The sequence below is a fragment of the Euleptes europaea genome, chromosome 14 (genome assembly GCF_029931775.1).
Source record: "Euleptes europaea isolate rEulEur1 chromosome 14, rEulEur1.hap1, whole genome shotgun sequence".
Lineage (NCBI taxonomy): Eukaryota > Metazoa > Chordata > Lepidosauria > Squamata > Sphaerodactylidae > Euleptes > Euleptes europaea.
The window spans coordinates 31,176,306-31,320,484 of NC_079325.1; the positions used below are offsets into that span (position 1 = coordinate 31,176,306).

Consider the following 144,179-nt stretch of genomic DNA (forward strand, 5'->3'; position numbering starts at 1 on the left):
CATGCTGGCAAACAAGTAAACTTGCATATGTGTCATTTGTATCACATCAAATAATCAGAATTTTTTGTAAGAACTAAGTTTCACAGTTAGGAAATAGGTGGCATGAAAGGAGGGGACATTGCAAGACAGCTGAATGTTCCCCTCCACATGAATACTGTAGAGCACAATCCTTGGCAGGCTTACTCAGCTTTGAGTCCTGTCCGATTGCGCTTACTCCCAGGGAAGTCTTCTTAGGATGCAGCCATAATCATCCTTCTTCCTATTTTGTACTCTTTACCTCTCATAGTTCCTTCTTTTTCTACCACCATCAGGGGAAAAACATGTTGCTTTTAAAAAATGAAATCTGAAATCCTCAGAGTGTTTAATTCTGTGCTTGCACGGGCAACCTGCAACATATATACTGACCTGCTGAATAGGGATTATTAGTACTGCTGACTATCAAGATTTAATCACTGACGCTTGAGAACAAATGAGCTCTGTGACTATCATGTTACTAATTAATTTGATATCTCTGGGAGTTTTCCACATGCTGAGTAGACCCAAGGGAGAAGCACTTTCATGTGGTACAAAGAAGTCAGAAATAATTACTGCACATCAGTTGAAAGACCAGACCTGGAACATTATTCCAATCAGCTCGAGGTGTTCTGGGTGGTTTTCTAGAGTTGCTTCCTACCAAATCTTGTACTAGCTGCATTTGGGTGTTATTTGGGACCTGAATTTTACAATAAAATAAACCAGTTTTCTTGCATCATATTTGGTCAGTCTCCTGATTTCTATTCAGCTGGTTTTACAATTGCATGGTAGAATCACAAACAGAGTGAGAACTGTCCGTGGCAAAGAGAGAACAAGAAATTAGATTGGGCTTATTCCATAATTATCCATCCCTTTCCAGGCTAGTGCACTGGTATTCCAGTTCCCTATACTTTGAGGTCTGAGTTACCTCCCAGCCAGGATTGTATTCATTGGACCAATCACACCATGGTCTGAAAGATAAACCAATATTGGGGTCTGAAAAGCCAGTAAACCCTGTATCTCACTAGACTTCACCCAAAAACCTCCACTAGGTTCCTTCCCAGCAGGTAGTAAACTGGAAATCAAAAGAAGGCCATCCAGTTAAGGAACTGCGGCACACTCCGCTCGTGACACCACAATTCCATACAAACATGAAGAAACAACAATTCACATCTGTAATAGTGTTGAGGCTATTGTATTTTGGTCACATTATGAGAAGGCAAGAGTCACTAGAAAAGACAGGCCTGCTAGGAAAAGTTGAGGGCAGCAGGAAAAGAGGAAGACCCAACAAGAGATGGATGGACTCAATAAAGGAAGCCACGGCCCTCAGTTTGCAAGATCTGAGCAAGGCTGTCAAAGATAGGACATTTTGGAGGACATTGATTCATAGGGTCACCATGAGTCGGAAGCAACTTGACGGCACTTAACACACACACACACACGCATGCGTGCAATAGTGTTGTTACATACACCCTACTTCCACAGTTGCAAAAAGTTCCAGGAGCTCTACCCAAACTGTTTCCCATTGAGTAAGGGAATAACGATGGTGGTTTTGTGTGATATTTGCTTTATTTATAACTCCACAAGCATAGCGCCCTGGGAAGCAGAGTCACTCCTTCAGGGCAGCAGACTGTCCAGGCCTCACTAGATCCCCCAAAAGATCCTGCACTCTAAAACATGCACACCCCTACAGCACCCTTCAGACCAGAAGAGTCACCGTCTCCAAGCATTGATGGACACTAGAACGGAGCCAACAAGGCACCCTCTCTTAACACTCTGACCTCATTGAGGAATGTTAGGATTCTTTTGTCATTAAAATTCTTTTGGGTAACATTAGCCCACATCCATAGTGGCAGACCCATTCACAGTATCCAGATAGTACTTTCACAGAAATATTGAAAGTCGTAGTGTAGATTTGTGGGGGAGAGCCAGTGTGGTACAGTGGTTAAGGTGTTGGACTAGGATCTGGGAAACTCAGGTTCAAGTCTCCACTCTGCCATGGAAACTTGCCGGGTGACCTTGGGCTAGTCACACAGCCTCGACCCTGGCAAGTATTTGGATGGGAGACCTCCAAGGAATACCAGGGTTGTGACGTGGAGGCAGGCCATGGCAAGCTACCTCTGAATGTCTCTTGCACAGAAAACTCTATGGGGTGGCTTGATGGCAAAAAAAAAAAAAATCTGTGAGGAGTTACCTTACCTGTTAAATAAGCCTCGATTAAAAGGGATGGGACATCTTTCTCCAGTTCTGTTGGCAACCCTGTTTGGAGACACAGCAATAGAAACACAAGGCATCTTTATATGCAAGCAGCACATAGTGGTGAGAATAAACATGGAGCTGGCTGTACAGCCATACTGCATGAACAAGCAACATGTACAGCTCTCCTCCACCCCAGCTGCCTTCCCCATTTCAGCTGCAACTAGAGACTTCCAGCTAGGATTGCTAGCTCTGGGTTGGGAAACACCTGGAGATTTGGGGGGTACAGTCTAAGGAGGACGGGGTTTGGGGTAGAATGCCATAGATTCCGCCTTCCAAAATGGTCATTTTCTCCAGGGAAACTAATCTCTGTCGCCTGCAGATCAGTTGTAATAGAGAAAGATCTCCAGCCACCACCTGGAAGTTAGCAATGTTACTTCCAGCCCCTCTCCCCCTCCCCCAGCCCCCGTTCAAAACTGCATCTGCCTTTAGCTGGAAGTCATTTTCCCAAGCTCTGTTAGGCATTTGATTAGGGCTACAGCCATGACAATTCTTTAGCAAAGTCCTTGGTCACTTTACAGTGATTAAAGGAGCCAAACTCAGAATGTCATAGGAGGAACATTTAAAAGAGAAAGGGTCTAAAAAGAGAAGATAGCCTCCTTCCTCAGTGTCCTATACCTTCAGAATTGATTTTATCTCTTTAAGACCAAAAAAAGAGAGATGTATTCTTCACTCCCACTGACTTTGGGACTATTGGATTGACTTTTGATGCTGTATATCATTGTTTTATTGTTAGCAATATCTCCTCAAAACTCCCTTCCTCATCTGTGTGTGTGTGGGCAGGGGGTTATTTTTAAAAGTTTAGTTCAGATTTGAGTGGGCTCTGACCACTGTTAACCCAAAAACCTTGCCATTTGATGGCTGACAGGGTAAAGCAGAAGTGTATATAATAAGTATATACACGCAAACACAAGATTAAAGCAGAAGGAGCACAGATAATTGATAGATAAGAAAGTGCCAGCATTGCATATGGATTCCATATCAAATGCAACTAGCAAACGTATCTCCAGTCTGCCATTTATTTCCCAGTCTCTAACCTTTGCAGAAAAGATGGAGGCTGACTAATGCAATACATACTGTGCACAATTTAATAATACAATACAGCATTTTTCTGTCTATTCTCAGTGGAGAGCAAACATTATACTCCCCGTGGGTTGCTGTTTGAAAACAACTGTGAGCTGATGTTCCTGGGGTACAGTTCCTTTAGCTCTTTCCCTACCCTTTGGCAGCTGGCATTATGCATCATGTTCTTGGCATAGCTGACAAAGATTTCTATTATGTGACTGGGGAAAACACAAGGACCCTCACCTGAGTAAAAAGACCTCTTTAAGAAGCATTTGAAGCCGCAAAAGGCAAATCAGCCAAAGAAAAGAGAACCCAGGCCAAAAATGTGTACCATTGAGCTGACACAATCTAGATTGTAAAGGAAGGACATGCGTGCTCTCAAAATTATAAAACCAAATAAAACTGGTACATTCTAGAAAGCAAATACTTCACGTGTCCTCAAGCCCTAGTGACGTGACTTTGTGCGTGTGTTTGGGGGGGCGGGAAGAATCCAAAATCCTCAGAATTTCCACATTTCCTCAAGACCCACTTTAGAATTCTTCAAAGGGCAGGTTGAAGGACACAGAAGGAAGTTCAAGATCAGCTGCGGGAAGGCAAGTGCCACGAAGACAGGGCACAGGGTAAATATATGGAGCTGGACTGCTGTACATAAAGAAGTCATAAAAATCTTCTGCCAAAACAGCTGAAAAGAAAGGGGGAAATACTGCTGATAAAGATGACCACTTTCCTGACCTGTTCCTGTCTGATCTGAACTGGTCACAACACAGAGACACAGCTACCTCCATGAGACGCTTCTGCACTTAACAACCAAGGGCAAAAGTTAGTCTGGTTTTAATTGCTGCTCAGTTATGAAACTTCACTAGCTGCTTTTGGGAAATCACTTGCTCTTGGCTTACATCACAGGGTTGGTGCGCAGATAAGATACCCCTCCGAGTTCAAAGTGAATGACAAGAGCATTTCTCACTCAGTATCGCTGTCTCTAAAGCCCCAAGCCACGGCACAGAACAAAATGTGCTTAAAAGATGTGTTCCTGTGGCATTTAAGGAAATGTCATTCCACATTGAATTTGATCCCAGTGTTCAACTACACTGTATTGAAAGGTTACTGAGCCATAAAGAACCAGTCCCCTTGTTCTGAAAGAGTGTAAGATCTCCTAGCTTGAAGGTTCAGGAGAGGGAAATCATTTTCAAATGATTGTTTTGGACATTTCAAATTGTTTGTAAAACAGGGAGTCAAGGAGATGGAGAGAGGCCACCTCATTCACATAAGGGGGTATTGATGTCACAAGAGTAGACTCGTGGGTATACTTTGGCCCTCAGAGTTGAACATTTACAGTCCTCTAAACAATGAGGCTGTATCAGTGGAGGACTTGCCCTTAGATGCTACTTCATGTTAAGTATCCAGGCCACCTCCTTGGGTCTTAAGAGGCATTGAATGAAGTTCTCAAATTCTATATATATAAAAAGCAAAATTGAAAATCTGGCTCCTGGCCTGCCTTCTTATCAAAAGCTCTTAGCTGCAGGCACCCCACCTGTTTTACAACACCTCTTGGCTTCATATATATGACACACTCCGTTCAGAGCGGGCAGGGAGCAGAAGCGGCGCAGCAGAGGTGGGGGGACAATGGAGATAAGTGAGAAGATGGAAGTTGTCACTAAAGAAGTACTCCTCCGCCCACCACCAATGGTGAGTCCCACCCTTATGGGCATTATGCTTTTAAAAAGCTATCAGGGTAGATAGTTGCATGAACCTGCCGTTACCCTACTTCTTTGTTGCAATTCCTATGGACGTCAACACCAATTTTAGTAAGCATAAAAGCAATCTGAGCAACAATGACCCATAGAAAACAAAGGCAACCTCCGTTACAGTAAAGGCACAATCCCAGCAAGTATGAACGAGATGGCTAGACCTTTTGTCTCGCTAAGATCAGTTGTGTGTGTGAATTTGTCCTCATACACACACACACACACACACACATTCCATGCAAGTAAATGCTGTAATGACTCTGTGCAACAGACTATATAGATTTTTCAGTGTTTCTTTGGCTATAAGGGCCGTGTCATGGAACTCATGCATAGTTCTGTGCCTTTCAAATGCAAAAAGCCACTGTGGTGTCAACTTTGGAATGTCAGACTAGGATCTGGGAGTTCCAGGTTTGAATCCCCATTCTGCCATGGAAGCTTGCTGGATGAACTTGGGCCAGTCACAGGGTTGTTGTGAGGATAAAACGGAGAAGAGGAGAATGAGGTAAGCCACTTTGGGTTCCCATTGGGGAGAAAAGTGAGATATAAATGAAGTAAATAAAATAAAAATAAAATAAAGTGCGAATCCTGCCTGTTGGTGGAAGCTGTTATGCAAAAAGTTAATGCTAGCGTTTCTAGATCCTTTTTGCTGATTGCAGTTTCGCTGTCTAGGAAACTTACACATATTATTCAATTGCTGTCGAAGGCTTTCACGGTCAGAGTTCATTGGTTCTTGTAGGTTATCCGGGCTGTGTAACCATGGTCTTGGTATTTTCTTTCCTGACGTTTCACCAGCAGCTGTGGCAGGCATCTTCAGAGGAGTAACACTGATCAGTGTTACTCCTCTGAAGATGCCTGCCACAGCTGCTGGTGAAATGTCAGGAAAGAAAATACCAAGACCACGGTTACACAGCCCGGATTACCCACAAGAACCAATAATCAATTGCCTTTGCAAGGTCTGAGCAAAATAGAAGGTCAAGAAGTGTTGGGATTTCTGATAATGGTTGAGATGCTCCTGGAGTCCTGCTCACCACAGCCAATGAGGGAAGGGGTAGATGATATATCTTATCTGTGTTGGTGTTTTCAGCCCTATGTTTTATTCACTGTTGTTATTTGCCCTGGGTGTTTGGAAAGGGGTCAGCAAGACCCTTGATCTCAACAGGCAGGACACAGAAGCATTTCTCCAGTGTTTCATAGATGCCAACAGGGACATATAATCCTCTTCCAAGGAACACTTTGTAAGCTCCCATGTTACACATTGTTGAAACCTCTTCGCCACCTGCCATTTAGCCTGCAATAGCCCTGTCCTAAATTGGTTTAAAAATCAAGAAAAGGAGGGTTCTTTTGGTTAAAAATATACCAGAAACACCTAATTGTCCTACAATACGTACCTCAGCAGCTACAGTATGTAGAACAGCAGGATGTCCACCGCTTGGTGCCTGAGTGTTCATGTGCTGACAGATACAGATATGCCGTAGAGATAACATGCATGTGTTCCCCACTCTGAGATTAAATTCTAGACACTTGGTGGGAAGAACTGAACTTTAAAGAATTACACCATTAAATTTTTTTTAAAGAGGTATCTCCCCCCCAATAAAAATATGGACAGTGAATTACCATGGACAAGGAACAGAAAATGGTGTCCACAGTAAAGAGGAACAGTTGGAACAGTCCTACCATGGTTCCACAACTAGATTGTGGCATGTCATAAAACGGGTATTACTAACAAGGCCATGAAAATCTTTTGGAAGAAGAGAAACAAGAAAGGAGGGTGGGGGATGAAAGTACTAGAAAAGTCACATCTCAGCCATAGTTAAATTTGGTTCCATGCTGCAGGCTGGGTGGTGCAGAAAGTGGAAAAGGGAAGTCCTCTTGAGTCATATGCCTGAAGGATAACATCATTCGTAACTTTTTTTTAAAAATTGGGCTGGGTCCAGCCATTCTCTAAGTAACCCCTTCCTCCAGCTTCAGCTTAAGTGGCTGTTCCTCCAACAGAGGACACCTTTAAGTTGTAGGAAGACTCCTCAGACTGGAGGAGAACTTCAAAGTTGAGCCAAAAGGAAAGGTGGGGTAAAAACAGTTTAATAAATGAAGGAATAAATTAATAGAGAGGAACAGGATCCAACCCATTGTGTCTTGAGCTGTGCCTCCCAGCCAGGGAATCACCTTGGCCCTCCGATGTCCCCTTTCCGTAGCACCACCAGGCCTTGGATCCAGACCTTCTGGGCTGCTGCCCCTGCTGCGACTGTTGCTCCTGCTGCCCCAGCTGCGGCAGCTGCGCCAACTGCTGCTGCTGCTGCCCCAGCTGCTGCTGCCCCCCCAGCTGCGGCTGCTGCTGCCGGCTCTGCTGCTGCCTCCCCAGCCTCCTGTGCAAGCTACCCAAGTTCCCCAGCTGCCCCGTGCACATCAAGAGGCTCTTGATCGTCGTGGTGATCATCGTCCTCATCGTGGTGATCATCGTGGGTGCTCTTCTGATGGGGCTGTTCATCACCCAGGTGCACACTGAGACGGTGAGTGGAGGGTTAAGGGAGAGGACCCTGATGAGGGGGGAGGCAATACATTCAACGGGACAATTGTTTTGCATATTGCAGAGCTTGAGAAGGTGCAGAAAAGAGCAACCAAAATGCAGAGCAGTTGAAACACTTAGGGCTGTTTAACGTAGAAAGGAGAGAGTTAAGGGGAGATGTGATAGGGTCTATAAAATCATGCATGGTATGGAGAGAGTGGACAGGGAGAAGCTTTTCTCCCTCCCCCTTAATAATAGAATGTGGGATCATCTGCTGAAGCTGGAGGGCAAGAGATTCAAAACAGATAAAAAAAGTATTTCTTCACACAATGCATAGTTAAATTGTGGAACTCCCTGCCCCAAGATGTGGTGATGGTTGCCAACTTGGAAGGCTTCAAGAGGGGAGTGGACATGTGCATGGCTACTAGTCAAAATGAGTACTAGTCATGATGCATACCTTTTCTCTCCAGTATCAGAGGAGCATGCCTATTATATTAGGTGCTGTGGAACATAGACAGGATGCTGCTGCAGTCATCTTGTTTGTGGGCTTCCTAGAGGCACCTGCCCTTAAGAGGTTGCCTCGCTCTCCCTGTGCATTTTGCCCACATTTTCCAGATTCTGGCTAAACAGCACCTGAAAAACATGGGCAAAACACACAGGCAGAGCAAGCTGACCTCTGACTGTCGGGAGAGGCATGCATAATCAAAAGGAAACCCTGAAGCAGTAGGCAGGGGTGACTGCGGGGAAACGTCCCTGCATAAAAGGCCACAGAGTTGTTGTAAGGATAAAATGGGGAAAGAGAAGCATGCACACGGCTCTGTATTCTACAGAGTAAGGGAGGGTTAATAAAAGATTAGATAGACTTAATTGATACAGGACACAACTCTGAACCAATTTTCCTATGTCAGAGCTTATTAAATGCATGAAACAAGAATGTGCATATGCAACTAAAGTGCCATTGGAGCATAATGGTGAGCCAGAAAGTCTTCCATTCATATCTTTCTTATATTCTTTTGAAGTAGCCTTTGACAAGACACCAACTCTAATCCAGACTTCCATCTACAATACAGGAACCATACTGACTTACTTTGCAGGATTGTTGTAAGGATTACTGAGGATGAATATGTAGCAAAGGGCAAGAGTCCAGTAGCACCTTAAAGACTAACAAAAATATTTTCTGGTAGGGTATGAGCTATGAGGATGAATATATAAGAGTGATGGCTGCCAACTTGGAAGGCTTTAAGAGGGGAGTGGACATGTTCATGGAGGAGAGGGGTATTCATGGCTACTAGTTAAAATGGATGCTAGTCATGATGTATACCTATTCTCTCCAGGATCAGAGGAGCATGCTGAATATATTGGGTGCTGTGGAACACAGGCAGGACAATGCTGCTGCAGTCGTCTTGTTTGTGGGCTTCCTAGAGGCACCTGGTTGGCCACTGTGTGAACAGACTGCTGGACTTGATGGGCCTTGGTCTGATCCAGCAGGGCTTTTCTTATGTTCTTATGTTCTAAGAGCACTCAGAACACTCCGCAGCAGAATCTAAAGACTAATAGTATTATTAACTACAACCAGATCACCAAAGCATCTGGGTCTAGGGAGCAGACTCAAGCCCTAGCACAATTCCTTTTAGAAATTCAGTACTGCTTACCATCTCCACCAGATCTGGCTGCTGCCCAGAGCTGGGACTGGTGGGCTGCTGGGAGGGGAAAATGAAAAACAAGTATTCTCACCATGGCATGTCCTGTTCTTCATTCTTAGGTCTTGCAAATGACTATTGAAGGGCTGGAAGGGAGAGAGTCCCAGCTGAATCTCTCCATGGATCAGGAAGAAGTGGCCACTTTCCACGTGGATGATGGAATCAATGACCCTGCCACAGTCATTTATTACTTTGGCAAGGTGAGCATGAGAGGCCACAGGAGAAGCAGGTCTTTGGCTGAGAAGGACCTTGGCCGTTCAGGCTGTGCCATGACCCGATTGTCACTTTCAACATGCTGCTGCAATCTCACAAATGGTTGCCAGTTCCCAATGTGTACCAGCTGGTTTAGTTCATACCACCCATTCGCCCCTTGGTTGCCTACACGACTGCATGGAGCAGAACTGAAACAAAATATCTGTCACTATTCAAAATTTGCCCAAATGCCCCTCAAATTATACATGTGAGATTTTATCACAAAATGTATGTGCTCTTGAGTGAAAAAATTTCAATATGAATTCAGTAATATATATATTTTTAACATAAATGTAGTAAGAGCTGGAGAACCAGGTTTGATTCCCCACTCCTCCACATGAGCGGTAGACTCTAATCTGGTGAACCGGGCTGGTTTCCCCACTCCTACATATGAAGTCAGCTGGGTGACCTTGGGCTAGTCACAGTTCTCTCAGAACTCTCTCAACCCCACCTACTCCACAAGATATCTGTTGTGGGAAAGAGAAGGGAGGGCAATTGTAAGCCACTTTGAGATTCCTTAAAGGCAGAGAAAAAGTGGGGCATAAAAACCAACTCTTCTTCTTCTTGGTTCAACAGAGCATCCTCTGGCCATCTACAATGGTGGTGCTACAACATCAGCAAAGTTGAGGCCAGCAGTTCCTTCTAATTGCAGGCTGTTCTGGTGGTACTGGGTGCGAGGTGCCTGAACCTGCTGCCAGAGGCTGTACTTCCAGACCCCTGGTGCTTTAAAAATGCACAGAGTAGAGCTGGATAACACATTAATATCAGCTCTACCATGGAGAAAATTTACAGTGTGATCCAGCCTAGAGTTTCTACTAGATGTCACACAAAGGTCCTATGAGGAAAGGTTGAAGGAGCTGGGTATGTTTAGCCTGAAGAGGAGAAGACTGAGGGGATATGAGAACCATCTTCAAGTACTTGAAGGGCTGTCATATAGAGGAGGGTGCCGAGTTGTTTTCTGTTGCCCCAGAAGGTCGGACCAGAACCAATGGGTTGAAATTAAATCAAAAGAATTTCCATGTAGACATGAGGAAGAATTTTCTAACAGTTAGAGCAGATGATGAGAGGGAGGGCATCTTGGCCATCTTCTGGGCATGGAGTAGGGGACACTGGGGTGTGTGGGGGAGGTAGTTGTGAATGTCCTGCATTGTGCAGGGGGTTGGACTAGATGACCCTGGTGGTCCCTTCTAACTCTATGATTCTATGAAAATACAAAAACTGAACCACCATCCTTGTAATGCATTTCCATGTCATCTTTAGCCATACCTGATCATTGGCATTTGACAATTGCATAGCACCAATGATGCTGTACTATCTTAATAAAAGCATGCCTTTGTCTGCAAACAGCTACTGATTGGTTACAAATCCTGGTACAGAAAGGCCTGCTTCATCACCACAATGGACAAGGGGAACATCCAAGGCCTAGATACTATCCTGAAAAAATTCCAGGTAGGAGCAGAAGCATGATACACAAGTTGCACTGCAGGGAAATATTGTGAGATTGTGGTACTTATGGGGAAACCCTGGTGGATTTGCAAATGGGGAGAGGATGCATCTACTCGTCAAGAGATTGATTGTCAAACAAGCACAGGTCATAGCCTAAGTGACTCTTATGAAGAATGCTAGATTGGTTCCAATTCTATTGTTTTCATGTATAGACCAACCTATCCATCACATCTCCCATGCAGAGGGAGGAAGAGGAGGTGTTCCTTCTGTCCCCAGCTGACTATTCCATCTTGGGTGCTACAATTAACATCCTCTGCAGCCAGGTCCCCATTTTCTGGGTTTAACAAGGTGAGCAGCCAGAGATGTTCAGTGCGGGTATCAACCGTACCTAGAAACCAAGGAGTTCCAACTTCATTCAATAACACCTTTCAAACCTCTGTATATAATCCATGTGTCCACCCAAACCAATTATCAGTTTATATGCTTAGACTTGTCAGTTGTAGGGTTGCCAGCTTTGGTTTGTAAATTCCTAGAGATTATGGGGGTGGAGTCTGGGGATGATGGGGTTTGTGGAGAGGTGGGACTTCAGTGAGGTATAATGCCATGGAGTCCACCTTCCAAAGCAGCCATTTTCTCCAGGGGAACTGATCTCTGTCATCTGGAGATCAGTTGTAAACCCAGGAGATCTCCAGCAACCACCTGGCGGTTGGTAACCCTAGTTGTCTCTCCAAAAACAGGGAAAGGCAATGGACAAATTTGTCCAGGGCAAGTACCTGTCTTATTTCATCTACCCCAACACACTGAAAGACAAATCTTGGACATGTTTACTGAAATGTTATCCCCTCTGATCCCCAGTCCACACAGAGGCGGAAGAACTTAGCCATCACCTTTTCCAGCACAGAGGTCATCCCATAGGCTCTGCTGCATTTTACAGGGGAATAAATTCCTCTCCATCTCATGTCAGAGACAGTGCGCATCTCTCTTGTGCCACCATAGGAGTGGCCACTGCTTCTTCCTGGGTGGAGTCATTTGGGGAGCAGAGAGTACTTGCTATGTCAAAAGTAGCATGCCAGAGGCATCCCAGGAACAGGGAGGGCCTGGATTAGGGTTCCCAGGTCCCTCTTCACTTCCGGCGGAAGGTTTTTGGGTGGAGCCTGAGGAGGGCGGGGTTTGCAGAGGGGAGGGTTGTAGCATCTTTTCAGGTCTTTAGGGGGAAAGACTAACATTTCAGGGTGGAGAGCATGAATCAAAGGGATGGGCTGTTCTTTGGCTGGCTCAAATGAGAACTTTTTGTATTTCTTCTTCATCCTTATCTTTCAAGCTCCAACCGTAAGGCACCAGGTAGACCAAACTGGTGCCATCTTTCACCCTCATCACCAGGCTCTACTAGGCTCTGTCCCCTGGTCTGCCAGGCATCACATCTTATTCCCCAGCAACGCCTGCCACATCTTTGCAGCTTTGGGCCCCCATGGAGAGAATGGCAAGGTGTAAAGGAAGTAAATCATCTTCAGGCCTGAGCCACAGGAGATATGAGAACACTTGCAGCAAGGAGCAGTTATCTCCAAAAGATGTTGGATTTCATGACCATCACTTGACATGTAACACTGTCTGCTTCAACCCTAGATGACCAGCCTGCAGACATCAGGGTAATTATGTGAAGGTGGATTCCCACCTTCCCAAGATTTTATCTGATTTCCTTCTCTAGCTTGCAGGTTCAAGAGAGACGACTAAAACCTGGGATATTCTGGGCATGGAACGGGCATCACTGGGGGTGTGGAGGGGGGGAGTTAGTTGTGAATTTCCTGCACTGTGCATGGTGTTGGATTAGATTACTCTGGAGGTCCCTTCCAACTCTTTGTTTCTATGATTGCCCCTCAATGGAACACCTCTGAGCAGCTTTTAGAGGACTTCACAGGGTTTGATTCAGGGGTGATCACACAAATAGCGCTGCGGTGCTCTCACCCTTTGGCTCAGTTCAGCATACCAAGAGTGGCTTTGGGGGTTACCAACATATGCAGATATAGGAAATGTGCACAAGTTGTGCTTCTGTTTGCTCATAGAATTAATGCCTGAAGCCAGACTCCTAAAAGCAATCCTCCATAGGACTGTGCCCGAGACTGTAAGCGGTCTGCAATACTGAATTATATATATTTGAGAAGCCAGTCCAAACTGTTTGGGCTCCCTGTGGACCACTCCCTGTCTGGCTCTCTCCTCCCCTTTGCAAATAAGAACTTCCCTAACTGAACTGTCACTCGGGCTGCTCTGCTGTCTTCCCACCCTTACTGGCAGCCACTTCTGCTGCCTTGAAAGAAGGCTGCCTCAGGCATCATGTAGGGCCTAGTTATAAGGACTCCTAGCTGCACAGAAAAATGAAGCGAGAGAGAGAGAGAGAGAGAGAGAGAGAGAGAGAGAGAGAGAGAGAGAGAGAGAGAGAAAGAAGCCAAAAAGAGAGAGGCAATTCTGCCTACTCCATTTCTTCTCGCTATCATCATGCCTGAATGGACTGCTGTGAAATATGAAGGTGCTTAAATAAATGATAGGGACTTCTTAACACTAACTCAAAGTGACAGCAGCGCAGTCCCAGCAGGTGGCAGATAATAGACTGAGGAATAGAGTCCTTTGAAAGGGGCTTGTGCTGTGTGCCGACAGAGCCTCCTGGTGGGTCCCATGTTTGAGAAACAGCCAGCACAGGCTGGAAGAGATGGGCGTTCTTTGCCCTGGTTCTCACAGTGGCAATAACCCTAAACCTGGGCTGTGCCCACTTCGTACTGCAAGCCTGAATGCTCCTCCGCACGCAGAAATCCTGACCATGTCAAAAACTTGCACAACAGAAAGAAGAAGTAGTAGAAGAAGAAGAGTTGGTTTTTATATGCCGACTTTCTCTACCACTGGAGGAAATGGGAGCTTCGGAGGGCAGACTCTGGGGCATCACATCACTGCTGAGCTCCTTCCCCTCCCCAGGCACAGTCCCCAAATCTCCAGTAATTTACCCAAACTGAATTTGGCATCCTTACTGGCCTAAACGACAGTCTAAAGTGGTAAGCGCAGACTAGGGTTGCCAGCCTCCAGGTACTAGCAGGAGATCTCCTGCTATTACAACTGATCTCCAGCTGATAATTCACCTGGAGAAAACGGCCACTTTGGCAATTGGAGTCTATGGCATTGAAGTCCCTCCCCTCCCCAAACCCCGTCCTCCTCAGACTCCGCCTCAAAAAACCTCCCGCCAGTGGTGAAGAACGACCTGGCGACCCTAGCGCAGTCACAGGCTGACTACCTCAGAAGTAGGAGGTGGGAAATGTTGGTGAGCAGGGTTTTTGGGTTGCCAGCTCCTGATTGGGAAATACCTGGAGATTTTTGGGGCGAAGCCTGAGGAGGGCGGGGTTTGGGGAGGGGAGGGACTTCAATGCCATAGAGTCCAATTGCCAAAGCGGCCATTTTCTCCAGGGGAACTGACCTTCTGCATGCCAAGCAGAGGCTCTACCACTGAGCCACAGCCCCTCCCCTATTCCAGGGCAGCCAACAACTTTTCTGTGGTAGCTGCTCAAGTGCCCATTCCTTTGGCTCTGGATCCTCCCTCCCCGCCCCCACCGCTGGTCCTCAACAACTCTTCCCAAAAAACTAGCCGGAAGTAGTTACTATCAAAAAAGAAGTACAGAATAGCAAAGAACCATAGCCTTGTGTTTGAATCCGGCAAAGAACGGCGGATTTAAAAAGCTGCAAATAAATAATAGCTCAGTCGATAGGAAGTTGGCTAGCTGCCCTCACTTGGGAGTTTGGACAAAATATTTAGGAAATATGCCATTTTGAATGTATTTTTTGAAACTTAAAGATTGGACTTCAAATCTAAGTGCTCTAGGCATGTTTATACAGAAGCACATACCATTATACTCAATGGGACTTACTCCCAGGTAAATAGCATAGAATCACAGCCTATAACCATTAACATTCTCTTGATTCTTGATCATTCCCTTGATTCTTGGCCATTGCCAAATGCCATCAGTTGCAAACCATCAAACACTTAGAGTGCCACTGCCAGAAGCTCAGCACAAATTGTCACTGCATGTCACTTGGCATACACCAGGCATGTTACCTATTGAAATTGTGTCAAATATCAAGAGGAAATCAAATCAAGTACTGAATTAATGCAAGTAGAAGAACATATATGAGCCCCGTGGCGCAGAGTGGTAAGCTGCAGTGCTGCAGTCCAAGGTCTGCTCACAACCTGAGTTCGATCCCGACGGAAGTCGGTTTCAGGTAGCCGGCTCAAGGTTGACTCAGCCTTCCATCCTTCCGAGGTTGGTGAAATGAGTACCCAGCTTGCTGGGGGTAAAGGGAAGATGACTGGGGAAGACACTGGCAAACCACCCCGTAAACAAAGTCTGCCTTAGAGACGTCGGGATGTGACATCACCCCATGGGTCAGGAATGACCCGGTGCTTGCACAGGGGACCTTTACCTTTACCTTTACTTTAGAAGAACATATATTCTGCCAGCGCATCTCCTCTTCCTCCTTTCTCCCTTTTCTTTGTGTCCTATGTAAAAATTTAGAATGTAAGCTTCATAGGGCAGGGATCGGTCGCTTTGCATCCTGTAAAGCACTGTGGACACTGATAATAATAAACATGTTGATGATGTATAATATGAATTATGCACTAAATATTAAAATACTCTGCAAGTATTTGATGCCTAAATTGGTTAAGTTGGATTTTGTTTCGGCTCTGTTTCAACCTTTGATTTCTCAACCGCCCTGACTTCCTGACCTGCGGTAGAAATAAGTAACACCACAAAATGCTAAACAAATAAAAACTCAATTTGAATGGAAAGTGTAACACACTGTCTAGAAAAACTAGTTAAAATTACTCAATGACTTTAGCCTGGCTTCTAAAATAAGACAGTCTTCAAGTGACTTTAGAAGGCGGCCAGACTCATAGGCTTCAATCCTATGAACAAGTTCTGTGCGTGCAAGGTAATTTTTACCATGGAGCATGCTTCCTGTTGTACTAGTGCTTCTGTTTGCATAAGATCAATGCTTTTCAGTGAGACATTGCGTGCTAGCGCAACAGGAAGCATGCTCCGTTGTAGAGACTATCTAGCATGCACAGAAGTTGTTCAAGGGACTTTGGTGAGTGAGTCTCGAGCAGAAGGGCAATTCACCGTTGTGGAGGGCCCCATGAGAATACTTTGATATAGACCTGTGCTCTCAATACAGATCAACTCTATTCAAGAGTTTTGTGGTACCTTGAAGACACCAAATATTCTTCCAGCATAAGTTGTTGTGAACTCGAGCTCACTTCTTCGGGTGCCTCATCAAGCAGTCATCTTACATAGGAGGTTGGGGGTGGGAGAACAGCAAGGTCAAGGGGTCATGAAATGCAGGAATTACAGGGTGAAATATAAATCTGTAAAATTAAAGTCTAATCAAGGAAAGTACAAAGACCATTCATTAGTTTTGCTACACAAGTCAACACAGTATTTGCATTAATGGTCTTCCTGTGAGGAACCATTACATTGAGTCTGAAGAAATGGGATGCAGTCTACAAAAGAGTACACCAGAATAAAATTTGGGTAGCATTAAAAGTGCTTCTAAACTTCTGTTTATCTCTGCTGCTACTAACATGGCTACTCTTCTGAAATTATTTCTAAGATGGTTCACTCAGCTGATGTTAAGGATTTTGGTGCATCACATGTAAGGGGTCAATCTCAAGAGAACACTTTTCCATTTTCCATCTTGAAATTTCAACATTTGTCTGCCAAAGTATCCTTGACCAATTGCAAAGGGATTTTGGACCAAGTTTGCCCTACATGAATGGGGCATGTGCTCTCAATGTCCAGCAATTTTAGTGTCTCTATTGCTCCTCTTGAACTGATCAATGTACCCTAGAACAAAACCACCATTCTCTTGTAGATAGGCATGGCAGAGGAAAATGGGTAACAACGGGTAAGTTATCTTTCCTTAGGACTCCAAAGGCTCCCTGGAATACAGCTTGAAACCTGCTGCTCTAAAGAAATGCAATAGGATTGCCAGATCCCTCTTTGCCACTGGCGGGAGGTTTTTGGGGCAAAGCCTGAGGAGGGTGGGGTTTGGGGAGGAGAGGGACTTCAATGCCATAGAGTCCAATTGCCAAAGCGGCCATTTTCTCCAAGTGAACTGGTCTCTATCTGGAGATGAGTTGCAATAGCAGGAGATCTCCAGCTAGTACCTGGAGGTTGGCAACCCTAGATACGCAAGCCCAAGGACTGTGAATGTTGCTTGCCTCATTGACTGAGCATTGGTCAGCACAGGTCCGAAGAAGGAGAGACTGATGGGAATCCTCTCTGCTCTGCATGGTATGTGCTGGCAAACTGCTGCTCCTGGATCCTGACCTGACTTTTCTATCAGCTCTTTTCTGCAAGACTTCTTGGGAATTTGTGGATTTTCTACCTTGGTCAAGTGTCATGTTCTTCAAATAATTTTTTTAAAACCCACATTTCAATTAACTAGCCAGAATACAGTTGTTTTGTGTTGAAGAGGGTGAGGATCAGTGCTGGCTTTTACTTGCCGATGCTTTTGTTCGCTTTCATTACTGATTGTTGCTCCTGTCAAGATTGTCGAAGGAACAGAACAAGAGGCGGTAAAGAAAGGTTGCATTCTTACACATTTATTGCAGGCTTCTGAGCAGAGGGACTCTTTTCATTATTATTTCATATGCCAACCATTTCGTCTCCTTAGAACAGCAAAACACAGCATGGTACAGTACAGCCATCCGCCCCTTTCCAAAAATAAGCCGTTTTAAAAATAAATTTCCAAGCATTCAGTCTCCATATGAGATCACTCAGGGCTGGTATGCAAGGTAGACCCAGGTCTCCAGCTTTTGGAAGGGATCCAAAACACTTGATCTGATTTGACGCCGAAAGGCCATCTCTTTCAAACAAATCTCTGGTGCTAATGAAAACCCAGGGAAAATGTACTGTTATGTTCCCAACTCAACTGCTACGCATGCTGACCCTTCCACTAAAGAGCCCCATCCAGCTACCAGGACTGCAGATCTGCCGCACTCATCAGACTGAGGATGGCACCAGCACCCAACTAGTGGACATGGAGGGGGCTGGATTCAGCCCCTCACCTCTACGGTTTTCCAGAAGCAGCTTTTCAAATCCCTGAAGCAGAGTGAGATGACACTTGAAATTCCCTTTTCTGGACATATTTGTGCTCTAATGGTAAAAGACTGTCCCTCCCTCCATCCCATTAGTGGGCCATGTAATCAGGTTGCTGTTCAGGGCAGAGACTGCCATACTTGACAGAGCCACAGAGATCATGACCCCGACTTGACGCTTGACCCATTTGGATCCAGGCATGAGCTGGGGACTGGATGATCTTCTTCCTAATGGTCATTTATGCAGGGCTGAATCTGCTCCTCGCTCAATGCTGATTTTTTTAATCCGACCTTTAGAATGACTATTCACGGTCCCGATGCAAGAGGAGAAATTCCACCCCCACTCGCCTGCTCCTTTGTTCCTTCATTTGCACAGCTATTAGCGATCGTCGTTTGCATAGCTAACCCGGCGGCTGTGATTCTTCACGCTTGCTTGAGTGGATGCTTCGAGGCAGGGGCGGAGCAAATACAAAAGGTTACATTAAAGGGGCTCTTAAGAAATGCAAAGCAGGTATGCACTGGCTTTGCAGTGACTTCTAGAATGATGGTTCAGTGTGAAGAACACCAAAAAATATGCATGGCACTTCAGCCTGGAACTCGCTGCTAATTACCAAGCATAAATGGCCATTAATGCATAGGACACGGGAATGCATGCAGACAATGTCTATGGAGGTGGAATATTACAATAGTCTCCTTTCTGGGGGCCCTATTACAGATGGGCAGGATGAGGGTGGAAAGAGTATGACTTACCTAAGGCCACTGGCACAAAGGAATTGATCCCTGTCATCTGGAGATCATCTGGCACAAAGGCAAAATTTAAGCAGGGGACTGTCAGATATGTAGCTCACAGTGCAATCCTAAACACACCTTCTACATAAACAGATTTAGAAGGGCATAATTCTGTTTAGAATTTCACAGTCTCTGCAGCATGTTTAGGATTCTGTTTAGGATTTCATTGTTCTGCAGCATGGAGAGCCAACGTGGTGGAATGGTTAGGAGCAGTGGACTCTAATCTGGAGAACCGGGTTTGATTCCCCACCGCTGCACATGAATAGTGACTCTAATCTGGTGAACTGGGTTGGTTTCCCCGCTCCTGCACATGAAGCCAGCTGGGTGACCTTGGGCTAGTCACAGTTCTCTCAGAACTCTCTCAGCCTCACCTACCTCACAAGGTGTCTGTTGTGGGGAGAGGAAGGGAAGAAGATTGTAAGCTGGCTTGATTCTCCTTTAGAAAGTTAGAGAAAATCAGCATATAAAAACCAACTCTTCTTCTTGTGCACAAACTTTTAAGTTGCACAAGCAGAAAAATCTCTTACAGGTAGCTTCAGTTCTGTAGTCCCCATCCCTCCTTCTCTAGCCACAGGCATTACCACCACCCCTTTCAGTGTCTGGTTGAATGGGAGAAGAAACCATGATAATGATGAACTGCTGAGCATGTACTGTCTTCTCTGTCCCTCCACACTTAGAACTGAGTCTTGAATCTATGAAGTTGCCTTTACACAGAGTCAGACCACTGGCCCATCAGGCTCAGCACCATCTCCTCTGCCTGGCAGCAGCACTCCAGGGTTTCAGGCAGATAAAGCATTTCCCAAAACTTACTGCACAAGATACTTTTAACTAGAGATGACGGGGACTGAACCTGGGACCTTATGCATGCAACCCATGAGTTCTACCACTCAGTCGTGGTTTCCTGCTAGAGCAGTTGGTAGAGCACTATGTTTGCCAACCTCCAAGTGGGGCCCAAAGTACTCCTAGAATTACAATTGATCTCCAGATGACAAAGATCAATTCCTCTGGAGGAAGCAGCAGTTTCAGAGAACACAGTCACTGGCAGGGGTGTCAAACTCAATTGTTACGAGGGCCAGATATGACATAAATGTTACTTGGTCAAGCCAGGCCATGCCTCACCAGCCCAGATTGAGAGCAGGGGCTGGCTGTAGAGTTGCCAAGTCTGAGGCTTGGGGCAAAGTCTGAGGGGGGTGGTGTTTGGGGAAGGGAGGGACTTCAATGTCATAGAGTCCAGTTGCCAAAGTGGCCATTTTCTCCAGGTGAACTGATCTTTATCGACTGGAGATCAGTTGTAATGGCAGGAGATCTCCAGCTAGTACCTGGAGGTTGGCAACCCTAGCTGGCTGGCTGGCAGGCTGAATAAGAGCTCTCAAGGGGCCAGATCCAGCCCGCGGGCCTGATGTTTGACACCCCGGGTCTATGGCATCACATATCTGCAGAGTAGGGTTGCCAGGTCCCTCTTCTTCACCGGCGGGAGGTTTTTGAGGCGGAGCCTGAGGAGGGCAGGGTTTGAGGATGGGCGGGTCTTCAATGCCATAGAGTCCAATTGCCATAGCACCATTTTCTCCAGGGGAGCTGATCTCTATTGACTGGAGATCAATTGTAATAGTAGGAGATCTCCAGCTAGTACCTGGAGGTTGGCCACCCTACCGCAGAGCTCCCTCTGCTCCTCAAACTCCACCTTCCCCAGGCATGTCCCAAGCCAGAGCTGGCAACCCTATAGAGTATCCATTTGAGCCTGAGCCCCAGGACCAGAATGAAATAGAACCCCCTCCTTCCTTGCTAGTACACTGACAGCATGGTATACTTTTCTTTAAAGCTTTATAATAATCCTCCCATATCAGCGTAAAACAAGTACCAGAACTCCTAACCTGCCTGCACCTGTTCATTTCCTCCACTGGTAAACACCTAAGTGTGAGCGATCAGCCCTCACAGCAACCCAAACCAAAATATACACCACCCAGACTGTTCGCCTGGCTGTTAACAATTGGTGCGGCTCCGCCTTTAGCTCTGGAACACAATGTAAGTGACCCCACACACTATCAGAGAGAAGGTCAGGAGAATCGCCACACTAGCCTCCTTGGGAGCTTGGCTGTAGAGCCCTCCTTCCGCCAGGGGATCTGACCAATTGGGGTTTTGGAATCCAGGCTGGGCCATTTGCTTCCCACCCGAAGAGCTCTGTCCTCCTCGGGAATAGTGAGACCTCCCAAGAGAACTCAGGCCGTAGCCCACTGCTGCCCCTGCGGCCGCTGCTCCGGCCAGCTTTGCATGACGGCCGGAGCTTTGCCCACTGCTGCTGCTCTTTGGCAGGGAGTGAAAGCCCCCGCGCGAGGAGGACCCTCCACTTTTGCTGCTGCTGCCACCACTTCTTCCTCCTCCTCCTCTGCGGCCGACTGCAGCATCACTGAAAACAGCGACCAGGAGCATTGCTATCCAACACCAGGTGGTCCACGTTCTTGTCATTGCACCTCACCTGGAATAGAAATGGAGGATGGACAACATGGGCAGGATTAAAAATGCATGAACCTGAATATTTCAACAGCAGGTAAGCACAGTAAATTGGGGAGGGGCCGTGGCTCAGTGGTAGAGCATCTGCTTGGCATGCAGAAGGTCCCAGGTTCAATCCCCGGCATCTCCAGTTACAGGGACTGGGCAAGTAGGTGATCTGTCTGAGACCCTGGAGAGCTGCTGCCGGTCTGAGTAGACAATACTGACTTTGGTGGACCGAGGGTCTGATTCAGTATAAGGCATTTCATGTGTTCGTGTGTTAAATTGAAGGGAAAGGGCTTTGTGCACTGTGCCACATCCTCCCCCAAATCCATCTAAGTACATGTTGCTCATTGGCTTATTTTCCATAAAAAGTCCTGCTTCTAGACCGGGCACATGTAGAGTGTTGAAGTTCACTTTTCCCCATGTGTAACAAGGATTACCAATCTCCAAGTGGGGCCTGGAATTCTCCCAGAATTACTACCTGTTCTCATTCCTACACAGATCAAGTCAAGTTTTATTAATACAGTTAATTGACCAATCACATGTATACTACACAGATCAGCTTCCCTAGAGAATTTGGCTGCTTTGGTGGACAGACTCTATGCTGCTGAGGTTCTCCCCCCAATCACCAGGAATTTGCCAAGCTGGAGCTGGCTATGTGCAATCTGCCTTCCTTCCTGCTTCTGAGATTTCTCAGGCACTTGTTTTTTCAAACAGTTAATCTCTGCCAGAGTAGAAACTTGTATTTGAGAACACGAAAGCCAAGATTGTCAGGATGCTGAACTTTGCACCATATCGTACAAACACAGAATTTGGTTTGTGAAACCTCCCCCAATGAAAGGTGAGAGAGATTCTATCCCATCCCACCCTGCTCTCCACAACCACAATTCTCAATATTGCTTGGGAGAAGACAAAGGTTTACAGTAGTGTGCAGTGTGTAGACCTTCAGGTGGCTGGATTGTCCATACTTTGCTGCTCAGTGAAATATTACATCTGGTGAACCACACACAGAAGGCCAGAATCCAGATGTTTTCCAGCCAATGACCCTGGCCGAAATCAGGACCATTTAGAGTCAGGCTAGGGGGAAACAAAATATTGGGGGAGGGAGGAGGCTGGAACTCTGCCAGAACCTACAAGGAAAATGCAACCTTTCAGCATTTGAAATGGTATCTGTTCAGGTACCTTTATTGGCATAACAACATTTGGCAGAATACAGTAATGAAATGGTATCCTTCCTTTCCTTTATCCCTTAGAAGCTCCTTGATCCATTGATCTTGAGCAGCATATATCTAATGTATGAGGGATATAAGGACTGAAACAAATCTTGCCACTGACAATGTAGCCTTGGGATCCCTGTCACTTAGTAAAAAAGGCATTATGTCAGACACAGAGGCATTAAATTTATATATTAAAAGGGGAGAGATATAATGTGATTGAAGTTCCTCGTAAAAGCGGCATTCCAAGAGGGCATGAGCTAATGAATCGATAGAGCCAGAAGAGCAAGGACAGGTCCTGTCTGGGTATGGTATATTCAAAATTCTGCCCTGCATAACCATAGAGGGGTTAGCATTCAGTCTAGCTAAACAGAAAGCTCTAGAAAGACAGTTTTCAAATAATAAGTATAAGCAGGCAAACCACGTGGTGATGGTATTCCAAAGAACTGGGATGAGCAAACACGGCGAGAATGAAAAGTAGTGCGGTTATAATCAAGCTCTTTAATGCACTTTTTAATTTTGGTGAAAGCTTCAGTTTTTCCTTGAAATGGTATCAGCCCATCAGCAGGACAAAGATCAGGAGGTTCCCAATTCTACCCCATCTGCTCTTGGGCACAGGTAACTTCATACGTTATTACCGGTAGTGGAGATTTCAGAAGGGTAGCCAACAAAATAAAAGCCGGCGTGGTGTAGTGGTTAAGTGTGGCAGACTCTAATCTAGAGAACTGGGTTCGATTCCCCACTCCTCCACATGAAGCCTGCTGGGTGACCTTGGGCCAGTCACAGTTCTCTCAGAACTCTCTCAGCCCACGCAGAGGAAGGCAGTGGCAAACCACCTCCAAATGTCTCTTGCCTTGAAAACCCTACAGGGATGCCATTAGTCAGCTCTGTGACTTGACAGCACTTCTCACCACAGCCTACGAAACAAAACAGAAGTCCAGTGGCAAAGACTAACAATATTTGAATCAGAGTTTACTTCTTCAGATGCTGGTGGAGATCCAGGCAGGTCCAAAGACTAGTTTCCAGATGGAAGGTAGTTTCCCGGTCAACAACCCTGACCCCTCCCCTGGAACAATGGGGGGGGAGAGCCTACCAGGACTGGCTCTGCTAAATATAAATGAAACAGCAGAACCTTCCAGGAACAGGAGCAGAACAAAGCACTGGAAAAGTGCTGAGCAATCGCCTCACCCAGCCCACACACATACACACACGCTGCTCATGTGATCAAGGTTTACAATAGCCCAAATGATCCCAGGAGTGGGGAGATCAAAACCCTTACACACTTTTATGGAAGCTACAACACTCAAAATCTCTCCCAACAAAGAAGAATCCTATCCAAATGGTGTTTTTCCACTTAATAGCTCCAGATAATAGGACCAAACCATAACATGTAAAATATTACTACTTAATCATATATAGTTTCAGAGGGTAGCTGTGTCGGTCTGTAGTAGAACAGATAGATTCGAGTCCAGTAGCATCTTAGAGACCAACAAGATTTTCAGGTTATAAGCTTTCAAGAGTCAAAGCTCCCTTCGTCAAATACTCATATATAATATGTAGTATAGGCTTATTTTTTTAAGAGCTCAGGATGGAGAGAGCCAGTGTGGTGTAGTGGTTAAGGTGTCAGACTAGGATCTGGGAAACCCAGGTTCGAATCCCCACTCTGCCATGGAAACTTGTTCGGTGACCTTGGGCCAGTCACATACTCTCAGCCTCGACCCTGGCAAGTAGTTGGATGGAAGACCTCCAAGGAATAACAGGGGTGTGACGCAGAGGCAAGCAATGGCAAACCACCTCTGAACGTCTCTTGCCTTGAAAACCCTACAAGGTGGCCTAAGTCAGCTGTGACTTGATGGCAAAAAAAAGGGTTATTATTAAGAGCTCAGGATGGAGAAGAGCGTGCAAACAGCAAATTGCTATAATGTATAAATGAAAACAGAGGAGCCATTCCCATGAAAATAGAATGCAGCTTCAGTTACGTTGGAGTAAACAACCCTTAAGAATTATAGAACACTTTCAGGGATTTGCATACATTAACACACAACATCCATCCTCACAATATCCATACTGCAGATGAGACTGAGGCTGAGTGATCTTGTCTAAAATCTCCCAGGTACTTTGCAGATGAGATGAGATTTTAGACAATAACCTCCCAAGTCAGACCTCCTTTCTCACCACTATGCAATACCAGATCCTGAAGAGAAGCTGGGAATTAGCAAAAACTGGGAAATTCACTTATTTAGACAGTGGCTTAAAAGGAAAAGAAAAACCCCTAAAGGAGCTTCAAAGAGAGCTGGGAGAACTGATCCCAACCTAGAGTCGGGGGGGGGGGAATCAGCTTCACTTACCTGGCCCCAGGAACAGCCACCAACAGTTGGAGACCCTCCGCAGAGGAAAATGCTCTTTGCCTACAGGAGGATGTCGTGAAGCTGCATCCTACGCGAGTGGCTAATGCAATTGTCAGAGAACGTTAGGGCTCTCCAGCAGGGAACAAAGGCAAGCCTGCCGCTTCATCGTCACCTGACTGATTAAAAAGAGCATGGTCTGCTCCAATTAAACACCAGCACACATAGCTGTGTAACCTGCCAGGCCAAAGGCAGCCTGGTGCCCATGTATCCTGGCCCACCAGGTGCTCCAGAGTCACGTTTTTTGAGGCCCGGCAAAGAGCAAGAGGTTTTCTAAGCTACTGGTGGGCTGTCATCCTTGGGTGAGGAGCTACAGTTGGCGTGATGAGTCGGATGCTACTCAAGCCTGTTTTACATCCCCTCAATGACAGCAGCCAAGCGACCCCATTTTCCAGGGCTTATTTTGAACTCTCCAATCTACTCCTGAAAATTTATATCAAACAAGGCAAATGAAGCATTAAAGCTTAACTGAGAATTTCTTGAATAAGCCAAGGCAGAACAAGTGAATCTAAGTAAAGAGAAGTGATGGGGGGGTGGAAATAGTCATGGAGATGTACACATGAAGCTGCCTTACTGAGTCACCACATGGATCTCTCAGGTCCAGGACTCTCCACTCAGATCAGCAGGACTTTCACATGATCTAGGTCCTAATCCTTTTAGCTGGAGTTGATTGGGATTGAACCTCGGACCTTTACTCTACCACTAAGCCACAGCCCCTCCCCTCCAAGCCTTGGCCAGTTCAAAGGTCTAGATGAGATGGCTAGCCAGGCTGGCTCCACTCAAGAGCTGCCCCCGCCCCGTTTTATAACCTCAAACTTCCCAGGGCTCCTAGCCCCGGTTTTAGACTGTACCCTTAATTTGAGTCTTTGCTCCAAAAAAAGAGCAATTAAATAAACAAAAAGAGCAATTAAACAGACACGAACACCACTGGCGCATTTCTATTCACAAAGTGCTTTTTTAATTACAACAAAATAATCTAGATGCATGTGCTTTACACTATTATTGAACTGTTATGGAATAGTATCGAACAATGAAGCATCCTCAGACTCATGATCTTCTGCCACACTGCAGGGTTGTTGTTGTTTTCCCCTGAAACACAAACCTTGGCAAAGTTTTTTTTAAAATCTAAAATGGGAATTCTGAACATGTACTGCAAACTAACATGGGAACGCCAGCCAACATTTTTATTGCTAGCTCTCTCATAAAACAGCAGATGTTCTAGGCTCAAAATGGAAAGGGGGGAAGATACCACACACTTTTGCATTTCATATGCTTAGAGCCCCGCAGGCGCAAAGCTTCAAACAATTTCCTTTCAGTATGATGAATAGTTCTGTGCGACTCCGAAGACTGCAACATTTGTAAGCAAACAAACAAAAACAGAACTTGCTCCAGAATAAAATATTGCTTTTCTTAATGTGAATCTGATGTTGCAGCTCACTTGACTGAAGTAACTGGATACCAACTCTGTTTCTAATAAAACGGTTCTTTTTCCAAAGAGATCTTGTCTAACGTCAATGAAATCCTTTTACATAAAAGAGCAGAGGCGGAAAGCACATCCAATCTGCTGCTACATTCAGCAGACCAAGGCCCATTTAGCCATTCAGCAACGCTTTTCTTGAGCGGTGCCACTTGGGCTGTCGGGGTTAACTATGTGGCCTTTGTGTCTGCATTTTTCTCTAACTCTCTTCACATGCAAAAATAGCATGTTTCCTTTATGTGCTATTTTGCTACATATCTTTTATTTGGGGTGGAGGGGTGCATTCAAACAGCCTGAAATGGTACATTCCAAGAAAAAGCTTTACTTCTGTATTTATAAAGTGGACCACAGAAGCCATTTCTGGCGCACATATTACTGTATCCATAGCAAAAGCTGTGCTCAGTCCTATCCAAAACAGCAGTTACCTATGCTTGGGAGATGAATCCTGCAGCAAACACAGCCAGTATCATGGGCCAAGTAGGGTAGGTTGCCCCAGCAAGTACTGGACAACCAGGACCTCTTTGGCCTACCCCTCCAAGCATGGGCAGATTCTCCAAGAGCTACAATTTACAGAGATAAGGCTCACTCCCAGATGTGTCTGCCTAAGAGACGTTCACTGGCTTCCCGTCACTTTACTCAGCAATGTTTGCCGCTTTCTTCCAGTCTAAGAAGTATTCCTGCAACGACAATGGTTCTTTCACCAGTGCAAGAGTCACCTAAGTTGGAAGAAGGCTCTTTAGGCTGGAGGGAGGCTTCAGATTTTGCTGAGTGGAGTATGTCACAATAAGGATACTTTATGGAGCTGTGGTTCCTTTTTCCTGTTATGTAGCACTTCATACGATAGTCTGCATTCAAGATGTCCCTTAAAATAAGGGACTGGGGCTACACTGAAGACTGATTCATTTATGCTCATTGCTTTCTACTGTCAACTGAGGAACTGCACGTGCAAATAAGCTGGCTCAGGCAGAACTCTTTTTTAAAAACTATCTCATATACAATAGCCTGGTTCACACATCGGTGGCTCAGTCACTCGACAGCTTCAGTATCAACAAATGAATGCCATCGATCATGACCACTCAAACACTGTGGTTTGTATCCAACCAGTTTTTCTGTTGATGAAATAGGGAAAAGAGCATCTTGCTCACCAAAAAGGCTATTCTGGGGTTCATGGGAACTGCATGGACAAGACATGTGGGATGGGTGAGGGGAATAATAAGGAGGGAGATTGTGCAAGATTGAGTATAGGAGCTGGTTGGATCTAACCCTGTGCTTTTCAAGCCAGTTCACAAGCTGGCTGGATCTAACCCTGTGCTTTTCAAGCCAGTTCACACATTCAGCTGCCACTTATCAAGTGATGTATGTGTGAACCAGCCCTCAGACATGGCAATGAAAGACAGTTTTACAATATTGAATTGTATCTACAAGCGGACTTTCGTTGGAACCCAAATTTGCTTGGAACTCTGACACCATTCTTCATAAATCAGACATATGTTTTAAACCATGTCCAACTCCTTTCTTATATCCATGGGCAAACAAACAAGACTAGAGGTGAGAACATGAAATGAACAGTATGTACATTTGGATCAACACAGTGTAAAAGTAACAATCAAAAGCGCAGAGATTTGTGCTATTTGACCTACACAAAAGAAGTTTGCCGATATCTCCAAACAGGTCACTGGTAGGAGTGTGTACCATTTCCCCCCTGTATTTTGTAGGCTCGGGTTTAATAGACCTGGAAATTGGGGGGAGGGGAGAAACAGAAAAAGCCGAATCCTCATATGAGGGGTTCGGCTTTTTCAGATATTCAAAATTTTTCAGGTCTATTAAATTCAAACCCGAAAAATTCCAGCTGCCTCCAAACTCCATGTGGGTCTCAGAGGTGACATGGAGATGAACATTGGGCTCACCTTGGGCGAGCCCAGTGTTCAGCTATGCACCTCCTGCTGCCTCGGAGACCTACATGGAGTTCAGAGGCAGCGATGCAGAAGTGAAAAAAATTGGTATTATTCGGGATCCACTTTTCGGCTCCCTTAAATTGCCACCATTTTTTGGGATTCTTCCCCCCCCCCCGGAAAAATACCAATAAGGTATTTTTCTGTGTTTTTTTCCAGTTCGGCTTTGCCAAATACACACCCCTAGTCACTGGAAAAAGGTCGGCCTGTTCTTAAGCTGGTTTATTTTCAAATCTCTCTAAAAAATAATGTTATTTATATATAAATTATTGCTGGTATTTTCCTGTGCGTATGATATTTGGCATAGGTAATACTAGAAAGAAACAGAAAAGGAAAAATATCTACAATCAAGTTAGTGCAATTTAGAAGTGAAAAGATGTTATGGGGTTAGTTGGAGGGCCAAGAGGAAGACCAAAAGACTGGTCCTAAGTAGACTGAGTGAGAAGTAAGTCCCATGGAGCTCAATTAAATTCTTTCCCAAGTAAGTGTGCTTATGATCACAGCCCTAATACAACATACTGGAAAGACTATTCTTCTCTAGGTGGTACAAACAGATCTTCATCTACATCATTCATTTGTCAACAAGATTATGCAGAGATCACAAACTAATGGGGGTGGGGGGGGACATGTTACAGGAGGAAGCCAGCAACAAAATCCAGGGGGCCACTTCTGTTAGGTCAAGGAGCGTCAGGGGGTGGTAAAACAATTCCCCCCCAGTGGCTTTCCTGCTGCAACTCCTTGCCATGACATTTCTGACAACCAGCAGGGTTCCAGAGGAGGGGAGGGGGTCAACAACTTAACGGCTCTCGAGCCATACATGGTTCAGTATGGAATGAAATAAGGCTCTTCAAAAAGAAAATGGAATATTTATGGTAAGGTATATTGGAAGGGACAAGGAGAATACTAGAACAAAGGGAAAGGCAGGCAAAGATTTATTATGAGGCTAAAGGACTACTTAAAGATGCTTTACAGAAAGGGAAATGTTAGGTGAACAGCTGCCAATAATCCCAGTGCGAGCCAAATGCAGATTTATGCCAGTGCACTAGAAGTCACACAATGTTCCTGCACGTATTTAGTATTTATTGTAAGGCTCTGTGTGTGCCATTTCCTAATAAACAACCTGCAACCACCAGTGTTTGGGCTGCAGAAACTTCATGGCTGATTGACATATCAATTATCAGTAATGTTTAAAAGTTGTATGGTTTCAGTTATGCCAATGGACTTTGTACTGGCTTTTTTGTTGATTTCTTGTCCTGGATTTTAATGCAGTTTGGCTCTTTTATTCCCAAAAGTTGCAGACCCCCACTTCAGAGGGTAAATGTGTACCTGGAAGTCCTCGGTGGAGGTGGGGAGAGCAACTTAGAGTACAAATTGAGAGGGGGGGGAAAATAAGCCCTCTGGGGTCACCGGTGCACACCCCCACACATATTTGCATGTCATGTTGCATATTCTTCCATTCTGGCTTTTTAAAACAAAAAGAAAAGGGAAAAAGAACACTGCTTTTTATTGCTAAACAAGAGGTATGCTTCTACTGGCATCTGCTGCCACCAACAGCCCTGGGTATTGCCTTAATATCTACAGAATGCAGAAAAGTTCTTGAAAATGGTATTTCAACAATCAGGATTTTCTTTGATCATCCAAGTCCTGTCCAGGGCCACCATTTTCAGGGATCAGTGCAGTTACAGGGTAAAGAGATTTCCACAGGAAGGGTGAGATTCACAGCAAGGTTTTTACAGTTCACTCTCGGATATATTCAAGTTTAAACTGATTCAAGATTCAACCGTCACCCTCCTGCAATTAAGCAAAGGGACCCAAGCCTTTATCAAGCTCATTGAATAGCTTGCAACCATCAGCATTCAACGTGTAGAACCAGGAAGCTGGCCAGGAATATCAGTGTTCCTGAGGAATAGCCACATGTGGTATAAAATGGGGGAAGTTGGGACTTCTCTTCCTGCCCAAACCCCCTTCAAGCAATCCACATCACTGTAAAGACCAGCAACTGATTGCTAGGTGAACTGGATTCTGGTGAACTGGATTTGTTTCCCCATTCTTACACACGAAGCCAGCTGGGTGACCTTGGGCAAGTCACAGCTCTGTTAGAGCTCTCTCAGTCTCGCCTACCTCACAGGGTGTCTGTTGTGGGGAAGGGGAGGTGATTTTAAGCCAGTTTGAGTCTCCCTTAAGTGGTAGAGAAAGCTGGCACATAAAAACCAACTCTTCTTCTTCTAGATCAGAGGTTCAGTAGACTCAGGCAGTTAGCAACAATTCAGATTGTGCTGAGCAACCAGTTGCTCAAAGTGAGACCAGGTGAAACCCAACTAGATTCTTGGGGCATCTCATTCCTGTTGAGCTGATAGTTGCAATGATACCTTCTGGCCACCTGCAATGATGGTGCTGCAGAGCAGAGGAGGTGAGGCCAACTGCCCCTGCGGCCTGCAGCCTGTCCTAGCAGTGCAAGGAGTCAGGCACCTGGGCTTGGCTGTCGGTGACACCGATTCAGAACCTCTCCCCATGACTCATTGAGAGCCATCCTTCAGTCGAATGACCTTGGCCATACGTAAAAATCAACCCAATGGAGCAAATTCTCGGGCCAAGATGAATGCCTCATACTTTCCACTTGGACTTTTCAGCCGTTGTTTATTCTCAAAGAAAGGGGCTATGGGGGGATCTGTGGAAGGGATTGAGATTTAGGCAGCTTTCACGCCCATTGGATAATGCATGGCCTTATGAACAGTATCATTAAGTAATGATAATGCATTCTCGATGCACTTGAGCAATTGTTTGCAACTGGATTTCCATGTATGAAACAGGAAAATCCAATTGCAAATTATTGCTAAAATGCATCAAAAATGCATTATCCAACGTGGGTGGAAGCAGTCTTAGTCAGTTCCAACCATCTGAGCCTACTAGGGGCAGAATTTCTGCCAAAAAAAGCAGAAGAACTTGCCTTGGAGGCTTGCAAAGAACAAGAGGCCCCAATGCCACAGCAGGAGGTGTTTGAGGATTCCCAGTGGCCTACAGTTGGGTTGAATGGAGATGCAGCAGCCTACTGGGGCGAGGAGCTGCTGAAGAAACTGGAGGACCATGCTGGATCTTGGCAAGCATGACTCGGGGAGGGGAGGAAAGAAGGCCAACAGGGTAAGCATCCTTCTAAACCTTAATTGTGACCAAACAAGCTTTTTTCCCTAAGCTAGAAAGTTTGGTTTGAAAGACAGGCTGAAATTTTTGACAAGCAAAGAGGCAGTATACAGACACAGGTATGGCCAACTGACCCCTAAGAACATTGGGATTAGATGCAGAAGACCATCTAACCCAGTACCCTGCTTCCCACTGCATCCAGTCAGATGCCTCTGGGAACCTTACCAGCAGAGGACAGAAGTGGTGACTTTCCTCTGAAGCTCATGCCCCCACATTTTGTCCTCAGAGGTGTACCGCTTCAGCACCTACAGATACTGCTGAGTTCACCTTCTGGAGCAAGGGTGAGACTGTGGCCAAAGCAAGTTCCATTTTCGAGCTCAGCTGCAGGGAGGAATTGTCCTCTTTGCTTGTAACATGGCATTTGCAATCTTTGAGAAGTCTCTCTTCCAGACGCCAGGCTCTAGCACGGTTCAAGGAGGAGGCTTTACATTGTGGCTGGGCCTTCCGCGATCTCTTCTAATCGTTGCTCAATCATTACACGCAGAACCGAATACCTTAAAAATAATTGCACAAAAGGAGCCAGGTTGGTTTGCAGCAAATAAATGGGGGGAAAATGGCTGGCAGCATCACACAGTATTGATTTTCACACTGGCTGCTGTGAGAGGATGAAAGCCTGTTTTGAAAAATTAAGCCACCATGTCCGGGGTTCCTGCCATTCTATGCCTCTCTGAACAGAAGATAACTGGTTCCTGGGCATTCAAGACATTCTTCACATGTGCAAAGAAGTGCAAAGAAGTATTAAGGCTGTGATCCTAAGAATGCTTATTTGAGAAAAAGTGCCTTTAAACAAAGTAGGACTGACTTCTGAGAAAATATGCTGCAGTATCAAGCCAGAAGGCACTTTCAGCATTACCCATGAAAACACTTCCAGAACTATTCTGTCCTTTGCTGTCATGCCTCAAAGGACTTGTAAAACTCTTTGCCTTGAGGACTAGAAACCACTAGTTCCATCTCCCTGGCAAGGAAGAACTTACTTGCGTCTCAGTTTCTTCACTTCTCGATCTTCTTCTTCTTTGAGTTTCTGAATGAAGCTTTTCAGGACAGGCATTTCAAATTTGATATATTGAGCAACCTGTGGGAGAAGAAAAAGAAAAACAGCTGAAAATTCTTGAAATCAACCTCTTCCTTCAAGTACTGAATTTTGCCAGGAGTGGTTTCATTCTGCTTCTTCATCTGAGAGCACAGGAGAGCTGGACAAACATTCGCAGGCTCAGGAGTGCTCTATGAGACAAATGAAAACTTCCTGAATTTTGAGATGTACCCATGACTTTGGTCTTTTATGCATGGGTTGGATCTCCCTGCTTGCACCTGGGTTCATCGCACATTAAAGTAACCCAGGTTGGGGAAAACTGTATGCATTGGCTTGAATGATCAGGGATGAAACTGTGTCCTAATCGAGCCATGAATACAGAAAAGCAGTCTCCCAAGCTCAAATCAAGTCCCAGCCCTTTAAATGCTGTTCTGTAATTGGCTTACTTCACAGTGCTCCCCGTGAGAGAAGACTGCCTTCCCCCCAAACCCAACTGCCGCATAAAAAAGCATTTTAAGAAAAAACAAAAAACGGAGCTATCTGAAAGAAGGGGGGGGAGAAATCCAAGCCTCGTTTTTTTAAAAAAACTTTCTTTTGTTCAGAAAGAGCTGAGGTAGAAGAAGCACTTGAATCCCCGCCTCTTTACACACTGCTTTGTGATTGGCTGTGAGAGAAGCCAATCTTTTGTTTTCCCCTGTTTAACCATCGACATGCTGCTTTGAGGAGGGGGTTGGGAAAGGGTGGGGCGTGATGGCGCGGGGAAGCTCAACCCGAGAACAGAGTATGCAAGCTTTGTGACTCTGGAATGAGCCAGGATGAACGGTTTAATTCAGAAGAGGAATGGGAAAAGCCGGGTTCGTTTTGTGTTGAAACAACGTTGAGCTTCCAAGGAATGAGATATCGTGCATACTGAAAAATTTGATCCTGGCTGAAATGGGGAATAAAGGAGGTTAAAGCGACCATGCATAAAACACCTTAGTGTATGAATCACAGGAGCAAGGGAGAACCAGGAAAGGAACCAATGGTGGCTCACTTTGCAGGGATCCTACCACAGCTCAGCTAAGTAGAAAGCCTTCCTCCAGTGTAAGGAGCTTTCCTCCAGCTTTAGTGGCTCTTCTTCTGGCCAAAAAAAACACTTAAGCTGGAAAAAGGCTTCTTAGGTTGGAGGAAGGCTCCAAACTTTGCTGAGCTGTGTGCCCTTCCCATGATTAAGTGCTACTCGAACCACTTGGTTCCGGCAAGAAACATTCCTTCTTGTGCTGCTTGAGCGAATTTAGCAGGAAACGGGACCTCTGTATTGCTCGGTGCTGTGAGGTTGCTGAAAATCCCTGGGACTTTTTGTGCTCAGAACTGAAAGCCCTGCTCTGGTGTGGAAGGGAAGCAGGTGGTGCAACATCACACTCTGTGATGGGGGAACAGTGCAAAGTCTCCAGACTGGCTAGGCCAGATAGAAATCTTACAGGAGCCTGGCCTTCAGCCCTTTGGTTGGTCATCTTCCACATGCTCCACTTCGGGCTCCAGTTTCCACCTCTGCAGCTCAAGACCCTAATGTCAGTTTCAGCCTCGGAGAACAGAGTTGCAGAATCCCTACTCCTGATTGGGATATAGGCACCACCTTGCATACCCCCAGCCAGCTTCTGATAAGAGGCTGGCGGAATGAGAGCTGGAGACACAATCGCTCCAAAAGACGGCACTTCCATTGCAAAATGCTCTGGCACAGATTTTGCAAGAGACTTGCAATGCTAGCTTAAGCAGAGTTATACCCCATCCATGGACAAAGAAGGGTGTAACTCTGCCTAGGGTGGCACTGTTAGTAAGAAGTTTTATTGCAATGATTTCACGTGATGCCTTCTAGTGATCTGACTACATCCTATTGTATGCAATTTGAGACATAAGAAAAGCCATGCTGGATCAGACCAAGGCCGATCAAGTCCAGCAGTCTGTTCACACAGTGGCCAACCAGGTGCCTCTAGGAAGCCCACAAACAAGATGACTGCAGCAGCATCCTGCCTGTGTTCCACAGCACCTAATATAATAGGCAGGCTCCTCTGATCCTGGAGAGAATAGGTATGCATCATGACTAGAATCCTTTTTGACTAGTAGCCATGAATAGCCCTCTCCTCCATGAACATGTCCCCTCTTAAAGCCTTCCAAGTTGGCAGCCATCACCACATCCTGGGGCAGGGAGTTCCACAATTTAACTATGTGCTGTGTGCAGAAATGCTTCCTTTTATCTGTTCTGAATCTCTCACCCTCCAGTTTCAGCAGGTGAGCCCACGTTCTAGTATTATGAGGGAGAAAAGCTTCTCCCTGTCCACTTTCTCCATGCCAGGCATAATTTTATAGACCTCTATCATGTCTCCCCTCAATGACAGAATTGCATTTCTGCACTTTCTGAATGCCTCACATGGGAGAAAGACAACACGTGGAAGATATGACATGGATATCTACAAATGAATATAAATGGTTTTCCATTCTAAGCAGAATGGCTCTGCTTATGAGGAAAGTTTAGCCCAAAATGCCTTAAATAATGCAAGAGTCCCCTTTACTGGATCAGACCAAGTTCTTTTCCCCCTACTAATTTATTTATATATCACTTTTGCAAATAGGCTAAAGGCAGTTTCCATACATAAAAGCCAAAATATATAAATAAGTTAAAACCAACTCACTTTTGTCTGACTCTTCTGGCAACAGCTTGCCATAATATGGAAACACATTCAGCACATTAAAGGATTCTTCCTTTTGTCTGTCCTGAGCTTTTTACTACTCAGCTTTGTTCTATGATCCCTGAATTCTAGTATTAAGAGAACTGGAGAGAGAAAAATCATTCTCTCTACATTCTGGGTTTTATAGACCTTCATATGGACCTCACCTGTGCCACCTCCCCTCCTCTTCTTCTAAACTAAAAAGACTTTGTATTTCTGGGGCACCTGAGATTTAAATTCTAAAAATAGTAAGAGACCAGCCTGCAGCTACCGCAAACTTTGTGAAATCCATTAGTGACCCTCCCCGTAAAACGGACAAACCAACAAAAACACTAGGTCAGCTCCTATTCTACTATATGATACTGGAGACCAAGATAATTCAAACTATGGTATTTCCCATTACCTTGTATGGATGAGAAAGTTGGAAAATGAAGAAAGCTGACTGGAAGAAAATGGATTCCTTTGAAATGTGGTGTTAGAGAAGAGTTTTCCAGATACCATGGACTGCCAAAAGGACAGACCAGTGGGTTTTAGATCAAATCATGCCTAAATTCTCCCTAGAAGCTAAAATGGCTAAACTGAGGCTATTGCATTTTGGTCACATTATGAGAGGTCAAGACTCACTGGAAAAAAACAATAATTTTAAGAAAAGTTGAGATAGACTGACAATCAAAGAAGCCATGGCCCTCAGTTTGTGATATCTGAGTAAGGCTGTCAATGACAGGACATTTTGGAGGTCATTAATTCATAGGGCCAGCATAAGTCAGAAGCAACTTGACAGCACATAAAGCACACAAACAGACACAGATTTTGTCAGGCATCATCATTTTGCATAAAATGATAAGCTGTGCTTAGCAAGTACAGGGTGGGAAAAGGTGGGGGATGGTCCTATTTTCATTTAAACCTTTCTGCCCACTTTCTCTCTATGTGTAAAGTCTAATCGGATCATCTTATTGTGTTTCTGAAAATACTGATACAAAACAGAATGGCTGTAATCTAGTCACTAGATGGCAGCAGAGAGGTATTTCCCTACCAATGCCCTTCTCTGTCACTTAGCACATAACACAAAAAGTGAAAATTATATTTGCCATGATGCTGATTAAACATACACAAAGACTGGCTGGGCAAGACCTGCTTTGCCCTCTACAAAGCAATGGCAGCTCTTTTTCGATCTGAAGCACAAATAATAAAGAAAAGGCCCAAATACAAACTTGTAAATAGGGTTGCCAAGCTTCAGGTACAAGCTGGAGATCTCCTGCTATTACAACTGATCTCCAGCCAATAGAGATCAGTTCACCTGGAGAAAATGGCCGCTTTGGCAATAGGACTCTATGACATTGAAGTCCCTCCCCTCCCCAAACCCCGCTCTTCTCAGGCTCCGCCTCAAAAACCTCCCAATGGCAAAGAGGGACCTGGCAACCCTATAAGTCTCCCTCCTGCTAACATTCATTTCTGACTCAAACCCTTGGAAGTAAAACAGCACAGCATTGCAAATAAACTCACGTCATAGGTGACTTCTTCTACTTGGTCCTTCTCCATCAAAAAAACCTTAGAAATCTGTTCACACGGGCCCTGAAGAATCCGCGCAATCAGTGGGTAATCGGTGGCTTTTAGCTTTTGTTTTTCTGTGTATAATAGGAAGCAAAATCAAGGCGTTGAGGGCCCTGGAGAAGGCAACACTCCTGACTCCACTCAATTCTTCCACAGTCATTCATTGGGAAGGGGCCCTGGCTCAGTGAAAGAGCATCTGCTTTGTGTACAGAACGTTCCAGGTTCACCCCCTGGCACCTCCAATTAAATGGATCAGGTGATGTGAAAGACCTCTACCTGAGGCCCTGGAAAATCATGGCCAGAGTGGACATTACTAAAATCATGAGATCTACAAAAAGGTCCCCAAGGAGCTCAGCTCAGCAAGATGGGAAGCCAGGACATGGTGCAGGCAAGTTGTTTTAATGCAGCATGGGAAAAGGTCCTGTATCAAATTTTGCATTACAGTGAGATTTCTTTTGCATTACAGTGAGATTTCTCAGCTGAGGCCAGGATGCAAAGAACCAATGAGCTCAAGTGGGCTTTGCATATGTGCTCTCTGAACAGCAGCTGCTGCCCCACCACCGATTGCCACATGGCAAACCCCTTGGGAAATGGAGAGGTTGGGATGCATCACAAGCCACTGTTAAGGGGGGCAGGGTGGGGTGGAGAACCACACTGAAGACATGCAACTTTGTGGACCCTGGCTAAGGCCTACCTGTCCCAAAGGGAGCACTCCACCCCACTCTTCCACAAGACAGGGGAGACGCAAGAGTGATCAGAGAAGCTGTTGCTGAGGAGGGTGTGTTGCTCCTGCCATAAAGAGCAAGCTCACGTCTCTTTCTCTCTAGCTCACAGGACTTGGTCTACATGCACAGCAGAACGGAATGTAAAGCTCAGCCAAAAAACAGGCGAAAAAGTCATGTTGTGAATGCCTCCTACTTCTTTACGTATGTAAATGCCATCAAGTCATAACTGACTTATGGCAGCTCTAGCAAGGGGCTTTCCAGATAAGTGAGAAGCAGAGCTATTTTGCCGTTGCCTTCCTTTGCAGAGCTTTCCTTGGTGGTCTCCCCTCCAAGTATTGACTCTGTTTAGCTTCCGAGATTGGGCTATACCATGCCGCCTTCTCTCCTCTCCTGCCTATTTAGAATAGTAATGAAAGCTCCCTCCAGATAGGGGATTAGCATTACAGGCTCAAAGGATCCTTTTTTCTGCTGTGCTAATTTTTCTACTTGCAAGGAGACTTTTCAGTGAAAGAGCAGTCAAACAATGCATTTCCCATCTTGCGGTCCAAAAGGGTACAGCGCCCGCTCTGGCACCTCAGGAACATACTCTCTCATTGTGCTGCAGATGAAGACCAAGCCTTGCAGAAAACGGACAACATGACATCATCATGCTCAGAGCTTCCTGCCCACTTTCGTTGGCTGCTGTGTACGGGGAAGGGAGGGCAGGTGACCTCGCAGCATATTTTTATTGGTGGAAGATGCCACGGCTCAGTGGAAAAGCCTCTGTTTTGCCTGCAGAAGGTCCCAAGTTCAATCCCTGGCATCTCCATTTAAAAGGATTAGGTTGTAGGTGATGTGAAATACCTTCACCTGAGACTCTAGAGAGCTGCTGCCAGTCTGAGTAGACCAGGGGTGTTGAACTCAATTCCTATGAGGGCCGAATATGACATAAATATGACTTGGTTGGTCTGAGCCATGCCTCACCAGCCCATATCGAGAGTGGGGTCGTGGTTGCTGCCTTGGCTGGCTCGTGGGCCGGATAAGAACTCTCAAGGGGCCGGATTCGGCCCATGGACCTTATGTTTGACACCTCTGGAGTAGACAATACTGACCTTGATGGACCCATGGGGTAATTCACTATAAGGCAGCTTCATGTGTTCATGTGATGGAAAGATGCTGCTTTGGGAAGCAGCCCTGTATCTCTTGTAAACATCTAGTTCTGGCCTAAGGCCATCTAGTGAGCATGGCAGGGGTGGGAACTGAGCCAGGGGCTTCCTGGATCACAGCCTGCCCTCTCCACCACTGCACAACACCAGTCTTCATTCCAAAGTCCCTGTTTAAGCCAGAACCCGCTTGTTGGCTGCTCACCTCCACTTGTGTGGACGATGTACAGGGCAAATTCCTCTGCAGAGTTTTCAATCTGAAAACAAGAAAACACAGGAGATCTTTCAATTTAGACACACCTAATTTACCTAGATTATCCTGCAAAAGAAGTTCCCAATGAAAACACACTGGCGTCTGGGGACTTCTGCTAATGCACTTGATGTTTCCTTATTTAAAAGACTTCTGTCCCATTTTTCTCTTGATCAATGAGACGCAAAGCAGCTCACACATTTCTCAACGGACTGGTGCTGTGATCTTTCGCTCTGCAGGTCACCCAAAGGCAGCCCGGTTATGAGGCAAGGAAGGGAAGACTCGCCACATCGGGCAGCAGATTTCCAGGGACACTAAGGGCAGCAAAGAGAGGCACAACCGATGTAACAGAATCCAGCACAAAGGTTTCCGTGCCTTGCATATTTCCCATTCATTTCTGCAAGGCTTACACACCAGAACTCCTAAGAAGAGCCCTGCTGGATCAGACCAATGGTCCATCGAGTCCAGCATCCTGTTTCACAGAGCAGCCAAACAGTGGCCCTGGATAGACAACAGAGCACAGAGGCTCGGACCTCCCTCTGAGGCTGCCTCTCAGCACTGGGGTTCAGAATCTGACTGCCTCTCAACATGGAGTTTCCCTTTAGTCACCATGGTTAATGAGAGCCAGCATGGTGTAGTGGTTAAGAGCAGTGGTTTGGAGCGGTGGAGTCTGATCTGGAGAACCGTGTTTGATTCCCCACTCCTCCACATGAGCGGTGGAGGCTAATCTGGTGAACTAAATTTGTTTCCCCACTCCTACACACAAAGCCAGCTGGGTGACCTTGGGCTAGTCACAGCTCTCTCAGCCCCATCTACCTCACAGGGTGTCTGTTGTGGGTAGGGGAAGGGAAGGTGACTGTAAGCCGGTTTGATTCTGCCTTAAGTGGTAGAGAAAGTCGGCATATAAAAAACAACTCTTCTTCTTAATAGCCACTGATAGACCTAAACTCCATGAATCTGTGTAATCCCCTTTTAAAGTTGTCTGTGCCTGTGGTCATCACTATATTCTCTGGCAGTGAATTACACCATTTAATTACTCATTGATAAATAAAATAAGTTGAGTAAAATAAGTTGAGTATTTCCTTTTGCCAGCCCTGAATCTATTTCTCTATCAACTTCACTAGGTGCCCCCCGCCCATTGGAAGAGGAAGAAAAAGTTCTTTCTATCCACTTTCTCTTCCTTGTGCATAATTTTATAAACCTCTATCATATCCCCATGGTCCAGCCACTTAATCTTCTTTGTTGCCCTCTTATTTGCTATGCCTAGCTCCCTCCTAGATTAAGTAGGGTGAGGGAAGTTGCCACGGGGATTTTCCCACTCTTTCTTGGGCCAGTGCCCTTAAGAGCCAAAAGGAATTAGGCACATCACAGGAAAAACTTGCCTTAAACTTGTTGAGCAGCAATTTCAGAACTTGTGGTGTTGTCACTGTACTGTTTATTCGTACATTCGTGATGGAGCCATAGGCGGGTGTGAACACCGATGTCTGAGGAAAAGAAGAGAAAGATCACCCTGGCTATCAGAAGACGGGACTGCTGGATGTCAAAGAAATGAAAGGGGGGTGGAATGTGGCACCGTCCAGATGTGGAGAGCGTTCAGGATGCCTGATCAGGAGTTTTACAAGATAGAAAAGGGAAAAACTGAGATTGCAGACAGGAATCATAGAACCATAGAGTTGGAAGGTGACACACAGGCCATCTAGTCCAACCCCCTGCTCAATGCAGGATCAGCTCAGAGCATTCCTGACAAGTGTTTGTCCAGCTGTTGCTTAAAGATTGCCAGTGAGAGGGAGCTCACCATCTCCCTGGGCAGCCGATTCCACTGGGATTTTTTTATTTAAAGTTTTTATTGTTTTTTAAGGAATACAGAAAGGAAAAAAGGGGAAGGGGGGAAGTTTTGCATCCGTTTGCAATAAACGATGTTATCTCAATCAATAATGTACACACGTAATACAAAGATTATGCTTGCTACAAATGATTCAAAATATTGGTTTCCTATTTTTACTCGATAAAGAAGCAATCTGATATATTCTTAAACATAATAAACAGCCGCTAACATGAGAAGAAAAAAAGAGAGTAAAGAATAAAATAGCATTAAAGATAAACCATGGTCAATTTCTCTAAAGGTAGTCATTGTTAAGGTAAACCAAATATATTTATACATGAAAAGAACATCTATTCACATAAAAACCGATTCCACTGTTGAACAACTCTTACTGTAAAAATCTTTTCCTGATATCCAGCTGGTACCTTTCCACCCGCAATTTGAACCTATTATTGCGAGTCCTATCCTCTGCTGCCAACAGGAACAGCTCCCTGCCCTCTTCTAAGTGACAGCTCTTCAAATACTTAAAGAGAGCAAGCATGACTCCCGTCAACCTCCTCGTCTCCAGACTAAACATTCCCAACTCCCCTAGTCTTTCCTCATAGAGCTTAGTCTCCAGCCCCCTGATCATCCTTGTCACTCTCCTCTGCACCCACTCCATTCACTTTGTTATACTGGGAAAGGGTAGTTTGTTTTGAAACCATTATTATGGAGTTTTGCGATTGCCAGCTTATATAGCATCATCGACATTCTGTGGGTCTGTGCAATCGACGGTAATGTAAGTTGAAATTCATTGCATGTTATCTACATATTTTAAAAACGTGGGGAAGGGGAACATGCCATTTCCCCCCAGCTGTGTGTGTGTAAAGTGCCATCAAGTTGCAGCCGACTTATGGCGACCCCTTTTTTGGGGTTTTCATGGCAAGAGACTAACAGAGGTGGTTTGCCAGTGCCTTCCTCTGCACAGCAACCCTGGACTTCCTTGGTGGTCTCCCATCCAAATACTAACCAGGGCTGACCCTGCTTAGTTTCTGAGATCTGACGAGATCAGGCTAGCCTGGGCCATCCAGGTCAGGGCTTGCCTTTAAAAATTACTGGTAGGCAGATGGCCCTCAGGCGTCCTCTCACCACCTACACCTGCTTGGGGTCCAGCCACAAACTAAAGCAACTCGGACACCTCAGAGCTCATCGGTGGAGTTATTAAAAACAAACCGGGGCATCAAAACAAACATTGAGCAGCATTTTAAAAAATACCCACAAAACAGCCCTCCGATTGGAAGAGACCATAAAACAGCTTGGAAAAGATTTAAATAAAATACCCCTTCAGTTAAAAGCCCAGGCGAGAAGAACGGTTTGGGCTCGGTGCCTAAAAGACAATATAGTAAGCATCAGGCAAGCCTCAAGGTGGAGAGGATTCCAAAGGCCCCCAGTGAGAAAAGCCCCTCCTGGCTGCCAACCCCCTCATCTCTGCAGGTGGGGACACAGAGACCAGGGCTGGGGAGGCAGACCTCAACTGCCAAACAGGAGGAGAGATTTGGGCTTACTTTATGATTGTAGAAGTGGCCGTTGATGGAGAAACGGTGGCGCTTGAGCCGGCGCTGTTCGTTTGGGGTGCGGAGGGTCCCCCTGCGGCGCACTCCAACATCGCTTCGTGTGCGCATCAGCTGAGGTGCATCCTCCTGCTGGGCCTTAAGGTCTTTGGCATCTGAAACAGAGACGAAATTTAAAATGTGCATTTTGCGGTCAAGCTTTAAACACAGCCCCCCCTACTTTCTCGCTCTCTGACAGATGACATTATTAATTTACTTACTTGATTTATACCCAAAGCACATCATTCTCCTCTCCTCCATCTTATCTTCACAACATCCCTGTGAGGCAGGTTCAGCTGAGAGCATGGGACTGGGCTAAGGACACCCAGCAAGCTTCTATGGCAGAGTAGGGATTCAAACCTGGGTCTCCCAGACCCTAGTATGACACTCTCACTATACAACACTGGCTAGCTGTCTTAAGAACACAAACACAGCCCTGCAGGTGATGACCAAAGGTTTGGTCCTGCCAGCAATTCATTTCCAACAACAGCTGGCCAATGGCTTCTGAGAAGCTCCCCAGTAGGACATGGTGAATTATGGGCCACATACACAAAGCCACATGAACACATGAAGCTGCCTTATGCTGAATCAGACCCTTGGTCCATCAAAGTCAGTATTATCTACTCAGACCAGCAGCGGCTCTCCAGGGTCTCAGGTAGAGGTCTTTCACATCACCTACTTGCCTAGTCCCTTTAACTGGAGATGCCGGGGATTGAACCTGGGACCTTCTGCATGCCAAGCAGATGCTCTACCACTGAGCCACAGCCCCTCCCCGTCCTGCTTCTCTGGCACAGAGAAATATTTAGGGTTGCCAGTCAGCTCATCATTTTTATACACTCTTCAGGTTGCAGGAGCTCCATCTGAACAAACAGAACATGTCTTGCGCACTGAGGTTGTCAGCATTTTCTGTGAGGGCAGGCCCTGAGCACCTGAATCGGCTTCCATCTGTTCTGCTCCTAGTTTCAAATATGATCTGGTTGAGGTTTTTAAAAAACAAAAAACCCAAAAAAGGAGTTGCAGGAAAACAGCTAGGAAATACCACAGGTGTGTGTATGTGTAACAACAGAATGAGAATGCTGCTTTGTGGAAATATCAACAAATTTCCGCTTGCATTTTGCAGGCAAGGGCACGTATCCTTGACTGCCCTTGGAAGGCCAGTTCAAGTTTGGGGAAGGTTGGGTGACATTCCATTTCTGCTTTTGCTTCCTTTGTGCTTAGGGTTGCCAGCTCCGGGTTGGGAAGTACCTGGAGATTTTGGGGGCGAAGCCTAAGGAGGGTGGAGTTTGGGGAGGGGAGAGACTTCAGGGCCATAGAGTCCAATTGCCAAGGCAGCCATTTTCTCCAGGTGAACTGATCTCTATCAGTTGGAGATCAGTTGTAATAGCAGGAGATCTCCAGCTAGTACCTGGAGGTTCTATAAACAAGAGGTGAACTGAAATAAGGTTATGGGAATCCCTATACAGGAAGGTTATTAATGTGGCTGTGTACTGATAAATAACCTTCCTGTATAGGGATTTCCAGTACCTGGAGGTTGGCAACCCTATTTGTGCTGGAGTGCCACATGCATTAGATTTTAACTATCTACATTAAAGGCCTGGTTTAGGCTTGGAGCAGGATGAGGTAGTAATGAGGCAGCAGCGTGCCTGAAGAGGTAGAATGGACCAGCACCATGTTGGATTGAAGGGGGCAAAATCACATTTTCCTTCAACGACCCCTATGTGGGAAACTATCACAGCACGCCAAGGGCTAGCTAAACTAGAACCTCTCTCCCTGAAGAGCTAGTCTTTTTAAAAAAATTGCAGGAAGCTGTTTTATGTGGGGAAACTCACAAATGTGGCTTTGCCCACAGGTAGCCTGAAGTGGTAAAGCACGTTCTATCACCTCATTCTGTCGAATATGTAGACAAGGTCTCTTCAGAGTGCCATTCTTGGATCCTCTCACAACAAGCAACACATTTCAGCTTTGTAGGTTATTTTGGAAGTGTCCCAGCATTCGTGACGCCCCACGTACAAGGCCAAAAGGAACTTCACATACATCTCTCACTACCGCCAAATTCTCTCTGAAAATGAAAACTGACGTAGGCCTGTTTTGCAACGCCCACACCATCATTCAAACAACATGATGCTACCAGAGGCTCAGACGGGGTCACGACAAGCTCCTCCGCTCCACACTTGTCCTGCCCCGCTGAGAGGGCCTGCGCACCATTTCCCAGATTAAAAAGGCGGCAACTGGATTTCAAATGGCTTTTGCAGAAGAATTTAATCCTTTAACTAAGGGTGGGGAAAGCAAACCATGCCTGCAGAGCTCCTCAGGGACGCATGGCTTGGACCCAAAATATAATTAAATCCCCCTTAATCCATTTTTAATGGGCTCCTTAACCTCATGCTTCAACTTTAGATCACACCGTGTGGCAGCCCTCCCGCACCTGCTCCTGTTTCAGACCCCAAACAAGCTGGCTTTTTTTTTTTAATTTTAGTAGTCAACATTCAGCATGTGGCTGATGGGTCTTTTGGAAGGGGGGGTCTCTCTCTTCTCATAAGCCACAAACACCAGGATTGTCCCCCCATCATTAAGGCATCCCCACACACAATACAGAAGATCTTAAATGCCTGTGGGGGTCAAAACAAGGCCAGAGCAGGGGAGGGTGGTGGTACGTGATGTTAAAGACCTCCACCTGAGACTCTGGAGATTCATTGCCAGTCAGAGTAGACAGTGCTGACTTAGATGGATCAATGGTCTGGCTTCATATAAGGCAGCTTCATGGGTTCATGAACCCACACCCTGCCATACAAGCATCCTCCCAGTTGACTCCAGTTATCACAGTTGTAGTCTGCCTTCCACCAAAGAGTGCAGGGAAATATATGTGTGGGTGGGAGGGGGTATATAAACCCTGTGAGGTAGGCTAATCTGACCAGCCCAGTTTCTTGCAGTAACTTTCATGGCTGAGCAGCGATTTGAACCCAAGTGTTCAACACTTGAGCCACTATGCCCTGTTGATTGAAAACATCCTAACTACTGCTTATGAGGAGTGGAGGAAAGGCAGGCCAAGTAAGAAGTTGCTAGACAAGAGTTTCCTTTCTTCTTTTAACTAAACAATCAGCGGTAGTCACCTTGAGATGATCCTGAATGGGGGGGGGGGGGCGCAGCTCAGAGATAGAGAACCAGCACTGAACACCAGAGGCCCTAATTCAGACGGCCAGATCCTGCCAAAAAAGCCAGAGTTGGGCAAACTCTCTGAGAAACCTTCGTACACACCTGACTGCTCCCTCCCTTCACATTTGTTCATTCCCCTCTGCCCACCAATCATGGAGACTACTCCAAAGACTCTCCAAACAGCATCAACTTGCCAGAACTGAGAAAGTTCCTTGGATGAAACACAGGGAGAACGCCACTGAGGCATACAGGGGTTTCAACACTGTCCATTTCCAAAAAAAGCCACCTTACTGAAGCATGGCCATTGACCCCAAAAATGCATGATCAGGTTATATTTTTCTGCCAATTGCTAAAACGAAAGAAAAAAACATTGTGAGGCATTTGAAGCCACATGAAAAGTGCTCCGTTGTGGAAAGCAAGCCATTTAGATATATGTTCCAGTTAGATCTGTGTTTTCAGTACATGCAGCTTCTGTCAGCAAGTACAATCGCCGCCATCTGTATTCATGGATTTGCAGCAGTTGACATATACATGCGATTCGGATTAGTGGCAACGTGGCACTTGCCCCACAACAGGGAGGGGAGGGCGTGGCCCCTTAGAAGAGGATGTGGGAAAGAATCTCACCGATGGCAATCAGGAGATAGCAGAAAGGCAGTAGCTGTGTTGCTTTGGGGCCTCAGCCTCACTGCGATGAATGATTATGCAATGCCCTTAATAACGGTGACCCTCATAAGCTAAAGAGAGAGGTCTCTGCCCCACGGAGCTGCTAATCTACATTTCAGTAGCAGGAGATACAAAGGGAAGGGCCTAAAGCTAATGGACACAGACCACACATTGATGGCAGAGAGACCCAAGATTCCATTCCTAGCATAGCTTCTACTTGCCCCTACAACGTCCCTAAGAGGTAGTCCCACTGTCAAGAGGGCATCCTCTGTTCTAAGCACCAGCCAAATGCCAAGAGTGTAGAGAGGGACGGGAAACAAGCCCGGCTTCCTCTGTCTGAGCTTCCACCATCCCATGAATAACGGAAGAGGCAAGATGAACTTGTGGGGTAACTGTCATGGGCCGCAGGGGGGCCTCCGTACATCTGTGCAAGGGGTGAAAAATAATTCTTAAGGACCATCGAATCTAGTAACGGATTTTTATTTTTTTATGTTATGTATTGAATCCTGTTGTAGCGTGGAACGATTGAGCACATTCTGAAGATGGTGAAGTCAGATCCCAGCTTGCTCAGAGGCTTATTGAGGGCAGTATGTCAGGCAGAAGAGCACCCTTGAAGGTTCTCATTAGCCTTCTGTCTGCAACCTGAAGCCAGTAAACTGCTCAGCGGCAAATAAGGTGGGTGTGGTAACCGTGCTGCGGCGGAAAATTTCAAGCCAGAGCAGTCTGTGTAGTAAGAACCAGGAATTTCAGTCACAAGACCCATAAATGTCCACAATCATGCTAAACATGCCCGGGGGGGGGGGGATGAAGGGCCAGACATATTCACTCAGAAGCAGGAACCCACCCCAGTACAGAAATGAATTATTATGACACTGTGCTCTTCCCACACACACACACACACACACACACACACACACACACACTCTGTTCCTGAACCCTACGTGACTCGAATGTTTGCACCCAACATCTCAAACTTTTGCTACTCGGAGTGACATGCAGCCACACTCCCTTTCTGCTTCTTTGACTAGCACTGATGCTGTGGCTTTGATCCTTGAGGGGTGGGCCCTGCTTATTATTATTTTTTTAAATGACAGGGATCAGCTCAGATTGCACAAAGCCTTTAAATCCCTGTGAAGTTTCCACCCCCCCTTCTGTTTTATTGAACAGGAAGGCTGCTCTCTGCTCACGGAGGGGTGGCCCATCTTGAAAATGTTTATTTCCCCATGGTAACCGCCCTTAACAATGACGGCTGTTATTCCCTTGTTAAAGAGGCGAGGGCCGCACTGCCAAGGGGAAGGGAAGCCGTGCGAGTTCCTCAGCAGCCCATGCAGGGTGGCGGCGGGGAGGGGGGATGCTGGTCACATGAACTCAGAAAGGAAGAAAGCAAGATCTGTTCGGCTGTGTCTCCTCTGCATAAGAATGGCAGGATGTTTCAAACCCACAGGATGTGTGTCACAGCCCCTACATACAATCTCCCCACTGCCTTGCTAAAATCTTAAGTGTGGGTTCCCCTCCACACATTCACGTTGCCCCTTAAGCCTATGATTTCCCCCCCCCCCTTTGACTGGTAACGGGATGGAAACGGCTCTGTTCAGCAGTGGGGTGCTTTCTTTACACACAGGAAATCCCGAGGTTCAGTCCCTGGTGTTTCCAGTGAAAGACTCTCAGGAAGCAGGTGTTCAGAATAGCCTCTCCCTGCCCAAAACACTGGACAGCTGCTTCCAGTCAGAGTAGACAACGCTAAACTAGATAACCCAAAGGTCTAACTTGGTATGAATGAATGAATGAATGAATGAATGAATGAATGAATGAATGAATGAATGAATGGTATGAAGCAGCTTCACCTCCTCCAATCTGCAGGCAACGATTCACTTCTATAGTAGGTAGAAAGTAAATGATTTCCTTTGAGGGATGCTGTTGGTGTGGGGGCTGAAACTGCACCTGGTCATCCCCGGGATAGGGGTCTGCTTTGACCCCTCTCAAATATGGCATCCAAATTACTGCAGAACTCAACAGGGACCCCAGGAAACTGAGCCAAGCTCTTATTTGCCTGGTCTTTATGCTGGATTAGAGTTGTAACAGAGGGCTGGTTCCTAAGAGCAGAACTGCATTCTTTGAGACATAATGCAAAAATAATTCTCGGGTGGAGAGTTCCAATCTCACTTTAAGGGTGGATTCAGGCCAGTCATAACACAAAGCCGCATCGAGCTTGGCTTTGGCCAGGAGAGGGGGTGGGATGCAAATACAATAAACAAACAAACAAACAAATAAAACACATTCTCTGTCTTTCACCCCCCTCACAAGGGTGTTGTGAAGACAAAATAGAGTAGGAGGGAACCATGTAAACCAGGGGTCCCCAACCTTCTTCAGCCCACAGGCACATCTGGAATTGTGACACAGCATGGTGGGCGCAGCAACAAAACGGCTCCTATACAATGGCTGTCACAGGAGGCGGACCAGCCACAAAATGACTGCCACAGCTCAACTTCAGTAACACAGTACAGATCCTGTGCTGTGGTGGCAGCTGCTGCCAAAACAACATTTTAAAAATCTGCACAGCCAACAAATCTCTAGCAGTCAATCAGAATCCTTGCTGGGCAAAAGCCCTACCTGGCCCCACCCACTTCCTAAAAGTTGGCAGGCACCTGAAAAGGTGTTGGTGGGCTCCATGGGGCCATGTTGGGGACCCCTGATGTAAACTGTTCTGAGTTCCTTGGAGGAACAACGGGATGAAAATGTGACAGAAACCCAACTGCCGATCACCAGCAAGGTTCCCACCCCCGGGAATTTGTGGCTCCTCCTGCCTTACCAACTGCACCGTCTGTTTCGTCACCATCGGTCGAGGGCTCAGCATCGGTTACTTGGATGTCCGGCAAGGTACTGGGTTTTATCACAGACCTGATCATGAGTCATACAAAGAACCCAACAGTTAGTGATTCTGTGGGGACCCCCACCTTCCTTCGTTCGCACCAAAGGTCAGTGCAGACTGTACCACAATCACCTGACCTGCTGCTCAAGCCAATGGTCTGTTTGCATGAGCAGCATGTTAAGTCATTATGGAATGTATTTAAAATAACATTCCAACAATGGATTCCCCACACTTTCAGCTTAACAACCCCAGCAACATCTGCAGCAGTTACCAGCCCATACCGTAGGGCTGCCAAACTCCAGGTAGTAGCTGGAGATCTCCTGCAATTACAACTGATCTCCAGCTGATAGAGATGAGTTCACCTGGAAAAAATGGCCGCTTTGGCAATTGGACTCTAGGGCATTGAAGTCCCTCCCCTCTCCAAACCCCACCCGCCTCAGGCTCCACCCCAAAAATCTCCAGGTATTTCCCAACCCAGAGCTGACAACCCTACCATACCTATGGAGAAAAAGAAAATGAGAGTCTTCAAGTTGCCACTGGACCTTCCTGGTTTACACAGGGAAAGACTAAAGGGAAAGCTACTCAAGACCAGCATCAGCGTTAAACTCTGAAGCATTCAGCACAGAAACAGATAGTGGGAAGAGGTGGCTCAGGCTCTCCCATGCTTAAAAAAACTCCTCCCGACCGTGTAATAAATCATCTCATCAGGGAGAAGGTTAATTGAAGCTTCTCTCCCTGATGTGTTCATTTACTACATGCAAAAATGGGTTCTTTGCAAATGCAATGAGCATTTCAAAGTACAATCTCCTTCACCCTAATGTGGTGCAGTCCAGAACTCTATGCGTACTGCATAGAATGGCTCCATGCAACATTAGCAACAGACTGTGGCAATAGCAGAAGCGACTGAGTCGGCCACAGAGCATTTATTTTTGTACTCTTATTTATGCTGCAGCCTGTGATCATTTAGATTACAGAGCATCAGAAGCTGAATGAATCAACGTCTGTGACAGCAGAGATGGTTATGGTATGGTAACCGTCAGCACAGCCATGTAGCTGTGTGCTCAACTGGGATCCTACAGGAAGAAGAGAAGTTTGCAGCAGAAAATGCCCCCCTTCCAAAGCTGCCATTCCTTTAAAAATTTGGCAGCGACACCTGCGCGGCCCTTGTAACATGCCTCCAGCCTGTCTGAGGGCATCTGGATACCAAAAAAATTAGTCCATACATATGCATCCTGCACTGACCCATGTTCCCCCAGATTGCAGCCAGAGTGCCAGGAGGAGGAGGATGGTGGGGGACGGATGCGTTGGTTGTCATCCTGCATCTGCAAGCGGATTGGCCGGCGTAACCCCCAGGAGATGTTCAATAAGCCTTCCACTATGAATTCCCCGTCTTCCTGGAGGGGAGAGAGAAGAGAAAGAGTGAAGCTTGTGAATGATTTTAAAAGGGGGTTGTTATAAAGATACTCTGCAAAGCTGCCCCCATTTTCATAGCAGCCTTCTACATGCACCTCTGCACAGTCAATTAGTGTGCATGGGGGGAGCAGATATGAGCATGCTGGCCTCATCTCAGTGCAACCACCGCTTATGAGATGGACCCACATCTGCTCCCCCTCTACGTGTGCTGATTTCACCGATTGGGAGGTATCGGCTCTAGTACCTTGCAGAGGTCACTTCTGCTCCTCATGTCTAGTAACAGCACATCTCAATTATACAAATAAAAAAGTAAAAGTTGCAGAGTCAGTTGCATATAATCAAAAATTATGTGCATGTTCTCAATCTGTATAATGTAAGACCCCAGACTGGGACAGACTTTGGATTGCAAATAATTTTAACTTTGTTATGTTTTAGCACACTGTGTGATGTTACCTTCGGGTCAAGTCCAGAAAGGGGATTTCTCTCTTACCTCTCTGTGCCGTAGCTGCAAATTCTGACCTTCATAGTACAAGTTATATGTCTTCAAATGTAGCAGCAACTCATTTCTGGAAGGGGGCAGAAGAAGCAAATGGAGAATGGATACCCTCCTGGTAAGCATCACTGGGCTTGTGTACCTCCATCCAGGATAGAGGACTGCACCCAGAGGATTAAGGACTTAATACAGAACCATACTCTGGCGGCCCATGTGCCACCCTCCCCACTCAAGGCCAAAACACACAACCTACAAATTAATGGAAAGTAGAAGGCCTCTTGGACTGGTTAAGCAAAATGCTCAGGCAGGTGCTGGAAACCAAGCGCAGCTAAGAGCTTTTCCTCTTCTGGAGGCCTCCCTTTAAAAATGATGTGGACATGATGGAGTGGGTGCAGAGGAAAGTGATGAGGATGATCAGGGGCCTACGAGGAAAGGCTGAGGGACATGGGAATGTTTAGTCTGGAGAAGAGGAGGTTGAGGGGGGACATGACTGCTCTATTTTAAGTATTTGAAAGGCTGTCACTTAGAGGAGGGCAGGGAGTTGTTCCTGTCGGCAGAAGAGGATAGGACTCGCAATAATGGGTACAAATTCCCAACGGAAAGGTACTGGGTGGACATTAGGAAGTTTTTTTTTACAGGAAGAGTAGTTTTATAGTGGAATCAGCTGCCTAGGGAGGCAGTGAGTTCCCCCTCAATGGTAGTCTTCAAGCAGTGGCTGCACAAACACTTGTCAGGGATGCTCTAGGCCCGTGTTGGCGAACCTATGGCACGCGTGCCATTTCCGGCACGCGTCGCCCTCTCTGCTGGCACGCACGGCTCAGCTGGGCGGCGGGGCCCCTGCACTCCCAGCCGCCAGCTTTGAACTGCTCTGCGCTGCCTGCAGGCAGCGCGGAGTAGTTCAAAGGCCCCGCCCCCTTCCCTGGACTCTCCGCCGCCCAGCCTTTCCCCTCTCCCCCCCTCCCCGGCCGAAAACCCCTTTGCAGAGCGCAGAGGCGGCTGCCGCCCTCCAGCCCCCTTCTCCCTCTCCCTCCCCCGGCCAAAAAACCGTTTGCAGGCGCACGAGGCAGCTGTCCCCTCCAGCCCCCTTCTCCCTTTCCCTCCCCTCCTCCCCAGCCAAAAACCGCTTTGCAGAGCGCAGAGGCGGCTGTCGTCCTCCAGCCCCCTTCTCCCTCTCCCTCCCCAGCCAAAAACCCTTTGCAGGGCGCACGAGGCGGCTGTCATCCTCCAGCCCCCTTCTCCCTCCCCCTCCCCTCCTCCCCGGCCAAAAACCCTTTGCAGGGCGCACGAGGCGGCTGTCGTCCTCCAGCCCCCTTCTCCCTCTCCCTCCCCCCCTTCCTGGCCAAAAAACCCTTTGCAGGGCGTACGAGGCGGCTGCCGCCTCGCGAGCCGGCCCTCCAGCCCCCTTCCCTTTCTCCCTCGGTGCCTTCCATGGGCAAAAACCCTTTTCCTGGGTCGCAAGGCAGCTGCCCTGCAGCCCCCTTTCCCCTCTCCCTTCAAAACCCCTTTCCTGGGCGCGCAAGGTGGCAGCGCGCCGGCCCAGAAGCCTCATTCTCCCCCCCCCGCCAGAAGCCCCTTTCCTCAGCTTGCGAGGCTGCAGCTGCCTCTCATGCTGGCCCAGAAGCCCCCTTCCCCACCAAAACCCCCTTTCCTTGGCGCACGAGGTGGCTGCCGCCCTACTCACCAGCCCAGAAGCCCCCTTCCTTCCCTGGCCAGAAAGCTCTTCCTTCCTTTCTTCCTTTCCTTTTCCTCCCTCCGTCCCTCCCTGAAAACTTTCCTGATTCCAGCAAATGCCTGCTAGGTCTCTCCAGGACTTCCTCAAGAATGGAGAATACAGCCCTCCCACAACTGGTAGACTGCCTCTGAATGTGAAGGTACCACTATGGATGTCTGGTTCCCATCTATATTAGGTCTAATGCAGTTTTTGTTCTAATGCAGTTTTTGCAGGCAGCGTGGAGCAGTTCAAAGGCCCTGCCCCCTTCCCTGGACTCCCCGCTGCCCAGCAGGGAGTCCAGGGAAGTTGTTTATCCTAAGCGAAAACCTCAGTATTCAGGTTAAATTGCCGTGTTGGCACTTTGCAATAAATAAGTGGGTTTGGGGTTGCAGTCTGGGCACTCGGTCTCTAAAAGGTTCGCCATCACTGCTCTAGGCTGATCCTGCGTTGAGCAGAGGGTTGGACTAGACAGCCTGTATGGCCCCTTCCAACTCTATGATTCCTGCTGGAATATGCTCTTTCACAAAGACACCTCCCTTCAGCTTCCCACTAGCATCTTCACTTGTTTAAGAGACTTTTTCAGACCTGCTTTTTCAAGGACCTTCCCGCCCATTGCATGGCAACAGCTGCAGCTCATTCTGTGCCTGTCCTCATTTCCCCTGCATCCACCACTTCATGACTTGCAAACATCCATCTCCACTTCCATCACAGGTGCACACACAAACAAAAACCAGACAATGTCCCCAAGGGATTATGACAAATATATCCCCAGTTGCAAAAATTGAAGATCTGTCTCTCCCACTGACTTACTTTGAAATGTATTTCTCTTTTCCACAAGGGACCAAGAGTATCTCGCTGCTGTAGTCCATCCTCAGAGTCTTTCATTAGGACCTGTGTTTAAAACAAAGAAAAAGCTGCTTTTGAAAGGAGCAGGAAGATGCCCAGAGTAAGATGTGAACAGCCACTGATTTGCCTGGAGGGACACTTCGAGAGATAAATTTGGTGAGGAGCAAATACTTCCACCCCATCCTATATAGTTAGCTGCTGGTAAGTTGGGAAGGGCTGTGGCTCAGTGACAGAGCATCTGCTTCGCATGCAGAAGGTCCTAGGTTCAATCCTCGGCATTTCCAGTTTAAAGGATCAGGTAGTGAGTAGTAGGTGATGGGAAAGACCACTGCTAGAGACCCTGGAGAACCACTGCCAGTATGAGCAGCCAGTACTGACCATGATGGCCCAATAGTCTGATTCAGTAAAAGGCAGCTGCGTGCAATCCTGTACCGAAATTGCGATTTTCTTCACATCTCTTTACCCTATAGGTTGGCAGCCAGGGGAAGCCAGACAGCAAACCCTATAGGGCCTTATTTGCCTTAGGGTCCTTGAGTTGCTGACCCGCAGTAATGTCGGGATGGGCACCTACAAGGTCCAGAATAAGACTACACATGTGCTGCTTTTCCACAGAAGAGAAGGGTGGCTTTGAGTAACGAATTCATATACCGCAGCACTTCCCCTTCCATTCAGAGGAAAGGCAGCCCCCACCCCATGCCTGCTGAAATTTTTCAGCTGGGCCTCAGAGCTCCCTGCCCCTCCCAGGCCTTCCAGAGTTGAAACAAATGACGCCCAACTGATGAATAAGCTTCACAAAGGAAGGCATTTCACTGACATAAATTTTTGCAGCTTGTAAAATTAATCTTTTCTGGGCAGTGTTTTGGATGGCTGTGGTGTGGAATTTTAAGAGTGGCTTTTAAAAAAGGCATACATTCTGCACTCTGTTTAAACTGCACAAATTAAGCCTAATTTGCATAACCCCTCTCATTTTGTTTAACTTTTTTTGGCATTTTGAACAATTGTGCATAATTGATTCTGGAAACTTTATTGAGCCAGCTTTGGTTTTGGGGATTTCAGCAGACTTTGCCCCACATCGTTTCATGTTTATTGCTGCCGCCATAAGGAGAAAAAGCTTTGCTTTTCAAATGAAAAATATATATACTGAGATTCTGAGCAAGCTGAATTCCGTGGACAGCCACGCTTCCAGCATTTTCCTGTGCTCCGTGATACTGTGGCATGATCACATAGAGTAATCAGTCTTCAGTATTTTAACAGGTACCCACAAAGCAGAAAACTTATTTCCCAAGATGCTTCATCATGTATGAAACAAAGCCACAAACGGCAGGAAGCTCAAAAACTTTAGCCAGCCCTCCATCCGCCACGCGTTGTCTTCCTCAAAGAAAGAAAAAGCAGAACAGAAACGCATACTAAGAATATCACAACCAACCAGCAGCAGGACCAGTCTTCAGACTTCCTGCCTCTTTCTACCTAGTTTCCTAATCAACCCAGTAATGCAGGCTTCATAGCCACTAATCTTCAGTCTCTTTCAACATGGTTCCAATTAGAGTTGCCAACCTCCAGGTGGGGCCTGGAGATCTCCTGCTATTACAATTGACTACAGAAACCTGTTCCCCTGGATAAAATTACTGCTTTGGAGGGTGGACTGTATGTAGGGTTGCCAACCTCCAGGTACTAGCTGGAGATCTCCTGCTATTACAACTAGGGTTGCCAACCTCCAGGTACCAGCTGGAGATCTTCTGCTATTACAACTGATCTCTAGCCGATAGAGATCAGTTCCCCTGGAGAAAATGGCCACTTTGGCAATTGGCCTCTATGGCATTGAAGTCCCTTACCTCCCAAACCCCACCCTCCTCAGGCCCCAAAAACCTCCCACCGGTGGTGAAGAGGGACCTGGCAACCCGCCCCTCCCCAAACCCTGCTCTCCTTGGGCTCCGCCCCCAAAACCTCCCACCAGTGGCAAAGAGGGACCTGGCAGCCCTAACTGTATGTCATTGAACCTTGCTGAGGTCCCTCCAGGTATTTCCAACCCAGAGCTGGCAACCCTAGTTCCAATGCAGGCAGATGTGGCCTTATCATGACTGAGTGGAGGTGTGGCGTGTGGAGCACAAACCCCAGCCTAGGAAGTCCTCCTGCACAAACCCTTTTGAAATGAACAGAGGCTGCACACGCTCTTGATATCGCTCTTGAGCGGCTTCCATTCATTTCAACAGAGGCTTGTACTGGGAAACTTCCCAGTGACTAACAGAAACAGATTTGGACGTTCCATGTCGAGGAACCCTGAGACCAACCTTAGATGCAGGGCTTGACTGACTGCAGAGGCACACCCAGAGAGATAGAAGCAGTGGCAGGAAAGAGGTGTACAACAGAGAAGCGCACAGGATCCCATTCTAGAATCCTATGCAATATAGTCATTCTAGAGTTTGCAGCAGATTTGGATAATGAGTTAACTTTTATGAAACTGAAAACACTGAACTCTTCGATATTGTAGAATCATCTTATTCATAACTTATTCATTGTGGACAGCATTTGTGGATAGCCTTTAAAGAAATCTAAACATTTAAAACAATGAATCCTTGTACTATATGCTGGGATTGTCTGTATCCGTGTGGGGGATGGTCTTACATAAAAATCTTCGCATCACGTATTCCAAATGACTAAAACGTTGTTTTTGAAAGCATTCATTCTGAAGAGGAAATGTTCTATAAGAGTTTTCCCTCAGTGCTTCCCCAAATTTCCAATTTTCCCATCAGTAAAAATTGGAGGGGGGAGAAATAGTCCTGACCCCCACCATCTGATTTTTCCCGGGCCTTCACATCTCTCCTCAAATTGAATATAATCAAATTTACCTTAAAAATACTCGAGACAAACTGCTTTTTTTATAATCTGCTAAACTAATTCTTCTTGCAGCATTTTGGTAACCAGAGACCCTGGATCACAGCAAGTCCCTAGACTCTTCAGGAATTCCACTCTGCATCTGTTGGGCAAGGAGATGTCCAGGACTTGCCAAGTGAGCATGAGACCCCTGGATAGAATACCACACTGCAACTTTTTCCACCTCTCCATGCATGCGCAACTTTACTCTACTATAAAGGCTGGCTGTAAAATAATAATTCTGCAAATTCCCAACACATGCTTCTACCAAGGACAGCTAAGCTCCTATCCTCTTCCAGATGTTCTACAGAGCTTCCAAGAATTCCTTGGCAATAAAAATTTTGGACAGCCCCATTTGTAACAGCAGGAAGGGAGGAGCCTGCTTCTCCCCCGAAGCTGAGCTGAAGCAGGGATTGGTAAGCAGGGACTTAATTTCCCCCAGATTCCGATGACAGCTGGCATTGTGCAGTGGCTAAATGGGCAGAGTTCAATGATCAAGTACTGTCAGGGACAGAGGACCAGCATAAGGTGCATTGGTGGTTCAGGGGAGCCACCATAAGCTTTAGAGGTTTCAGAAAACCTTTTGCACTGTCTCACCAAAGGCATCGCAAACAGCACTTAATTTAGAGCAGCCAGGCTCTGGCCTAGATGAGAGGCACGGCATCTGCCATGGAAGAAAGCTCTACTCCTTACCTGCTGTTGCCAAGAGAGGCGGGCTCTGTAGATGACTAGAGGCACATTTACAATTTCATATCTGCTTCCTTAAAGCAGGAGCATAGCCAGAGACTGGAGCACCGGTACTCGACGGGTGTGGCCAAAGAAGCTCCAAGACCACCAGCAGCAAGTTGGGAAAAGTTGTGCACCTCTGCTCAGCAACAAAATTCCCTGGGTGACCTGAGGGCAACCACCTTTTCTTAGCCTGCCTAGCCTCAAATTACTATTGCCAGGATAACTGAGCCCTGAGCTTCTTAAAGGAAGGGTGGGGTGCAAGCGGAACTGATAAAATTCACAGTGCGACGCAAGACGTTTGTGGTGTACCACTGAAGTGCAGCATGGAAATCTAGCTCAAACAGAAAACTCTCGTACCACAGCATCGCAACAGGGGACCCCTGCTCTGTTTGTCATCCACCATGATGGCTCCATTCCTCCCTCCGTCTCTCCAACCCACTCTTCTCTATCTTTGCTGGTTCCATCTTCCTTGCAAGCAGCGTTTTACATTCGTCCTTGCTGAACTGCACCTCATTTGTCATTGGCTCTGCTGATTTCTAGGACACAAGCGCCATCCATCTCCCTGACAGGAGCAGTTCCAGTTTCCACAGGAATGAGGAGTGAAGGACAAAGGAGCAAACAGAGCAAAGGAGGGGAGGGGGTGGCATGCGGCATGTGGGAAATGACTAAGCCTGCCAGATACTTACTTGAACATAAACTACACTGGGCAAGCACTTACATGACCGCTAAACTAGATATCGATTACGCTCATACACTACCCAATGGCTGTCTGAGGAGACTGTTAGCCCCAGTGTGACCCTCCGTGCCTTGTAATACTCAGAGCCAAGAAGCAGCCATTTAAAACCACCTCAGGTAGCATCTCTAGCTACCCTGAACAGGGTGGATGTTGTAGCCACGATGGGGGGGGGGGGGGTTGACCCCTCAAAAATACTCTAGACCAGTGGTTCTCAACCTTTTTCCAACCGTGGCCCCCATCCGACCTGGTTTCCTTCCTGTGGCCCCCCCGTCCTACAGGTAGAAAGGTAGCTATTTAAATGTTTTGTTGGTAAATAGCCAAGGGACAAAGGAGCATAAACAGCCACACAAAATGCACCCATGCAGTTCTTATTGGGAAACTGAAATTTACAAAAAAAATACCCCACAAAAAGGGAATACAACACGCTACTAAACAACAATGTTCCCATACAAGGGAGAACAAAGGCTCTACCACTGTTGCACAAGATTACAGCGATACAAAAATCCACAGTTGCAAACGATGCATAGAAGTGCAATGAAGGAAATCATGTGTTAGGTTTTCATGCGTTTCTGTTTTCTTCACTTCTCGCTTCCCTCTGTGGCCCCCTAGTCTCGTTCCGTGGCCCCCCATTTATGTAATTTTCACCTGTGGCCCCTTGGAATATCCTGCACCCCCCCCCCGGGGGGCCATATGGCCCCAGGTTGAGAACCACTGCTCTAGACCCCTGAGCTTTCAGCTTTCCCTCACAAGAAAGCTGCTAACCCTCCTCTTAAATAATATTTAAGGGAATGTCACCCAGAGCACAGTAAGAAATGGCCCATGACTGACAGTGCTTCTGATCCACATGATTTCAGAAATGGCGCCATCCTGAGCAGAGATATGCCCTTCTAAGTCCATTGAAGTCAATGGGCGTAGAAGAGCATAGCACTGCTGAGGATGGCACTGCAAGAGACTTTAAACTGGCTGGATTTAAGTTTAAACTGTTTCACCCTGCCTTGAGCTTCCCCTCCCACAAAACTTCCAGCTACAGACCTTGGACTTTCCTCTTGTCTCCAGCCATGCAGCAAAAGAAGCATTGTCCAGCCCAGCAGTCAGTCAGAGATCAGCAGGGGTGGGCTTGGGGGAAGCAACACTCGATTCAATGCAGGCCAAGACAAAGCCCCACATTTCACATCAATGGAAGCCTTGTCTAAAGGCGGGTGCGGAGCTCTGCAAACCAACTCCACTGGAGTGTAGCACAGAAGGTACATCTTGGAACCACCTACCGCCTTTTGCTGACAAGAAAGCTTGCTCCCCCACAAGGATTTAGCCTCTCTGAGCACATAACCATTATCCTTTCCACAGAGCACAAGAAAAGGCCAATGGGCAAAGTGGCCATGAACATGTGCAGAGCATCTTTCCTTAGTAAAGAAAATGTTTCCTTCCCCGTCTATAAAACCGCCATCAAAGTCTTCAGCTTAGGAGCCTCAAAAACACATTTCAGTGGCCTGGCTGGGCATGGCCTTATTTTGGTCCCACAAATGGGAGGCCCCACCATGAGCTGTACTACTTATGAGCTGTACTACTCAGGACTGATATCGTTCTTTGCCTACCTTTGCATGGTTTTGCTAGCCGATGGATATTTCTTTGACAGCAAGTTATTCATTTTCAAGAGGACTCACCTGCAGTGATATTGACCTGGAAGGTTTGATATGGATTTAATGCAGTTGTTCAGTAGTGTTCTACTAGTTCTCCTGCTGCCTGTCTTATGTTTTGTCATTCTTGCACGTGAGCATGCTTGTATCTGTCTCATTTTGTATATTTAGATAGGTAGTTTACAATATCTCACATTGTTTGGTGTATGACCTCACATTTGCATAAGGTGTTTAGAAAAGTTTATGTGTATTAAACTCTTAAGAATGTTTCTCACTTGGAGCTCCAGTGCTGTTCTTTTTGCCTTTTTACCATAGCCTACAGCACGGGTGGAGATTTATAGCAGCTTTCTTCCCCAACCCAGCTAGCCCCCTGCTAGCGAGAGCTTATGGCCGGGGTCTCTACTAGGCTCCATACAAGTAGATGCAGCAAACGTTGTCCCCTATCGAGGCCATCAGAAAGCATGGGAATAACAGTTCCTATGCTTCCTGACAACAATGGATGCTGAGGCCTAGGTTACATGCTACCAGACCTACCTGACAGAATCCCTACTCCAAGTATGCTTGAGAAAGGGCTGTGTGGCATGGTTATGAGGCCTGGCAGTGTGGGTTTGCAGTGGGGAGATGACACAACATCAAGTTTCCTTTCCTTTCCCTAGATTTAACAGCCACTGGCTATCCATCAACCACTTCACGCTTTAAAAAGGGGAAATGAAGTTTAATTTTTCCTTGACACTATAAAGAGAAAAGTTGCCACATCTCTCACGCAACCGATCTATTTGACAGTGGATAACACAGTACCAGCTTCTCAGAAAGTGCCTTTAGCTGTTTTATCCAGGGAGTGATATATTTCGTGCAATATTATTTTGTGGACATGCTAAAACAATATGGGCCAGGGAGTCTATTTGATACGGACAAAATGGGCATTTTCGTTCTTCTGCGGTAATTTTATTGTATCGCCCTTGTGTCTCGGCTGAGTCTAGGGCATTACATCTCGCCAATAAGAAGGGTTGTCTGAACTTATGAAGCCTCAAGTTTCAATGAGTTAAACAGGAACAAATTTGAACTGGGCCCACAAGAACTCGTTGGAGGTGGCTTTTCAAAACAAGGCAAAGGGCAACTTGATCCAACACTCATCTAAATCAAGGCTCTAATTGAGTGCCTCGGCATCCACGTGCCATAAGCAGTTGAAAGTTACATCTGGGCAAACAAAGCTTTTATTTAAAAAGAAGAAGAAACAGATTCCAGTCCTCATGGACTTTTGATAACTGCACTTTTAGTCTCTGTGCAGCCATCAAGGGCTTGAAATTGTCAAAGGAAAATAAACAGGAAGTCACCATGTAAAGGGGGGGGGAAACCCAAGTTACATGATTATTCATCCCATTAAAAATGTGTTAAAAATAGAAGCATGTTATATGCACCGAGGATGGCAATCGCTCAAGCCTTGTATGAGGAACTCTGCTTTTGGGCTTCCAGCAAAAGAGCCTTGCACCTATCAGGGAGCCCCCCTTGTGATCTTCTCCTCCAAAGGCCTTGGAGCCAGGAAAGCATCACGAGTGAGCCTCCAACAGGCAAGTAGTGGCTTCCATTCTAGCATCCATGAAGGTGGCAACACCCTTGGGCCAAACTCAGACTCAGGACCAGGAGCATCAATCCTAAAGAAGGGAAGCTACCTTCAGGCACAGGAAGGATGTCAATGTAGACATAACCATCCGTCTGCATTTATCCTGCCCTTCCTCCAAGGAACTCAAGGTGGTGTACATGGTCTCTCCCCCTGCCAACTGTGTTCTCATAACAAGTCCTAGTATCCACTGCTGAACCAGGATGTGGAAGACCCAGTTTCAAACCCCCAATTTGCCATGGAAGTTCATTGGGTAACCTTGGGTCAGTCATTATTCCTCAGCCCAGCCCACCTGATGTGAAGCTAAATGGGAGAGGAGAGACTGGTGTTGTAAGCTGCCTTGGGGGGTGCAGGGTCTCAATTCTCCCAAATCAGGGACAGCCTTCACTAATTAGGGTTCATTAAATACAGTTCTCAAGGCAGCACTTCTTAACCTGGAAGATCAACACTGCCTCTCCATCCCCCCTCAATCCACTCTGGTTTTACCAGAGCCCACAGATAACTCGGTATAGGAAGTCACAGAAAATAGCAGGCAAGGATTTGTTCACTGACTATGGATAACAACCATATAAAGATATCCAGTAACATTATGTGCCACAGGAGTTGGTCACTGTTTGTGGCTCCCTTGGAAGCAGAAGGGGCTGCAGCTTGATCCCAAGTTCAATCCCTGGCACCTTCAGCGTAGCAAGGCTGGCTCTCTCTGCCTCAAGTCCTGAGATAGCTGCTGCCAGTCAAAGGAAACAAGGCTAGATGGGCCAACAACCAGGCTTGGTTTAAGGCAGCTCCTGTGCATGGCGAAGTTGGTTACGTGGCTTGAAAAATCCAACTTCTTCACCAAGAAGCTCCAAATGAGGCATCCAGAATAAATTACAGTCTGCCCTGATCTGCAAGTTTTACACTATTTATGCTGCTCCAAGATCTTTCTCCTGCAGTTAATTTGACATCTGCCACTGGATACACAGAAAGGACATGTAGATTGAGATTCACTAGGCTAGAAGCCAAAGAAGGACACGGAGTTGCGATGGCCCTTTTTTAACTTGAGCTCTGACCTATTCCAGGCTCCAAGATTTCCCCAGACTCAAATACACAAACTTCTATCAACAACCCTGTGGACTTGAAACTTGTATTACTTAAAAGAGGGGGGGAGACTGAGGATCCCAAGATGCCACATCCTGCACCAGGAAGTAACAGCATGGACACTTGTTTAATTTCCTATCACTGTGGAATCCTGGGAGTTGTAGGAGGAGCTCAGAGTGCAGAAAATTCTCAGCGAGCACCCTCTCCAAACTCCATTGCCTTTGGAGAAGCCGAAACTAATATAAAATTAATATAAGTTTGCAGTACTTAGATATGTTCTAAGATTCTGTGGGCATATGGAATGTGTGCAGCCCATACCCAGGGGCAGCTGATAGCAACATTTTAGTACACTTCTGAAATTGACAGGGGATCTGAATGACGGGGGTCTAACAGCTCGTTCCCATTTCATGCAATCATCTCGAAAGATAACTGCCCCCAAAGCCATAATCCAAGCTAAAAATAACTTCTTAGACTATTCCCTGATCCCAAGAAACCCATCTGCTCTGCAAGCTGGCAGCTGCTACCAGATGAAGCAGTCAGTACCAAAGCTAAATCGCGGTCTGTCAAGCCCGCCAGATCATCAGGATGAGCTCTGCTGGTCAGCACCAACACAAGGAAGCAGAAGCATCCATTTGGAACCAGAGAATCTTTTTTTGTTGTGATAGATTTTCAAGGGCCACGTGTGAAATTCTGTTTTGGTGGAGGGAAGTTCTGTTTGGTGGTACTTGCTAAGAGTACAGGTTGGCTTACGTCAACACCCAGAAGGCCTTTACCCAGTTGTGAAACTGGTAGGACAACAGTGCTGATAGCTAGAAGCTGGTCCAAGCCCAGATAAATTAAAACCACATGAAACGGGATATGAACTGAACCCAATGAGCTTGGGAACAAGCTCCTATATCTTGGGGTGAGAGATTTTAAATAATGGGCGAATAAAAGGCCAACGGGAAAAAGAGGTGGGATGGAAAGGCTCGGCCACTACCAGCAACATTGGCTTCCAAAACCAAAATTTGGGGAGGGGCTGTGGCTCAGTGGCAGAGCATCTGCTTGGCATGCAGAAGGTCCCAGGTTCAATCCCCAGCATCTCCAGTTAAAGGGACTAGGCAAGTAGGTGATGTGAAAGACCTCTGCCTGAGACCTTGGAGAGCCACTGCCGGTCTGAGTAGACAATACTGACTTTGAGGGGCCAAGGGTCTGATTCAGTAGAAGGCAGCTTCATGTGTTCAAGATTCCAGGAAGAAGCAGCTCAAGCTTGTCTTTCTAAACAACTGCATGTGACTTGCCTAGTTCTAGGAAGTTGTGTCCAGTACTCCAGGGCTGGTCTGGGTCCCCAAAGCCTTGAACCTGGAATAACAGAGTCAAGGGATCTCACTGACAAGGTTACTTCAGGTTGAATAGAGTTAAAGGATGTGATTTTTAAGTATGGTATGCAGGTTTTTCCATGGCTGTTTCAACACATGCTTAAAACCTACTTCCTCTTCCACCATATCCAACTCCAAGACAGAACAGGAAGCCACGTGTTCGGAGATCCTTGACATCCTTGTTCTGTTCTTTTGGTGTATTCAGCCATTTCTCAAAGCCTCCCAGGTGCAACTTGGCATTAGTGGCTGACACTTTTTCTGCCTCCCCCCACCTTTAACAGCTGTACAGCAGCAGGCAGAAATTCAAGAGATTAAGCTTCTGTCGCTGCATCTCCCCTGCGGGGAAAAGCTTCCCCATTTGCATTTTCACCAGGCAGCTGTTAAAGCAAACCTTCCCACCTGCATAAGATCCACTTCTACAAGATTTTGCATTACTGTTCCCTGTTTCGTGAAAGGTGAGACTAGCATTTTAGCAGTAATTAAAAATATAGTCTTAAATTTGAATTTTAATTAAGGGTGCAATCCTAAGCATCATTCTATCTAATTCTGAACAATGGCCTCAGAGAGGGAGGGGACAGAGAAATCAGATTCCCTTCCAGGGGTCTTCACAGGCCCCCACACTTGCATATATTTAAATCACTTTTAATTCTAACTAACTGTTTAGGAATGTAGTGTCAACGTGAAAAATAAGATCGGCTTCTATTTGGGAAGTCTGAATATTCATGAGAGAGTTTGGCCCCTGTGAATTATTTTGTCTCTTCATTCTTTGCCCTCCCTAAAGCAGCCATGGGGGAGGGGGAAAGTGACAGGCTATAGGAGGGGGTGATGCTGACTGATAGCAGCTGGAGGAGGAGTAAAGCCCCACAGTATCGAAAAGACACAGCTACATATTGTCTTGCCGACAGATCTGCCTTCTTGTATTCAAAGAAGTTTACCCAAGCACCGCCGTTTGAGCTTTTCGCAATGAGCTCTGTTTGACAGAGGAGAGCGAGTGAGCAGCAGTTGAGTTTAGGGTTGCCAGGTCCCTCTTCACCATCAGTGGGAGGTTTTCTGGGCGGAGCCTGAGGAGGGTGGGGTTTGGGGAGGGGAGGGATTTCAATGCCATAGAGTCCAATTGCCAAAGCGGCCATTTTCTCCAGGTGAACTGATCTCTATCGGCTGGAGTTGTAAAAGCCGTACAGGTTGGCAACCCTAGTTGAGTTCCATCTGGACCAAGTCTGTCTTCCTCTCCTTGCAGGTACTTCAAGCGTGGGCAGAGCCAGGGGTGTGAGCTCAAGAAACAAACTTCCACCAGAGCAACCTAGGATCTCTTTTGTTTAACCGTATCATTTAACTTGGAGATTTGCATTTTGGTATCTGTCTGTGAGCTGCTTTGGGTTCCTTAGGAAAGAAAAGTAGCACACAAATGCCATGAATGACAAACAACTAGATTTTCATAGCATGCCTGTCTACAACAAAAGAAAGTTTTCACGAGATGAGAAGAGTGTTCAAAGGTGGTTCGTCATTTCAGTTACTTTGCATTTTATGTACTGGAAAATAAATATGAACCCAGGAAGTGAATTTTCAAATGCTTACATTTTAACCCTTTAAAAATGTAAATTACCATCCCACTCTGTGAACCTTTAGCCCTTGTACAGAGAAACACGGCTTAGAGGCAAGTCAGACAGACCCTTCTGAGCTTCCAAAAGCCACTGTTGCAGTAGAAGCTCTGAGCAGGCCTCCGTTGAACGTGTCTGTGGCAATCTGCAGCAGCTGTTCAGCTCAGCCCAAATGAAGCATAACACATTAAACAAGCAGTTTGCCCAGAGCAGTTCAGTGTGAGAATCCAGCAGTTACTTTTATGAATCCTGCGTATGATTTCGAGTATTTGTGCGCACCCTCTCCAGAAAAACGGCTTGCTGCCACTCACAAAATAAGAGCAAACAGAAACGACTTTTGAAAGAGGCAAGTAGTTCAGGAGTCAGGAGAGAATCCCGCAACCTGGACCAATTATGCAAAGCCATAACAGGCAAACATTTCCCCTGGTTCTGCATAATTTATAAGCAATCTCTGCTGTTTTGCATAACTCATTCTGCTTCTGGTAGCCATGGCAAGAAGCAGAACAGAGCAAGAAGCCATCCATCATCTCCTGGAAACCATCTGAGATTTCAAGCATATTGTTACAATCGCAAGAGGCTAGAAACTTTTTTTTTTAAACCAAGAGTGTCAAAAAACTGAACTGCAAATGCAATACAATGTTATTTTGCATGCAAGCACATAGAAAAAATGCAAAGAACAGGACACATGCAAACCTTCTTACCAGGCTTTGTTCTATCTGGTTTGTGGGGGTAAAATTAAGCCAAGACAGGAAAGGATGGCTTCATTCTGACCAAACTGAGCACTACATAAGGACCACTGATTTCTCTAGAAGAATTAAACCTATGCTTTAATCTCTCCCAATGAAATTAATGGGATTTAGAAATGCTTGTCTTTGGCTGGATTTGTTATAAGGTTTTCAAAAAGTTCTCTTTTAGTTATCTTTAATTGGGCATTATATCTGGATTAAAACAACAAACCCAGGTCATAATCCAGCCAAAGTTAAGCACTTGTAAATCTTGTTTATTTAAATGGGGAAAGTTAAGTACATGAAATGGGGGGGGGGAGCTTGCATGTGCTTGCATTTTTGCTGGATTGCAAAAAAAATGTATTGCATATAATTTGTTTGGGCTTGAAACAATTGGGGAGGGGCCGTGGCTCAGTGGCAGAGTGATGCTTGGCATGCAGAAGGTCCCAGGATCAATCCCCACCATATCCAGTTAAAGGGACAAGGCAGGTAGGTGATGTGAAAGACCCCTGTCTGAGACCCTGGAGAGCCGCTGCCGCTCTGAGTAGACAATACTGACTCTGATAGACCAAGGGTCTGATTCAGTGTAAGGCAGCTTCATGTGTTCAAGTGCCCCCAAATCTACTACCCAATAAAAGATTTTACTGGCTCATCCGCCTATACACACCTATCTTGCCTGAAAGGAAGAATGTGCCTTGTGGTTCACAAAAGCTCTGCTGCCTGGTCACCTAGAGGTTCAAACTGTTGTTTACAAATGAGACTCAGATCCAAAGTCCCTTGGTTATACTAATCATGGCAACGAAGCATCTTGATCAAGGCCTTTTATATCTCCCATTCCAAAAGGACAGGAAAACCGCCTGGGGTGAAACAAAGAAGCTTCTCTTGGCTTAATGTAGCGTGTTAGTTTAAGCATCATTACGGGTTCCCAGACATTGTTTAATCATCCCTCTTTTGAAAACCTCTTCAAGATTTCCAAGACTTTGTAATCATTGGTTGTGCTGGCACAATTTAGCTTAATGCTTATCCCTGCCCCCAAGAAGCAAAAGACCTCTGGTGTCAAGGGGATACAACAACCAATACATGTAATAATTAAAAAAAGAGCACAGTGTAATAGTTAGACTGCCAGTCTAAGGTTTGGAGACATCGGTTTAAATCCCCTCTGAACTATGAATCTCGGTGAGTGACCTCAGGCTGACGGCACAATTTCAGCCGAACTTACCTTCGAGGATTGTTGCAAGGATGAAATAGAGGGGAACCACTCAAGCTGCCTGAGCTTGGCGGAGGAAAAGCAGGATAAAAACACAACTCATAAATAAAAGGAAAAAATTAATCTATTTTCACATGTCCTAAGATGTCAGGACTGGGTAACCCGGAAACATCAATACATTGACTGGCTGTCTGGTCTCTTCAAGATCTATGGCTTTCTTGGTGGCTACCCCACCCCCTTAAATAACCAGCCAGATAAGGTGCAAAGGCGTTCTCCGGCAAGGCTTGGAAGGCAGATTTTATTCCTGTGAGCTTTTGGAAGTTAAACCTAACACTGGGCTCATTTCATGAAAGCAACGCTTGAGGATGTTTCGCTATTGCTGGGCTTCAGCTATTGCTCACTATAAGACCAGTTTCGTTTATTCTTATGGCGTGGATTTTTATATTTGAAGTTTTTCAGACTGGGCTAGAACTAGTATTTTATTGTCTCAACTATTGCTGTTTTTATTGTATTTTGTTCTTGGAAGCTGCTTCATAAAAAACAGAGTACAGTGTTTTCAATACAAAGAAAACACAGAGTGGGAAAGAAGTTCTGCCAGCACATGTGTATTTGCAGATATATTGGCCTTGTCGACAGGGATATAAAGAAAGAGCTTTTGGAAACATGCAGATATTAGCTATAACCATGAGTCAAGAGATCCTGATCACTAGAACAATCTGTGTATAGCATGTATGGTGCTTGCTCTAAATGTGACAAGCACCTAAATGTGACACCAGCCAGCATGGTGTGAGAGCCAGCGTGTTGTAGTGGTTAAGAGCGGTGGACTCTAATCTGGAGAACCAGGTTTGATTCCCCACTCTTCCACATGAGAGGCGGACGCTAATCTGGTGAACTGGGTTGGCTTCCCCATTCCTACACATGAAGCCAGCTGGGTGACCCTGGGCTAGTCACGGCGCTCTTAGAGCTCTCTCAGCTCACTGGGTATCTGTTGTGGGGGTGGGGAGGTGATTGTAAGCTGGTTTGATTCTTCCTTAAGTGGTAGAGAAAGTCAGCATATAAAAACCAACTCTTCTTCTTACTTTGCAACAGATTTACAGTGCAACCCTATGCAGTGTCTCCAGTCTAAATCAACTGAAATCAATGGGCTGAGACTGGAGTAACTCTACACAGGATTTCACTGTTAAACAGATGATGGCCAGGTTCCAATTTGGGGACATTTTCTTTAGAAAAGAGCTATATTTGGTTCTGTACTGAGCTGCACTTGGCTCTAGACCCAGTGGTTGCAAACCCCTAGCCTATGAGGGCCTACAAGGTTTCATCTCCCATGTGGTTTAAAAACCACATAAAGCCTCAGGGAGAGGTCACCCAAAGATTTGGAGCAAAGTCTCAACAAAGAATCTTCAACTGTCTCTCCTTCTGTCCAGTTCTATGGAAGCGCTACTTTAATCCTTGACCTGTAGAGTCAGATTTTAAGTCTGTGTGTTTCTGATATTTTTGTTAGCCACCTTGAGCATGGCAGAAGGGCAGAAGACAGATTTTGTTAACACAACACAGCTGGCAAGCCACACCTCCAAAAGAACACAGGAGCATGGGATTTCTCAAGCCCAAAGGCTGGTGAATTACAGAGGGGGTTTGTAGTGCCACCTAAGAATCTACAATAGCACATTTCTTCAACATAAGGGAGGGATATGAGAGTCCTATCTTTACACACCGGCGAAAGAGATTCCCCAGGGCAGCTAGGAATGCATCTATGTGGACACTGATGCAGGTTGAATATCCCTTATCCAAAATATTGGGACTAAAAATGTTTTGGATTTTGGACTTTTTGTGATTTTGGAATATTTGCATATACATAATGAGATATCTTGGGGATGGGATCCCAATCTAAACATGAAATTCATTTATGTTTTATATACAACAACCCTGGCGATCAATGGGGTGACAGATATCGCAGCCAGATCGCCCTCACATCCAATTTCAGTTTTATATACACATTACACACATAGCCTGAAGGTAATTATATATTTTTAATAAGTTTGTGCATGTGGAGTTTGGGGAACCACGACCGGCCTGCACACATGCCATTTTATTACCCTTTGTGGGCACTCAAAAAGTTTTGGATTTTGGATTTCCTGATAAGGGATACTCAACCTGCATGGATTAAAAAGAGCAAGAGTCCAGTAGTACCCTAAAGACTAACAAAAATATTTTCTGGCAGGGTATGAGCTTTCGTGAGCCACAGCTCACTTCTTCAGATACAGCTAGAATGTGAATCCATCTGTCTTTAAGTAGAAGAGAGTGAATTCAGACAAGCATTAGTATGTAAATGTTAACAGTATTTAAATCTGAATAGCAGGCGTGATGGGATTATGTGTGGTATGCAGAAGAGTCTGTGATGTCCAGGGGAGAGATGGGTGTGGAGAAATCAGCATTGGTAATGAGCCATGAATGCAAGGTCTTTATTCAGCCCAGGTAAATGCATTGTCTTTAGTTTGAATATCAACTGTAATTCAGCAGTTAATTACAATTGATATTCAAACTAAAGACAATGCATTTACCTGGGCTGAATAAAGACCTTGCATTCATGGCTCATTACCAATGCTGATTTCTCCACACCTATCTCTCCCCTGGACATCACAGACTCTTCTGCATACCACACCTAATCCCATCACGCCTGCTATTCACATTTACATACTGTTAACATTTACATACTAATGCTTGTCTGAATTCACTCTCCTCTACTTAAAGACAGATGGATTCACATTCTAGCTGTATCTGAAGAAGTGAGCTGTGGCTCACGAAAGTTCATACCCTGCCAGAAAATATTTTTGTTAGTCTTTAAGGTGCTACTGGACTCTTGCTCTTTTCTACTACTGCAGACAGACTAACACGGCTACCCACTGTGAATTATCTGTATGGATTAAAGTGTATTTGTTATTCAGTCACCCACCTCCAGCCTTCAGGCACAAAGGAGGTTAAATAGAAGTGAAATTCTGGAAGATAGCATTTCGCATTCACTAGGATCTGTTGGAGATTATTCTTGTGGGTGGGGGGGAGATGACAGGACAGTAGTTGTCATATGCAGATGAAACAAAAGCAAAGTAGGTGCTACAATGGACCAACAGTCAGATGCAAATATAACAGCGAACAAAGATAAACATGAACATCCTCCAACAGGAGAGTCCAATGTCTGTCCGCAGAACTTCTTTGGAGATTGTGGTTTAACGCCTGCACGTGCTGGAGATTTATCTTTCTAGAAAAGCAATTCAAAAGGTTCCATCGCTCTCTCACTGGATCAGGAGATGCAGCTATTCAAGCTGGGGGATGGTGCCCTTCTCATTGCTCCAAGACCAGGTTTAAAGCAATGCTGGCAAAGCAAAAGAACGTCCAACTGGACTTTGCACATGCCCAGCAGTATGTTCAAAGTAGGCTGATATCCTTGCAAAGCAGCTATGCATGCTTAGCTCATGTGTAACCACAATACCCACCCAGGCAACCAGTCCCTGGTGCACCAACTAAGCATGTGTAGCTGTTTGGCACAGGTAGCAGCCCAGTTTAAACACAACACTGTGCAAGGAGGAAGCTGTACAGGCAAGTCTGTTTGCCATGCCGGCATCATGCGTGGCTGCAGAGGGGTCCCAGGTTCAGTCCCTGGCATCTCCAGTTAAAAGGATCAGATATTAGGTGATGTGAAAATCCTCTGCATGAAGCCCTTGACTCCTGGGAAGCCTACACCGTTGCCCTGGAGAGCCACTGCCAGTCAGAGTAGACAATACTGATAGACCAACGGTCTGATTCACAAGAAGGCAGCTTCATGTGCGTTCATGCTGAAATCAAGTCTAAGTTCTACAGGACAACACAAACGCTCACTAATCTCAAAAGAAGGCAATATCTACTCTGCAGCCCAGACACCTGGTTCACATTTAGCCCTCAACCCAAGCAATAACCCAGCATAACCTTCTCCTTTCTTCCATATAAGTGAATAAATTGCCAGAAATGGCTGATGGGAATGTCAAATTTGGATTGTTCTACAACACATAGAAAACTATAACTGGGGCAACGCACACAGTCTGAGACCTCCCAATCAGCAGGCAGTTCTGATTATGGGGAATCCTTCTCCAATCGGATGCGCGTCCAGTATGCGCTTGTACCCCCACAAGACATCACCAGAAGGCAATTACAAGCTCTCCCTCTCTTGTCCCATCTAACCCTTTCTCTAGCAGCAAGGGATGTATTTGCTCAACAGCTCAGTTTGTAGATCTCACTCATCAGCCCTCTTTCTTCCTCTTTTCGCCCTCCTCCCCACCCCCACTTCCCCATCCTCTACAGATATCTGTAGTTATCTAACACCCAGCGACAGAAAAAGACAATATATTGCCAGGTGGGGTGTGTGTGTTTAACTAGCCACAAAGACAGCTACAGTCCAGAATGATGGATAAAACAGAGCCAGAAGAGAAGCGAGGTGACGGGGGCATACAATTAGAGGAAGACAGGCTCCAAATTACCCCTCTTCTTCACCCTACTGTCAATGGAGAAGCCAGGCGTCTTGAACAGGGCTTTCTCCCCAGCCCCTTCAGCATGGCAAGAGGAAGTGCTCAATCAAGATTCCCCCAAACCTTTAAGCATTAAGGCGGTGGGAGTCACAGTCCAGAGGCAAACCTTCCTGAACACCTCAGAAATGAACAGGAAACCGCCAAGCTTCCCTATCTTCTAAAGCAAGCAGCCCAGCCCTTTACCCACTAGGGAGCACAGCCGCCTGATTTCAAGAGAGCAGAATTGCAGCCAGAGTCTTTTTAAGGTGGTGATCCTGTGCAGACGTAAGGGGGAGTATGCCCCACTAGAAGCAGGGTGCTTACGACTGAGCAAACAAACAGGATCAGGTTTTTGAAAAGACAAGGGCTGTTTATGCTCTCCAGATGCGTATTTTCCCCATCCGAATTCTCAAAGCCCATTTATGCACGGGAGGTTTTGCCTTGGGTTTGCCGCTCTCTAGATGCACATTTTCCCCATCCGAATTCTCAAAACCCAAAAATAAGCCCCCATGCAGAGTTTTGAGAATTCAGATGGGGGAAATGTGCCCCTAGAGAGCGGCAGATCCAAGGCAAAAACCTCCCATGCATAAGTGGCCTAAGAACCCATGCAGTTTTTTAAGAAATCGAATGGGGGAAATGGGCATGTCTGCAGTAGTAGAAAAGGACAAGAGTCCAGTAGCACCTTAAAGACTAACAAAAATATTTTCTGGTAGGGTATGAGCTTTTGTGAGCCACGGTAGCTGTATCTGAAGAAGTGAGCTGTGGCTCACGAAAGCTCATACCCTACCAGAAAAGGTTTTTGTTAGTCTTTAAGGTGCTACTGGACTCTTGCCCTTTTCTACTACTCCCAAAAAAAAAAAAAAAAGTCCAGTAGCACCTTAAAGACTAACAAACATATTTTCTGGTAGGGTACGAGCTTTCGTGAGCCACAGCTCACTTCTTCAGTATCGGAAGAAGCGAGCTGTGGCTCACGAAAGCTCATACTCTACCAGAAAAGATTTTCGTTAGTCTTTGAGGTGCTCCTGGACTCTTGCCCTGTCCTACTAAGAAAAAGTTTGCTTGCTTCCTAAGCCTCCCTCGCCCAAGGCAGAGGGGCGTTCTCCCCCATCCCCTTCCCCATCCCCTTCCTTTGCAGTCTTGGCTTCCTTCCTCGCCAGTGAAGGATGCAGCTTCACAAACTGCGGGGGGAGCGCGGGGACGGGAGGAGCGATGCCACCCCCGGCCCGGCTCACCGGCCCCCACCCGCCCTCCTCCTCCTCCTCCAAAACCCCAGGCGCGGCTGCAGCCTGGGGGCGCAAACTCTCTTCCCGAGCCGCAGCCCCCCCAGCCCAAGAGACAGAGGAGGAGCTTTACCGTCCGCCTTGCAGGGAGGGCGCAGCGCCTGCCGAGCCCCGAGCCGGCGGCGAGTCCTTTGCAGCCGCCCGAGCCGCCGCCTCTCTCGCCCCGGCCTCCCCTCGTGGGGCTGGTCCCTGCCGCGCCAATCGCGGCGCGGCTCCCCCGGCTCCCCGCGCTCCCATTGGAGGGCCCGGGCAGAAGGGGGCGGAGCCGGGGAGTCTGGCCGGACAATGCTGGGAGGTCTGGGCTGAGGTTGGAGTGGGGAGGAGGGGTCCGGCCGCGCCGAGGCGTCGGGGGCAGAGGCCGCTCGGACACGTGGACCTGCCTTCTGCAGAGTCAGGCTCTTGCAGTGCGTTCCTAAGGAGGGATTGACTCTCCAGTCTAAGCCCTAAATCAGTGGTTCCCAACTTTTTTTTTGACCAGGGACCACTAGGACTTTTTTGTTCGGTGCAGGGGTCCCAAGGTTCAAAATAAAAATTCCGGGAATTTGAAAATAAACTTTAATCATAACTGTTCGTTAAACATTAAATTTAGAATTATATTTGAATCTATATATTTTATAATAGAGAACTTTTAATGGAAAATATTAATTTATTATGGGTTTATAACTTTGTTTCGCGGACCTTAATTTAGTTCTCGCGGACCCCTGGGGGTCCATGGACCCCTGGTTGGGAACCAGTGCCCTAAATGCTAGGAAAAGTGGAGGGCAGCAGGAAGAGAGGAAGACCCAACAAGAGATGGATGGACTCAATAAAGGAAGCCACAGCCCTCAATTTGCAGGATCTGAGCAAGGCTGTCAAATATAGGACATTTTGGAGGACTTTCATTCATAGGGTCGCCATGAGTCGGAAGCGACTTGACGGCACTTAACACACACGCTAAACCCATGGAAATAAATGGGCTTAGACTGGAGTCACTCTCCTTAGGAAGTAGTATAAAAGAGCAAGAGTCCAGTAGCACCTTAAAGACTAACAAAAATATTTTCTGGCAGAAAATATTCTTGTTAGTCTTTAAGGTGCTACTGGACTCTTGCTCTTTTGTACTACTGCAGACAGACTAACACGGCGACCCACTGTGAATTATCTCCTTAGGAATGCACTGTTGGTCCATCAAACGGCAGCTGCTCTCCAGGGTCTCAGGCGGAGGTCTTTCTCGTCACCTGCTTGCCTGGTCCCTTTAACTGGAGACACCGGGGATTGAACCTGGGACCTTCTGTGTGCCAAGCACATGCTCTCTACCACTGAGTCACAGCCCCTCTCCAAGGCTCTCCAGGGTCTCAGGCTGAGGTCTTTCTCATCACCTGCTTGCCAGGTCCCTTTAACTGGAGATGCCGGGGATTGAACCTGGGACCTTCTGCATGCCAAGCAGAAGCTCTACCACTGAGCCACAACCCCTCCCCACGGTTGTTGGGGGGTGAAGGCGCTTTGGAGGAGGGGGCGCTGCTCCTGCCCATTAGCTCCGTGACCTCTGCTCAAACTGGTTCAGAAGGTCTGGTTTCCCAAAAAACCTGCCAAATCCGTGCATCCAGACATGACAATGGCACGGAAGGAATACGTGTGAACACAGAACACCCCCGCCCTCGTTCTCCCCTACTGTCCCACCTGCTTGTTAAGATCCCCTTTGCAGGCTGCTCTCCGTTCCGCCGCTCCCCCTTGCGGATGGATTACTGTAATGCGCTCCGTGTTGGGCTGCCCTGGAAGACAACCCAGAAACTAGCCAGTGCAGGATGCGGCACCCCAACTGTTGTCAGTGGCCAGCCAGCAGGACTATCTTGCCCATTTTAAAGCAGCTACCTTGGCTGCCAGTTTATTTCTGAGTTCAATTCAAGGTTCTGGAGGGTTATGACCTTTAAAGCCCTTCACAGCCAAGGACGCACGTATCTAAAAAGACCATCTCCACCCCAAATGTGTATTGTTCAGGCTGCCACCCACTGGCTGTTCCCCCACTCAAGGTAGCCTGTCTGGCATCACCCAAAGCCAGCGTGGTGTAGTGGTTAAGAGCAGTGGTTTGGAATGGTGGACTCTGATCTGGAGAACTAGGTTTGATTCCCCACTCCTCCACATGAGCGGCGGAGGCTAATCTGGTGAACTGGATTTGTTTCCCCACTCCAACACACTAAGCCAGCTGGGTGACCTTGTCCAAGTCACAGCTCTGTTAGAGCTTTCTCAGCCCCACCTACCTCACAGGGTGTCTGTTGTGGGGAGGGGAAGGGAAGGTGGTTGTAAGCCGGTTTGAGTCTCCCTTAAGTGGTAGAGAAAGTTGGCATATAAAAACCAACTCTTCTTCTTCCTTTTCCACTATAGCTCCTGCTCCATGAAAGGGGGTCTCCAAAGAGGTCTTCGGGTTTTAAACTGTAATGTTTTAACTGTGACGTGATACCTGCCTTGATCCACAAAGAAAGGTGGGGTACAATTGTTTAATAAATAAATAAGAATTGAGGCCTGCCTCCACATGGGCTGCGAGAATTCCGAGAGAACTGTGACTGGCCCAAGGTCATTCGGCAGGCTTCATGTGGAGGAGTGCGGAATCGAACCTGGCTCTCCAGATAAGAGTCCACCGCTCTTAACCACTACACACTGGCTCTGACAAGATAAATACAAAATGTTAAAATGCTATTGCCACTTCCTGCAAAGCTTTCTGGCTGTAGGTGCTAAAGCCCCTAATGGAGGGTGCTAAAAATTCCACGTGGGTAGGCCTAGATGATCATAAACTGGTTGGCCTTTGGAGTCCCTGGCTAGACATAGAAGAAGAAGAAGAAGAGTTGGTTTTTATATGCTGACTTTCTCTACCACTTAAGGGAGACTCAAACCGGCTTACAATCACCTTCCCCTCCCCACAACAGACACCCTGTGAGGTAGGTGGGGCTGAGAGAGCTCTTAATAGAACTGTAACTTGCCCGAGGTCACCCAGCTGGCTTCGTGTGTAGGAGTGGGGAAACAAATCCAGTTCACCAGATTAACCTCAGCTGCTCATGCGGAGGAGTGGGGAAATCAAACCTGGTTCTCCAGATCAGAGTCCACCACTCCAAACCACTGCACTACGCTAGCTCCCATAACATTGCACTTCAGTTTCTTCACCTAAAGTCGATCAAGACTGTGAAGTTGCCACAGATGTTCTTATGTGGTGCCCATCAGCTTAGTTAGTGCAAAGTATTCACTATCATTAATATGCCGACTGCTATCAATATCAGGGATCCAGTTACCGGGGACTAAAATCCAGCTTTTCTTTTTCTCCACAAAGGGCTGTTTTCTGATTGTGAAATAGTATAATATGAAACATTCATAATACATAGCTCTATTTGAGCATGTGGCTTCCAGCATCACTGCTCCCAGTATTAACAAAAGATACAGCTAAATTATTGTGGCTTTTGCAATCTGATCCGAACCTCTTACATATCTATAACTTAGCTCATTCCTTGCATTATTTAGGGCCCTGGCAGCTAAGCACCAGTAAAAGAGCAAGCCAGACTTCCACAAATAAGAAATTATTTAAAGCATGGTCTAAACTAATTGAGAACCCTCTCCACAGAGCCAACCCCCACCCAGGGCACACCTTGGGTTTGTGTAACAAGTGTGCAGCCTGCGCAGGTGTCCAGGAGCCACATCAAGGCTTTGTGTTTGGCCATCACAACTCACAGCATCCTTCCAAGATCCAAAGATAGAGAGGAAGCACACTGTGTTTTATCTAGCCCAGTGTGGCAGGACTTGAATCTGGAACCAAGGGGGATGCCAGGCATGGATTCAAGTTCTGGCCAAATATAGAGGGCGATCAGCCCAGACCCAACAAAGACATGAAAGGAGGAGGAGGAAGAGGAAGAAGAAGAGGAGGAGGAGTTGGTTTTTATATGCCAACTTTCTCTACTGCTAAAGGAAGAATCAAACTGGCCCAAGGTCACCCAGCTGGCTTCCCCCCTACTTGGTAAATTCCCTGATGAGTCAGTTGAGCTTTTGGCAAAGAAGCTCCTATTAGGAGAAGACCCTCCGCTTACGCTCCAAACTACCATACGCAGAGCTTTATTAGAGAATGATTGTTAGAATATTTTACAATTTTATCAAATTTAATGTGATAATTTTAACCAGGGGTTGCTTTTATTGACCTTGCACCTTTACATGTTCAAGCACTGTGTGATTCTGCGATGCAAAACTATTGTGCCTGGACATTTTGATGTGTTGGCACGTGATTGCTCAGTCGACCGTATTAATAAACTTGACTTGAGCAGAGTTAAATCCTGAAATCCACCCAGCTGGCTTCATGTGTAGGAGTGGGAAAACAAATCTAGTTCACCAGATTAGTGTCCGCAGCTCATACGGAGGAGTGGAGAATTAAACCCAGTTCTCCAGATCAGAGTCCACCACTCCAAACCACTGCTCTTAACCACTACACCACGCTGGCTCTCAAGGAGGGGCTTTGCTGATACTGTTCGCCCTCAGTCACTTCTGCCTCTTCCTCTGCCTCAATGTGACAAGCCCTAAAACCAACGATCAGATGGGGTGTGTGAGCTATGCTTATTCACCACCAACCTGCCTCCCTCTTTCCTCCACAGCAAAGGGTCGATGACTGGGCACACCAATGGGATGGGAGGAGCGCAGTGGCACAGATAGATGTGGGAAGGCCTGGATTCATGCCAAACCCTGTGAAAACACGGATTTAGATGGGCTGTCAGTGTCCCTTCTGATTTCCAGCCGAGAAGAGGAAAGGTTTCAACAAGACCTGATGGTTTACATAGTGCAAGGGCTCTCTTGGTTTGAAGTACACAACCATGAAAGTCTATGGAAAACAACATATGGGCCTTTCCGGTTGAAAAGATTGCATGTGAGAGAAAACAGGGCTGTTGTTTTTTAAGGGTGTGTGTGGAGACCCTGCATCCCAAGGTATTTCCATCTTCAGCCAAATCGCAGCTGTCTCCACCCCTCTTCTCTCTGGTTCTAGTCCCACCATTACACCACACAGCCTTTTAGGGGTTTTTTTAAACTACTTTGTCTTTGACAGTGAAGCAGGGGCATAAAACGAGGCAGGCCACTGAACTCCCATCCCAATCAAAGGATGTTGTATTCACTAAGATTTTAGCAAGCATTGTCCTTAAAGCATATCCGAACAGCCAGAACAGAAAAAAGCTAAGACACTCAGAGAACTGCATTTGCATCCAAAATGCAAAACTCTCACAAAACTACAGCATACACAGAAACCTGGGAATTCATTTATAAACTTGGCCTGAGGGGAGGGAAGTTGAATTTAGTTTCCTTTAAACAAGACAGTTCCTGAATTTAATTTCCTTTGGACAAGCCAGCACTGGAGGCTTATGATGGTTCTAATATTTGTTTTATGGACAAATATATAAAGCATAGTACAAGCAGATACTCCTACAAGGCAGATCTGCTACCTCCCACCTTCCCCAAAATAGGTTAGCAGAGCATTTCTCACACTGGGGTCCGAAACCATGGGGAGTTGCTGAGGGTATTCCAGGGAATCTGCGAATCCCGAATAAGTACAGAAAGCAAACCTGTCTTGTATCCATTCACCAATGTGAGAACAGAGCCCGCTCAGTTTTCTGGGAAAGGGTGCAGGGACTCCAGCACAGGGGAAGTGGATAAAATTGGCTTCTCTTTCTTTTGAAGGATGGGAGCTCATAGAGCTACCAGCACCTGCAGTCAACCAGTTTCCAGACCCCTTTAGAGCACTAGCCAGAAAATGAGCTGATGGTCTCTGGGAACCAACAGATTGGCCCTGGGAACTAACTGGTTGAGTTGCATTTCTAACAAAGTCATCATAGCAAAATTGCCCTGCTTTATTTTCCAAGGCAAAGGATTTCAGGTGGGAAACAGACACAACACTGTGGCCTTTTATGCATGGCTGTTTCCCTCTCGGTCACCCCTCCAACAACTTCAGGTCTTCGTTTCGATTATGCATGCCGTTTCCAACCGTCAGAGGCCTTTGAATACAAATGATTTGATTTGAATACCGTCAGAGGTGGCCTCGCTCTCTCCCTGCGTTTCCCTGTGTTTTGCCCGTGTTTTCAAATTAGAGATAAAACAGGTCTCTGAAAAACTGTTGTCCCAAGTAAAACTGAATACTGGAAATTCATGTTTTGTGTAATGCTAGTCTTTTCCTTTGAACAGCTCTGAAATCTGAACATATGAAACTGTCTTATACTGAACCAGACTATTGGTCCAAAGCTATTTTCTATTCAGAGTGGCAGTGGCTCTCATGGGTCTCAGGCAGAGGTCTTTCACATCATCTACCACCTGGTCCTCTTAGCTGAACCTGGGACTTCTTGCACACCGAGCCAATGCTCTACCACTGAGCCACAATCTCTTTTCCATCACTGTTCAGCTGGTCTCCACCAGTTATTAATCAGGAAGTATCTAAGCTCTTTCCAGTGCAAAGTCTCTTCCAATCAAGAGTTGAGACTGATTAGAACTTGGATGAGGACCTTTTGAGTTGTGGTCATAGAATAGAATCATAGAGTTGGAAGAGACCACCAGGGTCATCTAGTCCAACCCCCTGCACAATGCAGGAAATTCACAACTACCTCCCCCCCACACACACCCAGTGACTCCTACTCCAAGCCCAGAGGATGGCCAAGAGATGCCCTCCCTCTTATCATCTGCTTAAGGTCATAGAATTAGCATTGCTGACAGATGGCCATCTAACCTCTTCTTAAAAACCTCCAGGGAAGGAGAGCTTACCACCTCCTGAGGAAGCCTGTTCCACTGAGGAACCGCTCTGTTAGAAAATTCTTCCTAATGTCTAGACATTTGGTCCTACAGCATCAGCCACCATTGAGACCCGACCTTATAGGTAATGAACAGACAGTACACACATTTTTCTTAAAATGCCTTTTAAAGTGTAGATAAGGGACTCACTGAGAGTGCAAAGCGACAGAGAATGCAAAGCGACCATGCACACCATGAAAAGAGGCTATCTGGTGAGCGCTGAACGACAGTAAGGGAGGAGATAAGATTTGGAAGAAAATGTGTGCACTGATTATAGACAGATATTGTGCTGTGATGAGAGGTAGGGCCACTCCTTAGCTGACCTCAAACAAGCCTAGGCATCTCCTTTTTCATATGTAGGTATTAAAGCTTTAACCACCTATTCAAGATCTGACCTTATAGGATCAGGAGTCGCTCTTGCCTCAAGGGCTTGACATTTGTGCAGTGCAGCTGTGCAAGTTAGACACTGCATTTTCTCAAAACTGGAGAAAATTTTATTTAAAATTTCTTGTTTGCAACCTTATGGCTGAGTATGAGGTGTGGGGACTCCGGTTGAAGCCCTAAGCCTGTGAATCGCAAGGATCAGATGCACAGCATGGACCTGTCCAGTCTCGAAGTGATGAGCCATGGTGATGTGCCCTAAAATATTTTGTTAGGCAGAGCTGGGGCTTGAAATCTGCAGAGGGAGAGCAAGGCTGGAGCAAAATCTTCTGCATTGCAAATCTGCAGTTGATCTGAATTTGGTGCTGACACTGAAGGGGTTAACAAAAAATGAGACCTGGTTTCTTGCTTCTTCTCATGTAGCTGTCCAAGGTACTGCATTTGGCAGTTATTTATAAAGAGACCGATTCCGGCTACTATGGCCGGTGTACCGCAAACTACAAAATGTCCGATTCAAATCTTGCTTTGGTCATGAACACACTAGGAGGCCTAAGGCAAACCCCTCAGCTTTACAATCTGCAATATGTGGATAGTACTGACCTACCTTGCAGTCTTCCTGCAGGCATGAAGAAGAGTTGGTTTTTATATGCCGACTTTTTCTACCACTTAAGGAAGATTCAAACCCGTTTACAATCACCTTCCCTCCCTCTTCCCACAACAGACACCCTGTGAGGTAGGTGGGGGTGAGAGAGCTCTAAGAGAGCTGTGACTAGTCCAAGGTCTCCCAGCAGGCTTCACGTGTAGGAGTGGGGAAACAGATCCAGTCCACCAGATTAGTCTCTGTTGCTCATGTGGAGGAGTGGGGAATCAAACCTGGCTTCCAGATCAGAGTCCACTGCTCCAAACCACTGCTCTTAACCACTACACCATACAGAGCCAGATTTTATATTGGCCAGTGAGTTTAAAAAATGAAACAAGACATGCACGGTGAGTGCTCTGAGTACATAGAGGAATGGATTTTGAGTCCTTGTATCAAAAGGAGGGAGAAAAAAGATTTTACGGGTGGAAGAAGCACAAGAACTGAAGCAAAAGTTGAGAACAAAAGTATCTTGGATTTTTTTTTTAACGCACACACTTGGCAAGGTGTGCTCTGCTTTCAGAACAAGGCTAAAACATACCAGCAGCAGAACTTTCAATGCGGTTTAACTTAATATGTGGCTGAAACCATGTAGATTATTTGTAGGATTATCCATAGACAACAGAGGAGGTATATTTTACAAATTCAAAAACAGATGCAAACTTTTACTATTCATGTTTCAGGGTACAGACTTCCTAAACCTCTGAACTACCCAAAAAGGCTGTTGCAAACGTAATGCTGATGATGGATGGACTTGTGTTCAGCCAGACCCTCAGGCCTCGTTCTCGGGGATGCAGGGGGCTCTACTTCACATAGAAAACAAGCATAGCAGAGAGAAGGCTGTTCTTCCTGATGGTTTTACGTGGAAAATTTTATTTTTGTATGCAACAGCATTACATTGTGTGAGTTTCCACCTGCAGCTTAGACACATACTGGATTTGGCTGGTGCTGTGTTAGGTGGAAGTAGTTGTTAGAGGAACTACAGGAATTTTCACCTTACCTACCTGAACCTGGAAATGCCAGGGATTGAACCTGGCACCTTCTCCTTTCAAAACAGATGCTTTACCACTGAGCCAACCCACCCCAAATGAGGTCTGTAAAAGAAAATGATCTTTTTTTTTTAATTGGGTTTTTTTTTAAAAAAAATCACATTTCAGTCAGTTCTGATATAGTCCCAGGATCTCTTCTGGAGCCCCTTCCCACTCCTGCACATTTCAGTTATTTTGCAAGAAACTGTTCTAAATGCGACAGGCACCTGAAGTTAAATGAGCAGTTCCAAGGAGTGCAGCTTTCTCTAAGGAAATTTCTCACAGGCTGGTCTTTTATCCTAGAGAAAACTATTGAGCACCTTTATATTCCAGAAGGGCTAGGGGCAGGGGTGTTGAACATAAGGCCTAAGGGGCCAGATCTGGCCCCTTGAGAGCTCTTATCCAGCCTGTGAGCCGGCCACGGCAGCCACCCCTCCAACTCTCAATCTGGGCTTGCAAGTCTGACGCTGGCTCACCTGCCAATGCAGCCACCCCCACCCCACCCAAGTCTCGATCTGGGCTGGCAAGGAATGGCCCGGCCAAGTTATATATGTAATATCTGGTTCTCGTAACAAACGAACTGGGTGAGCTGGCAAACCTAAGTTTTAATGCTGATTTCATGCATGTGTCCGCTGCATTTTAATATCATGTTCTATTGGTGATTGTTTTAATATCAACATGTTGGGGGTCCTGCCATCAGCTGAAATGAAGGAAAACAGGTTTTCTACTTTTTGAGATGCTACTAATTGTCAGTGATACACAGTATCAAAGACCACATATGTACATTCCCAATTACCAGCATAACAACTTTTGGAAGAAAAAAAAGAGAGCTGTAATCCAGTTGCAAAGTTGCATCTATGTCAGCTTTTATTTATACTGAACAGCTTTTAAAAATACAGAATAAAATAGCTTTTATCTACTATTATTCACAACATCTGGTCCAAATATTAACATATTTTTAAAATATTTCAACGTTTAATAAAGCAATGTTAGAAAAAAAACCCAAATAAATTCATAAAAATCTCAATAAAAGAATTACACTTCTCAACAAAAAATCCCCAACTTGGTGTATAACTTGAGACCGTGTAGTCAAAGTCATTCACAAAACTCATGGAAAAAAAATATCCCCACTGTCTAAAAAACAGTCAAGTTTGTTACATCAAAGGTTGTTAGGAAGAGGCCAAAACATAAAGTACAGTATATAGTTTGGATTGGCAAGATGGTTTTATTTGGAAAGATGCCAAACAATAACACAAAGCAATTCTCTGCTATCAAATATGTACTGATGACTAAGCACAGCCACGATTAAAATCATAACCAGACAGGAATGTTTTGAATGTTGCCAAAGATGAATTCTCAATACTTAAAGCAGGCCCAGCACTATTACGGTGTGTAGAGAGAAAGAGACCAATGGGCAGAAGCTAAATACTGGCTAATACGTGGCCTCCTCATAGCACAAATGACGAAGGATCTAGCGCTGCAAAAGGTGAAGCCCCCAGCATATTTGTTCTCCTCTGTCCAGGCATGTTAAGAAATGTTTGAGTGAGAAGCTTCATATGCAACATGCACCATGCGAAGACACAAAACCCTATGAGTATATATTTTCTGCAGGGACTTGCTCCCTCATGCCTCCTCCTCCTCCTGGTGTTTAAATGGTTGAATGTTTTGGTTCAAGAAGGCCACTGAAGAAGAAAGAAAAAGCTTTAATTTTTGTGCTGGTCTGTCATCCATATTGAGATGCTTTGGAATGCAAGTGGAATGCAAAAGGGCTGCTTTCCCACGCAGGTGTTGGCTACCAAGAGTGCCTCCCTGTGGAATCTTAACACTTCTCAGAATGTTTTTACATGTGTTCTTTGCTCAAAGTTAAAAAAAATCTTATAGTACAGAAATCTCTCAAACATTCTGACACGTGCCTATAAGCAGGCTGTGTCACTTGTCTTCAGGCGGGGGAAAACAGCCCCCTCTCATTCCCTATGTTCACTCCCTCCCTCCTTGGAGCAAATTGCTGTCAAAAAAACAACACACAGCAGCAGGTGAAGTAGGCTTTGCCCCCGGCAAAAGGCCTAACCCACAGCTTCTAATGCCATGCCTTTCCTACCCCCGTGCTCTCCCCCACTCACACCCCACCAAGCCCTATGCATGCCTCTTGGTATCCCCATATGCCGCTGTGATGCTCGCACAGAAGACATGGCTGGTGTAGAGCTGAAAGTGAGGTGGAAACAAAGTGGGGTGGGTGGAGGAAGAGGGCAGCGGGCTTGTGGGTCAAAGATTCCACACCACTCAGCTGTATTGTGGGAAGCAGTCCAAAACCACACCACTGGAGGTTGAGGTTCACAGTCTAGTTTATGCCACCAGTACGAAGCTGATACGTTTTGGTCTGGCTGCTGAATCTCACATCGAATTAACATCTCTTGCAGCATAACTGGTTCTCAATCAGAGCTGGCCCATGGTATTGCGGTGACTAAAGCCAAAGGTAACCCCCCCCCTTTGCATGCAATCCACAGGGAAGTTCTCCTGCACAAGCCTCAGTTAAAACAGATGGGAGGCTGCACAAAAGCAAGGCAGTTAATGTTGGCGAGGATTGCACTGGAGAACTTTACCGCAGAACCTGGCCATCTCCAACACTGCTACCTCACTGGTTGCCAGAACCCAAATCCACCAACCGGGGAGGCTGCACACCTTGTCTCCTAAGTTGAGCCAGCTCCACTCTCAACTTTTCCTTTTGCAACTACTGAAAGCTCTACTGCTGGCACCCTAACGTAAGTAAGCTCCTTTTATTTTCAGTTACTAAGATAAGCATGGGTAAATAAAGTATACACAATTGCTAGGAATTCGTCAATGAAGAAATTCTATCACCACATGACATTGTCATGACAATCATATCACTCCCACCCAGGAATCCTGTGACAATTATCCTGGGAAGAAATGTTACTGGTTGGTTGTTGTTGTTTTTTAAAGTCTATGGAAATAAAATACTGAAATATTCATGTACAAAGTTGCCATATTGAAAGTTAGTATTAAACGGTGTAAAACAAATTGACTATGTAAATTTAAAAATGCCATCCCTGATGCAGCTTAATCCAATTTGAATAATACATTTTTGTCAACCACTGATAAAATTAGCAATTAAATATAAATTCAAGAGGCATCATTTTATAAGACACATTCAAAGATCTTTGTCAGAGTACTTAATTTAACCAAAATATTAACATAACTTTACAGTTTACATACAAAAGCCCCCAAATTGGTTTTCGTTTTAATATACTGTTTATACATCATTGACATGACACAGCAGTTATTTTTGTCATGGATATTTGCTTCTTTGAATGGACATTTGTCAGTGCTTTTTCTCCAGCCCTTCCACTAAGCATCCTCTCTAGACAGTCTGGTTTAAATTAGCTGACAGAAAAAGACAGGCAGCTACATGCAAAGATATAATTTAAAGCAGTCATAACCTTTTTGTTTTTACTCTCCTCCAGCTACATATAACAACAGGATACATGTAAGCATCCAGCTATTATGTTAGTTCAGTACAGATTGATAAACATTTAAAGCCCATGAATCACCAGCCAAGATTCATTTAACCTCCAAACACCAGAACAGACCTTTGCAGAGAAGGCCTAAAGCCATTTTGGTGCCTGATACAGATACCCCAAATGATGACACCCCCTTCCCAACTAACACGGGCACTGGATACTGGGATGACGTTCTCCTGTGGATGCTCTCTTGAAATGAATGGACGCTATTGCTCGTTCATTTCAATGGCATTTGTGCGGGAGATCTTCCCTAGGAGCTTGAGCTTGCCTTAATCCCCCCCCCTTTATTCTTATCTCTGCTTTAGAAACATTTAACATTCTGAGAGTTCATCATAGCAGCCTATTTCAAACACCCACGTTGTTAAAACCATTCGTAAGTAGCAGTGTCTGCAGCACCCTCTTGTGGTTGCTTTTGCATGATCAGAAGGTTTGACATTTGTCACTTTGTCTTTAAAACAAAGCAAATCCATCTTCCCACAACGATGGAACTTTTTGCGGCAGAACCATTTTGTAAAACCAGATTCTGTTTGCAAGCAGTGCAAACCGTTGGCAAACTGGTTTGCCTCTACTGCATACTGCCAGTTTGGTGCAGTTAATACAGTCATTGTAAGCCTTTCAAGTTAGCCGCGATTCACATAGCATAGCTGAAGCGAGACTAGAAATACGAGTCGCTTCTGTGGAGTGTATGAACCAGCTGTTGGTTGCATTTCACCCAAAGAGAGTTTTTTCCAGTAAATACAGTCAAGCAAGGAGGTGGACGTTAACACAATATTAAGATGCTTGAAACACTCTGGTCCTGCCTAGGCCTCCACATATCTAATTTTAAGAATGCTGGATGCAATCCAGTGAGGACTTATTCCTGCCCGAGTTCCTGAGGACTCCCTCCTGAGCAAACCCTGCAGCAAGTCACATTCAGCAACATTTTGATTCTGCATTAAGGAACAACTTTAGCCAGAAGAGAGAAAAATAGAGAAGAAAGAGTGGAGTGGGTGGAGGAGGGAAAAGCCAGGACCAAGACAAGCAAAAGTTAATTTCTGCCCGTGTGTGCGAGAAAGGGGGAGGGGGAGGATGGGCTTTGGCATCTGACATGATTATATAACCACTATTCAACCGAGGTGGCCATCCTCTCCCCATTTCTTTGGTTGCACATAAAACACAGGGTGGAAAAGGGCAGTATGCAGCCCCACCCTATATATATTTACATAGAAGCAGGTCCCACTGTACTCAGTGGAACTTATTCCTGTGTAAGTGTGCACAGAATTGTTGCTGAAGCGTTGTCAACCAAAACTCACAAGCAGTTCCCAAGGATGCAGGAGTACCCCCTAACAGACTGCGTGCTGGCCCTAATTTAACCATTTTGGGGTGGGCTTATCTTCATTCGATTCCAAGACGGCAAACTACTGAAAATACGTTGAAAGGAGATCAGACTGTGGAACTGATCTGGAGCCAGCTATACAAGAATGCTGCAGAAATGGCAGGAAATGTGCTGAAGTACACACCATTGACTGCTTCCTTTGCATGCTGCACCTTTCAATACTGATATATCAAGGCTCTCTGAAGCCTTTCCCCAACCCAAAAGAGCTTCAGAGATAAAACAAAGGCTGTTCTGCTCTTTTTTAGCAGGCAAGTTTAAGAAACGGGTCAAAAATTTACAGTATTTTCTTCGAAAACAAGGATACAACAAAGCAAGTACCTCAGAGCATACTGGCCTTGAGAGAACACTTACCCTAACGCCTCCCTGACAAATCTTTCCACAGCTTTAAACAAAACGCTTTTCGGGACACAATAAAGGGGGGGGGGGAAAGCCACACATACAGACAAAACATTGATGTCTAAAAACTAACTTGCAATAGTAAGAACATTAAACTGGAATAACCTTTTTATAATTATGAATGCATGATGAGCATTAACAGCGTGTAAAATCAGAGCCAAGACTAGTACAGGAAAATAAAGTCAAATGGCGCCCGCAGTGGGTCCCCAATACCCGTTAAACCACCCAGTGGACAGTGATGTAATGCATAACGTCTCATCTGTTATTACAAAAGGTCACGTGTTCTGTTCAGCTCAGAAAAGAAGAAACATTTAAAAAGGCAATGTCAACCATTGGCTGTTTTTGAGACCGGAAGAATTGTTCAGCCCCCAACAGTCTAAAAACAAATCAGCAAAAATCTAGAGACAATAAGAACATTCTATCTGCATTACTCTATTGAGGACTAGTGACTCTAGGTGCTTAATACCTATTGTATTATATAAGGCCTGGGTTGTGGTATACATGAAGTGCTCAGGTGCTCCTATTGTCAGGTCAGGGATGTGCAACTGAATGACAGCTCAAGACGCACCCAACACCTGTGCTATGAAATATTCAGTCAGACAAAGAGTTCCAGGATCAGTGTTAATTTTAAAAAATCAACTATTGCTCTCATGCAAAGAAACCGTGTGCTAAAGTTGTCACTACAGCAATTCCAGTTGTCAATACAGCAATACCATGCCTATTGCTGGGAAAACTTTGAAGGTTCTGCCCACTATGGCATATTCTGCTATAATTTGCCAGAATATTAAAAAATTGACTGCAGGTTCATGAGGGATAAAGAATTGGAATGTATCTGGTACAAATGGGGAAGATACAGCAGTGTCTGAGTGCTTCATTTATGGAACTGCTATTTACCAGTTTTGGAGCTGGATTTACATTTTCCAATAGAACAGTGGCTGTTCTAAAATTTAGGATAGGCTATTTTAACTAAGTTTTTAAAATAAAGCCAAGCACCATGTTAACTAAAGAGAGACATTATAGATAGCTATCACCGCCCACCACAGGAAAGCTATTTTTAGAATCTGTCTCGGCTCTGGTTCCAGAATTTAAAATGCAAATATACAAAATAAAATAAAAACCAGCGAGTTGCTGCAGATCTGTCAGTTACTACAGCAAGAATGGAAGGGAGGCGTTTTCAGCAGGGGCTATACGGTAGCCTCCGAGTCCTCCTCCTGGGCTCCTTTCCTGAAGCCTTTCCATGTGTAGCCCATAAAGGTGGGACTGATGGGCAAGAAACGGAAACACCTGTACTTCTTGATCATTTCCATGCCAAAAGGCAAGTCGTAGGTTTCCATGCCATCGATAGATTTGCTGCCTTTGCCCACTCCTTTTTTCCACTTCCGGATTCCTCTTTCCTCGGGACTTCCTGAATTTTAGAAGGAAGGAAGGAAAGAACAGCTTCGAGAAGTGTACTTGAGACATAAAAAGTGAACTTCTCTGTACAACTGTGAAGCGCAAATCTACCAGCATAAGCTACTCAAAGCCCTCCTTGATTTGTTGGCTCCATGAACCGCCATGCTGTGCTTTGTCAGGAAAGGAAAAGAAGGAATCATGAAATGCTGGCTTTAGCTTAGGAAATGACTCTTCCATGTGTTGCTTTCTAGAGTTACAATCTTGAAGATCCATCAGAGAGTGAGGCCCATTTAACTGGGTGGAAGGGTTTGTATTCTTTATGCAAAGTATGTAACATTTGTATTTGTACTTTTTGGAGGGAAGTTGGTTTTAGGCACATTTGCTTCATCTTCAAACAAAAGCAGCTCTTCTAGAAGGCTAGCACCCCGGCGGGAGAGGGATTTGGACTCCATTAAAGGCAGTAAAAGGAGAGACAGTCTCACAGGGCACAACCTACTGACAGGTTCTAGTGTGCCAACCCAATGAAATGAACAGAAGCTGCTCAAGAGTATCCTATTCCCATTCATTTCAGAGAAGTTGTGTAAGAAGATGAAGAAGAGCTGGTTTTTATATGCTGACTTTCTTTACCACTTAAGGGAGACTCAAACTGGCTTGCAATCACCTTCCCTTCCCCTCCCCACAACAGACACCCTGTGAGGTAGGTGAAGCTGAGAGAATGTGACTTGCTCAAGGTCACCCAGCTGGCTTCGTGTGTAGAAGTGGGGAAACAAATCCAGTTCACCAGATCAGCCTCCGCCGCTCATGTGAAGGAGTGGGGAATCAAACCGGTTCTCCAGATCAGAGTCCACCGCTCCAAACCACTGCTCTGGGGGTGGGGGGGGGGTGAAGAGAGATTTGGATTCTCTGCCAAGCATAAAAATATCTTTGAGGCACAGAGAAAAAGGGAGTGGGGAAGAGGCATTTTGCATGACTAACCTGGAATAGTGTTATCCAAAATAAATGCTACACAACCCCCAACGAACATGGCTGTAGTAAGAAGAACATTGAGTACTTGATCAATGCTGGCTATTCCTACATGAACAGAAGAGAAAGAAGTTAGTACAGAATCCTAGGAACAATCGTATTTGTACATGCTGTCTGAGGAGCCAGCATCAGACAGAAAAGTAGCCAGCACAGATGGCTGAGCAGCGGTTCACTTAATGCACACAGAAGCCTCTACACCAGCCAACGCAAAGATTGCTGCAGCACCTTTCTCCCAATGCAAGATCTAAGGCACATGGACATAGTACACAAAAGGGCAAGCTGATCTGATTTCCTCATCTGAACACCTGAGAGAGTCGACTGGGCTCGAGTAACAGGCCCCTGGTCAGTTTTCAATCTTATCAGCTCTAACCTGCCTTTAAATACTGGGCACTTGGGAGTGGCTTCATTAAAACTCCCCCCCCCCCACAAACACACACAACAGGATTGCAACAGGAAACAACCTGTGGCAAAAGCCACCTTGCAGAGAGTCTAATACTCATACAGATCCCAATTCAGATATATAATCAGCAGCAGCGCTGACTCAATTTATTTTTGTAATCCATTAAATATCGGATTTTAGCCAACCAGCTATCACTTTTTAAAATTACAGGATGTGGACTATTTTTCTTATAGGTAAAAGTGCTTTTGTGATTAATGCTGTAAGTTTTCACCAGACCCAAGACAGTGCTTGAACTTTTGTTATTTCTTAGGCTATCAGTACCGAGAAACGTCCAGGCTTACAAAGGTATTTTTGATTAACTAGGTCACAGACGGAGAGTGAGCCAGCATTTTCCTCCAGTCAGCACTTAAGGGTGCTTTCACACATGATGAATAATGTGCATTGAATGTGGATTGAAAGTGCATTATTCAGCATGTGTGAAAGCGCCCATAGGCTTCAAGAACCCCAAGAACTAGAAGCCAAACTTGAACATGCAGTTAAAGATTCCACTGATTAATAAAAGCAGCCCTAACTGGAAGAACACAGACTGATATCTTCAATATAGCATACATCATGGCTCAGGGTTTGTGTGAAAACATAACGTCAGATTTTTTTTTAAAAAAGTCTAGTCATTGTTTGAGTGGAAGTCTTTACTATACACAGCAGGGGGGCGAAGTAAAAGAACAAACTCTGTACCTGTGACCAATGGATTTTGTCGGAGATAGCTCGGAAGGACCAATCCGAAGAAGATAGAAAATCCAAGCACAAAGAGGTTCCGGGAAGAATTCAAATCTATGAACTGGAGATTTGACAGCCCTACAGCAGTAATCATCCCTAAACAAAGATATGCAAGTTACGTTTTAGCTATGAAGTGTTAATGTGACTTCATCCAAGTAAGTATACTTAGTTAAAAATGTTAAATTCTACTCAAGTAATTAACCTGAAATGTCTAGTTTACAGAAAATGCTTTAGCCAGCTGAGAAAAACTGCCTTTGGTTGTTATATTCTGTGTAATTTGAAATATTATGTAGAAGTCTAAATCTTTCCAAAGCCTACCAAAAGGCAAAAAGTAAGATTCTGTGAAGACAACTGGCCAATTGAATCATACTACTAAAAAAAGACACCATGGAAGGCTAAGGGTTTTGCCTTATGTGATATTCAAGGTCACGGAAAAGCTTTCATGACCTCTGTTGCCCAATTTGTGATATGGGAATAATAAGATAGTTCTGCCATAACACAGTATTTGCATTCCTGAAGACTGCCATGTTATAGAAAATCATGCTGTGGCCATGTAATTGTCCCAGAAGAAATAATAGGAGTGGGAATCATTCCAGACCCCCGCCTGGTTGAGATATTTTTGTTCCATCTGCTGGATTAATGCTGTCTGTACTCATAACATCAAAGTGTGCCAATGTCAACCACAATGTGGGACATAAGACTCAGAGATCCCCATTTCGACTCGTATCTAAGGGAGCTTTGACTCTTGAAAGATTAAAACCCAAAATCTTGTTGGTCTCTAAGATGCTACTGGACTCAAATCTAGCAATATCACAGTAAAGAAATCAGCCAAATTAAATAAAATTACCTGCTGTACATGAAGGTGGTCTCAAGAGGGGAGAGAAACACGGGGAAATGACTGAAGGAAGGGCTTGCTTTGACTGGCAGAGAAGGGACGGCATTGCAAAGATGGAAGAGAAGAGGCTGAGGCTACTCAAACACTCATCAGATGTACAACGCTACATCATCATGGATAAACTGGAGGTTTGCAGCAGAATACCCTTGTGGCACACACCACGGGTTTTGACTTCTGCGCCACTGGGTATTCCATCACAAAGCGTGTTCTGTATGTTGTGTTATAGCAATTGTTTTCCTAATTTTCCATAGCGTTCTAACAGAATTACCTGTATGTAACATGGCTGTGGTGATGACACATGACAGCCCTTGTAAGGAATGCTGTACAGAGGTTTCGATGCTTCCATGCAAAAACAACAACAGCCACTTCATCCCATGTCTCTTTGCTTCCTACTTCTAAACTGAGAGTCCAAACCCACTGCGTTACTATGGAGCTAGTGCAGACATGCAGTTTATTAACATTGATCTGGACCATTGCTGCTTTTGAAGGGTGTATGAAGGTTGTATTACTTTTGGTCAGATGCCTTTACTCCCAAAATATGCTTTGAACAGATATGAAACGTGATACACCATTCAAAAATGATACTGACATGTATCTTAAGACACTGGATCCAAAAAATATCAGGTAATGTCTGAAGAAGCATGCCCAGAGACAAGGATGGGAGTTAGGATGAACTTAACATAAGAACATAAGAAAGGCCCTGCTGGATCAGACCAAGGCCCATCAAGTCCAGCAGTCTGTTCACACAGTGGCCAACCAGGTGCCTCCAGGAAGCCACCAACAAGACGAGTGCAGCAGCACCATCCTGCCTGTGTTCCACCGCACCCAAAATAATAGGCATGGTCCTCTGATACTAGACAGAATAGGTATGCAGCATGACTAGTATCCATTCTAACTAACAGCCATGAATACCCCTCTCCTCCATGAATATGTCCACTCCCCTCTTAAAGCCCTCCAAGCTGGCAGCCATCACCACATCCTGGGGCAGGGAGTTCTACAATTTAACTATGCGTTGTGTGAAAAAATACTTCCTTTTATCTGTTTTGAATCTCTCACTCTCCAGCTGTAGCAGATGACCCCGTGTTCTAGTATTATGGGAGAGGGAGAAAAACATCTCCCTGTCCACTCTCTCCAAACCATGCATAATTTTATATACCTCTATCATGTCTCCCCTCAGCCGCCTTCTTTCCAAGCTAAACAGCCCTAAGTGTCCTAACCGCTCCCCATAGGACAGTTGCTCTAGTCCCCTCATCATTTTGGTTGCTCTTTTCTGCACCTTCTCAAGCTCTGTAATATCCTTTTTTAGGTGTGGTGACCAGAAGTGTACACAGTATTCCAAATGTGGTCTCACCATAGATTTGTACAAGGGCAGTATGATATCAGCAGTTTTATTCTCTATTCCTCGTCTAATTATGGCCAGCATGGAATTTGACTTTTTTACAGCAGCCACACACTGGGTTGACATCTTCATTGAGCTATCCACTACCATCCCAACAGCCCTTTCTTGGTCTGTCGCTGCCAGCACAGATCCCATCAGTGTATATGTGAAGTTGGGATTTTTTGTCCCAATATGAATGACTTTACACTTACTCACATTGAGTCTCATTTGCCATTTTAATGCCCATTCTTCCAGTATGCAGAGATCCTTCTGGAGCTCTTCACAGTCCGATTTAACCACCTTAAATAATTTGGTGTCATCTGCAAACTTGGCTACTTCACTGTTTAACCCCAACTCCAGGTCATTGATGAACAGGTTGAAAAGCACCGGTCCCAACACAGATCCCTGAGGCACCCCACTGCTCACATCCCGCCATTGTGAGAACTGACCATTGATTCCTACTCTCTGCTTCCTATTTTTCAGCCAGCTCTCAATCCATAATAGGACTTGTTCTCTTATCCTGTGACTATGAAGTTTGCTTAGCAGTCTTTGGTGGGGGACTTTGTCAAAAGCTTTTTGGAAATCCAAATACACAATATCCACAGGCTCATTCCTGTCCACATGCTTATTGACGCTTTAAAAAAACTCTTAATAGGTTAGTGAGACAGGACCTACCCTTACAGAAGCCATGTTGCGTTTTGCCCAGCAGACCTTGCCCTTCTATATGCTTGACAATTCTATCTTTAATAATGCTTTGCACTAATTTACCCGGAACAGACATTAAGCTAATTTACCCGGAACAGACATTAAGCTAACTGGCCTGTAATTTTCTGGGTCCCCCCTGGAACCTTTTTTATAAATGGGTGTTACATTGGCCATTCTCCAGTCCTCTGGTACAGAGGCTGATCGAAGGGACATATTACATATCTTTGTTAGAAGTTCAGCAATTTCCCATTTGAGTTCTTGAAGAACTCTAGGATGAATACCGTCTGGTCCCTGTGACTTGTTAGTTTGCAGTTTGTCTAGACGTTCTAGGACTTCCTGCCTTGTTACCACTATTTGCCTCAGTTCCTCATTTTCCCCTCTCCAAAATCTCTGTTCAGGAGAAGGAATCTGCCCTGTATCTTCAACAGTGAAGACAGATGAGAAGAATTCATTTAGTTTTTCAGCAATCGCTTTATCCTCCCTTACAGTTCCCAAAGCTTGTTGCCATAGATCAATGTTTTATCACTTAAGACATTCATGAGGACAAATCCTGTTCCAAGGAAAAGCTAGACATGAGTTGGCTGGCATGGCTACCCACAGAGCTTTATCGCTAACAGTTAAAATAATATGGAGAGAACCCCTTACCAAAAAGGGTGCAGAAGAGAGCTCCAAGCACTGGATCAGGGAGCGATGCAAACAAAGCACTGAATTTGCCAACCATTCCAAGCAACAGCATGAAGGCTGCTCCGTACTGAATAACCCGCCTGCTTCCAACCTACAACGCAAGAAAAGTAAAACACTTTATAGAGATGTTTCAACAGGGGTTTTGCTGCTGGTGAAAATCCGAGTCCTCCCATTACAGATTTTTCAAAACCTTGCTTTGAAGTTAGGGGATTTCTGAAACGCTGAAAAGAATTTCTGCTGGATTTAAGTTGCTGCAATTTTATTCTATTAATGTCTTGCTGTCACACTGAAAACTTGGACAATGGCTATCATTTTTATGCAGTATACCCTTCAGTAGGGAGAGATGCTAAGTAATGCAAGCATTTAAAGATGCAAATGGTTCTTCTGAATCCATGCAAGGATGAATGCCCCAATATGCTCCTACATTCTCTGTGCACTCTCCTCTTCATGGAGGTGAGGGAGAGGGTGCTCTAATATAGCTTGCTGCTTTGTAACCGGTCACTACTCACAATCTTTGTGCCACTTTATTATTATTGTTATAGGGATGACAAAATAGTGGTAATTTAAAAATAAATAGTTGCTTTGGCTTTCTGCAAAATGAAAAAAAAAGCCTACTTAACTTTCCTGCCCACAACAAGAACACACAGTTTACAATTATTTCATGAATAATGCATAAGAATCAGCCCGAGAAACAGGAAACAATCAATTACGCTGGCAGTAGAAGAAAAGGAGGAAAATTAAGGAGGACACTAGCCATAAGAAACCTCAGTAGCACTTTCACTGTTGGCACAAGAAAACCTGACACTGGAAGTAGTTTAAGTTTAAAAAATGATCACAGCCAGGTAGTTTAAAAAGACACGCACATGGACAGAAAGCATACAATAGCAAAATGTTGCCAACATCATCATTTAGCTTATCCATGAAAACTTAGTGGGGGGGGGGGGAGAATGGGGATCTCAGACTAATGTGGAACTGTCCTTATTTTGAAAAGGCACTACTTATAGCCATATCTGTCAGTAAATGCTTGACTGGGTGAAACTGCAGATTAGCTATCACCAAGTTCTGTTCTCATGTGGTCCCAGTACCCCTGAATGGGGAGCAAAGTGATATAGGGATTACACTGTATCTGCTTCATAATACCATTGCAACTGGGATCTCAATTCAAAAGATTATTCTGGTAGAGTTATGCAAGAGAATGTAAATAAAGCACAGACATTTCCACTGCCTGAAGCTACGCTCTCTGAAGAGCATAACTTAATAAGACGCTTCACTCCAAACAAGCAGTCTCAGGAGATGGATCGATGCATTCCTCAAAAAGCTTTTGTGAAGCACTTTCACACATTAGCATTCGAGTGCGTGTGATAATAATGTTTTATTTGAAGTGTCACACTCTTCTTGTGGGGAAAGGCTTCTTTCATTCCTTAACTGTTTCAAAGGTTAACTGTGTTGGTCTGCAGTAGAACAGCTAGATTCGAGTCCGCTAGCACCTTCGAGACCAACAAGTTTTTCAGGGTATCAGCTTTCAAGACTTAAAGCTCCCTTCGTCAGATCTCAAGGAAAGAAAGCTTATACTCTGACAAATTAAAATGATCAACAGATGCATCCAGCAGATGGCAGTGTTTATACTTTCAAACGTTAACACAATGTCGGCCAAGGGCCAAACAATACACAATGGCAGCAGCCCCATGCCTTTTAATAAAGGCCTGTCCCAACAACATTCAGAGCTGGGTGGTGATGCAGAGAAAGTACTCAGGTAGGGAGATACTGAGCTCGCCCCACCTAGCCATTTGCTCCTCCCTGTGATCTACCTCCAGCGCTTCAATTCTGGATGTGAGCCTGGCTGAGGAGAGAGGCTTTTGGAAGAAAGGAGGAGGAGGGCATTAGTTCTCTCCACCATCCCCATCATTTCTGCACACCTTGATTCTTTAGACTTGTATACACACCTGTACTTGTAATATACAAGCGGGGCAGGCCTGAATGTAACACACGCGTCTTACATCATCAAAGGCAGTTTAGCCCCAAGACATTCAGAGATGTTCCACACCCAAAAGAAAGAGCTTCCTCTTCTTACACAGGTTATGACAATTGATGCAAGATAGGATCAGATTTTTGGACTCTGCTTAATTAATAGAAATTCAGTAAAACTGAATTATGCAAGAGGGCTCTTTTTTAATAAAAGGAATATGATTGCAGGTTTACAAGGCAATCTTAACAAGAGTTACACCCTTCTAAGCCCATTTACTTCAATGGATTTAGGAGGGTGTCATTCTGTTTAAAACTGCACTGCCAACGTCTGAAAAATTTGAACAGTTTCCCCATATTACATGATTTTTATTTCATTGTTCTCTAATTTTGTATTCTAGTTTTATTGCACTGTTTGCTTTATGTATTCTGCTGATTTCTATTGCATGGTTTTCTACTCAATGAAAAATGTGGGCTATAAATAAATGAATCTCATCTATACTGATCATGGCAAGTGGTATTCCTATTACTTCTTCAACTGAGTGGGTGAAATAACTCATCCTTTTGCTGAACTATCCTGACTGCAAGAAGAAAGGGTAATTTATTTACATTAATAGAGTTTAAGTGTGCAACCTGGAGACTAAACTAACTCCAAATGGTTAACTGGAATTAGAGCACATTTCTAAAAATGCAAAGCAATCAGAACCATGCCTTTTCTGTACAACTCAAATTCTTGAAAACGTCCTTCTGTCTTCATTAAACATTTGCGGGTGAATCTTCCAAAGGGGGTGTACCCAACATGATTAATCTGATGGACAAAGAGGAATACTAAGAGGAATGCGCCCAGTACCTTTGTAATCCCCAAGACTCCAATATTAGGACTAGAAGAAGTGGATCCATTTCCAGTACCAAATATGCCATCCAATACACAAGAAAGGCCTTCTATGAAAATGCCTCTGCAATTGAAAAATAGTTGAGAGGAAGATATGTAATAAGCCAGAAAGCATGAAACATCAGCCAGGTACTCACACAGGACTGGGTAGCAACTGTAATATGGGTTGAGTGTTCAGCTGCTAAAATAAAGTGGTGTGGTATTGTGTCACATTTTCTCATAATACAGGACTTCCGCTAGGGCAGCTGAGCGAAGCACTCGTCTCCTCGGGGGCTCCCGGAGGGGGAACCAAGAAACATCTTAAATAGGGGTGTCAACGCACCCCTCCCGATTCCTAAATAGTGGAACGGGTATCAGGAAATCTCCTGCAGCCGATGAAGAGCGGTTTGACTCCTGAACTCTGAGTTTTACGACCTCGGAGATTCAGTAGCAGTCCCGCCAGCTAGAGGACCAATAAATCGACGCAGACATCTCTTTGGAATTTAAGCTTCGCTCTCCCCTATCTATTACCATCTAGCAACTATACTGAAGCAAGAATACCTACTCTCCTAAAATCTGAGTAAGTTCAAAAGAACTCCTTTGTTTTACCTGGATTTGGAAATCCCAGGAGACTGCTAAATACATCAGTTGAATCCGTATCTCCCCACTCAATGTTTAAATGACTTTTTAAAAACAAGAAAAGATCTGATAACCTGGCAGGAATCTTATCAATTTGATCAGTGGGAAGACATAACAACTAAGATTTTTGAAAGACGCTTCAGTTGCCAATCAGGAACTACTACGTATAAAAAGGAATGAGGAGTGGAAACCCCCCCACCCCGAAGAGTAGTCTTTCTAACTAAACAAGCCTTCCTGCCACGTCCTTCCTGGAAACATATTCTCATAATACAGAACAAGCCAAATAAAGCAAAGGGATCTTTATGCTATTCCATACAAACAAAAGGAAAAAGCCACACCCATCTATTTACAGTAAAAAGATTAAGTGAAGCAACCAAGAAAAACTGTACCCTATATATTTAAAAAAATTATCTTCATGCCCTCTTCTTGGTCTTTATGCCTTTACTAATCCAGTCTACTATAACTTTCTAGATCTCTTGTCATTTCCTTTGGTGTAGTGAAATGGTGTGCCCAGGCTAGCCTGATTTTGTCAGATCTCAGAAGCTAAGCAGGGTCAGCCCTGGTTAGTATTTGGATGGGAGACCAACAAGGAATACCAGGGTTGCTGTGCAGAGGAAGGCACTGGCAAACCACCTCTGTTAGTCTCTTGCGATAAAAACCCCAAAAAGGGGTCGCCATAAATCGGCTGCGACTTGACGGCACTTCACACACACACAGTGAAGTGGTAGGGAACTTAAACCCACGTTCCTTTGTAAAGTGTGACACCACCTGGTGGGAGGGGAACTTCGTAGCCATGCTCCTCCATAGAAAAGCAGACCAAGTCAGTGTAGCACTGCACTTACACCGACTTGATCTGTTTTTCTAGGGAGGGGCATGGCTAAGATGATCCCCTGCTAACAACTGTGTACAAAGCAGGAGTTCACGGTTAACTCTACCAGTCCTTTCAGGGCATTAGCCCCAGCAGGGGCCAACAGGCTTGCCTGGGAATATACCCTTGCTTCAGGTGTGTATGCATGAGGGTGGTCACCTTATCCAGTTCAGACCCAGCCTTCATCCGCCCTCAAAAGTTACCTGCTCCTTCAAGCTTCCATCTTGCCAAACTTAACTGTAACATCCCCTTTAAAAAAAAGCTGGCTAAGTGCTACTTCCAACATTGCAACAACAGGACATGGAAGTGAATTTTGCAAGACATTCTTGAGGGCAAGAAAATTAGTTGGAATGTGCAGAAGTGTACAACCCCCCCCCCCAAAAAAAAACCACAGCTCTCTAACTAGTAATGATTAATATCTAAAGGGCTCAAGCCCGAGGAGAAACTCCACCACCTGCCCTAGAAGCCCTGCCCTACACAGCAGATGTGTCAGGCTTCTCTGGGCTGAGTCACGTACACGTACTAACCTCCTGATTACTCAAGAACTTGTGACTAGCAGATACAAGTGTGAACCACCTCCAGGAACGAAAAAATAAGACGCTCAAGGTAATACAAAGTGAAATAAAAGCCGTTTGTGGTATCTGATCTGTGATGCTGCAACATTAAACTATAAACACCTGCAGTAGTTTAAAAAACCCCCCACAGAATTCTGCAAAATCCTTTCACAAAGTCAGACAGGGAATGTGCGTGTGTGTTAAGTGCCGTCAAGTTGCTTCCGACTCATGGCAACCCTATGAATGAAAGTCCTCCAAAATGTCCTATCTTTGACAGCCTTGATCAGATCTTGCAAATTGAGGGCCATGGCTTCCTTTATTGAGTCAGTCCATCTCTTGTTGGGTCTTCCTCTTTTCCTACTGCCCTCCACTTTTCCTAGCATGACTATCTTTTCCAGTGACTCCTGTCGTCTCATGATGTGGCCAAAATACGACAGCCTCAGTTTAGTCATTTTAGCTCTAGGGTCAGTTCAGGCTTGATTTGATCTATAACCCACTGGTTGTTTTTTGGCAGTCCACAGTATCCATAACACTCTTCTCCAACACCACATTTCAAAGGAATCTATTTTCTTATCAGCTTTCTTCACCAGACAGGGAATACCAGTACCTATTTTGCTGTGACAGAACAGACAGAGCAAAGTTTTTTTTAAAAAATCCTTCTTAGAAAACTTACCTATTTATTGCATGGATCGGTGGTGGAGGGGCACAAGACAACCTTGCACAGGCATAATAATCGCCAATTGATTCAATGATGCTGGCAACCACCGCACTGAGCATCCCAATGACGCCTGCCGCGGAAATAGTTGGCAATCCCCACTGAACTGTGAAAGCAAAAAAAAAAAAAAAATGAAATCTCTCTTGGCATATTTAAACATTATATCTTAAGATATCGAGAGTCTCTTGAGATCAGGGAGTGCCAACCTGTATTCTAGGGTCTCGCTCGGCTCTCTAGCACACAAAAATTGACCTCTTCCACAGCACTCGGGCTTCACCATCAAGTGGGTACCAAATAATGATAAGGACTTCCAACATGCAGTTAGAGATCACATGCAGACAGGTAAATGTACATATTATGTATAAAATAAAAATTATCTGCAGACACATGGGTTGTATCTGTATCTTACAAAAGGCAATCTTTTCCCTTTTCCTTATGAAACTATAGCAAAAGCATACCCTGATTTATATTTGGTAGGCTCACCAGAGACCAGATAACACTACCTTGGGGACTGGACTTGCTGCTTGTCCCTGTCTTAGACTTCATAAATATTCCTGGGCTACCATCAGCTTTCAATACTCATGTGGTAAACAAAGTATCCAGAAAAGAAGGGACTGTTCTGTCGCCCACCTTATATTATCAACAGTACCTTCAGCTTAAACCTACACAACTGGCCAATCCAGCCCAGGACTGTTGACTGTAACTTTGGCTGCATCTACACATCATTGGATGTTGTGTTATATCAATCATTTACAAGTGGCTTGGCTTGCCCACATCCAGTTATAAATGATTGCTATAGCAATATCCAATGATGTGTTAAAGCAGCCTGGCAGTGGCTCTCTAAGGATTTTGTTAAAAAAAAAAATATTTCCCAGCTTTGCCTGTGACCCTTTAGAAGAAGAAGCTGAAGATTTTGCCTGGTGTTAATTCCTACGTGCAAAGCACGCACTTCACCACTGAGCTATGGGTCCCCTCCAGCTAATAGACAACTGGCTTCTCTGTATTAAATCAGCTTAAAGCCAAGGAACTAAACTTAACCTGGTTTGCAACGGGCACTGAGGAAAGTTTAATTCCATTTTCAGCTCCAAGAAATAATGAGAAGCAATGCAGAATCCAACTCCAAACACTCATTTCTGCAAGTACATGCTGTATTCATGCAAGGTGCACAAAAGAAGAAAACCAGTAAAGCTGGAGTAAGCACCAAAAAAAAAAGCAAAGCGGTTACAGAAAGACAGCATCTTCTATACTCTGGGCGAAAACGCATGGTCACTTTATCCTCCTTTAATCCCTGTTTTAGCCAGGATCGAACCCACATTAGGCGAAACGCATGCGTTCGATCCTGGCTGAATTCTGATTGAAACAGGGATTAAAAGAGGATAAAGCGACCATGCGTTTTTGCCCTCTGTTTTAGGGAGAAAAGTTTGCTAAATGTGCTTACATGGATAGGGAACCTTGAACCATGGCGCTACCAAGAGGACGCCTTGCCTGGCATCCGTGCGTGCATAAAAGCCATACTTTGTGCTGTCAGGAGGAAAGACATCCGTCACAGTGAAGATGAAGCAGAGCAACCACGACACCAGAATGGCAAGAATGATCTGTGGTTGGGGACAGAAAAACATGACATACTGTTGCAAGGAAATACTGAAAGTTCATGAGCTCAAAGGAACACATTATCAACAGTTCATTAAAAATTTCAAACGGGGGAGGGGAGGAATCTTGTCAGTCTCCCCCTCCCCCTTTTAAATGGAACTGTTTTAAAAACACATTTCCAATCTAAAAGGGGATATTTTATACAATTTCAAAAACTGGGAACTTCTCCAAATAAGCACTTAAGGGATTGCTATTGATCCTTTTAATATAAAAGAGAAGCAACACACTCATCAACTCAAAAAGAAAAATCAATGGATCTCAGGAGCCAAACAAGAAAATAAAGAGGATGGATTCTTGGAGGATGCTGCAGCACAATCCTTAGAACTTCTCAGCAGGTAGATTATGTGTAGATTATGGCAAGTGGGGTGGGATTTGATCACCATCAACCCATGATAGGTAGATCAGCTTTACCCATTTAAGCCAGTGAATAAGTAGCTATTACAGTATCTCATAAGAACAAATCCCCAAAATTAAATTATGCAATGAGGAAATACTTAATTTTTGTGTCAAATTTACTATCAATCCTTTAAAAAAAATGATACCCGGTTTCCGATTTGAGTTAATACATTTTATAAACCTCCACCACATGCCTTCACAGTAGTCTTTTCTGCAAAACATTTGAAATGCCTTAATTCATGGGTAAGATGCTCCCATGGCATGGGTAATTTTTGTAGCCCCTTTTAGAAGCTCTTCCAGTTCTACAATATCCTTTTGGAGGTGGGGCAAGCAGAACCACACTAAATATTCTAAATGTAGGTAACACTCCAGTTTTATATAATGTAAGCCACCGTGGTGAAGTGATTAGAGAATCAGACTAGGATCTGAGACACCAGATTCAAATTCCCACTCTGCCATGGAAACTCACTGGGTGACCTTGGACCAGCCACACACTCAATCTAACCTATCTCACATGGTTGTGGTGAAGATGAAAGCTGTTTCAGGTCCCCATTGGGAAGACAGGTGGAGTGTAAATTAAATAATCAAATAAATAAACGAACGGTTTAATTCCATTCCTTCCATCTTTTCTGTACAGTTCTTCAATGCATTGTTCCCATCTTGTCTTTATTTTGTCCCATTCAGTTAATGAATTTCCATGTTGATCTTTCGGCATGCCTAACCATACTTTAAATTTCCCTTTGATTTCTTGGATCCTATGGAACAGATCTCTTGTTCTTCCTTTTTTCATGTTCTCTTCTATTTCATTACACTGGTTATTACAATAGTTCTCTTTGTCTCTATGTGCAGGTTGCTGGAATGTGAATTTAGACTTCTGATTCTATTTCGGTCACCTTTTACTTTTGCTTCTTGTCTATCTTTTAAGAATTTCCTCAGTCATCCATCAAGGCTTTTCATATCTTTTGGCTCCAGGAATAATCTTTGCTCATTCTTCCTTGATAATATTTCTGGTTTTAACCCATAGCTCTTCCAGCTCACATTCACTTGAAGTTAGTAATGCAAATCTGTTCTTTACATGATGTTTAATCCTTTCATGGATGTTGTTTAGATAATATTTTGGCACTATGAATGTTTTGATGTTTCTCTTCAGCTTTATCTTAAGTTTATCCTAACTTTATCTATTTAATTTCTGTATTGACCATCTGGTGATGTCCATGTATACTATCGTCTGTTCTGTTGCCTCAAATATGTTTGCAATGAACAACTTGTTGCTTCGCAGAATTCCACAAGTTGCTCCCCCACTTCATTTCGTGCTCCCAGCCTAAATCTTCCAACAATATTTGATTCTGCTTTGTTTCCTGCTTTTGTGTTCCAGTCACCTGTGATTGTCAGCACATCTTGTATAGAGGTGTGAGCAATTTCTTCCTGGACACTTGCATAAAAGCTTTCAGTTTCTTCCTCTTTGGCATCTGTAGTTTTTACTACAGTAATTACAGTAATTACTAAAATTACACTTCATTTTTCACAGCTATCTAGCACAAGACTCGCCAACTTTGTGTCCAACTATTTGCAAAGAGGTACACAAGTGGCTGAAATTTCTTGGTTACAACACAAACAAAAACCCGAAAAAGTAGATGTTACCATTCAAGCCCCAGAGCTCATCCATGCTTTTGTTCACAATATTGATTTGGAGATATGGCTGTATATTAGAAAATCAATTACAGACTTTGAATTTGTAAAATAAAGAAACTGGGAAGCTTTCATTTAGATAACAACAACAGAAGAAAAAGAGCACAACTAAAACTGAGTGGGAAAATTTAGGTGATTACTTACAGGAAACATTTTAAAAAGTTGCAACCGATATGCAGTCCATCCTTTCTTGGACTTGTAAATTGGTAAAGGGAATTTGACATTTCGGGCATACTGAGAAAACAACAGCACTAGGAAAATAGTCCTAAGGAAGAAGAGAGAGAAAAAGCTTATTAACTACTAACAGAACAAGTAAAAGTTAACCCAGCAAATACGTTTGCACTCGCTATACTGAAGTATACTTGTAAATTTAATCACACAGAAACAACTCCAGCCAAATCATCATAGTACAACAAAAATTCTTTTCGTTTTAGAATCAAGGAAAACAAAAGGTTAGCCTTTTGAATGGAACAGTATTTCATGCTGCCCTTTTGTTTCAAAAAGCACTTAACAAATATGAGAATTTAATGAGCTTGGCTTTTGAGCTTTACATATTAAAACATCACCATGTCTTTGAAAGATGTGAAGTTCTCACTGAGGGTTGTTTTAGCAGCACTGAAATTCCAGAAAGGGCCTCATTTTGAAAAATCAAGGACTAAACCACTTGCCCAATCCTCAGGGAGAAGCCTAATGAGCATTTTTCATCTTTTCTGAGTCACAGGCCTGCAAAACGTCACATTAATTAGGAATTACAAAGTGTAATAAAAGGTTGCCATGAGTCGGAAGCGACTTGACAGCACTTAACACACACACAATAAAAGTACAGTAATAAACTTATGAGAGCCAGTATGGTTTAGTGATTAAGAGTAGTGTACTCTAATCTGGAGAACCTGGTTCGATTCCCCACTCCTCCACATGAAACCTGCTGGGTGACCTTAGGCCAGTCACAGTTCTCTCAAAATTCTCTCAGCCCACAGGGAGGCAGGCAATGGCAAACCACTTCCAAACGTCTCTTGCCTTGAAAACCTTATAGGGTCGCCATAAGTCAGCTGTGACTTGACAGCACTTTCCACAACCACCAATAAACTTACAAAAATCATAGCATATTAAAAATTGTTTATTCATTTAGAATCTATCATGTCAAAGGGAGATCAAAAGGGAAAGCAATGCAGATAATCTACAGGACATATTCTGAAACCTGGGAACACAGCAATGAAGATAAATAAAATAAATAATCTATACCCCACCTTTCACCCCAATAGGGACCCAAAGCAGCTGACAGCATTCTCCTCTCCTTCATTTTATCCTCCACAACAACCCTGTGAGATAGGCTAGGCAGAGTGAGTATGTCTGGCCCAAGGTCACCCTGCAAGCTTCCATGGCACAAGTGGGGATTCAAACCGGGCTCTTCCAGATACAAGTCCAAAACTCTTAACCACTACACCTCACATGCCACAAAAATGGGAGCCAGGGGACTAAAGTTTTAATACCTCGTTGGGGGTGCAACTTGAGTACAGCTCAATAACATGAGAATGTTCAAGCTGATCCAGCACAAATTCTAAGTAAATGTATTACTTAAGAAGAAGAGACAATAGCAGTGCCAAACTAAGCAGAGTTAAAACCACTGAAGTCCACAGGCTTAGAAGTCTGTTTAGGATTGCTCTGTAGATTTAATTGGCTAAACCTATTATTAACCTAAATGAAACACAACCAGCGTCTCCAACTCCTTTAAAACTTGGATTTGGCACACGATCAGAGATGACAAGACTCACTGGAAAAGACAATAATGCTAGGAAGGGCTGAAAGAAGTAGGAAAAGAGGACGACCCAACATGAGATGATTGACTCAACAAAGGAAGCCACGGCCTTCCGTTTGCAAGACCTGAGCAAGGCTGTTAAGGACAGGGCAGTTTGGAGGTCATTAATTCATATGGTCGCCATAATATGGAAGTGACTTGACAGCATGTAACGGACACGGTGAAACTGAAGACTAGACTAGATGAATGCTTGTCAGGGATGCTTTAGGCTGATCCTGCACTGAGCCAAGGGGTTGGATTAGATCCGTGTTGGCGAACCTATGGCACGTGTGCCAAGTCTGCACGTCGAGCCCTCTCTGTGGGCACGCGACTCCCCGCCCGGCTTTGAAGGGCTCCGGGCTGCCTGCAGGCAGCGCGGAGCCCTTCAAAGCTGCCCCGCCCCTGGACTCCATGCCGCCCAGCTGCGGAACCCTGCCCGGGGACAAAACAAAAGAAAAGGGGCAAACTTTTAATTTAAACAACTTCCCCGCCCCAAAAGGCGGAGAAGGCGCCTTCTGTCCCCTGCAACTACTGAGCGGGTGCTCCAGCCAATGTTTTTGTATTGATCTCCCCAGCAGCCCCGCTCGGAAGGAACCCGGACGGGCCCCTCCCCCTTCGCGTCTCCCGCCGCCGGACTGTTCCATTCCGAGCGCAGGAAGCAGGGAGATCTCCAGCCCTGGGCCAGCGACCTCCTCGCCGCCGACTTCTCCCACTCCTTCGACCCGAACGTGGTTCGGCGGAGGAAGGGCCAGCGGCAGCCTCGAGACTCCCGGCCGAGCGGGCGGCGGGGAAGGCGACGGAGCGGCCGAGCCTCCCAGCTCTCCCACCCCCCTCGCCCCCTGCTCATCCAGCGTCCCTGCGTCCTGGGCTGGGATGCCTGGCGGCGGCAGCAGCACCTGATTTGAGCTCGGGCTTCGGAAGAGGCTCGGGAGCAAGCGAGCGAGGCGGAACAGCGCCACAGCACGCATGCGCGCTCGCTTTTGGGGTGCCTCTCCTCCCCCACTCCACAGCAGCTCCTGCCCACGCAGCTTTCCTTTGCCCAAAACCAACAGTGGGGACGCAGCCCGGCCCTGGCTTTTGCCGTGAACCGTTTTGTGTGGTGACTGTTTGCCGCCAGTTTGTTTTTTAACCTCCCACCCGGGGGTGGGGGGGAGGTGGGAAGGCTGAAGCCCGGTCGCAGGGAGACGGCTGTGTGTGTGTGTGAAGGCTTTTCTCTCTTTTCTTCCTTTTTCTGTCACTCTCCTATTCTTTCTCTCCTCTTTTTCTGTCTCTTCCCCCCCCTTTCTCTATTTTTTCTCTCTTCTCTTTCTTTCTTTCTCTCTCTCTCTCTCTCTCTCTCTCTCTCTCTCTTTCTTTCCTTCTTTCCCTGCTTCCTTTCTTCCTTCTTTCTGTCCTTCCTTTCTTCCTTCCTTCCTTCTTTCCTTCCTTCTTTCTGTCTTTCATTCCTTCCTTCTTTCTGACCTTCATTCCTTCTTTCCATCCTTCTTTCCCTGCTTCCTTCCTTCCTTCTTTCTGTCCTCCAAGCATAGCCTCCCCTAGGGTTGCCAACCTCCAGGTGGTGGATGGAGATCTCCTGCTATTACAACTGATCTCCAGCCAATAGAGATCAGTTCCCCTGGAGAAAATGGCCACTTTGGCCATTGGGCTCTATGGCTGTGCAGTCTTCCTCCCCAAACCCCGCCCTCCACAGGCTCCACCCCCAAAACCTCCCACCAGTGGTGAAGAGGACCTGGCAACCCTAGCTTCCCCCCCCACACACACACACACCAGGAGATCTACGCCCGGTATGGCACCCGAACGATGTTATAAATATGCAAATGGCCCTTGGCAGAAAAAAGGTTCCCCACCCCTGTTCTAAACTAAAACTTCAGTATTCAGGTTAAATTGCCGCATTGGCACTCGACGATAAATAAGTGGGTTTTGGGTTGCAGTTTGGGCACTCGGTCTCTAAAAGGTTCACCATCACTGGATTAGATGGCCTCTACAGCACCTTCCAACTCTTATGATTCTATCCCCTGAATACCAAGGGTCTATCTTTGCCTCTGCTGTCATCTGAGGCACAGTAACAATACTATGATGAGTGCCTGAATACCAAGCGTGGGGAAAGGACCCATTCTGTCTCTGCTAACAGAGATTAAAGTAGCTTCTTTCCCTGTGCCAGCCTGATATACTGGAACTCTTGGTTTAGTATCGAAGGCAAAAGCCTCAGTAAGCAAACTCAAGATGAGTTAGGTTTGTGAATAAGAAAACTTGTTATTTGGGGGGGGGAGTGGGAGAGAAAGAATTGTAATAATTCAATACATAAGAAAGATATCCTAAACTAACAATCTCTACAAATAAGCCCAAGACTTCAGGTCATGTAGTCAACTCATTGGAGCACACAAACTAAACATCTGTGTGCCATTACTCACATTCAGACTTTCAATCCTGGAACAAGAGGATATCTTTGGCATTCATCATAAAGGCAGCTCTGAGAAAAGCTAATCCATCAAGAACACAACCTTGATGTCCTAAATAAAATTTCCTGAAATTCTAGGAGGGCCAGTTACAGCCCCACAGATCAGAGAGCAAAGCTCCTTCCTGTTCAAGACCACCTCTAATCCAAAGAAAACAAGTCAAGATTTTTGTTCCCTTTCAGGCAGAAAGATTTGTTCACCACAGACATATCATTTGGAGCCATGACCCTTCTGTTGACCATGAATGAATAAAAGGGGGAAAATTCAACACTTTATTTGCACTAGAAAGGAATCTAGATCTCTTTCAAAAACATACAATAGTTTTAAAATACGGCTTCTATTTGAGAACATCTGACCTAGTCCTGTGCCAAATTCAGGGTTCAATTTTACGGTGAAAATTGAACCCATGCTGGACAAGAGTGGCAGAGTGGAAGAGGAGACGAAGCTTGCCAGAACCTTACCTTCTGCTCTTTTGTGCCAACTTGCAGCCATTGTTTCCTCAATTGGCTGATGAGTCTTACCCACTGATTTTGTTTCATTTGGTTTCTTCACAACATTATTACAGCCAATCAAAATTGGGGCACGAGGACCTCATGGTGCCATGTATCCAATTGGATTTGGCTAAACAATGTCATCCCTGAGGGTGAACAAATCCCTCACGGTGCCCTGGTGTGCAGGAGGTGATGCGTCCACAATGGTATGGCAACTAGGGCGATGCTCCCTCGCCCTATCTAGTAAAGCTGACAAATTTCAACTGTTACATGGATATGGATGAGTATCTGTAAAAGCGACTGGACCACAGCCAGGAAGCACTGGACTAATTTCCTTATTAAGAAGAACCATGTTCTCTCTTCCAGTTGCATTCAGATGGTGCAGTCCATCCTGCCCTTTCAACATTTTACACCTCATTCTCTTGCTCCCCAGCTCCCTGACAGCAGAGATCAACTCGGCCTTTGAGGTCTCCAACGATCCCACCCCTCCCCTCAGCATCCTCCCTGAACCCCTGCAAACCTCACCCAGATGTGACTGCACCCTCTCCTGCAATTTGCAAATGCAAACAGCAAACCCAGACTGCGTGGAATGTCTTCCAAGTCCCAATTCTGAGACAGGGCGCTGCTTGGCTTTTGCTCACCTTTTGAGCTTTTGCTCAACCAGCTTCATCTAGGCAGCAGAGAAGTTAGGTGGCAATATGCAGGTTGTGGGTAGGGGGTATCCTTGACTTTTTCTTACAGGTTATTTTGCTTTCCTATTAAATACAGCCAACTGTAAAGCTCCTTATGATCTGCTTATAGTGATTACAATATGAAGTGGAACTACACTCACTAAGATTTATCTTTTAAAACTATCTGATGCCGAATTGAACAGCAGGCTTGGCCTTGAGTTCTGTTTAGCTCATTTCCTACTAATGCTCATTTCCACAACATTTGTTTAAAGTAAAGAAGAGATCCTGATCAAATCAAAGACACATTTCATGTTCACCTATCATGCATATCTAGACAGGAATATTGCCTCTCCCCCTCCCAGTCTCATGGTCCAACTAACACACTTGTCAGAGCCCTGCAACTAGTGACTTGTCTTGGGTAAGAAATTCTTTCTTTGCAAACAGATTGCCAGACCCCCTGCCAAAGCTGTCCTGGTAAAAGTGGCCTGACGTGATTTAGGACTGGCAGAATCGCAATCAGCCTTCTTCAGCCAAATAAACCCTCCCATCTACCTTTCCTTGCAAGTAATGTGTCTGAGAAAAACTCCTCCAAGCACAGGTCTAAGACAGAAGCAACATCTGATCTGTTACCAAATAAACAGATTTCTTTTCTTCTTTTTGTTATTCAGTCTAAGCACAAGACTCATCAAAAGAGAAGGACAGGGCAACTTGAGCCTTAGACAATTAAAAAAAAAGTTTGACACAGGTTTCTCTGGTAATCACATACACTTCTAATGCACACAAGTTATGTCCCAAATCAAAATTCCTTCCACTAGACTATGAATCTACTAGTGATCAAGAATGCTTATAAAAATCAGGGGAGGCTTTATGAAATACACTGCTGTACTTCTGAACATATGAATACGACACCACTCTTGTATGTAAATTGCCAGCCCCAGGCCTCACATATGTAATCATTTTTTTCCAGTAAGTATAACAATGACAGTAAAGCTCTGCAGCTGTTGCCCAGACGGTCTGCATGACCAAGTATTAGTAGTTAGCAGCAGCAGCTAGCTACTACCATGAATAGGAGCGGGTATAAATGAACAGAGGGATCCAAGCACCCCCATTGATGGTATTACAGTCACAGCCAAGCACTACCAGTGCTGTGCCACCTCTGGAAGTAACTTTTGCAAGGCAAAGGACTCCCCAGAGTTACCTCCAATATCACTTCATACCTGCTCAGTATCATAACCTCAGAATAGCTTTTACCTCCCTCCAGTTTCAAACCATGCCAACAGCTTGGATAGCTGGACGTTACTTCTGAACACCATGGGCCTCTTGCCTATGTATTTGTGGAGCCGCTCCAGAGGACCTAACTCATTACACCTTATTCTGTCCTCTTTACAAAGAGCCCAGACTTAAATTCCTCAGAGCGATTCTAAAGGGCCTAAACCTTTCTCCAAATTCAGAGAAGCTGCTCTTTCTCCTATCAGATGCCAATCGTTATCTACAAAGTGTCACTCTTTGCTTTAGCAGCTAAGAAAATCCGAGCTAAAGCTGTTTCTAATCAGGGAACGTAACGTATTTAAATACTAGTTTCTTGTGGGTCAGACTTTTAAAGTTATTTTATGTTATTTTAATGTTTTGTATGGTGGATTGTGATGGCCTTCTGTCGCAGACAATAAACCTGATCACGATCACTAGAGTTACCCCTGATATACTACTTTTGCCATAGGGCACCCGCTTTACCATTTGGTTCTCTCTGTCCCTTAAGTTTTAACATACAACATAGTGGGTGGTCTTTGTTTTTAGTACATCTTCATTTACATTTTATTATTGTTAGCAGCTGCATTTGAGCATTTGGAAAGACAGTATTCAATTTTTTAAAAACCAAATTAAAAGAATAATAACAAGAAGAGCCATGCAAATCACCTCCATTCTGGAAATTCTTCCACTTCAAGATACAGTGCTAAAGGGGCAAGGAATTAACAATCGGTGGTGACAGATGCTGGCAGTTTCCTATGCCCAGGCTTATCAAGTGATACATCCAGTTGCAAGAAAAACCCAGGACATGCAGCCAGCCCTAGTGAAGTGGCTGAAAGGCACATACGGTTTGGCCATCAGCCTCTGAAATACCACAAATACTTACAGCATGGCTATGCCCCAGTGTTTTCCAGCTCTTTCCCCTGCAGCCTGGAAACCGGAGAGCCCAATGAGAGCCACTGTTGGCGTGATGGTCAGGGGCCCAATGTAGCTCAGGAGTGCCCCTGGCAGGCCCAAAAACCCAATCACCACTTCTATCAAAGATGACATGATAATAGCACCTTGGATCTGAACACACAGAGAAAAAAAGAAATAGATGTTAGAATTTTTTTTAATCATGAGGGGATTTTCAAGTGGGTCATAAACTGCAAGTCAAAAGAATTCAGTGACTATGCAAACAATAGTACGTGTCATTCAACGCAGTGCTTAAGCAGCAAGTCTTCCAGGTTAAAGAATATGTGTGATGTTCAGAGGTACATTCTGGGTTCAATAGAGAAGGTTACCAACTTGATCCCTCTTACTGCTTAAGCACATTGCTTAGGTTTAATACCCAACAGGGTTATTAGGCCACTCTGGCAGTTGTGTCTACAGCACATCACACTGTCATACAGGAAGACCTGGGTTCCAAGCTAACCTTTAAAGCTCTGAGATCGAACCGGCAAGGGCTGGTGGCGCCACGGAGGTGATGCTCTTAGCTCCTAGGGGCAGAGTGTATGATGCATTTGGTCACATGTGCTCCTTAGAAGCTGGCATAGAGCAGCGCAGAGGTCTCAGGAGACTGCCAGCCCCCCCTTGGCTGCAGGCCTCTTGGCAGGATGGAGCTACGGTTTGAAGATGGGGAAGAGAGAGGGGATGTTTTAAATTAGGAACAACTGGCAGCCCAAAGCAATGGGATGGGAGAAAAGTTCCATGACACACGTGTGAATCGGGGTCTATGCTTATTTTTCCCCCTGTAATGAGACAACTGCTGTGGGGTCTAAAAGACAAATGGCATTTGTATCTAAAGATTAGATATTAGAGAGGAAGGAGAAACTGAGCAGCTCGGTTAAGGTGTGGTTTTGGAAAAGCTAGCTGCTCTTTCCAACTGTACCTGGCTTTCGGGGGAGGGGGGACATGTGAAAACTAAATATTGATTATTTTTCTGCAAACCAGTTGATTGCACTGCCATCTAAGAACATCCAAGGATTTGAAAATACCTTATTACTCATTTTAACCAGCTGTACATGTTGCAAGATGCAGAACGTCAAGTCTCTGACATGAGACTGCATGGTTTTACCAACATTGTAGTGTAATTCATTGGGATTTGAGGCTTTGTAGCCGCCAATGAACACACAGAAAAGGTTAAAAATCTACACAGTGAAACTGCAGAGAAAGCCACATGCAAAGGGCAGCAAGGAAAGAATGTGACAATTTTAGCAATTCTGGAACAGCTGGGTGTCTAAATGAGAACTGCTCACTGAAGGGAGGACGGCGTATTAAATACACTCTGTAAGTTACCTCTCGTATCCTGGGATACCAGATATGTTCTGTGTGCAGCAGCTCTGTCGTTCCATTTGTAACCGTTATAGCTTGGAGGGGTAAAAAAAACCACTTTTCATTATGGCAACATAAAATTAAATATTTTGAGACAGTCTAATCTTTCCCTCCCCACCTGCTGATTTCTACATTAAAAATCACAGAACAGGAAAAGGACCCAATGGAGCCTTGAGCCCGAAAGCATTACTAGTATGGGCATTCTGCCTAAAACAACTTCAACTTTTCCTTTGAAAACTTCCAAGGAAGGAGTGATTACAGAACTTCAGCGACAGATAAAACGGAATACTAGAATCTGTCTACTTCTGAATACCAGATGCTGGGCACAAGCAATAGGGAAATTCACCCCCTTTGTGCCCTGCTTCTAAGCAGCCAGCTAGAGGCTAGCTGTTGGGAACGGACTGCTGGCAGGCACAGGTAATTCTTACATTCACATTAACTGCTTCTGCAGCTGATTCCATCTACCTTCCAGCAGTTTTAACCCAGCTATTTTGTTGTCTTATTCCAAGTAGATAGGATGAACATTGCTCCCCCTCTTCATTTGGGTCTAATACTATTCTCAGCAGCCTAATCATACAGTCCTCACACTTCCTCACAAGTTCTGTAAGGAAACTCACAACAGGATATTTACTGTGCTAAAGCTGCATTCTTCAAAGACGAACCACAAATGCTGCACATTATGTGATATTAGCGGTTAGTCCTTGAGGAATTCAACTTGAGTGGGTAACCCCAACCAGCACGAAGAAGCACAGAGCCACTTGAGAGCTGCATAGTTTCACAGCACAGATAACTTGACTTTTGTACAGTCTGTCTCCAAATTTGTCACTAATTAATTTGGCTGGCTAGACTAAGCAGCAACCCCCATCTGATGCCCGATGAAGGTTAGAAATGGTCGAAGGAGACGGAACAACGGTTCTTTTCATAAACAAAAAAAGTTCTATATTTACGATTGCTTAATCTCCACATATCTAGACACAGTAGCTCTTCCCCAAGACATGCAGGAATGCAATCATTACAGTTTATCAAGTCAGGCTATTTGACCTATTGTGCAGCAATTAAAGACACAATAATGCATATTCAAGTCTAATCTAGGCCCAGAAAAGTCTGGAGTTCTAAGCAAAAAGGAACAAAACAGGGTCTGCCACCAAAGTATGCAAATCTAATTGTACAGAGAAAATTAGAAAATGTAATCTATTACATCAGATACTTGCTTTGAGGTTCTTCTTTTATCCTTGTATCACCACAGGTTTGAGAAGCAGGGTTTCTACTCCGAGATCACTGTGGAGTGACTGGGATCTATGCTGAGCTAAATACTACCCTTGGTTCTTGTAGGTTATCCGGGCTGTGTAACCGTGGTCTTGGAATTTTCTTTCCTGACGTTTCGCCAGCAACTGTGGCAGGCATCTTCAGAGTAGTAACACTGAAGGACACTGTCCTTCAGTGTTACTACTCTGAAGATGCCTGCCACAGTTGCTGGCGAAACGTCAGGAAAGAAAATTCCAAGACCACGGTTACACAGCCCGGATAACCTACAAGAACCAATGAACTCTGACTGTGAAAGCCTTCGACAATAAATACTACCCTGTTTCTCCTGACCATGTACCAAGTTGAAAATTAGCATCTAGCCAGTTACCAAACGCCCCCCAGGTTAAATGTGTCTTACTTATTAAATTTAGACTTTTTAAAAGCCACCTTTCCATTCATAGAATGCTCAAGGCAACTTGCAGATAACTGTAACATCCAACTGCATTTTAAAAATCAAAACAATTAATACTCAAGGTAAACCTTTAAATTCCCCCCAGGGCGGGGGGATTAGTGGGCGTTCGAGGAACAGCAAGCCAAAAATGCTATTTTTAAGAAAACCCCATGAAATCGTTTCATAGGATTTCAAAGGGCTGCACCATGATTTTAGCAAGCACAAGTTTGCACCTGCAAAAGGGAGTGTTTTCAGGGCGAAAAGGCTTTGGGAGCTGACTAAAGCCAGCCCCACCACTGAGAACAGGGCTTTCTGCTAGCACCAAAGGGGGCACTCTCGGGGGTGGGGGTGGAGATATGCTGCCGGCGATGCTCCGCCGGTGCCCCTGCCTCGCACTGCCCCGCCACTCCCTGGATCTGGCGTAACTGGCCCTGCACCAGCGTTAGTGCCAGTTTCGCATTCACCCCCTCCTTGAGTATTGCTCTGCCCAGACCTTTTGGAACAAGTTAGTTTGTGAATGGAGCTGAAAGGCCTGTAACAATTACAGCAGTCAGACCTGTCTGAGGGAGTTCTATGGCTAAGGGCTGGCAGCTATACACAAGCCTCTATATTATAACAGGAGACATGAATGAGACTGCTTGGGAAATGCTCAATTTCCCAACAGAGCAAAAAAAAGTTGGGGGGGGGGGACATTTCCTGGGTAACACACAAAAAGTCAGTTATTAAATAAAGATCAGAAAGATAATATGACTGGAAACATCTTCAAGAAATGCTTAGCTGCTTACAGGAAACTCCTTCTCATAGGATGACGCTTACTATGGCGCTGTTGAGTGACATCTGAACCAGAATGTCACAATGTGTAATGCTGGACTTGAACAACAGCTCAATACTGGGCTTTAGAGAAATCATGTATTAACGCCTCAGTTGCCTGCTGTAAAACAGGAGCAAGAGCTTTGCTCACAGGGATGTTGCATGGAAGCTAAAGCAATAACCTTAACACACTTTGCATATAGTAATGAACTACCATCTGTTCAGCAGTTTAAGCACAACTGACTTTAATATTCATTTGTAATTTTTGGGGAACCTGACAAATATTTGGATTACAAGAGAGGTTCAAAACCACCAACACCAAGACATCTCAAGTCATCAAAGCTTGATAATTATGCATTAAAACATTATTCTACTCTATACCTTAACAGGTCTTTGTTACATTCCGGAATGAAAAAGGAAAACCCAAACAATCACATGACTTTTTAGGCTCTTTTAACGCCATCCCATAATTTCCACCCCTATGGAATACTGTTCTGTTTTTTTCAAACTGCAGCACTTTCAGGAAAGGCCAACAAATAAATAAATAAATAAAACCCTTGCAACTCAAGCTCCTTACAGGACAGCTTTGATTGTGAAAGTGCAGTCAGTCTTAAAATTGACTGCAATACAACCTCTTCTAAAGCAAGAGATTTGTTCCCAGCCTCCAGTCAACCACGTGTGCCAGTTCTTTTCCAGAAGTACTTCTGCACTACTTGACTTGTTTACCTTGTTATATCAATACAGCTAACATCAACGGGTGCCAGAAAAAGAATTGATATACACAATAGTGTCTACCAGGTAGATATCAGGCTCCTGCTGTCTAAACTTGCCCAAATGCATTCAGATTACTGCAGTTTGCAAAGGACAGTAGGAGCCTCTGTTCTGTGGAAATAAGATGGGCTTTCACAGTCAAAACGGTAAAAGTAAACATTTTATAGAAAATGCCACCAAACGACTGGAGCGAATTTAGCCACAGTATGTTGATGAGTAGCGGACACACCTCTTGCAGGATAGAAATGACTGGTACAGAACTATTTTGGTGGGTGGGGGATGTCCATTTTGCTTTTCCAACAAACAAACAATGCTCAGGAGCAGGGCTGCCCCTGCCTGCCAGGGTCAAGCCCAAGCTGCTCTGGCAGGTTGTGATGAGGCTCAGCATGGGGGTCTTTCTAGCCTGGAGGTAAGTCCGCAAGAATTCCAGATACTTCTGAAATCCAGCACAATCTTAATAAAACAATCAGACTAACAATGTAATCCTATGCAGAGTTATGCCCATCTAAGCCCATTAATTTCCAAAGGGACAACTTTCATCCATTTCAACTCCAACTTTAAATTAAATACAGGGTTCAACACTTTTGTTTACCTCTAAAAGAAAACAAAAAACAAAATTTTGCGGTACCTCAAAGATCAACCAATTTATTATGACATAAGCTGCTGTGGACTAAAAGGCTCTAGTTCACCACAGTTTATGCCATAATGAATCCATTCGTTTTTAAGGTGTCACAAGGCAGAGCAAAAGAAAAAGAAAAAATACCAGACTAACATGATTACTCTTCTGGAGTCTGCCTACCTGTGTTGTTGCATTTCCACTTGTCCAAGGACAGAATCGCTCTGGCTGGAGCCAAGAATGCAAAAGCACTGGCTTGAAATAAAGGTAACCTAAGGGAAGCAAGACGAAGAAAAATATTTTCCTGACAATGTCATAATCTTTACATAAATCTTTTTTGTGGGTATGAGGAAAAGGATAAAACAGTGGGGTGGATCCAACCATCCTCTAAGTAGCCTCTCTCCAGCATAAGGAGCCTTCCTCCAACAGAACAGACACAAGTGGGGGGAAGGCTGCAAACCTGAGCCTTAAGGAAAGGTAAGGTATAACTATTTTAACAGATACATAAGTAAACAAACTTTGCTCAGTGGTATAGTAGGCTGGGGATAAGAACCATTTTAGTATTTGATTCAGGCAAGTACTAGAAATGGCAATAGTGCCACTGAGTTAAAGTAAACGGAATGAGGAAGGAATTCCAGTTCCAGCTCATCTTCAGAATAACTTGGTGGACAAGCCATTATTACAATTCCCCTCCCTACCCACCCAGCAAAGTGGGAACAGTTATGGATAATCCCAAATGCATTCCAGGAAGTACATTGACAGTCTTACTTTGATAGATGGGGAAGATGAGAAGTAGAATCAAAACACCAATTCAGACCATTTGGTCATCCTGCCACTGTCTCTAAGGAAGCACTCCTTGTCTTCACTTCTCTGCACCTAGCCCTCCACTTGCCTATGACAATAATTTTGGTGAAGAGTGCAAAACTCCTTTAGCCTACTTGTGAACTGGTCAAAAATCTTCTTGAAAGAAATTCTGAATCCATACCCCAAGTTCTGGCTGGCCCAGAGATGGAACACCCAAACCAGAGGGAAACCCCATAAATAAGGAAGCCTGAGGGGCAGGTTTTTGTTCAAGATTTGTGGCCTGTTCAAGACACATACAAGGCATGTTCAGGCAACTTAGGTCTCCAGCAACTCCTTGGACAAGCCTCAGTCAGCTTTCCAAAAAGAGGTGCACTCAAAACCCATCCCTACGGAGAAGGATGCTTAAGTACTAAAAGTAGACCCAGCTAGCAATTGTATTTTCTTTTGTTTTACCAGAACTCTGTAATAATAATTCCATCTGTCTATAGATTGTTCCCAAATATCAGTGTATGCTTAGTGAATAAACCTTTTTAAAAAACCAATGACTGGTTTTGGGGAAGAGAACTATTGGGGACCCAAAAATTTAGCCTTCTTGGAAGGAAAAGGTGCTGAAACGGACAGCACACACAGAGAAAAGGGAAGATGGGAAAAGGCAAGGTTCTTCCCTCCCCCAAGCACACGTGTAAGCAGAGGGGCTAACCAGAAGCAGCCTCGATCTGTACTGGTACTGATTCAAACCCAGTAAGATCTTTTGGTGGTAGCAGTTAGTAAGGTATATTGAGGTCAGAAAGTCCTGAATCATGGGGCGGCTGGATGATTGGGGTTCTAGGAGTTAGAGTATGTATCCGGAATATTATAAACTGCATTTGCAATAAACCACAGTTTATAATCTATGACCTCACCAGGGTGTTTCTAAATGTAAATGTACATGAGGTCCGAAGGCGAATTTTGTAACACACATTGCTTTGGCAAAATATCCCTTATGTTTTTGTTATATACATGCTTGCACAGGAGGTAAGCTGCAAGCCTGGTTTTTGGAAGAGCGACCCACAGACTACCCACTTTTACATATCATACAGGTAAGGACAACGCAAAAGCCTTTAGCAAAGAAAGTAGCTTTGTTGATACAAATTACAGGAACACTGAATTGTGTCTAACGTCTAACACAGGAACAATCTGAACTTTATTCCTAGTAAAAACAAAGCAGAGATACACAGAGTGGATGATTCAATCTCATGGGTGTTTTGTTGGCCAACGTGTTGCGCCTGTGGCAAAGTTAGTGGTAAACTGCTGCACTTCTCCCTCACGTACACATTATTCTACCTTTCTAAAAGTCCCCTAATTAAACTGATGCAATTAAAAACATTATTGAAAAATGAAATCACATTATGAGTGTTCAGAAAAGATTTCCAGATTGCTATTTCATCCACATCAAATAAAAAAATGATTTGTTTCATTGTTACCCACCAGTTAAACTAAACCATTCAGTATATGAGCTCAATTGTCAATTCAATTTATTACGATCATTGACCAGCAAAGCAGATATACAAAAGGATTAACATTGATTAAAAAGATTAAATATAGCAATTGCTTCTCGGCCTTTTGGCTAAGATCAAGTGCAGTATACGAGCTCATTTATTGGAATCATCAAGGCTGATACCCACAGGCATTCTATAGGACTGTGTACCTGTTTCTATTGCTGCAAATTCTTTCAGGAGACATTAGAAAGATCAGGCTTAACAATTGCATTTCTTCCTTTTTCAAAAGGCTGGATCCACCGATCCACATGAGAAAACAAAGAAAGTCACAGATCTCCCCCACCCACCCATACACCACACAGTCCCCTTATTCCTGGAGAAAGTTAATTCCAAGAGTTGTGTGACTTGTGTGGACCAACAGTCATACAGGTCAGCGGGCCGCAGTGAGGATGCTGAGGGGGGGTGAAATTGCCCCTCCTGTCTCTTAACTCTGCTGACAGAAGAAGGACAAGGGAATGATTTTGCCCCCTTTTCCCATCTCACTGCTGCCCATGAATCTATGTGGCTATTACTTCATATGGTCCCAACAACCCTAGGAATCAACTTTCACAGGGTTAGAAGGAACTGCTGGGGAGGAGGGCGAAGCTGGGAAGACCTCTTATCCTTGCATGAGCAGAGTACTAGATCCAACCCAAACAGTTCAATCATGCATCAGAAATCCTGAACAGTCATCATAACACTGTGGCCATTGCCTGCATACGTCTGCCCACACAAAAATAAAACAAACCCCATTTGCTTACTTTGTTACTTGATCACCCAATAGATCTGTATAACTTCACAAATGGAATTCGATAAAAGTTTAGAGCTCATATATTATTAAATAAGATTTCATATAAGGCTTTCTATGATGGGATACACTTTGAGCTTTAAAAAAGAAAAATCTGAAACAAAGTACATGAAATTTCAGCACGGTAGTACTTCCACTATTGCATGTATTGAGTTCAAATAATTAAGAAGAGCAATCCTTAACGTTTATTTGAACCCACTAAAATACAGATTATTATGGTTCACATTCTGTTATAGCCTGGTATTATCAGCTACTTGGTGAAACTATCACCACAGTTCTGTGACATGGAACAATTTCAGGTATGTACTGAAGCTTTCTAAACCATGTGAGTTACTCCTCTGGATTCTTAAAGACTTTGGATTAATAAACAGCCTGTTTTTTTTAGAATCAGAATGGCTACTAGATTGCTAAAACTTCTCCAAGAAATGACTGAATCTAGTATTAAAGTGTTTTTGTCCTGGTGAAATTTGATCTCTTAAGTGCTTAATCATTTCATTTAAAGAGAAAAAGAAGAGAATAAAGAGCATTCCAAGAGCATGTTGTGGATGCATATGACATGCCCCTCCATGGTGGTCTTAACACTAATCATGAATGAAGAAGTTTAAGTGACATTGTTAACTTTATTGGGAAGTGCTAGCTGTTAAGACCCATGATTAGTACCAAAACACAAATAATGCCATATCATGGGAGGGAGGAAGCCACACACAAGAAAAGAGGAAAAGTAGATGCTTGCGGCAGGCAGCTGGAGCAGGATGGACTGGGAAATAATAGCAGAACTGTGAGGGCTGTTAGGGAAAGCGGTAGCAGGAATTGAGGGAATAGTGTAATTATACGTTCTAGCCTAGAACAAGCAAAGACCCCCATGAGAGGAGACAAGTTGGTGCAGAAACAAAAAACACTGGCCAAGGGGAGCCTGATTAGTGAAAGGAATATTCCAGAGTGTATCACTGCAACAATAAAGAAATACTTATGTGAACATGGACTTCGTTCACTTGATTCACTACAGTTAATGAAGAACAGGAAGCTTGTTACTCTTGGTATCATGTAGTGTGAACTGAACAAGGCATAAGACTTGGACTCTTTTCTGATTGCCTTGAATATGGTTCACGATTACACCACTACATATGTTGCTTTTCCTATTAGTTTCCTTTTATATTTGTATCTTTTATTTGTAGAAAGGGTGACATGGCTCCATAACCAAAAAAGTAATTCAAGAATACCGTATTGTCCGGCGTATAAGACGACCCCCAACTTTTCCAGTTAAAATATAGAGTTTGAGATATACTCCTCCGCAGCCGAGGCCCGCCCCTCGCGCACTCCCCTGCCGCCCCCCTTCGCTCGCCTTTTGCTCAAGGGCCGGGAGCTGAGCCGGGCCGGGGGGAGGCGGCGCCTGTTCCTGGAAGAGCCCCGCCTGGGGAGTTGGTCATATTCTTTGCCGCGCTGCAAGAGCGGAGCCAGACGCACCAACGCGCAGGCGGGGAGGGAGGGAGGCAGGGGGGGCCGAGGAGGAGGAGTGCGCAGCCTGCCCGCCCGCATTCGCTCAGCCCCGAACCACCCTCAGTCTGGGCTGGAGCGCAGCGCGGCTGCAGTTGCGATGCCGGAGCGAGTGGGAAGCCAGGAGGCGGAGAAGGATGCGGGGAGAGCGGCCGTCCCAGCCCCGGCCAGCCGGCCGCCAGCCTGCCTTGCGCCGCCGCCGGAGCGCGGCTGAGCGCTTCCCTCTGTGCGCCCCGGCGCGCCTGGCTCCGACTCCCAGCAGGGCAGCGAGCACCCTCGCCGGGCTCGCCTCCCCTCCCTCCTCCGGCGGACATGGACAGAGCGGAGGCGGCTCCCCAGGCAGATTCTCCAGTCCGGCTTGGAAGTTTCAGCACCCGCCCTATAAGACGACCCCCGGAGTATAAGACGACCCCCGACTTTTGAGAAGTTTTTCCTGGGTTAAAAAGTCGTCTTATATGCCAGACAATACGGTAGTTTACTCTCTTTTGGGACAACGTCTAAGAGAGCAATCCTAAACAGAATCCTACTCAGGTTTAATTCAATGGGGCTTACTTCCAGGAAAGTGTAAATGTACTAACATTGAGTTTACTTCAACCAGCTTTTCCACTGATGAGAAAGGGAAGAGGGGGTTCCTTTTGACCATGAAAAAGTCTATGCTGGGAATCAGTCTGCATGGACAAAAGTCATGTGTGTTGGGGGCTTTAAGAAGGAGGGGAGTAGCATTCAACCCAATATGTCCAGCTTTTCTAAAAGTGGCACTATGTCCCAGGACGGGCCTCCAAGCAGCCCGCCCAGCCGCTTCTCTTACCGGTGTGGAGAGGTTGGGGGACATCAGGAGCGGCGCGGAAAGAGCCACAGAAGATCGGGGGGCTGCAAACCGCAGGCACCGCAGATGGCGGAGGAGGAGCTGATAACGCTGCCACCTCGCCTGAAGCGGCAGCGAAGCTATCGGGCCCAGCACTAGCCCAAACAACGCTCCTGGAAGCACCCCGCCCCACCGCACAGCTGAGAGTTGGGAGAGTGCAGGCGAGGCAGAAGCGAGTGAGCAGACCGGCCAACACGTGCTGGGTGGAAGCCAGGGCCTCTCAGCTCTTATACAGACTTCCAGGGGGTGGGACAGGGGCGGGGTCTCTCTGGCCTGAAGGGGATTTAAGGCCAGAAGAGATCAACAGCTGGGGAGGAGAGAAGCAGGCTGTCTAAGGGTGTGGAACCTGAGACAACCTGGCTACAACCGAAGGAGAGGAAAGCTCTGACTCTCCATCGGATTGGTCTGAGGCTGAAGAGACTCCTTTGGCCCAGACCTCCTCCAGGGGAGAAACCCAGAAAGGCCCGGGGCCCCCGTGACACCCTTCTAATGTATATTCCTTACCAAGACCAGCCAAGACACTTCAGAAGCAGCAGTATCCACATCCAGCACAATCACAACTACAGTAAATTATGCCAACGATGTTTATCTTGTCACTGTTACTCCACAGATGCATCCCTACTTTTTTCCATAATGGAATACATTCTATATAAATAATTTGAACAGCACTCTGTTGGAATAGAGTTAAGGGTGTGGCTTCTGGGGATTGGTTGGGGGTGACTAAAACAGGGAAGTCAGTTTCAGAGGGTAGGCATGAAGGTCTACAGTAGGAGAGCTAAATTCGAGTCCGGTAACACCCAAGAGACCAACAAGATTTTGGGGTACAAGCTTTTGAGAGTCAAAATTGGTATCTTACTAAGGGAGCTTTGACTCTCAACAACTTATACCATGAAAATCTTGTTGGTCTTTGAAGGAAGTCATTGGCAGAGCTTACATGTCTCATTAAGGGCCTTTCCCCTCACAGTATGAGAACCGTTTTGCATAACTCTGACCCAAGATGTTCTTAAGATTTGGTTCATTTTAAATTACAACTAACACAGAACAAAATCTTTCAAAAGGATGCCACAATAAGTTTGCTAGTAATAACAAATTATTTTCTGAGAATTCTAGCTGACAATTCCACACCTTGATCTTTGATAAACGAAACAGCATTTTTGACATGTGAAAAGAAAATGAAGGACAAAGCATTTTCCCTCAAAGATAAGTGAGAGGACAATGTTTCTTTCAGAAAGCACACCCTTTGAAGCAAAATATTAAAAGGGTGTAGCACATGGTTTGGGGGTTCTTCAGGAGAATTTTTTCCCAACCATCTTAACTGATTTGTTTAAACAGATCTGCCTGCCTTATCCTACTGAGCAACTATCTGCATATGAACATTTTGTTTCATGAAGAAATATACTGAATACTTTATTGTTTTTGAAGGGAAGATTTAATGTTATTTGGAAAAATGTGAACCATGGAAGAAGATAACTGCTTAATGCAAAGAATTTCACATTTTTTTACCTGGTTCCATGTAGGAGGAATATAATATGGGTGTTTCCTATATCTGACCCTTGTGCAGCAACGCAAAGATTTTAAAATCCCTTAACATTTATTCTCAAGTACAGAACAATACACATTAGGGAGAAAATTTAGTTATTTCAAGCTAATATTTTGAATTGCAGCCAGGCAGAAAAACATTTTTGAAATCAGACCACATCCTACCCATCCCATCCTAATTAGGTTGTTAATATGCCACAAATGAATAGAGTCATAAGAATATTCTGGTGGGGTAGTTATTTTTGTGGATGTTTTTTAAAATGGTGTACTAACTTTTGAAGTGTTAACCACAGTTTGGAAAGTGTTTAGAGAAAGAAAGATATACATCTTCAAAACAGCTATCAAACATTCTTCTTAGACTCACCGGCACCCAAAAGTTGTTTGTAACAAAGTTGTGATTCCTACACAGAAAAATATGGTCCCAATCAGCTGGCTGGTTGCCCACTGGTCAAATCCCACACACATGGCATCTGCTAGTAAGAAGGGCACTGCTATTGTACCACTGAAACAGGTCAGGTAGTGCTGCAAATATAAAAAGAGCAATCTTGTTTACAGTCAACATAATTTTCTCCCATTTGCTTGTTATTAGAACTGATCACTGAGCAGTTTTCCAAAGCAGTGATTTTTAAAAAAACTGTACACCCTGATCATGTTAAGACTACGTTCAATTATTGATTTATCACCCATAAGTTAATTTATGTCCATATTTTGCATCCAAATTCTAAAACCCTTCACGAGGAAAAATTATCATTCTTCAAAGTTACTATAATTTAATGACAGGTTCTTGATAATGTACAAGGGCAATAATGGATTTTTATTCCATTCCGTTTCAAACAATTTTTTAAAAGAATTGTTCTTAAACTGTACACAAGTCATCCAGTGAGTCAAAGAGAATGCTGGAACTCAAGGCAAAGCAAACAGAAAAGACAGCAGCTAAGCATTGTACACAAAAAAAGGGGTTATCACGGACGCTGGGGAAGAGCCACAGCTCAGTGATTGAATACATGTTTTACATCCCAGTCATCAGTCTTTGCTATATCCAGTAAGAAGGATCTTGGGCAGCAGGGAAGACTGACAGTCAATTGTAAACTAGAACGACCAGTGCCGACTGTATAAGTCAGCTTTACATTCTCATATTAACTTACATTTATAAATAGCTTACAGCAGCCTCACTGGTACTGCACAAACACTTTGGAAAGGTGTTCTAAAAAGTGAAGGCACAATTACAAAGTAATACATAACTCTTAATTTACCTCACCTTTGATTAGTTTGATACTTAGGATCTCTTCTACCCACACAAGGTTCTCTTCATCAGAGCAGTTCAAAATACTTTTAGATCCCAAGGCAGAAAATCCAAATAGCACCCCAATTCCTCCAGTTCCCAGGGCAAGGGAGCAGAAGGTTATCCTGCACCAGTCCTACTGAAACAAATGTTTGCAAAATTTCTTTTGTTTCAAAGGGTCTCGTGAAGGAAGTTCTCCTGCATAAGCTCCATTGATGGGTTAAAGCCATCTTCCACTCTGTCAGCTTTAAGGATGCCCAAAATCTTACTTTATCTCATTGTGGGGCCATGTCTGATTCTTGGGCAAAACCTGGGGCTATGGAATGCGTAACACCAGCTATCGGTATAACAGAGTATATGGCTTACATTTATAATTTTGGCACTAAATGCACCTAGAAACAGGCTGCATTGGGGATTTTTTTGAAACCTGAATCCTTTCACACACAGTGCAGATACTTCTCATTTAAGCAGCAGGCACAAAAGCTTCCCTGCCTTCCCTGGTTCCAGGAGCAGAACAGGGGGGAAAGTGCTCAGGCTTCAGTATACCTATACTTTGTTGCTACAGTGAACCGACATGAAAGCAGAACTGACTTCTCATCTTCCCAACAACACATTTTGGTAATTAAGATCAGTAAACGAGAACTGAAGATAAGTGGTATTTATAGTCCAACATCTGCACTGCAATCTTTCATTTCTGTGCCAGGTGCCTGTTTTAGTCCTCCTTTCCTGCTGAGTAACATTTAAAAGAATTAAGACTTCTGTACCTTTGTCATTATATGTTTCTAAATGTACCTGTAAGCCCAAGAATATGCAGAGGTACCAGGGAGGAACATCCTCTATTGTGTATATCATGTCCGTTCTTTGTGCATCTAAGCTTCCACTGCTGTCCAACGTCTCTGCCAGAGAACTCTGTTGGGGAAAAATAAATCAATAACCATTTAATGTTGGAGAGGAAGCGACTCAGATTCAGCGTGCTATGCAACTTGGTTTCCAGGGTGCCTTTGACGAGGTCTCTGTTCTTTCCAATATACATAGTGTCAATATACATAGCTAAAAAATAAATGCTTTTAACATTCAAAATGATCAGCTGCACTGAATGCGTAATTCTCTCTCCCTCTTTCATATAACCATTTCTTGCCTTTTCATATAAGCAGGCCTTTATTTCTATGCTTGTGATATAATCATGGAAGATTATGCCAAAAGGAAGATTACGATGACCTATTGGATTACACAGAAGAGGAGGAGATGGCAAGGATCACCAAGCCACACAAGTCAATAAGGGACAAACAGCTAAAATTGTATAAGAGACTCAGATTTCACAATATAGAACAGTGATTCTGCTTACTAATGTGGTTTTTTCAATATTGCTGAATGAGGATCAAGACAGACTTAAATTGGGGTTCCTTTAGAGGCAGAAGAGTGTAAAATCTGACTACACACTACACAGGAGAGATCAACCCTTTGTGAAAAAGAAAACTGGGGGTCCAAGCATTGTTTTCTTAAGGGAAAAAGTAAGTTTCTACCTCTCATCATGGCAGAAATGTTTCAGAGCTGGAAAGTAAAAATACCAGCAATCAAGTATCAAGCATTTAATGAAAGGAAAGGAAACACAGCTACATAGCTAGCTGAACTGTGTATATTTCAAGATATTTTCAATGAGTTCATCAATACCATTCTTTCATAGTAAACCAAGAGCTGCCAATTGTAGTTCAGCTGCTTATAAATTCATAGGAACAATTAGCAAATGTATAAAAGATTGGCAACCACTATCTTTTGGAGTGGGAAGAAATGAGTAAGAGAGGGAGAAAAAAGTTTTAGACAGGACAGACATACAGTGAAGGCAAAAATAATGTGTAAGAAAAAAGTAAAAGTGGGTTCCCTACTGCAGGGTGGGGTTAAAGATGAGCCCTTCCTTAGATCTGTAGGCTAATGCAGTTGATCTGAACAAGCTAATTCTTTGAAGAAAGCCTTGCCACAGAAGCATTTTTAAACCCTTAGAAATGAAGAGCCAACTAAAATAAAATCATTTTAAAAGTAGGAAAGTCTTAGGGAAACAAAAAAATCCACTTAATACTTTTTGTTGGCAACAACACTCAGAAACAAGGACATACTTGATTTTCCCATGGCAAATCTTGCAGGAAGAAAGGTTTATAACAGATTAGGTGCTGACCTAATCCATACTTTGCTTCAAAGAAAACAACCTTGATGAGAACCTCATGACTGCTTGAGATGCAAAACTATGTAGGGTGAATTTTCTACCTCTGTTAGACCCACTTCTCAACGCACCAATCTTGTGTTTAGGATCAGGGTAAATAATGAAAAGTCAAGCAACAGATATTACTGATTTACTGGTAAGGCATATAAAAGATGCTACAAGAATTCCAATAATTATGTAAAAGGCAACCAACAGACAGTTCTCGGCTTTAAGAACACATTTTTAAACTCTTCCTGTGGCTCTGGCTATTTTGGTCATGGCAAGTCAAGCTTTTGCAAGGACATGTTTGAAACTGCCAGAAGTGCACATGGAATTACTGCATTCAAAGGACAAGGCATGTGGGATTGTGCCTGACTGCACTAATGTCACAGTTCTCAAAGGAGAAGGAGGATTGTAGGTAACCTTGGGGGTGCACAACCTGCATTAGGAAAGCAGCTGCTCCTCTCTGTCTCTGTACTGCAAGAGCATTACCACTCATTGCATGCAGCTTTTTCTTGCCTTGGGACACAGACACTGAAATCAAGGTTGACGCTGGGAGAAAGGGAAACTCCTCTTTGGAGTTTCTGTCTGTCTGTCTCTCTCTTAACTACCCTGCCATCTCAGAGGATCTCCTTTTGCACAATGAAGCAAACACAGGTGCGGTTTGAGTGCAGACTTTTGAGTAGGAGGCCACAGCTCTGCTGGAAGCTGTTCCAACTTCCAAAGGATTAAACACTCTGAGCAGAGTTTAGGATTGAGTGAAGTCAGAAAGGCCAATATTATGTGGACACGTTACTCAGAGTTATTTTTCATTTGGATTGGCTTATTCTGGAAAAGGCTCAGCACTTAGCTCCTGCGCATGCTGAGTGGGTTTCAAGGTTACAGAGTCTTCAGGTACAGGGAGAAGACTGAAAGCAAGCATCACACCAGCAGGGATTCTTTGCATGGATTTCTAGCCTGCCTCCTATTAGGAAACAAAGAGAGCAAACATGCCAAACACAGATCAAAATAATAAAAAAGCTCCATTAAAAACTACCCTCCACCCCATAACCATTAGGTGGCAAAAGCCAATCTAAATAAAATTTCTTACAATACTTTCAGGAGATTTTAGTGAGTCTCTGTCATCCTGGAACAGTATTCAACTATGGGAATCGAAAGATTGCCAAAGAGAGAGTAGGACTACACATGGCCCATGACCTGACTTAGGGTCCATGATGGAGGAACCCAAGTAACAAAAGTTACATGAAAAAGGGGCAATGGTTTTTACATTGGATTTCAGCACTATTAACCACCTCAATATGGACGAGCCCAAAAGCTCTGAATATCTACCTTCTGCCCTAACCAGGACACACACAAACAAAATTTGGGCAGGATGAATTCATGCTGCTGCTTAAAAACAGTCCTATCATCAGGCAGTCTACAAGGAGCCTCCTTTAAGTACAGTCAGTATGGTGTAACGGATAGGATTGAGATCTGGGTGACCCTGTTCCATTGTAAGAATGATACTGTAACCCACCATAACCCATTAGAAAAGGGTCCAGAAATAATTTTTCCACTACCAGAGGCATGTAGCCAGCACTGAAACATCAGCCCCATGATCAGGGGATGTGTGTTTGACTGTTTTGTGTTATGAGTCAAGGACTGGAGAACAAGCAAAAATATTACTTTAGGCAGATTAGTCAGTCAAAATATATGCTTTGGAATCTGCAGCCTAGTAACCCAGTTGTATAACTTTATCCTATTAGTTACACATGCTGCCATTACTTAATCCCTTTATGATTGTAGAAGGCAGCAATCTCAGAAGTAATCTAGGTGGTCCAATGCTGGCATAGCTTTCCTTCCAACTCCCTGGCTGCCAAAATTAATCCCTGAAACAAAGGTGGCATTAGGAATAAAAGTGCTCAGGCATTTTGCCTTCCTGAATAAGCTTAATGTTCACAGATGGACTATGAAAAAAAATGGTTTCCTGCAACTAGACAATTGCTGATATTGTAAGACTGAATATCAGTTTGTTTACCTCAGCACATCCAATCATGTCAAATGTAATATAATCCCACAGATCCACTAGTATATTATTATGGCTGATAGCATGAAAAATATCTAGTTCAGTCCTTCCAATTTGTGTTTTTAGTCTAAGAATGACCTATATTCAAGTCAAACAACCTATATTTAAGTCTCTTTGTATGCAGTAATGATCATCTCAACCGGGAAAGGACACAGCGTTAACACTAAATTAGCTGCAAAGTAATTTTTCAGATCATCTGGATTGTGGTTAACGTCTAATACTCAAGGGGCTTTTACACACTCGCATTTCTCGTGGGAATCCTGAAAATCTCAGCTGCTGTTTAAAGATTGTTCCTGCATGATTCTTTATTGAAGGACGTTGGAAAATATAATGGCAAAAAACTGTTAAGTAGTTCAGAAAAAAAATGAACTTGATGAAATGACATTTGCTTTCATTTTATATCCCCCATCCTTGTTGAAACATTTTCAACTCTGCAAAAAGATAAATATGGAATGAACGTGCAAATTCAGCACATTCACAAAAAAACTACATGAGCAGCATAATTCATTCTGCCAGCACAGTTTGGGGAATATCTGTGAGTATTTTACTAGCTTCTATCATATCTAGAGACTTGGCCTTGGCGCCTTAAGAAAAGGCAGGGATGATGTCAGGAATTGCAGGGGAAACAAGCCAGGAGAAATGCCAAACCTCAGGAAAGAAAGGGCAGGAAGAACTAAGGGCTTAGATAGTGTTAGGCACCACTATGGCTAAAGTAGTTAAGTCATAGCAGACAGCAAATATGAATACGAGGCAAGACTCTCACCGCATCAGGAGGAGAAAGACTTACAAAGTAGGCATGAGGCAGCTTCCAAGCATGAGCATCAAGGGAGATCCCATGAGATAGACAGCTGTATGTTACAGCACCCTCCCATGCAATCATGCACGCACACTCTTCCTGCTGCTTTTAAACCTCACTCTTCAACTCTGTTGATTAAAAGTCTGATTGGAAATGGGGCAATGGTGCCACCATGCTTTCTTATATTTACTGTGTTTTAATTTTCTCTTACTGTTAACTGCCTTGAATACTTGCTTGTGGATAGAGCAGTGGAAGTTAAATGTGAACACTGTGTCAAGGTGGTACTACCAATTTCTACGGTTATCATTCAATAAATATTACCTTCTGTCGTTGATACACTCCATATAGCAAGGAAACTCTATCTGTGACAGCAGGTGTTTCACGGAAATTTCACACTATCATGTGACAATTGCTGTTTCATACAACTAACATGGTTATGTGAATCAGCTTTACCAATTAAAACCCTTCAACAATCCAGGTCCACATTAGTGGGAAACCATTTTTCTTTTTGATCAAAAATCTAGTAACCCAAGTTAAGGACCCCCCTCCCCAAAAAAAACCCTATGCTACTCAACCTGAACCACTGCGACAAAGCAGAGTATAAAATTCAGAGATGCATCTTTGTAACTGAAAGCTCTGCTATTCAGCTGTTACTCCATCTCAATTCTCTAAGCCAATGGTGCTCGCTCTGCCGCTCATGGAGAGCCACATTCGCAATTACCTTCAACTGAAAGAGCTACATGACTATTGTGTGCTCGGTGCACTATCCTGCCAAACATATACATGCAATAATATATGATGCATATTCATATTAAATATATAACTCTAACCTTTTAGATTACCAGAGGACCTCTGAGCATGCAGAGATGACTCTCCCCACTACTGTTGAGTCTTAGCCATCCCTTGTGTATCTGGAGTGAAGGGAAAGGATTCCCTCTTGGCCTTCCTGCTCTCTCAACACAAGGCACAGTAGGTCAGGGGAGAGAGTGTAACTACCAAGGAACCTAGGAGACAGCTGGCTGTGGAGAAAAGGAAGTAAAATCACTACCACCCCACTAGGGTCAGCTTGCTTGCTCTTTGCCCAAGTGGTTGCCATAGTGATGGTTTTACTTCCACTTTTCTGTGGCCAGGTTGCTGTCCTCCCGATGTAAAGTATAATCTCTGGCTGAGATGAGAGTGCAGAGACTGCAGAGAATGGGGGATTGCTGGAGAGGACGGGTCCTTTGCTTCCATCCCAGGCAACAAGGCCCATAGCTCAGCAAGGGCTGCAGCTTAATCATTTCTCCAGTCTCTTCAGCATTTCAAGGTGAGAACCACCTACCAGTCAGAAGCCCTACTGGGCAATGGCTTTGCCCTCTGTCCTAAATAATGGGGCAGGTGGCACTTGGGGAACAGTGCTCAGTAGAGCTGCATATAGCACGTCAAAGAGCCACATGTGTGCTCTAAGCCCTTCCCCATCATCTTCACATACTCATTCACCCATGTATTGCTCTCATATGTCCTTAAATGGCCCCTCTGACAAAAAACAAGTGACCAGCTGAGGGTACTTTCAGAGTCACAGGAGCACCCTGAGTTGAACAAGTCAGGAGAGTTAATTTGGTTAAGACATCTCCAATTATACTTTACACTGTTAAGATACCTTTTCAGCAATTCCATTTTCTGTAGTATATATTGCCATAAGCTCTGTATCTTCTGTGTCTTGATCACCACTAGATGTTGCGCCACCATTTATTACAACCTAAAAAAAAGAGAAGGAATGTATTATTCTACATCTATGGACATGTCTCTTTTAGAATGACAATATACATTATAATAAAAAGTAAACAACATTTCAATATACTGATGATTTGCCAAACTGGGGTTAAACTATACAAAGTCAGTCACTGGAAGACCACAGAAGGGAATGGTTGACCATCTTGTAGCTTTCAGCTGGTACAACTGATGCCTATGGGTGTGGTAATATAATTAAGTAAAAAGCATTATTTTTTTGCTGTCAAGACACAGCTCACTATGGCAACCCAATACGGTTTTCAAGGCAAGAGACATTCAGAGGTGGTTTGTCATCATTGCCTGCCTCTGTGTAGTGACCCTGGTTTTTCTTGGTGGTCTTCCATCCAAATACTGACCAGGGCCAATCCTGCTTAGCTTCCAAGATCTGACGGAATCAGGCTAGCCTAGGCTACCCAGGTCAGGGCAAATAAAAAGCATACATACACATTATTTGCTATTGCTGCTTGTACAGTAAATGGCATCTGGATAACAATGCCTTTGTGAAGAAGCCTATTACTTATTACGCTAGCTAAATCTTGGCATGTAGGATCAGGCTAGCATGTCTGTAGCTAGCAAAGCCATGCTTCTAAACTGAGAAGGGTAAATGTCAAACAAAATTACCTTAAGTTTATTACAATATTTCTAAGTGGTTTTGTACCTGTGACATTAAAGGTCAAAATATGTATTATTATTTACTTTATAGTCTTTCTCAGAGACTCAAGGTGATTACAAAATATAAAAATCAATTCAAACAAAGATGTCCAATAAACAGTGCGGTACAAAATATAAAAATCAATTCAAACAAAAATGTCCAATAAACAGTGCGGTACAACTAGAATTTCAGAACTGGAAAGCAATGCAAACAAAGAAAAACTGTCTAAAGCCTGACATACCATAAAAAAGAAAGTAGAATACAAAGACAGAAGGCAATGCAGTAAAAGGAAGGTGATAACATTATCCTCAAGACTGCATGCAATAACCACCACCCCTTATCTAGTCAACTGCACTCCCTAAGATAAAAGCAGGTTCATTTGAATAATCCAGTCACTGAACAGAACATTTGTGCCTGTTTTCTTTTCAAGAGAAGTAATTCATCAGGAGTTCTCAATTTCATTTTTCAACCATGGAACTATTTTCTCTTCAACTCCCACCGTCCCTTTCAACAGATTCAATTTAACATTGCAACTTTTAAACAAACAAGCCAAGCAACTGTATAGATTTCAGAGGAAACACGTAAACCTTGGATGGAATGTGACTGAACTCTACAAACAGGGCAACACTGAAAATTTCAGTATTTGGGTCACTGAGGGAAATTACATATAGAGGGCTCTGCTCCCTCATTGAGATCCTGCCAATATTAGCCATCTACAGATAAATCACTGCCCCCTACAAAAGGAAACAGAGTGGGGCCAGCTGTGCTGCAGAGGGATCTTGCTGCAGGTTGACAAGTAATTTTAAAGCAGCTGAATTTGCATCTGGGAAAGCCCTTCAATAATACAATACCATTTTAAGGTTCAACTGTTAAAGCCGAAATAGACCTTTTACTTCACCTATGCTTATACTGTGCCATCCAAATAGCCCTGCCAATACCACAGGAGAGCAACTGAGTATTTTACTTACCGGTAATGTGAAGAAAGCAGGATGCTTCGGTTCATCCTCGTATTTGCCCTCTGTTGGGCTTCCCGTTTCTACAGATTTAGAAGTAGTGTTCTTGCCAATCCCCATTGTTTCCCAAAATGCTCAGGAAACTCACGCAGTTACTAAAGTTGGCAGTTCAGGAGATGGAGTTTTCAAGAAAAAGGATAACACCTCCAACACCTCAGAAGAGCATCACGGGCATTCACACTGCATCATTAGGTCCTGCAAGTAATCGTGGCTTCTATGGTATCTAGAAATGGAAAAGACAAACCAATGAAGCGTTTTTGCTGTTTGATTCTACAAGAGACAGATACAATACTCAGTTATTAACCTCAGTGCAAGTCAAGGTTACAGCAAGTTAATTATATTAAAACCTTCTCCCAGTTAGCAACTTTTACCCACAGAACACAGTCACTTGTTGTCTATCCCCGCCCTTCACAACACAGCTGGAAAATCCAAATAACCTATTTTGATGCTAGCGACAGGAATCCAAAATATTTCTTCAGCCGTATACAGGAGTAATGCCTAGATGCACAAATACCTCTTTTTCTGTAGCTTTCAGCGTAAACCCTTAGAATTCACTTTAAATAAAATAATGACTGCGAGTGTGACTAAACGGAACATTTCCCCCCCTCTTTCTTTTTCTCCTCCCTCTTTTAACTTTCTCATAGTTGAAGTTAGATTGTAAGCTCTTCAAGGACAAAGGGGCTAATCAAGAGTCGTAAACTCTTCAAGGACAAAGGGGCTAATCAAGAGTAGAAAGCTGGATTCAGATAAGCAGTCAGTCCAACCCTGGGATGATTGAAATTAAAACTGTCTATAGGTGGCCTGAGGGGGGGGGGAATGAACAAGGATGACTCAATTCTCAGGCAAAGTCAGAAGATGGAAACAAATGATCCATTTGTTAATATTACCATACAGAACAATGTGGCAGACGCTAAGTTCATCACGTGCTGCCCTGAATATTCTTAATTATGAAATAAAAATTTTGAAAGTCAAATATTAAGAGAAAGGAACTATGCGGTTAAGCTTTGGTGTGATGAAAAATGCTGTAATTTCAGACTGATGAAACAGAATACCTCATCAAATCAGAAGAAGCTCACATGAGCCAAAAAACAAACGATAACCAACAACAAAAACCAGACAAGACCTGATACATTTTGCAAGAAAAAGTCCTTTGCATAAAGGTACATTTATACAGCCTATATGGAGAGTTTTACAAGTATCATAAGCCAGAGAGAGAGAGACAGAGAGAGAGACAGAGAGACAGAGAGAGAGAGAGAGAGACAGAGACAGAGACAGAGAGAGACAGAGACAGAGAGAGAGAGAGACAGAGACACAGAGAGAGAGAGAGAGAGACAGAGACAGAGACAGAGACACAGAGAGAGAGACAGAGACACACACAGAGAGAGAGAGAGAGAGAGAGAGAGAGAGAGAGAGAGAGAGAGAGAGAGAGAGAGAGAGAGAGAGAGAGAGAGAGAGAGAGAGAGAGAGATTTCAACAATCAAAATATTCCAAATTGTTCCAGTGGCTAAGCAGCACTTCAGGGTGTGCATTCTGATTCAGCTGCTGTGCTTGAGCTACACACTTTAAGTTCACACAATTGTTTTTTTTTAATCACCCCAAAACCTCTTACAATAAAATGCCCCATAAAGAACCACTCCTTCCACAACTATGTCCAGATAGTCTCCCTGTATTGATAACTCAGTTTACACTGCCTCTTCTGTCTTATTCAGGCATGACCAGGTAAGCACAGTTCCCTCTGCTACTAAATAGATCTCTATCTAATAATAGCACCATTTTATATTCACTGAGGTTAGAACACTAATGTGAGGCCTGCCAGTCTTTCAATAAACTTAACAGGAGGTTAATATTGAAGCCTAGTGTTTGCTATTAAGACACTAAAGATGTATTCCTCTAAAACCTTGAGGGGGGTTGACTGTCCATTAATGCAGCTATCGCTGTAGGTAATAAAGAATACCTATTCTATTTTCAGAAGTAAGATGCTCGATTCTAAGGGAGCCCACCTGTGGGCCAGTTGGGGAAAAATTGCTTTCCTAGAGCATCACAAAGCTGTTAAAAAAAAAAACAGGGTTAGGGAACAGGGAGAAAACAAAGCAGAAATGGAAGCAGGGTAGAAAGGTCACAGTATCACCATTCTAAGACCATGGCTTGCAACTAATGTTTAATAATGGGAAAATTTTGAACTGAGCAAAGGCTAAAAAGGTCAATACCACTGAATTCATTCAGTGGATTAAACCGCACACAGGTTGAGACACAGGCAATGTCTTTGTGTCCCATGTGAGCCAAAATGCAGGCAGCAGGACTAAGTGGTTGTGGAGCAAAACGGAGCCTTGATTACTTACCGTGAAGGCTCCTTCTCTCCTGAGGCGAAGGCGTCTTGATCTGTGGGTTATTTCCTTGCATTATCAGGGTAGACAGGACCAATTTTCTAACTTCCTGTCTCCCCTTGGCGGGAAATAGCCTGCAAGACCTCAGTTACAGTCTTGCCTAACTACTATGAAGGGAATGAAACTCACTCAACAAAACAAGTCAGAAAATACTGACATCAACAATGGAACAATAACCAAAGGATATATGGTAAATTTCCATAAGGCTTGCAATTGGCAGCCCTGGAATATGCAAACCATGTCTCTTGACCTAGACGAGAAGGTTCAGACCATAGTAGGTGTCTAGGGAGGGCAAGACGCCTTCGCCTCAGGAGAGAAGGAGCCTTCACGGTAAGTAATCAAGGCTTCATTCTCCTCTGAGGCTCAGGCGTCTTGATCTGTGGGACCTACAAGAGCTCCCATGTGGGTGGGTTACAAACTTTCTTCGGCCACCTGTTGTAATACCCTACGGCCGAAGGCCGCTTGAGCAGAGGCCCACGTGTTTACTCTGTAATGCTTAATAAAGGTTGACACAGATGCCCATGTGGCTGCACGGCAAATCTCTACCGGGGCCTGTCTGTCAAATGCCGCTATGTTGGCCCAACTGCGTAATGAGTGAGCAGTGATGTCCTCGGGGGCAGGGACACCCAAGACCCTATAAGCCTCTAGTATGCAAAGTTTGAGGGTGCAGCTAATTGCTGCGACCGACGTTCTCTTTCCCATATTAGGATTGTTAATCCTGATGAACATGAAATCTGACTGCCTAAGGTCAGCCGTTCTGTCTATGAAAATACGTATTACCCTACACAGGTCAAGCGTATGCCAGGAAAGTTCCTTGGGACAGGAGGGTTTTGGGCAAAAGGATGGCAAGTTAATCTCTTGCCACCTATGGAAGCTAGAATTGACCGTTGGGGTAAAGGTGGGGTCAGGTATCAAAACCACCTTGTCTTTATGAAAAACGCAGAGACCCTTACGTATAGACAGGGCCCTGAGTTCAGAAACACGTTGTGCCGAGGTGATGGAGATCAGGAACAATACCTTCATGCGAAGGTATTTCAAGGATACTGTTCGGAGGGGCTCAAACGGTGGTTTGGTGAGTGCACTGAGCACCAGGTTGAGGTTCCATGAAGGAAAACGGTGGGTGACCGGAGTCTGAGTCTCAGTTACCCCTTTTAGAAAGGCAATGATGTGTTGATGCCTGGATGTCGGGACCCCATCTAACACTGGAATGACAGTGGAAAGTGCAGCAATCTGTCTCCGTAGTGTGGGGGCGGAGAGCTTAAGCTGCAGTCCCTCCTGAGGGAACTCACGAACTTTGTGTATGCCCGGGTAAAGGGGGTCAACCTTTTTCCTTCTAGCCCAGCAGACGAAGGCCTTCCATGAAGTGTTAGAATACCAGTATGGTAGACATGACGCCTTTGGAATATCCCCTATCTAGTAAGGATCTCCGCTCAATGCCAAGCGGTCAAACAGAACCATTGAGGGTCTGTGTGGACTAGGTGACCTTGGCGAAGAGTTCCCCATTGCGATGGAATTCTCCAGGGTTCAGGGATCACAATCGCGTCCGTTGGGAGAGTCGGGCTCCTTTTGGGCGGATTGGACCAGCCCTGCGTGGTAATCGGCGACCGACAGAAGATCATCCTCCCTATCTAAAATGGCGTCCACCATCTTGGGACCTCCAGAGAGAAAAAACTCCGGGGGAGAAGGCACACGCAAGGACAAGTGGGAGGGAGGACGGGAATAATACAAAGGGTAGGTTAGACTTACTGACAAACAGAAAGGACAATCTAAGTAGAGCTAGCTAATGCCTAAGGCAGAAATCAAGCACAGAGCTATTCCTGCGACCTGCTTCCCCTATCTGAGGCAGGACAGAACTGGGGTTTTGCAGGCTATTTCCCGCCAAGGGGAGATAGGAAGTTAGAAAATGGGTCTTGCCTACCCTGATGATGCAAGGAAATAACCCACAGATCAAGACGCCTAAGCCTCAGAGGAGAACAGACAGATGCCCAAAAATCTGTAACTATTCCAGGTAAAGTAGGTGTGGGGAAATGGGAGTGTTAAAGATCCCATTACATTTGTATCAGTGTGAATGGCTGAAGTATACAGGAAACATGCTTACAGGAAACCCTTCAATCCATATAACTATAGTCTTGTATGTTATGACAATTTTGCCCTCAGATTTTTGCCATCCCTTGCAATGAGGAACAACACAGTTGAATACATCCCTTCCCTCCATGACCAGTAGTCACCAACCTCTGTTGTTTGCTCTAAAACCTTCATCCTGGAGAAACTTAAAAGTTAACAGAAGCACAGCAAGTTTCTAGGAAAATAAGTGCAATAGCCAGAAACGGCAATGAGAAAACGCTTTATTCAAAAGGGACAATAAAGTGATTGTGAAACATGTACACACAAAAGTCTAAAACCCATATTCATTGGCCAGCCTGTGGCATTTGCAGCTGAATTCTTGAGGTGAAAGGCAGTGAATAGCCATTGAGAATCACCAGGAGAAAAAAAATCCCTTTACAATCTCATGAAAAAAAATCCCTTTATGATCTCATGACTACTAAGAACATATGGACTGTTTTCCCGTTCTCTAAAAACCTTGCCAAGCAAGAATGGTTAATTAAAAATTAGGGGTTTGCTTACAGGTTAGGACTACGCAAGGAAGGAAGATAGGATGAATAAATATTTTTCAAAACTGAGAAGTCCCCTCCAAGACCTCTGGAGCTACCACACTCAAGACCAGCAATTTGTGGTCACCAAGCCCCACACAGACCTCTGGAGTCTCAATAAGATTGTTGCTGCTTGCCTGGAGCTCTCAAACATCTGCCAGACCACATTACATGGCTTATGAGCTGTGTTTGTGGTGAATTGCAGGATGTGCAGGCTAACAAGAAGCATACACCACTAAATTCTGTTGTAATTGTTAGCAGCATTCTAATATGAATCTGAGCATACAAGATTATGGCTTCTAACATTTGCTTCTCATTTTCATGATAGTTGAAGATCTAAACCATGAAAGCATCTACCAGGTTACAGGAACTTCATATTTATAATTCTAGGCTCTAACCTAAAACCACCTGGTGTCTCATGTTGAAAAGCCTAAGGGGGCCACCATACGCCAGCTGAAACTTGACGGCACTTTCTACCACCAACCTAAAGCACTGTTAATACTGTTGCTATGAATACATTCTATGTAAAGTAGCCCTCCAAACTCTCCAACAGCTTCTTGGCAAGAACAGTCTAAAAATCAGAGGCAAAATCAAACTGGTAGACACTTGAAAGAAAAGAAAGGAAGGAGAAGATTGGCATCAATATCAAGAGAAGTTTAGACTGACACAGAGGACCAGGAACATTTTGCAAGACGTTCACAGACACTGAACAGTTCTGTGCAAAACAAGACTTCTTTTTACCATTGTAAACAAGTGACAGAAATAATTATAGCCCTTTGGTGATATTCTTATTAGCCAAGGTAGTTTACACAGCATGGCCAACGCTTGCCAGAACATCAATTATGCACACAGGTTCCAGTTCATTACAGGCTGGCAGCTTTTCAGTGACTTCTCAGCAACTGCCAGACCAAATCAGTACTTTTCTTCTAAAAGAGATAGGTCCCATGAAACTCAGCTATATCTTAGCTGTGATAGATACAAGGGGCCCACTCTTTCAACTCTAGTCCAGTCAACTGGAAAATTCCACATGAAGATGCTGCAATCAGAACTATATGCATGGCTTGAAGTGAAAGAGAGAAAATATCTCTAGTTCCTTAGGGTAGACTGATTTTAATCCCCATAAAAGAGACCAATTTAAATCAATATATTTTCTAAATAAAAGGGCATGCTGATATGTTTCGATAACCACAAAAATAACATTATTTAAACTTAAAGAGAACCTTCGTATAACCTCAAAGGGTACACTATAAATTCCTTATTTAATATTTTCACTATTTTGAAACTGGTTCCTCGGGTAGTTTAGAACAAAAAAGCAGAAACATCAAAATACAATAAATTAAACCACTAAAATAATAATAAAATCAGAACAAAAAGCAGGAAACAAAACAAAAAAAGAAAATTAAAAACAGCTAAAACATTAAGACTAATAAACAATCACCAAGTTGAAAATAAATATGCTGCTTCAAATAATTATTTGGCTTCAGAGGGAGGGAATTTTTTTAAAATCCCCTAAAAGCCTAGGGAAATAAAAGAGGTTTTTACCCAGTGCCCCTAAGTGACAAATCAGGTGCCAGGAGAGGATCCAAGGAGTGTGTTCATAAGCTGGGGAGCCACAGTTGAAAAAGTTTTACTCCTTAAGTGGCAGCTTATCCAGAAACAAAATGCCTGGCAGGGCTGGACAGGCCCTTGGGCCCAGCAGCAAGACTCACCTGGGTGAAGCAGGTTAGCATCAAGGGCAGCCTTTGCAGTCTGGCCCAGGGAAGCGCAAAGGTGTGGCAGCAGAAAGCAAGCCTGGCTGAAAGAACAATGGCTCACTGGGCCCAGGTGTTTTGCGGAAGGGCATGGAACAGAGGAGAAGAGGGTGGCACCTGGGGCTATAAAAAGGAAGGAAGGGGCATTGGGAGGCAGCTTCTGGCAGGAGAAAAAGGCAGAAGGAGGAGGCAGGTCACAGCACTGCAGCTCTTCTATGTAACAGTGTGACCCTGGGGTGGATGAGACAAACCATACCTTCAAGAGTCTGTATTGCTGAATGAAGAACCTATCTTAAATAAAGTTACTGGGCTCGTGATACCAAGATCCCATGGGCTCCAGGTATGGTGTTCCACTGCCCCCAGAGGGAGCTACACCTTGCCAACATGTATCTTACCTCCAACAAGGGAAGGAACCACAGGAGGATTTCAGATGACGATCTTTCAGAAGGGGAGGAACATATGGAAGAAAATAAATGGTTCTTTAGATATTCTGGTGCATACTCATTAAGGGCTTTAAAGGCAGTGCTCGGCACACTGAAATTAATGTTCTTGATCACAGTGTGTGTGATGAGTGTTGTCTAGTTGCTTCCGACTTATGGCGACCCTATGAATTAATGACCTCTAAAACGTCCTATCATTAACAGCCTTCCTCAGGTCTTGCAAACTGAGGGCGGAGGCTTCCTTCACAGAATCAATCCATCTCATGTTAGATCTTCGTCTTTTCCTGCTGCCTTCAACTTTGCCTAGCATTATTGTCTTTTCCAGTGACTCTTCTTTTCATAATGTGACCAAAGTACAATAGCCTCAGTAGTGACACTGTGATGTCACTTCCAGGCAAACTCCTGGAAATGGCATCCATGATGCTCCAGGAATTCCTCCAATGGTAAAAACTATTGAAATTCGGGGAATTCCAAGATCATGACATCTCTTCTGGGTGCTTGCCTGAAAGTAATATAATTGCAACTGTACCAACTCTGCCCCTCAAATGCTCCCAGGGGTTGTCAGCAGACGGCTGGAAAACCTTAACTCAAAGTGGTTGAAAGTTTGAGCACTAGAAATATGACATTTTAATGAAATTGAATAGAAACAGTAGGATATGGACAGCAGAACACAGAAAAATGCCTAAAAATCTCTGTGTGTACACTGTAACGTCTGGTTCTCTATGGGTATAACTACATGATATGTTGGGAGTTGCATGTTCAGAGCCAAGGGTTTTCTAAATTCACCAGGTGTGCAGGGTACAGATTTGGATCAGCACTCAGGCAGAACAAGGAGAAGAGACAAGGCTTCCCGCTGTACACACTTTTCCCCAATCAAAAAACCCAGGGGAGAGCCATTTGCCCTGTTGTGGAACACACATCTTTACACTTTTGATCAGGAAAAGAGCAAAGGGAAATGGTCTGGCACCCCCTCCCCTTGTGCCATGGATCCAGTAAAAATCTACCTCCCAAAACGTTGCTGGTTTAAAAAACACTGAGAACTCTGTACACAAAACTCCCAGTATATCGAGTAGTTAGGCACTATATTTCCATTCTTTTCTTCAAAAGAATTGTGCTATAGCAGTACACAGAACAGCAGAAGTTCTTACTTTATTTGATGAAACAGTCTTGCATTGATAAATCTTTTACTAAAGCCACACAGTAAAGAGATTTTAGTGAGAAACTACATACTCTGTCATCATAAATATTCCTGTGACCCAATCCTGTGCTGAGTGGCTATTGCCCCTTTCAGTAGCACTGATCTATAAAGCCATCCAGGGTTATGAACAGGGCATATCTAAGACACAGCCAATAATTTAAACATACCCAGACTGTGCTTTCTGGAAAAGTTCCATCGAAGCTGGCTCAGTCTTCTGCGTGTTACCAAAAAGCCATTCTTTCACAGTCAATTTACTTATTACGTGTCCCCATTAGTACTTTTATTACCTTCAGGTGAAATTGTTCTTGCCTGGTGTGAAAAATCATTTTTTCATACTTGTGGCACTTCTTTGTTTTGATCACAAAGTTTAACTTATATAACAAAGAGGATGTGTTTTTAGATCACCCCATTACTCTTGAACATGGCAACTGAAATTTAAGTACTGAAGACAAACAACTTAAAAATGTTACACAGACCTAACATTTATGACTAGTTCTACTTAAAGACAATTTGAATGTGGTATTCCATTTGGGGACAAGGAATGACTATTTCATAAAACTTTAGAGCTTACATGTACTTTTTTACACCTCTAAAACTAAAGTCTCTTTCAAAATTCCACACTGCATCCTATTTCACATTACCCCAGTCCACACCCCATCTAACAGTCCTATCCTCACATCAATTAAATTACGTCTAAAACATCATCAACATTTCTTATTTTGAAATGCTTTATTCAGAGTGCTCAAAACACTTCACATGTACCTTGTTACTATATAACAACTAGTATTATTGTTCCCATATTGCAACTAGTTGGCTGAGAAAGACAAAAGGCAAGATTTAAACTCCTCCTGGTCTATAACCCAGTCACTATGTGACACTTACTTTATTAAACCAGATTCACAAGACAGTTTTAATGTTAGTACAGATTTTACTTTGATCATTGAAACACTCTGATGCAGTCCCCTTTCTGAACAAGTAAAAAACCCTCTTCAGGTTATGAAAATCCTGGTATACCGAGTGGCCACAGTTTCAAAAATAAAACCTCAACTCTGCCACATAACCTACAGATAAATTAAGAGTTCGTAACTTTCTAGCGAAACTTTTGATTACATTAGTTAAATCCTTCATTTGATCAATCTACATTACCTCAAGGCACCAGAGCTAGTACAGAACAGTTTCATCTGCTTTCTACCAGCTACTGCCAGTTGAAAAGATGATCATTCTGTGGCAACACAGACATGACGAGAAAGGATTTTTATATACTAGATATTGTGTAACAGTACTTTATCCAATCAGAATAACTGTTTTACATTACACAACTGCTAAAAATACCAAGGCGGACCACACGGTCACGAGGTGTTACTACATGATATAACTGTTATGTCACAACTCTGAGATAACTAGAAAAGTAAATATTACAGTAAAAGTGAACATTACAGTAGCAATAAATACAGTTGATGCCTAAACATAAAACTGAAGAAGAGCTGGATGGGTTAGAGCTCATTACCTGATGTATGTAACCTGTACAGCAGAAAACCATGGAAGAAGTGGGATCCTTAAATATGTAGGTGCTAAAGAACTACAGTCATGTCAGTAAGACTATTTGCTTTATCCTTCTATATTGTTAGTTGCACTTCACATCATCCAATCCATCAAGTTCTGAAGAAGTGAGCTGTGACTCACAAAGGCTCATACCCTGCCAGAAATTTTGTTGGTCTTTAAGGTGCGACTGGACTCTTGCTCTACTGCTACAGACAGACTAACACGGCTACCCATCGTGCTCAATCCATCAAGGTTATTACTGAAACCACAGGTCATGACACATACACACACACAAAAAGGTTACAGTCATAAAGTTCAATCATAAAGTTTAATAAGGTAGTATCCATACAACAGCTCATATAACTGTCGCATCATAACTGCTACTACGGTGCAATCTGGGCACAACAAAAGCAGCCATGCTTTGTAGTTATATTTATTTAGGTAATATTAAATCTACCGGTCTCCTATTTACTAACTCAAGGAAGTACTACAATGAGCAATAAAAACATTTGTTGTTGTAAGTAGGTTCCTACTATGCAATTTTTGCATTCGTTTAACATGTCACATTAATACTTCTGCTTTGCTTCATTGATTCGTTCCAGCTTTATGCAAATCAAATCCTATTGCATTGTCAAGTCAAGACAATTTTACTGATACGGTCTATTTGACCAGCCAGAAGTTAGTAAATCAAATTATCTTACTTGATAAGACTGTAAAACTGATACAAATTACAAATATTGATAAAAAATCTGGTATTAAAATATAAAATATTAGTGCGTAACACAAAAGTAGGCTTACCATCTTAAAATTACTAAAAGTATAAAAGAATTTAACAGGTTTTTTTCCACCCTATTTTTGCGTATTTTAA

At 44.5% G+C, this 144,179-nt stretch overlaps 3 protein-coding genes across 3 annotated transcripts; 1 reads left to right on the top strand and 2 right to left on the bottom strand.

Moving 5' to 3' along the window:
* The first annotated feature begins 4,956 nt into the window (after positions 1 to 4,956).
* On the top strand, positions 4,957 to 11,894 carry LOC130486790 (pulmonary surfactant-associated protein C-like). The gene is made up of 5 exons (XM_056860087.1): positions 4,957 to 5,019; positions 7,271 to 7,585; positions 9,344 to 9,481; positions 10,881 to 10,982; positions 11,835 to 11,894. The coding sequence occupies exons 1-5, from the start codon at positions 4,957 to 4,959 to the stop codon at positions 11,892 to 11,894; spliced, it is 678 nt and encodes a 225-aa protein (XP_056716065.1).
* Positions 11,895 to 32,045: 20,151 nt separating this feature from the next.
* Positions 32,046 to 53,644, bottom strand: RASSF2 (Ras association domain family member 2). The gene is made up of 10 exons (XM_056860591.1): positions 53,563 to 53,644; positions 51,039 to 51,114; positions 50,378 to 50,529; positions 49,076 to 49,164; positions 42,406 to 42,566; positions 40,422 to 40,523; positions 38,995 to 39,046; positions 36,875 to 36,996; positions 32,611 to 32,708; positions 32,046 to 32,130 (listed from the first exon to the last, which is right to left on the bottom strand). The coding sequence occupies exons 1-10, from the start codon at positions 53,619 to 53,621 to the stop codon at positions 32,061 to 32,063; spliced, it is 981 nt and encodes a 326-aa protein (XP_056716569.1). The 5' UTR covers positions 53,622 to 53,644; the 3' UTR covers positions 32,046 to 32,060.
* Positions 53,645 to 88,025: 34,381 nt separating this feature from the next.
* On the bottom strand, positions 88,026 to 133,451 carry SLC23A2 (solute carrier family 23 member 2). The gene is made up of 15 exons (XM_056860284.1): positions 133,301 to 133,451; positions 131,550 to 131,648; positions 125,648 to 125,764; positions 123,938 to 124,095; positions 116,730 to 116,818; positions 112,618 to 112,688; positions 111,227 to 111,408; positions 103,827 to 103,947; positions 101,386 to 101,542; positions 99,906 to 100,053; positions 97,151 to 97,256; positions 94,300 to 94,429; positions 90,635 to 90,772; positions 89,452 to 89,547; positions 88,026 to 88,489 (listed from the first exon to the last, which is right to left on the bottom strand). The coding sequence occupies exons 1-15, from the start codon at positions 133,403 to 133,405 to the stop codon at positions 88,269 to 88,271; spliced, it is 1,938 nt and encodes a 645-aa protein (XP_056716262.1). The 5' UTR covers positions 133,406 to 133,451; the 3' UTR covers positions 88,026 to 88,268.
* Between the last annotated feature and the right edge of the window lie 10,728 nt (positions 133,452 to 144,179).

What these genes read in the sequence shown, in the direction of transcription:
- LOC130486790 (XM_056860087.1), top strand. Translation starts at nt 4,957, where the DNA reads ATGGAGATAAGTGAGAAGATGGAAGTTGTCACTAAAGAAGTACTCCTC. An exon ending in CCCAGGTGCACACTGAGACG is followed by an intron (nt 7,586 to 9,343) that starts GTGAGTGGAGGG and finishes CTTCATTCTTAG; the next exon opens with GTCTTGCAAATGACTATTGA. An exon ending in TCATTTATTACTTTGGCAAG is followed by an intron (nt 9,482 to 10,880) that starts GTGAGCATGAGA and finishes GTCTGCAAACAG; the next exon opens with CTACTGATTGGTTACAAATC.
- RASSF2 (XM_056860591.1), bottom strand. Translation starts at nt 53,621, where the DNA reads ATGGACTACAGCAGCGAGATACTCTTGGTCCCTTGTGGAAAAGAGAAA. An exon ending in CGAAACAGACGGTGCAGTTG is followed by an intron (nt 42,567 to 49,075) that starts GTAAGGCAGGAG and finishes TCTCTGTTTCAG; the next exon opens with ATGCCAAAGACCTTAAGGCC. An exon ending in TGCTGCTCAACAAGTTTAAG is followed by an intron (nt 39,047 to 40,421) that starts GCAAGTTTTTCC and finishes TCTTGTTTTCAG; the next exon opens with ATTGAAAACTCTGCAGAGGA.
- SLC23A2 (XM_056860284.1), bottom strand. Translation starts at nt 133,405, where the DNA reads ATGGGGATTGGCAAGAACACTACTTCTAAATCTGTAGAAACGGGAAGC. An exon ending in GGTATCCCAGGATACGAGAG is followed by an intron (nt 111,409 to 112,617) that starts GTAACTTACAGA and finishes CTGTGTGTTCAG; the next exon opens with ATCCAAGGTGCTATTATCAT. An exon ending in AACTTTTTAAAATGTTTCCT is followed by an intron (nt 101,543 to 103,826) that starts GTAAGTAATCAC and finishes CCCCAACCACAG; the next exon opens with ATCATTCTTGCCATTCTGGT.